This window comes from Myotis yumanensis, unplaced genomic scaffold, assembly GCF_028538775.1.
Source record: "Myotis yumanensis isolate MYYU_CA2020_CCGP unplaced genomic scaffold, mMyoYum1.0.hap1 SCAF_5, whole genome shotgun sequence".
NCBI lineage: Eukaryota > Metazoa > Chordata > Mammalia > Chiroptera > Vespertilionidae > Myotis > Myotis yumanensis.
Window position 1 is genome coordinate 2,626,019 of NW_027223756.1, and position 107,270 is coordinate 2,733,288.

The 107,270-nt window shown below is 55.1% G+C and overlaps 6 protein-coding genes across 11 annotated transcripts; 1 reads left to right on the forward strand and 5 right to left on the reverse strand.

Moving 5' to 3' along the window:
* Positions 1-3,124: 3,124 nt before the first annotated feature.
* LOC139010081 (olfactory receptor 10AC1-like) lies at positions 3,125-4,096 on the reverse strand. Its single transcript, XM_070414188.1, has one exon. The coding sequence runs from the start codon at positions 4,094-4,096 to the stop codon at positions 3,125-3,127; it is 972 nt and encodes a 323-aa protein (XP_070270289.1).
* A 13,101-nt stretch (positions 4,097-17,197) lies between these two features.
* On the reverse strand, positions 17,198-32,339 carry RBAK (RB associated KRAB zinc finger). Of its 3 annotated transcripts, XM_070414314.1 has the most exons (7): positions 32,106-32,178; positions 31,430-31,667; positions 30,942-31,000; positions 30,321-30,424; positions 25,573-25,699; positions 24,713-24,808; positions 17,198-22,305 (listed from the first exon to the last, which is right to left on the reverse strand). In XM_070414314.1, exons 4-7 carry the CDS (start codon positions 30,378-30,380, stop codon positions 20,402-20,404), a joined length of 2,187 nt encoding a protein of 728 aa, XP_070270415.1. In that variant the 5' UTR covers positions 30,381-30,424; positions 30,942-31,000; positions 31,430-31,667; positions 32,106-32,178; the 3' UTR covers positions 17,198-20,401. The 3 variants fall into 3 exon arrangements, with proteins under 3 accessions (XP_070270415.1, XP_070270416.1, XP_070270417.1); XM_070414315.1 differs by lacking the exon at positions 30,321-30,424; XM_070414316.1 differs by lacking the exons at positions 30,321-30,424; positions 31,430-31,667 and having other exon boundaries at positions 32,106-32,339.
* Positions 32,340-45,107: 12,768 nt separating this feature from the next.
* ZNF12 (zinc finger protein 12) lies at positions 45,108-60,495 on the forward strand. 3 transcript variants are annotated; one of them, XM_070414320.1, is made up of 6 exons: positions 45,341-45,400; positions 45,839-46,060; positions 46,851-46,915; positions 50,418-50,544; positions 50,777-50,872; positions 60,134-60,495. In XM_070414320.1, the coding sequence occupies exons 3-6, from the start codon at positions 46,901-46,903 to the stop codon at positions 60,229-60,231; spliced, it is 336 nt and encodes a 111-aa protein (XP_070270421.1). In that variant the 5' UTR covers positions 45,341-45,400; positions 45,839-46,060; positions 46,851-46,900; the 3' UTR covers positions 60,232-60,495. The 3 variants fall into 3 exon arrangements, with proteins under 3 accessions (XP_070270419.1, XP_070270421.1, XP_070270418.1); XM_070414317.1 differs by lacking the exon at positions 60,134-60,495 and adding an exon at positions 54,219-60,124 and having other exon boundaries at positions 45,382-45,400; XM_070414318.1 differs by lacking the exons at positions 45,839-46,060; positions 60,134-60,495 and adding an exon at positions 54,219-60,124 and having other exon boundaries at positions 45,108-45,400.
* Positions 60,496-66,722: 6,227 nt separating this feature from the next.
* Positions 66,723-73,853, reverse strand: ZNF316 (zinc finger protein 316). Its single transcript, XM_070414321.1, is given in 6 exon segments — positions 66,723-66,922; positions 66,924-69,127; positions 71,607-71,720; positions 72,189-72,315; positions 73,124-73,221; positions 73,463-73,853. Coding segments are annotated over 6 exon segments (3,018 nt in total). The 5' UTR covers positions 73,827-73,853; the 3' UTR covers positions 66,723-66,811.
* A 7,889-nt stretch (positions 73,854-81,742) lies between these two features.
* On the reverse strand, positions 81,743-88,311 carry ZNF853 (zinc finger protein 853). Its single transcript, XM_070417060.1, has 5 exons — positions 88,014-88,311; positions 87,106-87,223; positions 85,029-85,340; positions 84,003-84,905; positions 81,743-83,725 (listed from the first exon to the last, which is right to left on the reverse strand). The coding sequence occupies exons 1-5, from the start codon at positions 88,023-88,025 to the stop codon at positions 83,148-83,150; spliced, it is 1,923 nt and encodes a 640-aa protein (XP_070273161.1). The 5' UTR covers positions 88,026-88,311; the 3' UTR covers positions 81,743-83,147.
* Positions 88,312-93,964: 5,653 nt separating this feature from the next.
* INTS15 (integrator complex subunit 15) lies at positions 93,965-106,151 on the reverse strand. Of its 2 annotated transcripts, none has more exons than XM_070414323.1 (6): positions 105,721-106,151; positions 105,045-105,266; positions 102,243-102,408; positions 98,329-98,853; positions 97,239-97,278; positions 93,965-94,720 (listed from the first exon to the last, which is right to left on the reverse strand). In XM_070414323.1, the coding sequence occupies exons 1-6, from the start codon at positions 105,880-105,882 to the stop codon at positions 94,519-94,521; spliced, it is 1,317 nt and encodes a 438-aa protein (XP_070270424.1). In that variant the 5' UTR covers positions 105,883-106,151; the 3' UTR covers positions 93,965-94,518. The 2 variants fall into 2 exon arrangements, with proteins under 2 accessions (XP_070270424.1, XP_070270423.1); XM_070414322.1 differs by having other exon boundaries at positions 105,691-106,151.
* Positions 106,152-107,270: the final 1,119 nt, after the last annotated feature.

The window sequence follows — 107,270 nt, forward strand, 5'->3', positions numbered from 1 at the left end:
TAAATACAAACCCAAAATGAGTTTGTAATGCAAAATTACAAACCATGAGAAACCAAGCCACCAGGAAAGTCAACAGACACTTTAACAAAATAAGAACTCCAAGTATTTTAGGTAATAGAAAAACCGGAAATTTTATTAAAATGACTATCTTTAGAAAGAATTAAAAACAGCCCTAACTTGTTTGGCTCAGTGGATAGAGCACCGCCTGGACTGAAGGGTCCCGGGTTCCAGTCAAGGGCTCGATCGATGTTTCTAACTCTCTATTCCTCTCTCTTCCTCTCTGTAAAAAGTCAAGAAAAATATTTTTTAGCCCTAGCCAGTGTGGCCCAGTGGATAGAGCGTCAGCCTGCAGACTGAAGGTTCAATTTCAGCCAAGGGCACATGCCTGGGTTGTGGGCTGGATTCCTGGAGGGGTCATGTGGGAGGCAGCCAATCGATGATTCTCTCTCATCATTGATGTTACTATGTCTTGATCCCTCTCCTTTCCTCTCTGAAATAAATTTAAATAAATAAATAAACAAGAAAAAGAGATGTTTAAAAAATATATTTTAAAAAAAAGAGAGAATTAAAAACTGAAAACCATATGAAAGCAAGGTACAAAGAAACATAATTGGCTTATTTGGGAATGAAACGCAGCATACAGAAGTGAAAAATATAGTCATTGAAATTTAAAACTCAACCTTAAAATACTCGAGGAACGTGTCAAAGATAGATCAGACTCAGCTGAAGAGAAAGCAAACAGGAAGACAGAGCTAGCAACTCCGTAGAGAGAGATGGGAATGGGGAGCAGCGGGTAAACACGAGGAAATTCACAGCTGAGGGTGGGTCTGTGCAGAGTGAGCTGAGTTACTCCCTAAACTTACTGCGTCGGATGCGTGGTCTCGCCCCGCGGCCTGCAGGGCCTGAGACGCGAGTCCCCGCAAAGGGCAGTGGCTGGACGGCTCCCCGCCCTGGTGACCCAGTCTCCCTGCCGCCAGCGCCACATGCCCTGCGCCCCCTTAGGGGGGACCCCCATCAGCTTACCAAGACCAGGCTCGTTGGTTTTGAACTGAGCAGTCCCGCCCCACCCCGGGAACCCCAAAGTGCTCCCGCAGGGACCCTAGGAGAGGCTCGTGCCCGGTCCTACCTCTCTCGGGGGCGTTCGCCTGGACCTCCGCGTGGCCCCTCCCGCGCGCGGTCTACTCCTCCGGCCGGTGAGGGAGGAGCCGGTTTCCGTTTCTCCCGCGGCTCCCCGCCGCCCGCACTGCGTGTGTTCATTAGCAACTGGCAGCCTTCCCGCTGCAAACGGCGGCCGCTGCCTCCGGGTGGACCGGGCCACCGGGGTCCCCGGCCCGCTGCCCGCCTTCCCACCACAAAGCGCCGGCTCCCAACGAAGCTCCAGAGCCGCCCTGGGCCTCGGAGCACTGTTACCTCGAGGGTGACCCCCCCGCCCCCCGCCACCAGGGCGCATTCCCCGCGGGTGTAACTTCAGGTGTGTTCCCGCCGCCAGCACGCGCCCAGCTGCCGGCTGTTAGGGGAACGGGCCTGGTTTTCACACGGTCCCGCTGCGTTAGGTAACGGCCAGGACACAGGATGGCAACCCTGCCCCGGTGCGGGGTGCGGGGTGCGGGGTACGGGGGAGACCAGGCAGTGCCCTTAGAGCAGTGGTTCTCACCCTTGGCGGCACCTGGGAATCTCAATGAGGCCCGGAAATCAGGATTTTAAAAAGGTTGAGCGCCACTGCCTCAGAGGGACAGGTAGAAGGGGCTGCTGCGCTGGCGGGCGGCGCGGGGACTCCGCGTCCTAACCCGCCGGGAGGGGCCGCCCCCTCTGGGATCGCACGGCTCCGGCTCCGTCCCTCTGGGCCGCACACCTTGCTGCTGTCGCACCTCGTACCGCACCCAGGAGGCACTGTGGGCCCCACTCCTGGCGCGGGATGGCACCGCGTGTGACGGCCCGATGCAGGCAGCCTCAGCGCCCGGGCCCGCGCCGCCGGAAGCGCCCAGCAGGTGGATTGAAGCCCCGCAGCCGGGGCGCTGCTCAGCCTGCTCCTCGGCTGCCTTGGGCCCGGGGGCCACACCGGCGACCCGCCGCCCTGCGCAGCGAGGCCGACCCTCAGGCTGGAGAGGTGGCCGCCCTGGAGAGGAAGGTGGCCGCCCGCAAGTCCAGCCGCAAGGGAACCACTGTTGACACCAAGCACCGTAGGTTAGTTTGTCGCCGGCCTTTATTTAAACGGGGCACACAGGTGTAGTCTGTCTTACTGCTCATCAGTATCCTGTCGTTGCGGTGCCGCCTTTTCGCTGGTAACGGCAGGTCACCTTTTTAAAAAAATATACTTTATCATTTTTTACAGAGAGGAAGGGAGAGGGGTAGAGAGTCAGAAACATCAATGAGAGAGAAACATCGATCAGCTGCCTCCTGCACACCCCGTCTTGGGGATGTGCCCGCAACCAAGGTACATGCCCTTGACCGGAATCGAACCTGGGACCCTTGAGTCCGCAGGCCGATGCCCTATCCACTGAGCCAAACCGGCCAGGGCGGCAGGTCGCCTCTTCATTGCTGTGTAATGTCCCGCGTGCCTCTGCCAGGCGTGTTGGTGTCTATCACGCGAGCAGCTGGATTGTTTGCAGGCTTGTCTGTTATAAATACAGTGGGGCCTTGACTTACGAGTTTAATTAGCTCCGAGACCGAGCTCGTTAAGGAGCTCGTTAACTCAAATTACTCTATCAACTCAATGCAAAAAATCGGCCGAGAGACAGCTGGTATCTCAAAAAACTCGTTAGTCGGGACACTCGTAAGTCAAGGCCCCACTGTATGCTGCCACAAGCTCCTGCATGAGCACTCATTTCTCTTCAAAAGACTCTCCTTGCGCCTAGAGTTTGGACACCCGCTCCCCGCCCCCCCTCCCCCCGCCCGCCCCAGGACATCGGCAATGCCGGGTGAGTGTTGAGGCTCCCCGCTTGGGTGTGGTGCGCGCTACTGCCACCTGGTGGGTGGAGACGGGGATGCTGCTCACACCCACATCGCACAGGAAGTCCTCCCGCAGCGGGCAGCACCCCGCAAACCCCCAATGGAAGCTGCTCGGGTTCCGTCCCGCCGGCCTTGGGAGCCAGGGTGGCTCCCTCAGGGAGGGCGAGTCGGGGCGTTAGGTGACATCGGCCTGGTGGCCGGCCCCTGGCGGCCCGTGGCTGACGGCCCGCTGCAGGGCGCCCCGCACGTCCCGGTTCCGCAGCGTGTAGATGGCCGGGTAGAGCAGCGGCGTGAGGTTGATGTAGACGAGGGACACCAGCTTGTCCTCGTCCAGGGAGCGGCTGCGCAGGGGCCTGGCGTACATGGCGGTGGCGCAGCCGTAGTGCAGCACGGCCACGGTGAGGTGCGAGCCCACCGTGTGGAAGGCCCGGCGGCGGCCCGCGGCGCCCCCCACGCCCAGGATGACGAGCAGCACCCGCGTGTAGGACAGCAGGATCAGGGCGAGCGGCAGCACGAGCAGCAGCAGGCAGGCGGCCAGCAGGACGCGCTCCTGGAGCTCGCGGTCCCCGCAGGCCAGCACCAGCACGGCCGGCAGGTCGCAGAACACGTGGTTGACCACGCCGCCGCGGCAGAAGGGCAGCCGGAAGATGGCCGTGGTGAGGCCCAGGGCCAGGACGGAGCCCCCCGCGCAGCAGGAGGCCAGGAGGCCCCAGCAGAGCCCCGCGGTCATGAGCCGAGGGTAGTCGAGGGGGCGGCAGATGGCCAGGTAGCGGTCCAGGGCCATGGCGGCCAGCAGCAGGCACTCGGAGCCGCCCAGCGCCACGAACAGGCCCATCTGCGCGGCGCAGGTGGAGGGCGCCACGGCCTGGCCGCCGGGCGGCAGCAGGAAGCCGGCCAGCATGCGCGGCGTCAGCACCAGCGAGTAGGCCGCCTCCACGGCCGACAGCGCCCCCAGGAAGAAGTACATGGGCGAGCGCAGGGCGGGGTCGGCGGCCGCCAGGCCCAGGATCAGCAGGTTACCCGCCAGCGTGGCCAGGTAGAGCGGCAGGAGCAGCGCAAAGAGCAGCGCCCGCAGCCACGGGGGCCACCCCGAGAAGCCCAGGATCACAAACTCCCGGGGGGCGGTCCCGTTGGCCCAGGGGCGCATGGTGGGACGGGGGGAGGGGCGGGCTGGAGAGGACAGGCACGGGGACCCCCTCCTAGGAAACACAGGGGCCTCGCCTCTCCGGGGCTCCAGCCCTCGGGGACCCTTACTGCTCACACCCGCCCCGCCCCCAGGACTCAGGGTCTCTGCGGTCCAGTACTTTCCACCCCTTTCCCACAGCCGGGTTCTCCGGAGTCAGCTGTGCGGGGCTGCGGCCGCGCTCCCTCCGCCTCCCCTGCCCGCGCCCAGGTGCCTTCTTCTCAGCGTCCCCCCTCCTGTCCCTTCCAGCCTTCTAACCCCGCGGCGGCGGCACCCACGGGGCCAGGCGGCCCAGCCCACAGCGAGGAGATGGAGCTGGTGCCTGGGGGGAGCGGACGGAGGGGACTCCGGTGTCTATGGGACGGCCTCCTGGCTGAGCGGGCAAGTGCTTCTGCGGGATGGAGACGTCCCTCCTGCAGACAGAGCCACGGGGATGCAGGGGCTTGAGCATCTTAGGAGCCCCGGCGGAGGCTGGGCGCACGCGCCTCCCCCACCCCCACCCCCACCCCTGCGCGCGCGCGCGCGCGCGCACACACACACACACACACACACACACACACGTGCTTCCTCCGTGCGCCCCCCTACACTGCCCCTGCTCCCGGGGCTCACCTCCCAGCTCTGTGCTGCCAGCCCTCGTGTGCCCCTCCCCTCCCCTCTCCTGCCCTGGACTCCGTTTTCTGTCTCACATTTCCCACTTCCTCCCCTCCCTAGATTCAGGAAAACCCATCCTGCGCCCGTCATCTCTCTCCGACTCAGTTACAGTGAAAAACCGGCCAGGGAAGGCGGCCGCCCGCTCCGGATGCAGAGCAGCCTTCTGACCCGACCGAGGGCGGGATGGCCGCCTTGGCTGAAGCTCCGCTGATGGACCCTGAATCTAAAGACCCCCCTCCAGCTGCAGACCCTGAGGTCCCCGCCCTGCCCACCCCACTTCCCATTCAACCTGCCCCAATGAACACGCCATTTCCCACCGCACCTTCCCTGCTTCGGCGCTGGCGCTGGCCCAGGGTCACTTCACGATCAGGAGGTCACAGCAGGTGAATTCGCTGTCCTGACCCTCAGGGCCACCGGGGACCCCATCCTGTCACAAACACCCCAGGCCTCAGAGGGTCCCCTCTCCTCTCCTGACTCTCCTCTTCTCTGCTAACCACAGCAGAGCCCAGCGGTGCCCCCGCCCCCTGCTTCCTTCCAATCGCTGCACCAGCTGGAAGGCCCTGGACAATGACAGGTACCGGGTCTGAGCCTCCCTCCAGGGTTAAGTCCAAAGCCCTCAGCACAGCCCCACTGTCCTGCGGTCCCTCACAGCTACTTCCAGCCTCGTTGCCTGTCGCCTGCTGCTCACCCAGTGGGAGCAAGTGGCCACCTGTCCGAGCAGACCTGCCCCTGCACCCCACTCCCGTTTCCTGGGACCCCCTGGAAGAGCTGGGGGGACTCTGTGCGTCCTCCCGGCTGACTCGCATGCTACGTCCTGGCACGTCTGCTGTCCTCTAATTCCACGGCTGTTGTGGCAACTCCACTAAACGCCTAAACGCCGTCTCAGAATAAAAGATTTGGGCCCTATTTGTTGTTTGCTGAGTTACTGTAAGTGAAGGAATTAGTTACTCAGCCCTAATGTCCCCACATGCCCCCCCCCTCAGTGTCCCTAACCTGGATTTCAGGCCCTGGAACCTCGACTCAGAAGACTCACCCCTTTACAACAGCCAGTGGCCCCAACATCTGTTGGCTCCTCCCCTCAAATGCCCCCCAGCATGGACCGTTCATCTCCAATGGGGTCCACGCAATCAATCCGCTTCAAGGTAGACGCCTTCCCCAAACTACCAGAGTCATGTCTGTCTCCCCACCTGGCCAGCAAAGCTCAATTGTCCTGCCTTCCCCGTAACTCACTCAACCAAGAGGCACACTCGTCTCCCTGTCTTCTTCCTCTTCATGCGCCCCAATCCTTAAACCTTTGCTCCTTTGGTGCCTCCTTCATGCTCGCCCGTCCCAAGGAGCCTTACCTGGTTCCGTGGAAACACTGCTTCAAAGCACTTCCATACGTGACATCATGATGCCCATCAATGCCCATCAAGCTGTCAGAGCGGGCTGGCGTCATTCCTGCCTGTCCCACCGCTGGTTCCTCTCCTCAGGGGGAGCTGGAGGGCACCGAGGCCATGTTTATGGAGCGAAGACCAACAGCCACTGCGCTGTGAGCCGTGCGGCGTCCTACACTGTGTGACGGAGAGCTGGTCGGGGTACCAGAGCACGTCTCCTCACCTGGAAGATGAGAGGTGGACCAGATGGTCTTTAAAGTTTCTTCCAGTTCTGATGTTTTTATGGTTCCATCAAAAGCTCTGTTGGTGGTTATGTGTGTCTTCCCAAGGTAAACCATTTGTTTTTTAAAAACAAGTTATGTTGGCCGGCCAGAGTGGCCCGGATGATTGTCATCCTATGCACCGGAAGGGTGCGGTTCCATTCCCCGTCAGGCCACATATCTGGGTGGCGGGTTTGACCCCCAGTCAGGGTGCACACAGATTGATGTTTCTCTCTCACATCGATGCCTCTCTCCCCCCCCCCCCCCAAGCCTACCCTCAGGTGAGGATTAAAAAATACATTTTTTGATGTTTCAAAAGCCCATAAGGAAGTTGGAAGGCATGGGTTTAACTTAGAATTCTGAATGAGCAAGGGGGACATTATGTTAGGTGTAATATTGTTGATGTCAATCTGTGGGTCTCAGAGGCCCTCGGGCCAGTGTACACAGCAGAGCTGGCCCTTGTGGCAGGCCCGGGTGTTTGTGTCAAGTGTCCACTGGCCGGGTGTGCGCAGTGCATTGTGGGATGCGCTCTGCCTCATCATTGGACCCTGGGTGGCCTCAGGGAGTCTGGGGCTGAGTCCGGAGAGCTGGCTTCTAGTCCTGCCTGGGATGTTGGCTCAAGTCACTTCTTCCTCCGGATCTCAGATTCCTCACCTGCCTCCTTGATGTGGGACTCGGGCTCCGTAGCCCCCAGAACCCCAAGATCTAATTGTCCATTTTCGTGGAGTGAGGGTGGCCCAGAGGCACAAACAGGCTTTGGTTCACACACCCCTGGGCTTTGGTCTCAGCTCTTCCTCTGACCAGCGGAGAGACTTAGGGGCCCGTGGAAGTGCTTAGTGATGGGCTGAAGTGAGGAACGGGAAGTGCCTGGCGCGGCAGGGCCTGCGCGTAGGAAGTTGTATTGAATAAAAAACCCCAAATATCAGGACATGCTCCATGCGTCCCTGGGCTCCCTGCCCCCGGTGACCATCTGGGGAGGGAAGAGTTACCTGGAGAGACCAGGCGACCAGCGGGGCGAAGACCTGGAGGGGAAGCGGGAGCAGCCCAGGGCTACCTGCCCAGCGCTCCCATCCCGAGACCCGCCGTGCCTCCACGGTTCCAGCTGTTGCCTCTCCTCCCCAACCTCTCCTGCGGCTCTTCCTCCGTGGCCTCCTGGCTCTGCCCTGCCTTCGTGGGCGATACCCGAGGCGCCCACGGGAGCAGAGGACAGAATCACCATAGCTACCCCTTGCGGTCAGTCCCTGGCGTTGGCTGACCCTGCCGTTCGCAGCAGCATGTTCCAAGCTCACTGTATGCACAACACTATCTCATTTGGGCAAGGTCGCTATGAAGCAGTGGCGTTTATTATTATTATTATTATTATTATTATTATTATTATTATGTTTACAGATGAGGAAGCTGAGACTCAGCGAGATCACCTGTTCACGGGGTCACCCAATGTCTCCCTTGGCTGGGATTTTGACTGATTTCCCAGTCTGTGCTGTTATGCGGGGAGACTCTCTCTCTCTCTCTCTCTCTCTCTCTCTCTCTCTCTCCTGTCAGCCCTTCCTCACCCAAACAAAGGACATGGGAAAGGACTGAGGACAGAGAACAAAGCAGAAGGAGGAGGTGTGTGACCAGAAACAGGCGGGGAGCCTGCGGAGGGCCGTGGAGGACAGATTAGGAGTGAAGACATGTGCTGTTCGGCAGTGTCCCCAGCGCACGTGGTTCACCAGGCTCTGAGCTAACACAGAGAGAAACAGAGACAGACCGACAGACAGACAGACAGACAGACAGACAGACAGACGGACAGAGACAGAGGAGAATCTCCCATGGCCCCCAGCCTTCTGGACCTGACACTCCCTCCTCACGTTTCCTCTCCATGGCAAACGTGGGTTTCAGCCGGTGAATGCTACCAGGGGCTCTGCACTCAGTGCCTGGCACCCTCTCCCCACAGGAGCCACTTCCCGTGGCCTCCCTGGAGGAAAAAGACCAGAATATGCAAATTCATTAAAGGAGACACCCAGACGCAGGGCCACCAGACCCCAAGGCCAGCCCGAATCACACCCTCAGCTCCTCGGTTGACCAGGCCCATTGCCCACTGTTCCAACAAGGATTTCTGAGGGAGGGAGGGGTCCAACCTGGGGTGAGGAGCAGGTGCCCTGAATTCTGGTGAGAAGTGCCAGCTCCAACCACACAACTTGGACACACCTTCCCTGCTTGGTCCCACCCTCGCCATCTCTGCCCCACCTGGCATTCGCCATGTAGCTACTGCATGTGCCTATCCGTTTCTCCCTGACCTGACACATACTTCTCCATAGCACAGTCCTTCCGCACTGGAAATCTACTCATTCTTCAAGGCTAAGATGGACCATCAGCTCCTTTATGCATAAAAAAACAACAAAGTAGCAGAGTAGATTGTAAATGGATTTTATAGAAAATGGAAGCAGGCAGACTCCACCACATCGCTGTCTTCTCCCAGGACCTTCCCACTTCTGTCCCGAGGGGCCCTCAGTCGGGAAGTTACCTAATAGGTTTCTCAGGGCCCACTTAAGGGTCTGGTGGATCGAGCTCCAGAGCCTCATTAACGATCTTCTCCCCCCACGGTGGTCCCCGGGGCGCATGAGGACTCAGAAGGCTGGCTGCAGGGATGAGATGGGGAGGACTTGGGAAATCTTAACGGGGTCTCCAGGGAGAGTCTGAAAATTCTGGGCCCAGGGGACAGGCAGCCAACTCCCTGCAGTGATGAAGAAATTGTCTGTAGCAAGAGCTGGGGGTAAACTGGAGCCCAGGAGAATGAGTCTCCCAAAGCAGGTTGGAGACAGCTCCCTGGAGAGAGGAAAAGAAAGTTACTGCTTTCTCCATATTTCCCCAAAGTTGGAACCAAGGAGTAGCCAGGGGACTGGAGATCTCAGAATAGACCGACTAGTGTAGTTGATGGGGGTAGAAATCTTCATCACCACCACCATCACAATCATCATCACTACCATCACCACCACCACCACCATCACCACCATCACTACCACCAGCAGCAGCAGCAGCAGCAGCACTGTCATCACCACCATCATCACCTCCATCACCACCATCACTACCACCACCACCACTATCACCTCCATCACCACCACCGTCACCATCATCATCACTGCCATCACCACCACCACCACCACCACCAGCAGCAGCAGCACTGTCATCACCACCACCATCATCTCCATCACCACCATCACTACCACCACCACTGTCATCACCACCATCATCACCTCCAACACCACCACCACCACCACCACCACCACCACCACCAGCACTGTCATCACCACCATCATCACCTCCATCACCACCATCACTACCACCACCACTGTCATCATCACCATCATCACCTCCAACACCACCACCACCACCACCATCACCTCCATCACCACCACCATCACCATCATCATCACCACCATCACCACCACCACCACCGCCACCACTATCACCTCCATCACCACCACCGTCACCATCACCACCACCATCACAACTACTACCACCACCATCATCACTGGAAAGTGCTGAACAACAAAACCCAACAACACAGACTTCTTGTGTTCTCATCGTCCATTTGCTGAGAAAATGATAGCATTAAAGGATATATTTTTAAACATTTTTTTATTGATTTCAGAGAAGAAGGGAGAGGGAGAGAGAGATAGAAACATCAATGATGAGAGAGAACCATTGATTGGCTGCCTCCTGCACATCCCTTGTTGGAGATCAAGCCCGAAACCTGGGCATGTGCCTTGACCAGAATCGAACCTGGGACCCTTCAGTCCAAAGGCTGATGCTCTATCCACTGAGTTAAACCAGCTAGGGCAGGATATATGGTTTTGTATTCAGCTATTCCCATTTAATATTGAATTATACACATTTTCCATGTATTACATATTCATTCTCTTTAACTGTCTATTTCAAGCATTAATTTATTTTTTAAAAATATTTAATACCTGGTTCAAAATTCAAAGGTTATAGCCCTAGCCAGTTTGGCTCAATGAATAGAGCTTCGCCCCACAAACTGAAAGGTCCTGGGTTCAATTCTGGTCAAGGGCACGTGCCTGGGTTGCCGGCTTGCCCCAGTAGGGGGCGTGCAGGAGGCAGCCAATCAATGATTCCCTCTCATCATTGATGTTTCTATCTCTCTTTCCCTCTCCCTTCCTCTCTGAAATCAATAAAAGTTTTTTAAAAAGAAAAAAAAGAGAAAAATATCCATGGGTGAGGATTAACAACAAAAAAATTAAAAATAAAATTCACAGGGTATAAAAGTATAGCTGCCCCAGGACCCCTGCTCCGCACTCACCCAGAGGCAGCAGCTTTTATCAGGTTCGTGTTTCTCCTCAGAGAATATTCTAGGCACATACAGCATAGCATGTGTGTGTGTTATTTGCAATTTTTAATGGACAAAATATTAGCAGCATCCTCAAATTCTTATCATAAGTCCTCTTTCACTTAGCAGTATATCTTGGAAATCATTCTGTGTTCGTATATTTTAATTTATGTAACAAACACTTGTCTGGTAGTGTTTACTATCTACCAGACAATTTTCTTTGTTGATAGAAAAATATCAATCCCTTCAATCCACATAACAACCTTTTTGTGTATGTCCTATTGTCACCACGAAGGCATCAAGATGTGGCGTGACTTGTCCATGGTCGCACAGCGGCTACGCGGGTGGAGTGCCCATGCTCTCAAACAGGGCGGTGCAGCCCCTGCCACCTTGCACTGCCTCAGGACCACAGTGTCCCCGTTCCTTGTCACATTGCATCCCATGGCATTGCAAGGAGGCGCCATAATTCAGCAAGTCCCTCCCTGTTGAAGGACATGGAGATGGTCTCTTCTGATCTTTGGCTCTTATCATCGATGTGGCAATGAGTGTCCTCGTCCCTGGGTTATTTGGAACGTGTTCAACTAGTAGGTCAAAGGGCCTGTGCGTTTCCAATGTTGTTAATGACATGTTGCTTTCCACAGTCATGATAGCCCTCGGCGCTTCCATCTGGAACATACGAAGGTACCCCCTTCTCCACGCCTTCGCCAGCACAGCAGTGAGGCGGTCTGTCGCTGATAATGCAGTACAAATTGTCTCAGCATAATTTTCATTATGCTTCTCTACAAGTAAAGTTGACCTTTTTATATTTTTAAAAGATGTTTGTATTTTTGGCTGGTTATTCGTATTCTTATTTTTTCTATTTTCCTTTGTTTTTTTTTTCTTATTGGTTATAACTTGTTTTTAATTTCCTGGTTTGATATTTGTCTTCTGTTGTTTATAGTGGTTTTTGCCATGGAGAAATTTTTTTTTCTTATTTCAATGTAGTCAGACTTATATTTTCTTTAATAGCTTCTGGTTTGTGCATCATACTCATACTGGAAGACTATCCACATTCTAAATAAAAAATATTTGCCTATGCTTTCTTCTTAAACGTTTATGGTTTGATTTCTTAACCATTAAATGTTTGATCCATGTTTATCCTGTAAGATGTAGGTTGGAATCCAATTGTATTTTTACATACTTGTTAGCCATCATTTAAAAAATAAACATTAAGCCCGCCTCCCTGTGGCTCAGTGGTTGAGCACCGACCTATGAACCAGGTCACAGTTGGAGTCCGGGTCAGGGCACCGGCCTTGGTTGCAGTTGCGGGCTCGATCCCCAGTGTGGGGCGTGCAGGAGGCAGCCGATCAATGATTCTCTCTCATCATTGATGTTTGTATCTCTCTCCCTCTCTCTGAAATCAATGAAAACATATTTAAGAAATAATCATTAAAAATGACATCATAGACTTAGAGAAGCACAGAAAGCAATAGTACAGTTGGATGAAACTTCCCAAAGTGAAAAAACAGAACATGACCAGAATTCCAGAACTCCCCGTCCCCTCGCACTGCCCTCCCGCTTCCCCGAGAACAGCATCGTTAGCACCTTGTTTGTTCCTGTGGTATCGAGGGTGTGGCAATGGCTTTGGACAAGTGCTGCCCACGGCCTAAGATTTATCCAGGTCCCAATGTGTCCCCAGTGGTGATTGTGGGAAATAAAAATGGAACACCCGGCACCGCTTTCTCAGATGAGTGGGCATCAGGCACCCCAGATACGGTAGATGCACAGCAAAGAGTGACACTTAATTGAGAAAAAGCGTAGAGATAGCTGGTGCCACAGCTACACTGAAGGGTGATGCCAGCGACCCACAGTCACTGCACCCGCGGCTGCGCTCGGGCTCGGGGCTCGGGGCGGGATCTGGAGAGCTGTTCCCCTAAAGAGGGCACCCCCGCAGGAGTATCAGTGAGAGCGGGAAACCCCGCCATCCCCTGCGTCCAAAGAACGAAGAGGCCCTCCCATCCCAGACGACTTACTCAGGACAGAGCCAGCCCCGGGGGATCACCCCGAGTCTTCAGCAGCGTCAGCGGCCCTGGCGGCGGTGCCAGTCTCTGCACAGGGAGCTGTGACCGTGACCTTCCTGGGACCCCTTGCGACGCCGCTCTGAAGTGTGTACTTTAAGGGAGGCTGGAGTTTGGGGGGGGGGGGTCCCTCCAGGCGCGCGCAGTGGGCTCGACTCCGTGCAAGTCTAACTCTTGGCAACAAAACCCTCAGAGTCCCACGTGCGCCCGCGCCCGCGCCCGGTGAGCGCCGCGCAGCAGCCCCGCCGCGGGAGCTCGTGCGGGGTCGGTACGGGCTCGCTGTCCGTTGGGGGCAGGTCCGAAAGGAACGCGCAGCGGGCGAGAAAGAACTTTATTTCCAACCGGAGCCGGGGGCGGGGCGGGGAGAGGGCCCGGGGCTGCCCGGCCAGCGCGCTGGCGCCCATCCCCCGCCGCGGTGGCTGGTGCGGGGCCTGGGGAGGGAGAAGCGGGTCTGGGGGACGGGCTCTTTGGGACAAGGGGAGGCCCCAGGTCCCCCGGCCTCGTGGCCCCCCGAGGAGCCGGTGGCGGATGGCCGGTAGCCACGGATGCTTCTCCGGGAGCCGCGGGCCCCGCGGCCGCCTCAGGACGGAGGGCAGCCCGCGTGCGGGGCCGGCTTTCCCGCCGCCCACAGCTCTCCGTCGCCTCCTTTGGCACCTGGGGAAGGACAAGGTGGGCTCCAGGAGGGGCTTCGGGCTGCGAGCCAGGAGGGGTGCTGCCCCCCCCCCCCCCAGGGCCCGGTCCTCTGTGTGGCGGCGGGGCCTGGGAGGCACTGAGCCCACGGGCGCAGGCAGCGGTCCCTCTTCCGAAGCAGGGCCCCTGCAGGTTCCTGCCGGCCCCTCCCAGCCCCTCCCGGCCCCTCCCGGCCCCCCGAGCTCGCGGAGGCCGTCTGAGGGGTGGATGGCTCTTAGCCAGCCCGTGGCCCCTCCTCCCCCCTTTCCTTTCCACCCTCAGACCCTCAAGGCCAAACCAGTCCCAGCCCCGCATCTGACCCTCCTTGTCTGGGCCCCTGTTCCTCTGCTCGGTCTCCATTCTGTCCCACTTTCTCCTATTCCTGCCTCTCTCCGTCCCACGGGCCCCTCCCTAGACCTCTCCTCGGCCTCTCCCTCCTCGGGTCCCTCCGACTTCCTCTCCTGCGTCTGCCGCGCCCCCCCTCCTCCCCCTCCCTACCCCCCAACCCGACCCTCAACAGAGGCGGCTGTGACCTTGGGGCAGGTTCTGGGTGTCCTGGGCTCTGGCATTGGGGATGGGAGCAGCGGTGGCGGTGGGGACGGGGCTGAGAGAGAGCAGCAGCAGCATCAGGACCAGTGGGCCCCACATAGCGAGGCAGTCGGGGCTGCAGGGAGGGGCGAGAGGGTGACGGGTGGGTGGTCAGAGGCTCACCCTTGGTCCGGCACCTCCTCCCACCCTGCCCAACCTCTCTCCTCCCCTCCCCTCCCCTCCTCCCCCTCCGTGTGCCAGGCCCAGCGCCCCGGAGGCCCGCCCTCACTCGCAGGCCTCAGTCACCCCGCACCTGTCCACAGTCCGGTCACCAGCCTCGGGATCCCCAAGGACTGTTAGATGCAGACAGTTGCCGGAGCGGCTCCTGGAGCTCTGGGCGCCAGCTCGAGCCCAAACCACGCCCCCACGAGTGGCCCCGCCCCGCCACGAGCCACGCCCGCCCACTGTGACACCGCCCCTCGCAATGGGCACGCCCCCAGGACATAGCCACGCCCCGTTCTTTAACCACACCCTCCGAGTCCACACAAGTCCTCACCCGCTGGACACACCCTGTCACCACAGGCCACGCCCCTAAGCCAGAGCCACCTTCTGTGCAGCGAGACCCTGAGTCCCATCCCACCTTGTCTTCTTCCCAGATGCGAGTCCCAGCCCTGAGGGAGCCCCCAGCCCAGTCGTCCCCGAGCCCGGCGTCTGGGGGTCCTCATGAGCGTGAGCTCGCGGGTCTGCGCAGCTCCCTCCCGGTCGCCCCTCTGTCCTGCGGGCTCCGGCTCCACCCAGCTGCTCCGGCTGCCCGTCCCCGCACCGGCCCGCGGGCTCTCCAGGCGTCCGCTGGGGCAACCACGGGGTCGCTCTCTCTTCTCTCGGGGGCCACTGGCCCGCACCTCATGTCCAATGTCTGAACGCCGTGATTTCATCTGTTTTGTCCAGTTTTTTGGCTAAAAATGGAAGATGACAAGTCTGTTATGTTTTGAGTGATGGCCTCTTCATTGAACCTTTCGCAATTTTATCTTTAATGTTCTTAAATTTCACTGTAGTGGAGGGGTGTTTCCGGACCTTTCCTGCTCAGAGCTCCGACCTTTCTTTCCAGGTCGTTTTGTGTGTGTCCCCCCCCCCCCCCCCCCCCACACACACACACAGTGACATCCACTTACACTCTCCCCTTCATCCGGGGAGCTTCCCCGGATTTGGAGGTTCCTGGGATGCGGCTGAAATCTCGACTTCTACCTTTTTCATTTCTTTCTTCTCACTGAAGCCGCTGCAACCTCTTCCCACACAGTCCGCTCCCCCTCTGCACCCTGGCTCAGCTGACTGAATGACTCTTTTTGTTTTCTCTTGTCTGATTCCACATCACAATATTAGGCAGAAAAAAATGTTTCCTTGGAAACTGAGCGACAAAGACCACAGATCTTTGTCTATGCTAAGTCCGTCCCCTCTTGTGAACCGCTTCTAACTCCCACCAAGCCGAACCCTGCGTCTTTGCGCGAGTTGCTGGAGCCCCGGCGCTCCTGGTCCCTCCTCGGCGGCTGCAGAGCTCAGACGGCCTTCCGCCCGGAGTTTTCTCCCGGGAGCTCCCGCAGCCTGGCTGGAGGGCAGGCCAAGCACACTGCCCGTTCTGGGGGGTGAATGGAGGACACACTTGCCCCAGAACCCAAACACGCGGGCTGGGATCGCCGACCTACGCTGTGCAACAAAGATCGCCCCTCCTGTCCTTTCTAGGATCCTCACTAAACGTCACACGTCTTCTGCTGTGGTGACAGCGCGCCGTGGGGGCGCGGAGGAGTAGGCCACCTGCAACCAGCCGCCACCTCACCTGCACGCCGGCCGCCACCCGCACGCCGGCCGCCACCCGCACGCCGGCCGCGGTGCACGCGCGGGGGCGCAGCACTGAGCAGGCGCTCCTCCTCCGGGTCCACCCGTCCGCAGGGCCGCAGTGACTTGACGGGCGCATGCGTGGAGAAAAGGGTGCATTTTCCAAGTCCTGCTCAGCAGATACCACGCTATTCGCGCGGTTCTTCACTCCCAGGTGCAACATCTTCTCCACTGAGAGCCTTCCCTCTGGGAGTTTGGACATTGTTTCCACTCCACTCCCTTGGCTCACAGGGCAGCAAGTCAATGGCAGCTCACCAATTTGCCTGAACTATACACTCTTTCGTGAGAAGGGGAATTCTTTGCCGCGCCTGCCACTGAGGCTTCAGGGAGGAGGGACTGCACATTATGCTTCGTTTCTCTGAGGCGGCATCTGGTTTAACTTGGGGAGCCTGTAGGTCACACATTTCCCCTCTGAAGGCCGCGTGGTCGACAACATTTCTGCATAATTTGGGATGGAGCAGAACAGTGGGTGAACTTTTGTCCTCAGTCATAAGCGGTCTTGCATTGTTTTTTGATCCATTTCAGAGACTTTAGAGACAAACTGGAAAGGTTAACTGACCCCAAGTTGGGCAGTAGCAAATATGGGGATGGGCAAGGGGCCCTCATGATGACAGGAGTGGGCTGTGTGGAAGGAGCTGCGGCCTTGCGGGACCACGCGCCTCGTGAGTAAGTTGGACCAGGAACAGGCGGCCAATGCCGGGATCAGACCTGATCCCGCCCGTGACCCCTCCCCCAGCAGGGGGTGCAGCTCCTCTGTTCACACTTCCCACTCAGGGAGTAGGGGAAGGTGAGAAAAAAACCAAGTACACGCTCCAGCAAATGTCATCTGTGCCATCAGCTGCGCCCAATCAAGAGCTCTATTTTTAAAAAAAATATTTATTTTTATTGATTTCAGAGAGGAAGGGAAGAGAGAAACACCAATGAGAGAGAATCATTGATCGGCTCCCTCCTGCACGCCCCCTACTGGGGATCCAGCCGGGCATGTGCCTTTGACTGGACTTGAACCCATGACCCTTCAGTCTACAGGCCAACGCTCTATCCACTGAGCCAAACTGGCTAGGGCAAAAGCTCTACCTATATATTTTTTATGGTGCAAAGTCTTAGTTAACTTTTTCCTTTACTCACATTGGTGCTGATAACTGTGTACTGAAAGGGTTACCTGAAACCTTTTAAATATACATTTTTCCATCAAATCAAACTGACCACTATATTTATTTACCTCAAAGAAAGGTCACCTCTGTGATGGGGAAAGGACGCACCCTGTTCTCGGAAGTGTGAACAACAATTTGAGAAAACAGGAAACGTTTACACACATTAGTTTTTTATTGAAGAGGCAGTTCAGACCCATTCATATATGCAAAGGGTAGGATGACAAAATATGCAATGACCCGTCACCTTTAAATATTTTACTTAAAATATACATTATAGTAATTAAGCTTTATGGTCACAGTGTAGGAAATTTTAGCAGTTGCCATGGAAACTACTATAAAGAGTATTTCCTGCACAGAATTATGCAAAATCTACCATGTACTTCCTGTTCTGCAGCATATTCATACTCATCTAGAAAAATATGGCAAGAGTGCTGAGCAACAGAAATGGTAGACATCTGGGATTTTAAAACTTTTTATGGAAGTCTACACACATGCAGACACACGACACACATATCCCGCGTGCACACAACGCTGGGATATTCAGCACCCACATTTCAAATAGAACGCACATCACCAGTGAACCCCGCCCCCCCAGCCTGTGCCCAGGCCTAAAGGTCTCCTGTTGTCTAAGTGCAGAGACAAGTTTGCCTGCTCCTATTGTAAATAGGAATCACACGCAATGTTCGCTTTTGTCTGGATTCTGTCATTTGACCGTATTTGTGAAACTAAGCTGCATCATGGGACGTTAATTCTCTGCTTTACAGCATTCTGAGTGGAAATACACCACCGAAGTTCACTCACCTACTGCACATATGCCTTCAGAGAGCTCTGGGTTTTGCGTTCTACACCACGGACATTCCAGTCCATGGCCTTTGGTGGACGTCCCGACGTTTCTGCTTGGTTTGGGAAAAGCATTCGGCTTGAAGTGCTGGCTTTCCGAAATGGCTCTAGCAATTGGCAACGCCAGCGGCAGCATGGACTTCCTGTTCCTCACATTCTTGCCCACACATGATGCTTTCCCATGCTTTTCACTAACTATTTCAGGGAGTGGATGGGAGGACCACCTGGAGGAACTGTCCTGGAACTCATGAGCCAGGTATGTCTCTCTGTTTTGCAGTTGTTTTTGTTTTTACCTTGAAAGCATGGTGAGGTAAGCTTTCCCCTAGGCACTTAAGGATTTTTGATGCTACTGTAAGTGGTATTGCTTCCAAATTTTTCATTTTCTATGTTTACTGCTGGTATATTAAAGCAATTTTTCATAATGAATTTGTATGCAGGGACCTTGCTGACTTTATTCATTAATTCTAATTATCTGTATAATTCTCAGACTTTTCTACATACAAAATCGTCATTTGCAATAGAAGTTTCACTTCATTCACTTTCTTGGCTAGGTCCTTCTGCCCAATTACCTAAATATAAAAGGCTAATATGCTAAGTGTCCCTCCACCCATCCGACCGGTTGCTATGATGCGCACTGACCACCAGGGGGCAGATGCTCAACACAGGAACTGCCGAGCTGCAGTGACTTGGCAGTAGCAGTTCTCAGGTGACACACCCTGAAACCAGAGAGGGGGAGCCCAATTCCTCTGGGGGCCACGCGATTCCACCTTGGGCCGTGGGTTATGTTTTTGCTGGGGCACTGTTGGCCCCGAATCTGGTTTACTGCACACTTGCGTTTGCATTCCATACCATGTACGACAGCAACTTTGCAGAGTGCTCTCACACCCTGGGACCCCTCGGGGGATGTCAGAGAGCTGGTTTTAGCCCGATCCCTGCAGGCAGGCCGAGGGACCCCACCTGCTAGAGGGACCCTGTCACTCTGCAGATGTCAGGAGGGACCAGAGGAGGTTGGCTCCAGGGTGTGTCCGGCCTGTCTCAACCACCTTCTAATTAATTTCCTTTCAATGTGCATGAATCAGTGCACCAGGTCACTAATACTGAATAAAATTAGTGAGATATCCTGTCTGTTTTTGTTATCTTGGGAGAAAACTTTCAATATTTCACCACTAAGCATGTTGCTGACTGAAGTGTAGGATACTCCGTATCCCACTAAAGAAGCTCCTTTCTACCCAGTTTGCTAAGAACACAGGTGAATGGTGATGTCACCACATTCGTCTGCCTGCTAGATTACTTTCCTTCATGTGGTGTCACAGTTACTGATTTTTGATGATTAAACCCTCCCCTTCCTGGAGTAAGACACATCTGATCACTCTGTCTGCCCAGGACGGGGGTCATACAACCACTATGAAAGAGCTACAGGCAATCAAAATGGATTATCACGATTGGTTTAGACTAATCAGGACTTACCCTCTGAGTCATGTTAAGAAATGATAGACACCAAATTCTTACATCAAGGCAAGAGAGGAGCAAGGACATTGAGTTAATAAAAAAATGTCTGCTAGAAATTGTATTAATTTTTCCAAAATACTGGAAATAAGGGGCAGTGCACAAAATAATGACACTGTATTCATATCAAATAAAAGTATAGATAACGTTTCTGAATTACATAATACTGGCACACTGCACAGTCAGATGTATGGGTTCAAAAACAGGAGCGGGATGAGCGCTGGGCATATTTTATGGAGTAAGAGCTGCAGAGTTGTCCTTAACTATTGTTTATGAAAATAGTATGTTTTAAAACCTTGTTTTTGCTCAAATGTATTTGAAAAATACAAAAATCACTATTGGTGAGGCATTTATTAGAAACCCATTTATAAGTGCATCAAAAGAATAGAAACTTATGCACTAAACTATTTTGTACCTGTCAAACATCTCACCAACATTTTGCCATTTTAATACTCAAATAAATTATTCAAATCCAAACTTGCATAGAATTATTAGATTGCATTTTTAAAACATGATAGAAACTTCCATATAAGTATTTAATGCTACTGACCTTATTATCAAGTCCTGATGGTTTGAAAACTTCATTTTATACAATAAAGGTTTAGAGGTGATAGCTTCTGATATCTTTCCTATAAACATGTGATTTTACATCAGAAATATGGCTTTTGGTATAACAATTTCCAAGACAAAATATTTTTCCACATTTATCAATTTTGACAGACTTTGCCTTGGTATGACTCCCTGATATGTAAATACAACTTTAATCCAAAATAAATATTAAATATTTATAAAATTGACTCCTGTATAAATTATCTAGTGTCCAATGAGTTGTAGCATGTTCTGAAGGCATTTTTTCCTGTTGCCTTCTTAGAGACTCTCCTCTGTAAAAAGTCAGATGAAAATGAACCTAATGTCTGAATGTTTTCCCCATTCAAACATATGAACTCTCAGATCATGATATCTGACTCCAAATCATTATTCAGAGGGTTTTTCTAACACGAGGTCTGACTTTCAAAGGAGATTTCCCTCATTGAGTACATTCACATTCCCCCGCCTATGGATTCTCTGGTGGCTGTTGAAGGCTGATCTGTGGTGGAATTTTTTCCCACATTCATTACATTCGTAAGGCTTCTCTCCTGAATGAGTTCTGTAATGCACGGTGAGGTATGACTTCTGGGAAAAGACTTTTCCACATTCATTACATTCATAGGGTTTCTCTCCTGAATGGCTTCTATAATGTACAGTGAGGTTTGACATCCGAGAGAAGACTTTTCCACATTTACTACATTCGTAAGGCTTCTCTCCTGAATGAATTCTATGATGTATGGTGAGATACGACTTCTGAGAAAAGAACTTTCCACATTCATAACACTCATAGGGCTTTTCTCCTGTGTGTACTCTCTGGTGTCTAAAGAGGGATGAATTATGGGAGAAGGTTTTCCCACATTCGCTACATCCGTAGGGCTTCTCTTCTGAATGACTTCTATAATGTACAGTGTAGTATGACAAATCAGAGAACAATTTTCCACATATATTACATTCATAGGATTTCTCTCCTTCTGGAATTGACTGGTGTCCGTCAAAGGCTGAATTTTCAAGGAAAGTTCTCCCACATTCATTACATTGATAGGGTTTCTCTCCTAAAGGAGTTGTATGATGGTCATTAAGATATGAGAATTGAGAAAACTTTCCACATTCACTACATTCAAGGGGTTTCTCATCCGTGTGTACTTTCCGATGTCTAATGAAGGCTGAATTCAAATTGAAGGTTTTGCCACACTCATTACACTCATAGGGTTTCTCTTCTAAATGGCTTCTATAATGTATAGTGAGGTATGACACTCGAGAAAAGAATTTTCCACACTCACTACATTGATAAGGTTTCTCTCCTGTGTGTGTTCTCTGATGTGTAATAAGGGTAGATTTTCGGTAGTAGGACTTCCCGCATTCATTACATTTATAGAGTTTCTCTCCTGTGTGTGTTCTCTGATGGTCACTGAGGGCTGACTTGCGGGAGAAGGATTTCCCACACTCATTGCATGGATAGGGTCTCTCCCCTGAATGATTTCTCTGGTGGAGGGTGAGATGCGTCTTTTGGCAGAAGGTTTTGCCACATTCACTACATTCATAGGGTTTTTCTCCTGAATGAGTTCTCAAATGTTGAGTGAGATGTAACTTCTGACAGAAGGTTTTCCCACATTCATTACATTTATAGGGTTTCTCCTCTAAGTGTGATCTCCGATGTACAGTGAGGGTTCCCTTTTGGCTGAAGGATTTGCCACATACATTGCACGCATAAGGTTTCTCTCCTGTGTGAGCCCTCTGATGTATAATGAATTTTGACTTTTTACAGAAGGATTTCCCACATTCACTGCATTCAAAGGGCTTAAGTTCCATCTGTGATCTCTGGTACATATTAAAATTTGACATCTGGAGAAAGTCTGGTCTAGAATCACTCCACTCACAGGGCTTCTCCCCGATATAAGCTCTCTTATGAGTTTCACTGTCTAAGGCTTCCATGCATTCATTATATTCAAAGGGTTTCTCTAAAATATTAATTTTCTGAAGAATACTTTCTTCATTTTGAGAAAAGCCTTCCCCATTTTGATTCAATTCATAAGGTTTCTCTCCGTGGTGTGTTTTCCCACATTCACTACACTCATCAGACTTCTTTCTTGCATAGCTTCCATCACTAATAATTAATTCTGAACTAGATTCTACATTTTTTCCACAAGAGACACAACTATGAGATATGATTGAAGGAATAAAGTTTGCTTCTGTGTTATAAGTTTTATCAAATGTATTCTCTCTCTCTTCAATTAAGGTTTTACTATTGATATAGTAAGTTTGCCTTGAACGTTCATCTTCGTTTTCTTGGATGCTTTCTAATACATCATCAACTTTCTTGATTTTTTCTGAAAAGGAATAAAGTTAAATAAACCTTGTGAATCTGAATGTACCAGCTACAGAATAGAAGTGGTACTCAAGTACCCTATTGTAGGATTAACTCTTGGCTTTTAGGCCAATTTCCACAAATAAAAAATAACTACAAGTGTATAATCCTCTTTTCCCCTTGATTTGTCATTCAAGACAGACAGACAGACAGACAGACACACATACACACATACATACACACACAGGTAGAGCTAGGGGAGTCATGGGGAAAGGATAAGGGTGGGGTAGGACTCAGTGTTAGTGGATAAAGAAAGGATAAATTCACTTTGAATACAAGTAGCTTTGTTACTTTACAAATATGTTCAAAACTCTGGTATAAAAGGTAAAATAAACAAGCACAAGTGGTGAGCAGAGAACAAAGGCATTGGAAGAGTGCTAGATCCAGGCAGAGTAAATAGAGGCAGTGAGAGAACAACAACGACTAGATGTATATTCAAAGGAAACATTCAAGGATGGATGACGCTTGGGAGAAATAGATTATATTAATTTTATATTAAACTGTAAAATATCACTCCACAACAAGATTACCATAGTAACATCCTCACTAGCAGAGCTCCTTCCAAAATCTTTGCCGTTCTATTCTGCACAGAAATCCAAAAGAACAGTCTACAAGCTCCATTTTCCTCATGTTTAGAGACAGTCCCACAACCAGGGCCCCAACTCCCTCGCCTTGATCACAGTCACCAGGAAGGAGAGTTCCCTGGCACATAAATGTCCCAACGACATAAGAAAGACCGACGGCAAGAGGCCTTCCGGGAAGACCAGCTCTCTGAAGGGCTTGCAGTCTTATTAACACTCACTGAACCTGTCTGCACAGCAGAGCACAGTGGTCAGGAGCACTGGAACCCCAACACAACACATTACAAGCTGAGGACCTTGAGCAAGTGACAGCTGTGATGCAGGCTCACTCACTGAAGTGTGGGCAATAGTGCCTAACCACAGGGTGGGGAACAGACTGATTTCATTAGCACATGTCATCTGCTTAGAATGGTTGGACACAAAACAAATGCTCATTAAGTTTCACCATTAATTCTCTTTCAATTTTCTGATTTAAACTTCCTAAAACCAGTCATGTCCCTGACACAACACCATAGCTCAATTCTCAATACAAATAAGAGTTCCCATACTCCTGGGTTTCATTTGGTGTAAAACCTTAAATATCAGATTCCAAAAGTTGCCCCTAAAGTAGGAACTTCTATCTAGGCATCTAACAGATTATGGGATCCTCCAAACTACTGTGAGCCACTCTCACCCACACTCATTGCAATACCTAGAATCTGCTCTGAAACATACAACATCCTGAGCCCAAAGCCCCAAATACAAACAGGAAAAAGCTGAGAAGTTGCCATTCACCAGTAAGATTTTTCATTGCCTGGATTCACAGCATCTGTTCAAACCAGCACTGCACTGGGCTTTCCAAACCCCCGCTGCTCCAGCAAGCTGGCTCCTTGCTACCCGCGAGCCTGTCATGTTCCTGTTCACACTGTACATGCCATAAGCAAAGGGAGGCGGGCAAGACCACAGCACCGGTGACCTGGGGGCTCTTTCTGAGAAGGGAGGAAGAGGCGGTCGCACTGGTACTGGCATCTGTTAGGGAAGCGTCCGCTGGACCACAGGTGAAGGGTTAGGTGTCAGCTGGATCCGCAGCATAAATACAAGTTCAAAGTCCTAACAGTGGGGACTACAGGAACCCTTTTAAGGATCCAAAGAAAAGTAAAGGTGTGGAAAGCAGGTCCAGGGTCAGCACTCCTGAGGAAGGCAAGAGGGTGAACAGAACCCGCTGATGAGACACCCTTCCCGAACGGCTGCTGTGCACACAGGAGCAGCAGGCAGACAACAGGAGCAAGCGATGGGGAAGGCGGAGCCGGCCAGTGTCGTGACCCCAGATCAGCCAGGGGTGCAGCTGGGGAGGAGTCAGCTCCTCCAACAGCACAAGCACACGCCCTGGGGGGTGGCTGGCCTCGGAGCTCTGGGAGAGGACACGGCGCTGGCCTGTGAGTGCACGGGGCGGGCAGGGAAGCTGGGGACAGAACACGAGCCTGAGGCATTTCACAAGGAAGGAGAGAAAGTGAAAGTGGAAGAACACGAGAGGCTCCAGGAGATTCTGTCAGGCTTCTGAATGCCTGCAAAGGGGAATCTGTGCTAACGGGAGTAGCTTAGTCACTGAGAATTCAAGAGCCAGAGGAGGGACCGGCTCCTCAGCATGGAAATCACGTGGACACTCACAAAGAAATTTGACACGTGCGGGAGGGAGAGCGCCCTCTGGGTCCCGGAGCTGTGACCTGGGCATCAGCCAACGAGACACCGCCTGGCACTCCCGCAGGCCTGGGGGCCCACTTCTGAAAGTGGGATAGTCTGCTAACTCACCTGGGCAACCCTGGCACGGAGAGCCACCTTCTGCCCCCCACGGCTCCTCTCCCTGCTCCAACCTGACGATCACACTGGGCTTGGTGCTGTCGTACCCTGTGGCGGGAAAGGAGACGGGCTTGGAGCAGCCTCGGAGGCTGCACAGTAAGGTGGCCTTTTGCACCTTTTCAAAGGCAGAACGTTTTTTTGTTTTATTTATTTTTTAAAATAAATAAAAGGTGTTATTAGAGCGATGCATGCAAGAAGCAAATTATTGTCATTTCCTCTTGCAGCTCTGCTGGGTATATGATTTTAGAGAAGGTGGACGGGACGGGGAGAGAGAGACACATCAATTGGTTGCCTAACACACACACCCCGGCAGGGGCCAGGGATTGAATCTGCAACCCAGGTATGTGCCCTTGACTACGCATCGAACCCACAACCCTCCAGTGCACAGGCCAACCTCTAACCACTGAGCACACCAGCCAGGGCCAACGTTAGAACTTTCTGATGGAGAAGCAGAGATACAAATACGCTCCCTGGCCCTAACCAGTTTGGCTCAGTGGCTAGAGTGTCGGCCTGTGGACTGAAGGGTCCCAGGTTCGATTCCGGCCAAGGGCATGTACCTTGGTTGCGGGCATGTAGGGGGTGTGCAAGAGGCAGCTGATTTATGTTTCTACCTCTCTATCCCTCTCCCTTCCTCTCTGTAAAAAATCAATAAAATATATTAAGAAAAACAAAAAACAGAAAACAAATACGCTCCCTGGTGCCCAGATGGAATTCAATGGTCTTATCACCTATTTCTTCAAACTTGAGGATAAAGCCATTGAACTAGAAGCACCCCCCCCCCCAGCAGCAGTTCAGGGAGCCGCTCTGCTCACCCACAGAGACGAGGTGGCTGTAGTTCTCCAGCATCACGTCCCTGTAGGTGGTCTTCTGCTCCGGGCCCAGCTGCTGCCACTCCTCCTGGGTGAAGTCCACGGCCACGTCCCTGAATGACACTGGCTCCTGTAATGGCAGCGCGATGGGAATTGGGGACGTGGACAAGGTGTCCGGGGACAAGAGCTTACCGAGCTCACTGGTCAAAGCAACCAGGAGCCCTGTAACCCTTTTATGTTGCAGGTTGTGGGAGGGAAACCATGTCAGAAACGCATGGCATTTGGGTTCCTTCTTGTGTCAAAAAACACAAAACCCTCAAACCAAAAATAAACTGTTTTCTCATTTTGCAATTGAAGTATCTGAGTCTGGGCTGCGCTCCTGCTCTCAGAAAGCTACATCCGGATCCTGAGGCAGCAGGGAATGAGCAAAGCAGGACACAGAGTCAACTTTCTCCACTGAACGTGGGTGTCCTTCCTGGAGGCAACGCTCAGGAAACCAGCCCACCAGAAAGCAGCCGAGCACGCCAGCTCGGCCAAACACAAGTGAGGAGAGCCTGCAGCCTGTGCACTGCTGGGGCGTAAAGTGGGGCAGCGGCTGTGGACACAGTATGACGGCTCCTCAAAAACAGAACGATCACATGACCCAGCTGCCCACCTCTGGGTCTACACCAAAAAAACGGAAAGCTATGTGTACACCCTTGTGCACAGCAGCATTATTCCAACGGCTAACATGGGGAGGTAACCAAGTGTCCGTTACCGGATGAATGGATAAAAAGACATGGTCTGCGCACACATGGAACATTATTCAGCCTTAAAAAGAAGGAAACTTTGACAGGTGGTACAACATGAATGAAGTTCAAGGACACATGCTAAGTGAAATACTCCAATCAAAGACACAAACACTACGACTCCCCTTACACGAGGCCCTTTGAGGAGTCAGATCACAGACAGGCAGCAGGAGGGAGGTTGCCGGGGGCTGGGGAGAAGGGGAGTTCGTGTTTAACAAGGACGGAGTTTCAGGTTTGCAAGCTGAGAAGCATTCTGGAGACGGATGGCGGTAATGGCCACACAACAATGTGGATGCACTTAATGCCACTGAACCGCAGCATTTAAAGATGGTGGAGACAGAGAATTTTGTGTTGTGTGTATTTTACACAATGAAAAATTGAGGGGAAAATGATGTGATACCAACCGAAATAGACACGTATCCCCCCCTCCCTGCTGCAGCCTCCCCTCCACACAGGGGAGAGGAGCCAAACGGGCTCACAGCCGACACGCTCACGTTAGCGGCAGCAATTATTACCTCCAAAACGGAAATTAAAAACCTCAAAAATCACCAGCTGAGGGAAACAGTATAAATAAAAGATAAACATCAAAATGAATAACCCAACCACAACAGAATCAAACTCATAAAGAAAACATCTTATATAACTTTATATTGATTTATATTTTTAATAAATTTACATTTTGTATTGATTTATATTTTTAATAAATTAAGGAACATATTGCTTCCATAAATGAGAACCGTTTGCTAAGAAACAGCCACCAGAGAATACTTAGAAATTAGAGACTGCATTATTGAATTTTTCAAGATTCTCAAGTAAAAAGCTTGAATAACAAATGAGACAGAATATATGTGAGGAAGGCTCTCAGAAAATCAGAAACTGAAATGATGAAAGAAAACCTGAGAGAAGAAAGCCAGAGGCAACAGATTCAACATTTTCAGGAAGACGGATGCGGAGGAGCCACAGGAAATGCTAAAGGCAGAGCGGAAACTGGTCCCTGAGCTGAAGGCTCAGGCTCACCTGCACTCTGAAGGGGCCGTCTCACACCCAAAGGAGAAACTGGGCGGAAGGACAGATGAGAAATTTCCTGATAAAATAGCCCAGAGGATGAGGGAAAATCCAAAACATTACCGAGGAAAAAATACCCCTGAGCCTTAGTAACTGACATTGTTTCTCCTGGAGAACAGCCGACAACTTTTAAAAGAAAACGATTCTGAACCTAGAACTGTGTGTTAAGTCAAACTATCATGGACACTTAACGATACTCTAAGGTGCTTTCAGAAAAGCGAGACGACGCCTTCTCTAATAAAACAGCTGCCTTCAGCGTGACCGCTGTTCTCCACTGGAACTGGAGCGCCAGCAAAGAGGAGCGCGGGTCCTGGGAACCGCAGGAGACCCGCAGGCCGGAGCCCAGTGCTGTGAGGGAGCAGCTGCAGGAACTGCAAACATTGAAGTCCGGTTTCAGGAGGGAAGTGCTCAGTAAACGGCTCCATTCTCCTACTATTTGCAAAGGCTGTGTCAACAAAGGTCTAGACCGCTGACCCGGCCTTGACAGCGGAGGCAGAGCCGCTGGACAGCAAAGCAGGACATCCACCCAGGAGATTCCAAGGACCAGCCCGGTGAGCTATCAAATCACCGGGAGGAGGTAGTAACCTTCTGGAGTAAGCTAGTCCGCAAGGCTAGGAGGGGTAGGGTTAGAAGACGGCTTCATCAGTCAGTAACATGCATACCAATATCACTTATACCAACACAAACATTCAAAACAAAATACCAGCAACAGAACTCAATACCAGATTGAAGAGATCACATATAATAGCTAAATGGGACTTATTCCAGGAACTCAGACTAGTTTAATACCTGGCAATCCATTAATATAATGTACCACTAGAGTACGGATCAGAAGGAAAATCTTGTATCTGCAAAGATGCTGAATAGGCCTCTGGGAATACTCAAGATGTGCAGTGAATTTAACAAAGAAAACCCTCAAAAAATAGAAATGGATTGATACTTCACTAACATGACACACGAAGTCTTATAATGTCCATAGTATACGATATGTGCATATGTATGTGATACATATATACATATCTATCTCAATCACACATGTACACTTTTTAAATTTATACAGACACACACATGCTCGCAAGCACACATATGTATGCTTCTGTCCTCTCAAGTTTTAAAGTCAGGAATTTCTTTAATGGGAAACACTAGCCATTCATGAGATGGAAATGCACGCGTGGGCCCCACAGCTCCGGCCCGCGAGGCCCAGCCTGGGCCGGGGGAGAACTGAGACCAAGCAGAGGAGAAAGAGCTAAATGTCATTCACAGTCCCGGACTGCAGCCTCCACCAGAAATTAAAAACAGGAAATCCTGGGAAACTGGCTAAAACGAAAGGTGAATGTGGATTAGATAAAAGCATTATATCAATGTTAAACTTCCTAAATTCAGTCACTGTGCCAGGAATATGTAAGAGAATATTCTTGATCTTAGCAGGTTAAATCTGAAATACAGGTTAAGGGGACATGACATCTGACACCCATTCTCAAATAACTCAGAAAAAAATGTAATACACACAGAGAGAAAATAATACAGCAAAAGTTAAAAAATGTCAAAAACTGGAGCGTCTCAGCAGCAGGAACATGGAGGTCTTGTACAATCCTTGCGACTGATCTGTAAATTTGAAGTTTTTCAAAATAAAATGTTGACTAGAAGAGAATACTCTGAAATACACAGGGAATGTTTCAAAAGGGTGCAGAACTACTGTGAAGGGATTCAAAGATGGGCCACTGAAACATCAAAAAGAGTAACAACTTCAATCTACCAAATCCATTTAACCCATGAGCTCATAGAGACGACAGACTGAAACGCAAAGCCCTGTCCCTCAGGAGCCGGCCCCGTGCTTTGGAAACTGTCCTTCCCGTTTGAATCACAGGGCCAAGCGGAGCGACGTTCTTCTTAGAAGAGTATCCCAGCGCGTAAATGGAGAAGAAGTGGTAAAGAAGCTTGTCGCCATCTGGTCTCCCTAGTGAATTCGTGGATCAGGGCAACGGATGTCAATCAACAGACGCTCACATCACAAGACGAGACAGGAAGGCAATATGGGCTCCAGCGGGAAGAGGACAAAGGCATGGGCAGCACAGTCTTCCCAGAAGAACTGAACCTAAACCTGAGGAAATGCCCAGACCTAACTACCAACTTTACCAGGAGTGCAGGGGATTTGAAAAGCAAAGTTAAAACAGACAGCAATGCAATCAGCACAGTCCACACTGGGGAAACTGAGGATAAACAACCCAATTTACTTTTTAAACAGTTTTTAAAGACTTTTTATTGATTTTTAGAGAAGGAGAGAGAAACGTCAATCGGCTGCCTCCTGCATGCCCCCACCGGGGACTGAGCCCGCAACCCAGGCATGTGCCCTGACCCGGAATCACCAGCGGCCTCTCAGCGCCCAACCAATTCAGCCACCAGGACCAGGGCACAACCCAATTTCTTCAGAAAACAAATTTCAAAGAAATAACACGAGACATACAGAGAAAGCTACTATTAAAAGAGGCCAACTGCAACATATGGCCTCTATTTGTATCGTGATTGAAAAGAACAAATTAAAAAAAAAACATTCAGGAAACTGAAATTTGGACACTGGATCTTACATAACAAAGGACAGTATTGTGAATTATCCCCGCCCACCTGTGGAAAGCCTCTTTATCCTTCAGAGATACATAGAGAAATACAGGTCAATTTTTTTTTTTTTTAAAGCCAAGTAAAGGGAGAAAGTATCATTTGGAAGAAACAGATGTCAAAGGCAGATGCATGGTCACGTGAGGAAAAGGACAGGCAAATGTCCACAGGACTCGACTATAATTAGGTCACTGCTGATCTTCACCAACAGATGCAGGCAAGTGGGCAGGACTAAGCCAAGGCCCTGAGGCCTGAAGCGGGAATGGGGAGCGAGGGCACCCTTACCAGAGAATACTTTTTTGTGTTGTTTGCTGGGCAACCCAATAAACAGACGAACAGAAACATCTAAAGGACGAACAGGTCAGTGCCCCTTGACTTCGGTGTTATCCCTGGATTAAATAGTAACAATGGAAATGTGTCTATTTCGATCACAATTATTTTGGTGCCTGAAAAAAACAAAATATTGTTCTCTTGGGCAGGAGGCCCTATGCTTACAAAAGTGAGAACAAGCCATATATTGCAATGACTTCCTGGTTGCTATTATGAAAACTATCCACACTGTATCAACTTTATTAAAGAAAAATTCCCAAGTCCTAGTAAATCTTTACAACCCACAACTAACAAATCACATAGTCTCTTATAGTCTATACAAATCACACAGTGGGTGGTATTTTCCTTTTCCTAAGATGGTCAAGGGCATTGGTCGCATTTGCAGCTCAACCTCAATCGCCCTAAAGTATCCTACTACCTGGACACGTGAATTCGACAGATTCTTGGTGCTGACGCGCCGACACTCTCAGAACTGCCTTTCACACAGTCTTTTAACTATCTCCACGTTCCCAGTTTAAAATGTGGACCCTTATAAACTTCCCAACCTGTCTTACAGAGCAAAGTGGGAAAACTCACCTGGGACTCATGCATTTTCTGCTGCTCTTGGAAAAGTGTGGAGGTTGTTAACAGCGGACCTAGGGGAGAACAAGCAAGTCACTGAAGTCATGAGTACCCTGGCCTCTGTGGCCGGGAACCTTCTGCATGAGAATCGCCAAAGAAAACGCAATAAAATGATGCCCTGTGAACACTCAGATCGGGCTCAAGGGTGACAGAGAGACACACCCGAACCATTGCCACCCCAAAAGGATGGAGGTAATCCGACAGGTTCCTCCCATTGGTGAATATAAACACTGACTCCATTTTCAAAAGATTGGCCACCATTAAATAAAAGGTGGTGGTGGTGGTGGTGGGACTCCTGTTATACTGTTGACCTATTTTCTTTTCATTCAATTGTTAAAAATCAAGGAATACAGAGAAACACAGAGTATGTGCTCTCAGAAACGGGATAAATGTGCATCACGGCGTGGTTTTATCTGACAAGACTTGGCTAGTGCTGCACTTACTCTCTTAAGAAAACCGCAGTACAGTGGGCACAACGCTTGCCCAGGGAGCCTGAGTCCTGTTCGCGGTCCCACCTACAGGCGAACACCCGGGCAAGTCCCGCCCTTCTCAGGCCCAATCTCTTCCGCTGTCACCAAGGAGCAGGACGCCCCCTGCAGGCTCATCGAACCGCGGCACCGGGACGGCACACGCTTAGGCCGGTGAACTAGGTCCTGGTGGACGTTTAGAGACGCTGGGAACCTGGGGAGGGCGAGGCGGAGGAAGGGGTGTTGGGGGTGCAGGGAGCAGGGGCACCTCGAAGCCCAGGCCGGGACCCCCGAGGCCGCCAGGAGACAGGGAGGTCCCCAGTCCGGGGGGGCGCCCGCTCCCGGCAGCCTGCCCCTCCGCCTCCGACACGCGGGTCCCCGGGAAGCGGTCCACGCTCCCGGCCACAAACTCCCGTGTGCTCGTCCGGGGCGAGTCCCCAGCCCTGCTCACCGCGGCCGGGAGGACCCAGAACTGCCGCGGCCGCCAGCGCACGACCGCCCCTCGGGACTCGCTGACCCGCCCCCAGGCTCCCGCGGCGCCGCCGCTTCTCTCCCGGGGCCCCCGCCTCTGCGCCTCCCAAGCCGCGTCCCCGAGGAGCCGGTTCTGGGCCTACGGGACACACTCAGGAGAACGTCCCTCCCGGGAACTCACCGCCCCGCGCGCCTCGGCCGGGCGCCGCGATGCCGACGGGCCGGGCCCTACCCCGCCGCCGCCGCCCAGCTCCTCGGGCCTGGCCCGCGGGCTCCGGGGCCGCCTCCGGGTCCCCGCTCCAGACTCCGCCCGCACAGCCCCGCGCCCGCTGCGTGGCGGCCCGACCGGACAGCGCCCAGCCCCGCAGGCCCCGGGATCGTCGCCCAACAGAGGCCAAGGCTTGGGCACCAGGGGCAGCGGTGACCTGGGCTCGGACAGGAAGCGACAGCAGCGCGGCCGCAGGGCGCCTGCGCGAACACGCACACAGCCCAAGTGCACATGCGCAGGAGGACGCCGGAAGTCGCCGCCTGGGGCTCACCCGGGGCAGCGGGACTCTATTTCCCATAAGTCCGCGTGCCGTCCAGTTAGGGAGCGTCTTCCAAGTCTCTCGCTCGTTCGGCGGTGGAGGGGCGCTGCGCGGGGAGAGCTCGCCACCGGGCGGGACGCCAGGTTCCCCGTCATTGAGAGGAATGTCTGCAATGTCGACGCCGCACCAGGTTCTCGGCGCCCTGGCCTTTCGGTATCTGAGAGCTTAAGGCTTAGAATCAGTGACCACTAACAACCCTGGTAAATCAGGGAAAGGGGTGTGTCATGCTCACTGACACGTGCGGCATTTAATTAAAATTTTAGTAAATCGAGTTCTGCGATAACATCACAGAGCATGAGTCTGGATGCCTCCCCCGTTGGGAAACAAACCCACCCCTGACACGGACGTGCTTCCTCCTGGGCTTCTCCACTCAGTCACTCGCCTTTGCAGAGCTGCCCCCAGCTCCTGCACCCCTGTGTCCCCTGAGCTATTCCAGCGGCCTGCGAGCACCCCGTTATTTCCCTCCTCACTTCTAGAATACTGGGGACCAGCTAGGATTGTAAGAAACAGGAATCCTGCTCTGGGAGCCGCAATCGCTGCGTTCTGATTACAGACGGCGCATGCTCACCTGGCTGGGAGCTGCCGTGGGAACTGGGAGCTCACCTGGAAAGGCGGCCCCTCCTCCCCATCCGGCAGCTGCCTATTATCATGGACAGATTAGCAACCTTGTCGCAGAAACCAGAGCCGCCAGCCCTTTGAAGGCCCCCAGCCGTGGCTTACCCACAGGCCTTTGCAAATCTGCAGCTTGCACTACCCATTTGGCATCCCTTTTGCCTACTTCCCCGTGTAATCTTTGTCTACTCCATATAAGCAGCTGGCTTATGGGGGGCAGCGCAGATGTTTGTGGGTGACCTGCTGCTCTCCCAGCTGCCGGCAGGACTGCAATAAACGCTCATGTGGGATTCAACCCTGCTTCTGCTTCTGCTTCATTGGCTCAAGCATGACAGGCAGCCCGGACCCACTGGTTGTCCCGTTACAGACCCTCACCTGCCTACCGTCCTGGCCACCTGAGCTCTGACCAGCTCCCGGCCACGCCCAATGTGCTGTGTAATGAATTCTGTGGGGGTCCTTGTCCCTGGGTCTCGGGGGAAGCCCCTCAATCTCTGGAAGTTCCTGAGCGATCGGGATGTCTGTTACCTATTCTGGGCTCCTTGGCGCAGCCCTGGGTTATGCTGAAGAGCTGACTCAGGGTGGTGTCAGAGCCCCAGCTCCGGAGGGGAGCGGGGCTGGAGATTGAGTTCGATCAGTCCCGGGGCCAGTGCGTGGAAAGATCGCACCTGCACAGTGAAACCCCAGTAGAACACCCAGGTGGCCAAGGCTCAGGGGAGCGCCTCTGGGGGTGCACATCTGGGTGCCCGAGGCACAGCCTGCGGACACGGAAGCTGGGCCCTGGGAAGTGCCCGCGTTCTCTGACGCCCCATCTCCCAGGGCCTCCTCCATATCCCTGTGCTCGGACTAGCACCTCTCTCCATGCCCACCTCACCTAACAGCTTGAGCTCATCCTTTGTCCCCACCCTCCGCCCCGGGAAATTTCTACAATACCCTCATTTTTTTTCTTTAAAAAAATTTTTTTTAATGTTCTGATTGCTTTTTAGAGAGAGAGGAAGGGAGAGGGAAAGAGAAACACCAATAAGAGAGAAACAGTAAAAAGGATACTTATGTAATACCCTTTGTAATACTTTAAGAGGAAAATAAAAAAAAAAAAAAAAAAAGAGAGAAACAGTGATGGGCTGCCTGCTGCACGCCCCCTGCTGGGGATCCAGCGGGCAGCCCGGGCATGTGCCCTGATGGGGAATCAAGCCCTCGGCCTCTTGGTACCTGGGTCCACGCTCAGTCATGGGCCACACCAGCCGAGCCCTCGCTCCTTTTCCATGGTCTCTACTTCTCCACAGGCTCTGACTTTCCTTCCACCACCTGAAACCGGAATGGGAGGTTGTGAAAGGGGCGCCCTCAGGGTAAAACAGTGAACACTGTGTGTCATGGGCCTGTGGGTCTGCTTGTCACAGCCCACTTCCAGGGAAGCAGGTCTCGCCTTCATTTCGAATTTCAGATGATGTGTAGGTACCCGTGGCACTTTCTCCCGTCTTTCTCCTCTTCCCATTCTCCCTCCACAGCAGTGTAAGGCCGTGGTGAGAAGTGGGCCGTGAGCGAAGGGTGGTGTGTGCTCGGAGGGTGGTGTGTGCTCGGAGGGTGGTGTGTGTGTGAAGGGGGTGGGGAGGGGGGAGGGGGAAGGGGGCCGTGAGCATGAGGCCAGCCATCGGATTTCTCGGATTCCCTAGAGACAGCCAATTCTCCGGCTGTGCCTGTGAGGACACAGCCCCCCCCCACACCTACCTGAGGCTCGGGGGTCTCGGGCCAGAGGGTGCGGTCCCGCCCCCACACCCGGAGCTGGGGGGGGAAAGCCTGGACCTGGAAGGACAAACAGCCCTGAAAAGGCGATGGCTCTCAGGTGCTCTCACCTGCCCTTGTCCAGCCCCAACTCTCCCCCCTCAAAGCCCAGCTCCCACCCCCACGGCCCCCTCTCTCCAGCTGACCCCTCTCCCCCGGCCCCCACGGCCACCCACCTGCGTGACCCTGGCCCTGCAGCCCCTGGAGCGGAAGAGCTGGAACCGCAGTTTGTGGAACAAGGGGCACCGGGAGCAGCTCCTCCCGTAGAGGAAGGACAAGACGGCCTGCCTCGGGGCGTGGTGTCCTCCTCCATGTCGCTGGCCAGGTAGCTGGGCAGGGGGCAGGAGGCAGCCGGTGGGGGGGGGTAGGAGAGGTGGCCCGTCAGGAGCAGGACAGGGCCCCTGTGAGGCCAGCGTCCCAGGAAGGACACGGGACCCTCTCACACAGCGCCCTCCGGAGCCAGCCAGGGGCGCAGAGGCCTGAGCGGGCATCAGGGAGCCGCTGGGCAGGGACCGAAGGGGGAACAGGTGGGTGAAGTGAAGGTGGGAGCCATTCCCTGATGGTGAAGACGAAATTCCCCGGGAAGCCGGCCCCTTCCTTTTTTAAAATGTTCCGTTGCCACCATAGAGATCAATCTTTTTAAACTCTGTTTTTATTGATTTTTGAGAGAGAGAGGGAGAGAGAGAAACATCGATTAGCCAACATGCCTCCTGCCTGCCCTCTACTGGGGACCGAGCCCACAACCCAGACAGGTGGCTCGACTGGGAACTGAGCCAGTGACGTCTATGTGCCTGGGACGATGCTCAACCACTGAGCCACACCAGCCAGGCGCTGTATTAGGGTTGATATTAGGGTTGTTGGCTTTTACAAAACAAATAAAGAAAAACAGTATCAAAAACACTGTATTACAATCCTGTCATTTTTATGCCCAGAATAAACAGTACAAATAGGTTAAAAGCTAGATGAAAGCTCAGAGACCCCTCCCCTGCCCCGCCCCCGCCCGAGGCCAGCGCTACTCACAGGCCCAGGAAGAAGTGGACGCTGGTACTGCCAGGAGAAGAGGCCCGCGCGGCCCAAGTACGCCACCACCATGGCCAGGCGGTACTGGTGGGGAGGGGACACAGCAGAAGCCTCACCCTGTGGACCAGGGAGGACGCTGGCTGAGGGCTGGCCGAGCTGAGGGCCGGGGCCTGTGTTAGGACAACCCGCATCAGAGGGCCTTCGCTTGGCAGGAGCACAGGGGAGCCCCGAGGCCTGAGCGAAGGGGGGACCTGGCGTGTGAGCCACCACAGAGCAAGCCCGGGGCTCTGAGCCGGGGAGCGGGCCGGGCTGCCGTCCACAGTCCACGCCGCAGGGAACCCCGTGGGCCCCAGGACGTCAGGCTGGAGAGGACATGGCTCGGAAGCCTCCTGACCCTGGCCGCCCTCTGGATCCCGTTTGGAGCTCCCAGACCTCCTGGGACAGGCCACTGAAAAAGCTGCCCAGGCCCGACAGGGCCCCACAGACTTACACACCAGGACAGAGCCTCGGTAACAACTGTGGTGGCAGGAAAGCCTTATCTCCTTTTTAATTAACATTAGGGCCACTTATTCTGCCCCCCCCCCCCCCCCCGAATTCGATCCTTGGCCGCTCCTCAGTCTCTATTATGGGGGTTGACGGATCCGTCTCACAGCCATTAGGCACCTCACTCTACACTGCATCTCACTAAATTCCCTCATTCACTGTTTTTCTGGTTCTGCCTGGGTGCCCATCCAGGGCTGCCATGCGCCCCCTCATGGGGCCCTGTTGTCCCAGACCACGGTCGCCTAGCTCAGCTTCCTGTGAACGCCTCATCTCCTTATCTCCTCCACGACTGTCCCCTCCTCTGAACTGAGAACTACTCTGACCTCAGCGCCCTCTCTCCCCACCCCCCTCCACCCTTCCCAAAGGAAAAATGTGGCCGTTTTAAAATCCAAGCTGCTAGAGGCCTGGGAGCAGGCTGCGCGACCTGCTCCCTCCCTCCCCTGCATCTTCTCCAACCTCATGTACCTATACATAATTTTCCAAAATGGAGCATTGCTGGGATCAATGATAAACATCTAAATATTTTAAAATAGCATACAATACTGAAACATTGATTGCTAGATGTGTTTTAATTCGCCAGCTCTTAGTATGTATACTTTCTTGAAAGTAAGAGAAATACTTAATGGAAGGTCTGAGGCATGGCTATGCATTTTTGAAGGACATAGAAAGAAGGTTTGAAGGCTAATTTGAAAGTGTGACATTTGTGAAGGTTGTGTATGTGATGAGAAGGAAAAGAGAAATGTTGAAAGAAAGATAGAAAGTGAGGTTTCAGTCTCCAAGCCTGGCAGGACCAGGTAGCTGGACACTTCTTAAGCTAAACCAGAATATTCAGAAAACCAGCAAGGATTAAGGTTCAGTAAAAATAAGAAGTTAAGCCAGCACAGTGTCTTACTTCTTATCCAACCATCCAGGTCCCCGGCTTCCACTGCTCCTTTCCTTCCTATTTTCTTTTCCCTCGGATAACAGTGCATTCTAACACTTCCTCCCACTTTCACTGTAATACCTACCTCTCTCAGGCTCACCCTTTCTCCTGGCTGACGGCCATTAGGGCAGGAGTAACCCTCCTAAATAGCACATCAATAGGAAATGCCACCAACTGTTTTCTGTGTGCTGCCCTCGGACGCCCTCCGCTAACAGCGGTCCCCCTATCCACCCCCTTTAACCTCTCGAGCCCTACATCCCCGCAGCCTCAAGATCTTACAGAAGTTACCTCTGTAAACGGGAGCAGATTTCCCACGGGTCTGCTACTCCTCCCAGCCGAGCCTGGCTTCCTGCAACATCCCGGTTTGAGTCAACATGACCATCCAGGCACCCCCTGGAGGGTTCTTCTGGTGTAACGGTACCCTAACAAAGGCTATATCACCTTCGACACAGGTCTGCTCCCCAGCTTTCCTGTCCCCCAGTTAACCATGTATGGACGAGGGGAGTTCCCCTCCCGCTTAAAACGCGCTATCTTTCTCCCGGTAGTGGTCGGTCTCTCCCTGGCCTCCTCTCTGGCAGCGGGGGGCCTGGGTGGCGGTGCTCTAAGCTACAGCATCTCCTCCTCTCGGGAGCTGGAGGGAAAACTGCAGATAGCCCTAGAAGCCTCTGCTGCCCCTCTAGCCTCCCTGCAACGCCAAGTAACATCAGTGGCCAGAGTCGCCCTGCAAAACAGGCAGGCCCTCGACCTGCTTACGGCAGACAAGGGTGGCACGTGCCTGTTCCTGCCAGAGGAATGCTGCTACTACATCAAGGAAACAGGGCTAGTCGAAGAAAACATTGATGTCCTCAGTAAACTGGGGGAGGAACTGAGGCAACACTATGGGAGGGAGGCCCCTTCGTGGGATGGTGGGAGGGAGGAATGATGCAATGGATACTCCCTGCACTCACCCCCTTACTAACACGCAGCCTAATCCTAATGCTTGCTCCCTGCAGTTTTAGATTTTTGCAGTCCCACATGCAGGAAATCTCTTGGATAACCGTTAACCAGCTCCTCTTATACCCTTATGGCCCGTTGCCCCTGGACCCCTCCAGATCCCGACCTCGCTTAAACTCTGCCCATATCCAGCTCGGAAGCAGTCAAGGTCGGGATGTAAGGTCTGGGGCTGGGAAAATAGGGTCTTTCCTGATCCCACCCGCTGGGTTGGACAAAACCACCCAGAACTGCCGAGCCACATCCTGCTGGACAAGAGCTGCCATCCTGGGACCCACCAGAGCATCCTGTTGTGCTGATGGCCGATAAATAACCACCAGAGACTTATCAGGACGGCCAGGGTGCAGCTGCACCAACCTCCCGCTCATAAATCACCCGCCACAAGCACCTCAGATAAACCTAGTTGGTCCAACAGCAGCATAAATATCTCTGCCAGCCATAGGCGGGTGTGACTCCCCCGGGCCTGCACCCCCCAGACCTCGGGACCTCACCCAAGAGCTTCCAATAAACTCGATCTTTCGCTCTTACCCTGCTTGTCTTGGTCAATTTATTGGCTTTGGTCAGATTAAATCTTACATCTCAGATTAAACCTTACAATTATAAAAAGTATATAATCTTTAAATCATATATACACATATATATTTAATAGTCTTTCAAGTTAGATTTCAAAACTATAACCAAGGAATGACTTTGAGACATTTCATGGGCCCTGAAATGTTTTCAAAAGTTTATTCTCTCTTCTTAAAGGATTTTTTAATAAAGCCAATTTAATATACTTGAAATCACATAGAAAGCTTTATCAAATAAAAATTAATAAATATATATTTTAAGTTTCTGCCTCTAAGAAAGGGCAAAACAAGTTATTTTATTTAAAATTTCTTAAAATACAGCAATAGAATTTTAAGATATAATTTAAAATAACAAAAGCTCCTCGCTACCACATTTTAAATTAGGCTAGAGATGGGCAGTATTTACACCTCATAAATCAGACAGAAAACTTTACTAAATTTACTAACTTTATTAATAAAAGTACCTACCATAAGAAGCCAGTATCTTTATAAGAAATTCTTCACTTATATTACTGGCATCCCCTATAATCCCACTGGTCAGTGTATTGTAGAACATACCCACACTACCCTAAAGGCTATATGGTTAAAACAAAAAAGGGGGAGTAGAGGAATAACCCCCAGAGATAGGCTAAATAGGGCACTGTACTTTAAAAAAATTTTAAATCAGCAACATGGAGAAATGGCTGCTGAAAAACACTTTGTTCCTCAAGAACGTAAGCCTAATTCTAACGTGATGTATCAGGATCAGGAATCCTCCTTTTGGAAAGGCCCGGTGGAGTTACTAACTTGGGGAAGAGGGTGTGCTTGCGTTTAAGTTCCAGATGCAGACCCCAGTGACCGAGTTTGCGATCGGATCTCTGAGGAAGAGGCAGGACACGCTCCAGCGGAGGGGTCATCGGGGTCAGACGGAGATGACGCCTCCTCTCACCTGGGGCTCTCTGAAGAGGCCGGATGCGAGGAGCTCAGAGCATTCACTGGGAACTCTTCCTGGAGGTTGATTTTGGCTTTGAGCGCCTTGACTGGACTCTTGCCAGTGACTTCGGCTGACGTTCACTGGACTCATATGATTGATCCACCAACCTTCACTCTGCAGACTTGGACTGATCCTGATCCTCCTTTGACCACCAACGACTCGGACTATATTCAAGGGACTTGGGTGAGGCCTGATGGACATCTGGGGGACTCTCGTTTTCAAGCATTGTTTAACCAGACCCTCACCTGGAATGTACCCACTGTTCCTCTGTGTATTCCTTAATAGCTTTTATTGTGTCTACTATGGTAATTATCTCTTGGGTATATAGAAGGCCTCTAAGACATCATCAGATATTTTGAAATTGCATGAGGAAATTCAGGCTATAATGAGTGCAAAGGGACCTGAGCTTCCGCCTGCGGAAGTAGCAGCTAAGATTTAAATGAGATTGAAAGTTGGTTTTCTTCTACCCGGTAGACCTCGTTATTGGGTTCCGGGATTATGCTACTTATATGCATAACCATTCTGCTTTGTCTACTTCCAGTCTGCATCCGAGCCATTGGAGGAAGCCCCCGATCCTTGCAAACCGCTGTGTAAGAACTGCGCCTAAAGCACAAAGAAGGGGGAGATGTAAGAGGCCGTGGGGCTCCAGGAAAGGCCTGACCCCACTCCAAGTCCTGTAAAGGACATGAACGTGGCTTGCACCCCAGTTCTTGTGATCTAGGCAAGCAGACATTTTGTCATAGCAACTGTTTGTCATAGCAACTGTCAAACATAGATGGAACTAGACAAAGCTTGCCCAGTCTTGCCCAGCCTGTAACGATCTGCTACTTCCCCATGATAGGCCAAGCCCTAGCAGTGATCTATGAAGCATGACCAGCCACAGCTCAGCTATAAAACAGTGTGTGTGAAAAATAAACTTGCTGGTGCCTTGTGCCAGTCCTCCTAACCCCGGTCTCTGGTGCTTCAATCCCACGTACCTCTGTTGCAGTGGTTCTCAACCTTGGCTGCACATTAGAATCACCTGGGGATCTTTTCAAAATCCTGATTTCTGGGCCTCATCCTCCGGGAATTCTGTTTCTTCGTTACTAATGTTGTGGCCCCACCCCATAACAAAGAAACAGAATTTCCAGAGAATGAGGCCCAGAAATCAGGACTTTAAAAAGATTCCCAGGTGATTGTAATGTGCAGCCAAGGTTGAGAACCACTGCTCTGTTGGATCTGGTTGGAGCACGTGCAGGAGGCAACCAATTGTCCTGTCTCTCTCACATCCATGTCTCTCTCCCCTCCCTCCCTTCTACTCTCTCTGAAAACCAATGAAAAAATATCTTCGGGTGAGGATTAACAAAAAAACCAAACAGTGCGGCTGGGGTGGCTCAGTGGTTGAGCGCCGACCTATGAACCAGGCGGTCAGGGCACAGGCCTGGGCTGCAGGTTCCATCCCCAGTGGGGGGCGTGCAGGAGGCAACAGAGCCATGGTTCTCTCTCATCATTGATGTTTCTCTCTTCTTCCTTCCTCTCTGAAATCAATAAAAAAAATATTTAAAAACCCACAAATTTCAGAGGGGGGACTGTGGGGGGAGGGGCTGGGTGGAGAGGGGGAGGGGGTGAGTAGGGAAATGGAGCTGGACACTTGGAGGGAGGCAGGGTGGGAGGTGGGAGACACAGTTTGAGGATCCCCTTTGTGTCCGGAGCATAAGTAGTCACCCCTAGAAGTGCTGCCTGTGTGTGTGAGTGCCCGCCCCCAGCATCTGGGGACCTGGGCGCTCACCCCTCCCCCCAACCCCCCCGTGATGCTGCAGGAGTGGGCGGTCGGGCCATCGGAGACAGTCACACCAGAGCCTGGGACCAGGCCAGGTTCCACGGGACCGTGTTGGCCGGTGAAGCCGTGAGTCGGCTGGAGTTGGGTCCAGGTCAGAGCCACGGAAACGGAAGCCTGAGCCAGGCCCTGGGCATGGAAGGCAGAGGCATGTGCACTGTTCGCCTACGGAGGACACGGGCAGGACGGCCAGGGAGGCGCAGAGAAGCCCAGGACTTGACTTCGTGTCTCCACAGAGGAGAGGGTGGCGGCCTCATCACCCCTCCACTTCCTGCGATCCTGCCGCGTAACAGTCCACTCCACTCAGATCCCTGACCCCTCAGCTGACTTGCGTGGGTTTCTGTCCTGGGAAACAGATCATTTCCAAGTCACACATGGGCCCCGGAGGAGCGAGTTGAAACAACAGACCATCAGAGAAAATGCTGGCACCGCTGGGGAGATGCCTCCGGGCATGATGGGTGGTCAGGGTTCCCGCCCCCCAGGGTTCCCAGGGCGGGGGGCTTACCAGCAGCTCATTCATGTTCTTTTAAAAATATACATATTTTTACTGATGTCAGAGAGAGGAGGGGAGAGAGACGTAGAAACATCAATGATGCGCCGAAACCGGTTTGGCTCAGTGGATAGAGCGTCGGCCTGCGGACTGAAAGGTCCCAGGTTCGATTCCGGTCAAGGGCATGTACCTGGGTTGCGGGCACATCCCCGGTGGGGGATGTGCAGGAGGCAGCTGATCGATGTTCCTCTCTCATCGATGTTTCTAACTCTCTATCCCTCTCCCTTCCTCTCTGTAAAAAATCAATAAAATATATTTAAAAAAAAGAAAGAAACATCAATGATGAATCATGGATTAAAATAATATAAAAATAAAAGGAAGTGAATTGACTGGCAAAAAAAAAAAAAAAATAGGTGACAAATAGGGGGAAATAATTGCAGTTATATCCTAAACACTGACACGTGAAGAGTCCAGTGAAGCCACAGGACGGGGTGGGCCTCTGCTGCTTCCGGCCACGACACAGAATCACAGGGTCCAGGCAACCCTCCAGCTGAACAAGTGTTTAAAAAGGGGGAGATACACGAATCGGCAGCTTTTAGCCATTTGGAGAGAGGGGAGCCCAGCGGGAGGCCAGGCCACGTGCTGCGGTCCAGCGTGGCTTTGAGCTGAAGGGCCACCCGCGGGTTATGGAGGGGGCGTGGCCTCTGGACTGACAGGGCGGAGAACCAATCAGAGAGGAGGAGGCGGGGCTCCCTGGGCTCCCGGGTCTTCCGCTGAGCAGGTCAGAGCACGTGGAGGAGGTGAGAACCGGAGGCCGGGCCGGTGGCTCCGCTCACCTGCCCGGTGAGGCCTCCGCTCATCTGCCCGGGGAGGCTCCCAGGTGCTGGGCCAGCTGCCATCCTTTACCTGTGAATTCGGAAACGAGCACAGAGCAACGCGCTCTGCGTGTTCCCAGCTGAGGCCGAGATGTGGGCACTGCCACGGGCCATCCGTCTTTTCCATCCTGAGAATTCAGGCCCGGGCCGCACGCAGAGCAGCAAGAACTGGACAAGGCGGTCCTGGCTCCACAGCCCCTTCCGGGAGCAGCTGCGGAGGAGCGCGGGCTCCGTGCGGGATGCGCTTGAGGCTGCCGATGCTCGGGAGCACGACACCCCCCCCCCACCCCCCACCTGTCACCCTGGGAGCCGGGGCTGAGCGCCGGGCAGTGCTCGGAGCTGTAACCGCCACTCGTCCTGGGACAGGGGAGGGTTCCCTTTCCCTGGGGATAAAGGCGATCGGCCGGCACGGGTGGCCCCCAGGTGCCCGGGGAGCTTACAGTGGCTGTGGGAGGACCAGTAGCCCATGGTGCCGCCAAGTGTGAGCGCATGGCTGTGAGGACTGTGCCTGCGCAGCAGGTGAAAAGACGAGGTTCCTTTTTTACCTGGTTTAATGGTTATTCAACAACAAAACTGTTTTCTCTAGTTCTACATTTGCAGACATGATTTCCTGGGTTGCAGGAGATTTTTTTTTTTTTTAATTTTTTTATCTTTTAACTGTGTAATATATATATGTATTTTGATTTCACAGAGGGAGAGGGAGAGAGAGACAGAAACATCCATGATGAGGGAGAATCATGGATCGGCTGCCTCCTGCAAGCCCCCTACCCAGGCATGTGCCCTTAACAGTGGTTCTCAACCTTCCTCACGCCGCGACCCTTTAATACAGTTCCTCATGTTGTAGTGACCCCCAACCATAAAATTGTTTTCGTTGCTACTTCATAACTGTAATTTTGCTACTGTTATGAATCATAATGTAAATATCTGATATGCAGGATGTATTTTCACTGTTCAAGACCCACAGGTTGAGAACTGTTGCCTTAACAGGAATCGAACCCGGCACCCTTCAGTCCGCAGCCCTACGCTCTATCCACTGAGCCAAACCGGCCAGGGCAGGAGATTTTACTTTTAATCCCACCCCCTCCCCATCAGCTTTTTATTTTATTTTTTAAATATATTTTATTGATTTTTTTTTACAGAGAGGAAGGGAGAGGGATAGAGAGTTAGAAACATCCATCAGCTGCCTCCTGCATGCCCCCTACTGGGGATGTGCCCGCAACCAAGGTACATGCCCTTGACCGGACTGGAACCTGGGACCTTTCAGTCCGCAAGCTGACGCTCTATCCACTGAGCCAAACTGGTTAGGGCAGCTTTTTATTTTATTGTTTGATTGATTGATTGCCTGGTTTTATTTTTCTTTTATTCTTACATCTTTATTGTTGAAAGTATTACATATGTCCCCCTTTGACCCCTTCTAGCCCGCCCCCGCCCCCCACCCCAATCTCCCCACCAGCTTTTTGGAAACACAGTTCTATTATTTCACCATAAAGAGGGGTTGATCATTGTCCTGATGAGCCCATTTTTGAAAAGTGACACTTTTGCCCAACAATCCTCCTTCCGAGGTAAGATCTTCTCACCTTTTTCCAATTGTATTTACTGATTTTTATAGTTTTACGAATTAGTTGTGAAATCTAGAAAAGCTACAATTTCTATTACCTTTCCTTCCTTGGAGAAACCATAGCGGGGCATTTATTGATTCCTAGTATTTTGGTGAAAATTCTAGTATTTCAGTAAGTGGACATGATACACCCCTCTGTTCCCGCGCCCGGTTGTGGGGGATTGAGACCCTTCCTTGATCCCCCACAGGAGGAAAGACAAATGGGAACCTGGGGCAGCGAGCTCTCCCGGCGCAGCGCCCCTCCACCGCCGAACGAGCGAGAGACTTGGAAGACGCTCCCTCACTGGACGGCACGCGGACTTATGGGAAATAGTCCCGCTGCCCCGGGTGGGCCCCGGCCGGCGACTTCCGGCGTCCTCCTGCGCATGTGCACTCGGGCTGTGTGCTTGTTCGCCCAGGCGCCCTGCCGCCGCGCTGCTGTCGCTTCCTGTCCGAGCCCAGGTCACCGCTGCCCCTGGTGCCCAAGCCTTGGCCTCTGTTGGGCGACGATCCCGGGGCCTGCGGGACTGGGCGCTGTCCGGTCGGGCCGCCACGCAGCGGGCGCGGGGCTGTGCGGGCGGAGTCTGGAGCGGGGACCCGGAGGCGGCCCCGGAGCCCGCGGGCCAGGCCCGAGGAGCTGGGCGGCGGCGGCGGGGTAGGGCCCGGCCCGTCGGCATCGCGGCGCCCGGCCGAGGCGCGCGAGGCGGTGAGTTCCCGGGAGGGACGTTCTCCTGAGTGTGTCCCGTAGGCCCAGAGCCGGCTCCTCGGGGACGCGGCTTGGGAGGCGCAGAGGCGGGGGCCCCGGGAGAGAAGCGGCGGCGCCGCGGGAGCCTGGGGGCGGGTCAGCGAGTCCCGAGGGGCGGTCGTGCGCTGGCGGCCGCGGCAGTTCTGGGTCCTCCCGGCCGCGGTGAGCAGGGCTGGGGACTCGCCCCGGACGAGCACACGGGAGTTTGCGGCCAGGAGCGTGGACCGCTTCCCGGGGACCCGCGTGTCGGAGGCGGAGGGGCAGGCTGCCGGGAGCGGACGCCCCCCCGGACTGGGGATCTCCCTGTCTCCTGGCGGCCTCGGGGGTCCCGGCCTGGGCTTCGAGGTGCCCCTGCTCCCTGCACCCCCAACACCCCTTCCTCCGCCTCGCCCACCCCAGGTTCCCAGCGTCTCTAAACGTCCACCAGGACCTAGTTCACCGGCCTAAGCGTGTGCCGTCCCGGTGCCGCGGTTCGATGAGCCTGCAGGGGGCGTCCTGCTCCTTGGTGACAGCGGAAGAGATTGGGCCTGAGAAGGGCGGGACTTGCCCGGGTGTTCGCCTGTAGGTGGGACCGCGAACAGGACTCAGGCTCCCAGGGCAAGCGTTGTGCCCTGTATTATAGTTAAGTCAAAGTTTCTTAAGAGATTTTTTTGTTCTCAAGTTTCTACAAAAAATTTAAAGACTTAACCCTGCTTGAGTGTATCCCTTTACTCAGCATCCTGTGGACTTTTTGATCTTGTTAAAAGTGTAAGAAAATAGATGACTGTAACAAAATTTCTCTTTTTATCTTCTCTATATATAAAAGCCTAAGTGACCTATCCGCCAACTGTCCGGTAGCTATGATGCGCACTGACCACCAGGGGGCAGGCGCTCAAAGTACAGGCATGGAAACATGGAATAGACTGATGAATCTCAGAGAGAAGGGGAGGGGGAGGGGGAAGGAAGAGATTAACCAAAGATCTTATATGCCTACTAGAGGCCGGGTCCGGCAGCCTGGCCTCTCCGTCTGGCCTGGCCTGTGCGGACTGGGCACAAACTGGCAGTCTGACATCCCCCGAGGGGTCCCGATTGCGAGAGGTCGCATGCCAGGCTGAGGAACCCCATCGGTGCACCTGCACCCAGCCTCTAGGGCATGATGATGGGCAGTGCCCGGTGTTGGTTTCTGTACTTCAATGGGCTTTGATGTTCATTCACTAATGAGAAATGTATCCACTCAGTCACCACAGGATGTGGGAGTTACAGACACACAGGTGGGCTCTCCCTCATCATTCTCCCAGTCACTTCTGAAGGTTTAAAGAGACAGTCTCCCAAGGTGTCTGATGGGACTTTCTGGAGAGTTCTTACGCAGGAAGAGTAGTCCTTGGCAGGCCAGATCACTCCTAACTTCGCTGCCTGCACTTTCCTTCTCCAGGTCTGCCTCTGGTTTCACAGTCCTCCTCGTTTTTCCAAGAGCAGCAGAAAATGAATAAATCTCTGGTGAGTTTTTCTGGTTACGTATTTCTTCCCTGGTTTGTTTTATAATACATCTCTTGGAGGTGAATAGTTCAAACTTTAAAATGGGAAGGTAGACCAGATAAAGATATAATCAGACAAAACACAGAGCAGCAGGTCAGCACCACGCATTTATCATGTTTGTTTGTGTAGATAGCATGATCCTCCCGCGCTCTTAAAGCCAAAGTACAGGTGTGCCTCGTGTTCTGACATTCATCACAAAAAATGACAAATACCGTCCAATATTTGACTTACATTGACCAGCCAAAAGCAGCCACTTGTTTTCTCATAGGTTTTAAAGATTTTGTTGACGCCCTAGCTGGTTTGGCTCAGTGGATAGAGCATCAGCCTGAGGACCAAAGGGTCTTGGGTTCGATTCCGGTCAAGGGCACGTACCTTGGCTGCAGGCTCCTCCCCAGCCCAGGCACTGGCTAGGGCTCATGCAGGAGGCAACCAATTAATGTGTTTCTTTCACATCGATGCTCCTCTCTGCTTTTCTCTCCCTCTTCCACTCTCCCTATAAATCAATGAAATGATATCCTCGGTTAAGGATTAACAAAAAAAAAAAAAAGATTTCATTGACGATGTCACTGTAATTGTGACTAGCCGTTCTAAGTAACAAGCCCTAAGCCATTGCCATCCGTGCCTTGTGCCTCCTGTAAGCCAAGGGCTACTGCCCAGGGAGCACTCCGTGCATATAACTTTGCTGGTGACGAAAACATTGCTGTTCCATAGATCCACTGTTGTTAATGCTTGATCCAGGGGTAAAACCAAGGCCATCGGAGGAGTGGCCCTCTCACCCTTCAATTAAGTCTCCCCAGGTATCTCTCCCATCATCTGTTGGGGTTGCACCGCAGACTGTGCGGTGACGTGTCTGGCACAGATTCCTCATGTCCCATCATGGTTTATCTGGCAGCCTGCACCTTGATTCTGTCCCTGCCCCTCCCCTATGATCTAGCCTACAGACGCCTGGAGGTTTTGCCACTCCCAGCCTCAACCACTCCTGCTCCGCCCATCAGCAGTGCCCGGTGTTGGTTTCTGTACAGATCTTTCCTTGGACTTGGTTTTAAGAGGCAGTTCTTTCTTTCCAGGAGCTTCTATTCTCCTTGGAGGAGATCATTCATAAAAGTAGTTGTGGGAGATGACAGAGCCCCGGCCCCCAGCAGTGCATGGGAAGCTCTGTGGTGAGGGTGAGCACAGCCTGGGTGGAACTGTCCCTTCTGAGTGTGAGGCTCGGTCACTGGGCGGGGAAGGGCCGGTCTTGGTATCAGGATACTGGTGTTTTCTTTTGCTTTTCTTGTGACTTAGAGTCTTAAGTGTTTATAAATTTTTCCAGTTTGAGTCACATTAGTAAACATTGTTTCCCAAGTTTGTTTTGTTTTCCAGGATTACCATATAATTTTGTAATATTTTCATTTTGAAAAATTCTCCCCTTCCGGACTCTGGAGCCATGTCAGCCGCTTTCTTCAGAAGGCCACGCAGACGGCGTACTAACTGCTGACTGGAGCGTGGCGGGTCTGAGTGTCTTCCTTTCTCCTGATGTGCAGGAGGAAAGAGGACTCTTGCTGGCTCGGGATCCTTGGGCCACAGTCTTTGCCCCAGTAGGCTCTTACTGTCCCTGGTGAGGCCTGAGGCTGGTTAAAGTCCTCTGGGGAACACTTTTTTCTCCCAGTCTTTACCAAAACGGGATCGGTGCTTCCTCCCTTGCCCGGCCATTACGACAGGCCTCGGGAAATGTAAGGCGCCAGTGTTCCCCTCCCCACTGCGGGGAAGCTAGCTCTCAGGGCAGTGACTGGGATGGTCACAAATTATTCTCACTCCCATGCCCTACGTTCCAGCCTGTGTGACAACATCCAACACTTCTCATCCTGTGACCATACAGTTGTCCCTGACAGCGATTGGTCTGAGGGGTCTTCTGAAACACACTGTTACTGGTTGTTCCTTCATCTTCTGTAACTAACCTAAAGTCCTAAATATCTGCAGTTCTGATTGGTTTCTTAATTTGTTATCCAAGTTTCCGAAACCCACTTCCTTAAAATTAAAAGTGCCCGCAAAGCTGCTTTTTTTTTTTAAATCCTCACCCGAGAATATTTTTTCCTATTGATTTTTAGAATTGGTGGAAGGGAGGGCAGGCGAAGGGGGAGAGAGAGAACTATTGATGTAAGAGAGACACATCGAATGGTTGCCTCCTGCACGGACCCTGACTGGAGCTGGAGATTGAACCTGCAACCCAGGTACATGCCCTGGACTGGGAGTCAAATTCACGACCCTTTGGTGCACAGGCTGACGCTCTACCTACTGAGCAGCACCAGCCAGGGCAAAGCTTCTGTTTTAAGCCAGCGGAAGAACAATGCAATTTCCCCTCTCCTTATGCATAAAAGTGAACTTGGCCAAGCTACTAGTACTTAAAGCTGTCACCATGCCGAAACCAGTTTGGCTCAGTGGATAGAGCGTCGGCCTGCGGACTGAAGGGTCCCAGGTTCGATTCCGGTCAAGGGCATGTACCTGGGTTGCGGGCACATCCCAGTAGGAGATGTGCAGGTGGCAGCTGATCGATGTTTCTCTCTCATCGATGTTTCTAGCTCTCTATCTCTCTCCCTTCCTCTCTGTAAAAAATCAATAAAATATATTTTTTTAAAAAAAGCTGTCACCAAATCACACATTGGTTTAGAACAGTCACAGTCATGCTGTTTTCAAGCAATAACAATGCATTACAAATAGAAATGGTTGCTGACCGTTCTTGTGGTGGGCCCTGGTCAGACCTGCCGCAGGCTTACCATGCAGGACAGTACACGAGGCTGCTGCTGCCCGGCTTGCCTGTTGCTTTGGTAACTGGCAGAATTGCAGATTGGCTCCCGTAAGCTGGAGGGACAGGTTTGGACAGGAGCAGCAGCTGAATTTCGGGCATGTTGAGTTTGAGATTTGGGACCTGTCGGGAATTTAGGAGAGAATCTGGGCTGGTGATATACATTTGGAAAATGCCGATACATAGGTGGTAATGAAATCCATGAGGCCAGATGGGAGCACCATCTGGTGAATGCAGACAGCAAAGAGTACAGGAACCAGAAGGGAACCCAGAGCCCTCCATCTGGGGATGACTTGGAGGGAGGAGGAGCCAGCTGAGGAGACTGAGCAGGAGCAGCTGGGAGCAAGAGTAGAACCAACACTGATCATGTTCTGGAAGCAGAAGGAAGGAGCAAGTGCCCCGTTTTCACGAGTGCCCCTCAGGCCTGCGCTCTTCAGGGCAGGCTGCTTCTGCCTGTCTGAGTCTCCCCAGCAGCCAGGAGTGTCTGGCTCACAGTCAAGACTTTCTTTTTGGGTGTGAACTCTGAACTCTCAGTGTGTGCCTGAGAGCTTTGTTTCCCTCCCACAACAGTAACATAAAAGGGTTACAGGGCTCCTGGTTGCCTTGACCAGTGAGCTCGGTAAGCTCTTGTCCCCGGACACCTTGTCCACGTCCCCAATTCCCATCGCGCTGCTATTACAGGAGCCAGTGTCATTCAGGGACGTGGCTGTGGACTTCACCCAGGAGGAGTGGCAGCAGCTGGGCCCGGAGCAGAAGACCACCTACAGGGACGTGATGCTGGAGAACTACAGCCACCTCGTCTCTGTGGGTGAGCAGAGCGTCTGAGTTTCTAAGACATAGGGGATTTCCCACACATTTTCTGACTTTGAATTTGATGGGATAAATGTGAATAATGTGTTCTGGGCACCAGGAAGGGCATTTACCTCCCAGTGAATCTTGGCACAGCTCAGAGGGGCACTTCGGTTGTGACTCTTGTAAGGCACCACTTTCTGCAGAAGCCCAGTAGCCAGGCTCCAGTTCTCTTTCCTTTCTGTTAATAGGGTGTCACCTTGTCAAACCGGAAGTTATCATCAAGCTGGAGCAAGGAGAAGAGCCCTGGAGAGTAGAAGGAGAAGTCCTACTTCACAGTCGCCCAGGTGTGTTTGGGAGGCGGTGAGGTGACTGCTAACTTGGCAGTGTTTTTCTGGAATTGTTCATGGTTCCAAATCTTCAGAAGGGACTAGAGGTGGTTCGCTGTGTGCTTTAGCTACCTCTCACTCCAAAGACGTCTTCCTTCCCCACAAACACTTGTTTTAGAGCTTTTCCATGCTTACTTCCCGGAACCAAATCCAGTCGCTTCCTCTTAAACCTCGGGTCTCGCTCGCTCTCGCGGCATTTTCAGTGACCCATTGTCATAGATTCTTTTTGTTTCGGGGCATTCATAAGTCTGTTACTACAATATAATTTATGTGGCCTTATGTTAGTGCCTCCACCTCCTTTAAAGTGCATTGCCTCAGACGTGTTTCTGTCCCCACTTCCACTTGTCACTTCTCTTTGAGGTAAGATCCCAGACCCCGACCTGGGCCTCAGCCAGTGAAATCTGTTCACCTGTGTGGTCATGTGGGCTTGTGCTGCTCATTATTCCTGAGCCCCAGCCCTTCCTCATTGTGGTGACAGCAGGAACTGGGTCTCCCTCTTTTCCCGAGTGCTGTTCACCTTGTCTCTCTTATTTCCGGTTGCTCTTCTGTCCCCAGTGCCTTCATAATGAGGACAATGTACAGAGAGGAACTGTGACTCATTCCCCCTCCCGCGCCTCCACAAATGTGGATCTGCTTCCTCCTTCAGGGGTTTGTTCCGTAAAGGGCTCCTCCTGCCTCAGGTCTCCGGGGTTTCTGTTCATTGGGTTTATGTGCCTTGTCTGCCCTGTCCTCGGGGGGTACACCTTCATTCTACTTGGATTTGCAAGGTGTGTTTACCCGAAGTTCCAGTTAACCCTTCACTCATTTCACAGGATGAGCCCACAGTGATTCCCTGTTAATTCCCAAGGAACTTAACTTCCTTATCCTCTAAGAATAACCACAATCATAGCCCTGGATTGCCTGGAAATCAACTTTCAGTTGTTTCTAAAAACGCTGCTAAACTCCATTTATTCCACATTACAAAATGTGTTCTGTTCCGGTGATCGTTGTCCCTACAGCTTCGCCTTTCAGTGGGGTGTGCTTCATCTGGCCAGATAACACATTCTGAGTCGGGGCTCAGATTTTCAAACCCTTCCCTCCTTGAAGTTTTTCCTTCCAACTCTTACCTTTACTCTAATCTCTTCACACCACTCGTAGGTCTGATCAAGGAATCTATTATCTGATGGTATATATTTTTAGCTTGAGGCTCATTCCTCCCCTGGCTTATAATCCTGTAAAGAAAAGAGCATAGCCGAAACCGGTTTGGCTCAGTGGATAGAGCGTCGGCCTGCGGACTGAGGGGTCCCGGGTTCGATTCCGGTCAAGGGCATGTACCTGGGTTGCGGGCACATCCCCGGTGGGAGGTGTGCAGGGGGCAGCTGGTCGATGTTTCTCTCTCATCGATGTTTCTGGCTTTCTATCTCTCTCCCTTCCTCTCTGTAAAAAATCAATAAAATATATCTTTAAAAAAAAAAAAAAAAAAAAAAAAAAAAAAAAAAAAAAGAAAAGAGCATATTCCCTTTGCTGTAGTATGTAACGTGTAGTACACCGTTATTTCTCTTATTGTCCGAGGAGCCAGACAGGTGGCAGAACTTTTTTTTTGTAATGTATTTTTATTGATTTTAGTGAAGGGAGAAAGAGATATAAACATCAATGATGAGTAGGAATCATTGATTGGCTGCTTCTGCACGCGCCCTATAGGGGATCGCGCCTGCAACCCGGGCATGTACCCTTGGCTGGAATTGAACCTGGGACCCTTCAGTCTGTAGGCCACTGATGCTCCATCCACTGAGCCAGCTAGGGCAGCAGAACTTTCTTGTCCCTCATTCAGAAGTACTTTACAAGTCATTATTTCTGAGCATGCATGTCTAGGTCACATCTCATATATCCTGTAGGTACTTGACAGATTCCCAAGTGATTCAGATTAAGAACAGCTTCTCTAATTTCTACTTAGGGATTCAAAAGCTATAGGAAATAGAGCAGGGGTGGGCAAACTTTTTGACTCGAGGGCCACAATGGGTTCTTAAACTGGACCTGAGGGCCGGAACAAAAGCATGGATGGAGTGTTTGTGTGAACTAATATAAATTCAAAGTAACCATCATTACATAAAAGAGTACGGTCTTTTTTTTTTTTTTTAGTTTTATTCATTTCAAACGGGCTGGATGCCCACGGGCCGTAGTTTGCCCACGGCTAAATAGAGTCATACTTCCTAAGAAATGGGTTTTGGTTAAGAAAAGAGAACAGAGCCCTGTGGAGTAATTTGAAACCCAGAATTTCACATGGGATTTTAATGTTCCACAAGGCTGAATCACTGTGCAAAAAGGATTGTGTAGAGAGTAATTACATTCAACTTTAAAGAAAAATGGAGCTACTGGAGATGAGATAGGATTTGAGAAGTGTTTTCTGAAAGCATGGAAACCCCCTGAGAAGTTTTGAGTAGACCAAGGCTGGAAGTCAAGCAGACGGAAAGAGCAGGAACAGGCTTGGGGTTGAAAGGGAGCTGGGTGTTGGTGGTGCCACAGCATCTCGGGACAAGCTGATACATCAAGCCTTTCACTGGGAGCTCCCTCTCCCAAGCTGATATGAATGATGCTGTGTGAAGTTGTGCTTCTCCTCCTCCAAAACAGATCCATTCCGACCCTCCTATCCAGCAGTGCTTCTTGTTGCTGTCCCTGGACTCCATTTGTGGCAGTTCTCTCCTGTCTGTATTGTCAGTCATTCATCGGCATCCTGTCTGCTGTTCTGTGTTTCTGTTTTACCTCTATACTCAGTTTTGAACAAGGTCTTATAAAGTAGTAAAAGTCAAAGATGCTTGTGTTTTTGTCAGTTAATTCCCCCCTTTTGTCACCACTGGGGAGAGGAAGAAGGAGAGAGGGGGAAGAGAGATTTTTCAAACTAAAGAATACGGGGAGTCCTGGCCATTTTTTCTCAGTGGTTAGAGCATTGGCCTGAGGACTGAAGGGTTGAAGATTTGATTCTGGTCAAAGGCACATGTGGGGAGGCAACCAATTGATGTGTCTCTTTCCCATCAATGTTTCTTTCTCTCTCTCTCTCTCTCTCTCTCTCTCTCTCTCTCTCTCTCCCCCTTCCTCCCTCCCCCCCTCCCTCCGTCCCTTCCTCCCTTTCATTCTTTCTAAAAAATCAATGGAAAAAATATCCTCGGGTGAGGATTAACATACACAAGAAAAAGAATAGGGAAAAGGTATGCATGGAATTATTTTCATCTATGAAGCTAGCATCTATGCCACAAATGCTTATGTATGTCTCACCCCGTATCTTATGAAGGAAGATGTACAAAATTTGGTTAATTTTGCCTCTTTTCAGAAGTCTGGAAAGTCGACCTGATAGAGAGAGTCCAGGAAAGTGAAGACAAACATTCCAGGCAAACTCTATCCATCAACAACAAAACCCTGATTGAAGAGAGAGGTGATGTTCTTGGTAAGACTTTTAATGTGGAAACAAACCCTGTTCCTTCAAGAAAAACATCCTATAAATGTGACTCATGTGAAAAGAGTTTAAAATCCACTTCAGAATATATCAGTAGTGACGGAAGTTATGCAAGAATGAAGCCTGATGAATGTAGTGCCTGTGGGAAATCACTTCTCCATGTGAAGCTTGAGAAAACTCACCCAGGGGAGAAATCTTATGAATTTAATCAAAATGGGGAAGCTTATACTCTAAATAAAGAAAGTATTTATCAGAACATTCATATTTTGGAGAAACCCTTTGAATATATTGAATGCCAGAAAGCCTTTCAAAAGGATGCAGTTTTTGTTAATCCTATGGAAGAGAAGCCCTATAAGTGGAATGAATCTGAAATAGCCTTTCTCCAGATGTCAAACCTCAGTGTACATCCAACATCTCATATGGAAATGAAACCCTATGAATGCAATGCATGTGGGAAATCCTTCTGTAAAAAGTCAAAATTCATTATACATCAGAGGACTCACACAGGAGAGAAACCTTACGCATGTAATCAGTGTGGGAAATCCTTCTGCCAAAAGGGAACTCTCACTGTACATCAGAGAACACACACAGGGGAGAAGCCCTATGAATGTAATGAATGTGGGAAAACTTTCTACCAGAAGTTACACCTCATTCAACATCAGAGAACTCACTCAGGAGAGAAGCCCTATGAATGTAGTTATTGTGGAAAATCATTTTGCCAGAAGACACACCTCACTCAACACCAGAGAACACATTCAGGAGAGAGACCCTATGTTTGTCATGACTGTGGAAAAACCTTTTCCCAGAAGTCAGCACTTAATGACCATCATAAAATTCACACAGGCGTGAAACTCTATAAATGTAATGAATGTGGGAAATGCTTCTGCCGCAAATCTACCCTCACAACACATCAGAGGACACACACAGGAGAAAAACCCTATGAATGTAACGAATGTGGAAAATTTTTCTCTCGGTTATCATATCTCACTGTACATTATAGAACTCATTCAGGAGAGAAACCCTATGAATGTAATGAATGTGGGAAAACCTTCTACCTGAATTCAGCCCTCATGAGACATCAGAGAGTACACACCGGAGAGAAACCATATGAATGTAATGAATGTGGAAAATTATTCTCCCAGTTGTCATACCTCACTATACATCACAGAACTCATTCAGGAGTGAAACCCTATGAATGCAATGAATGTGGGAAAACCTTCTACCAGAATTCAGCCCTTTGTAGACATCGAAGAATACATAAAGGGGAGAAGCCCTATGAATGTTATATATGTGGGAAGTTTTTCTCTCAGATGTCATACCTCACGATACATCATAGAATCCATTCAGGAGAGAAACCTTATGAATGTAATGAATGTGGGAAAGCCTTTTGTCAGAATTCAGCCCTTAATCGACATCAGAGAACACACACTGGAGAGAAAGCCTATGAATGTTACGAATGCGGAAAATTCTTCTCTCAGATGTCATATCTCACCATACATCATAGAATTCATTCCGGAGAGAAACCCTTTGAATGTAATGAATGTGGAAAGGCCTTCTCGCGAATGTCTTACCTTACTATACATTACAGAACTCATTCAGGAGAGAAACCCTATGAATGTAATGAATGTGGGAAAAGATTCTACTACAGATCAGCCTTCAATAGCCATCAGAGGAGCCACAGGCGAGGGAATATGAATGCGCTTGATGTGGGAAGGCTTCTCTGAAGTCAGACCTCATTTTACATCAGAGAACCCTTTCAGTGTAATGTATTTAACTCCTACCTTTGTAAAGTCAGAGTTCACACAGGGGAAAGTGGACCCACCTCTGTGCATTACTCAAACTTGTAATCCGAGAATTCACAAGGTGGAAACCCCAACTACAACAAGACACACAACTTGTCGGATACCGGACTGTAAAATGTGTGAACACCTAGAATGTATTTACACTTCCATGGAGTCAGAGTGTTTCATATATCAGGGAATTCATTCCAAGGGGAGATCTGTCATTTTACAGAATGTGGAAAACACTCCTCTGGAAATTATTAATACTAAAAGTTACATTTCTGATATACTATGAAGTTTTTTGTAATATATATATTGTGGATACATGTACTCCTTGTGTAAATAGAAGTGGTAAGGCTAGATAGCTGATCAGGACCACAATACAGCCACATTAAACTCATACATGAGTGTGTCCTGAGCATGTAGGCCTTTGTTAACTTGCTTTTTAGAATGGTATATTACAGGGATTGTATGTTCATTTGGAATCATGTTTGAAAAGGCAGTGTATCCTTATTGGAATAATTTTAAGACATATGTAGGATTAACCACTTTAATAGTACAGCCATGTTAGTACTTAGTATGCATTGCCATTGAACTAATATTTGGTATATATAAAGTATGTTTCTTCTTGTACTCTTCCCTAGCACTTACAAATATATTTGATTATTGTTAATGAACTAAACACTGCCAAAATGAAGTCAGTGTTTTTTATAATGTTCACAACTATATCTGAGTCAGCAAGAGATAGAAAATGATGTATAAAATAGATAGAAAGCTGCATAGGTAATTTTAAATTGTTAATGCCAGAAGTCACAAGTAGTGAGAAAAACTGCAGTATTCATTGAACTCTATACATTTTAAAACTGAACTTAAAATATTCCTGTTTTTATCTAATTTCTCATCTATTTTTATTTGGATGCCTACACAAATGTAAATGTGCAAACCACCATACTATATAATTTAGGAATTATGTGTATTTTTGATAAGATAGTATTTTTAAACATTGTGCCCTCCTCCTTCCTGTTCCTGATTGAAGAACATGTTCACGTGGGTTTGTGGCAGACATTGTTGAGTAACCACCCTCGCCACTTGCTCCTTACTGTTTGCTGGCAGAGTTTGGGTATCCATGGAATGGGGATAAATCCTGATCAGTTTCAACCAGTAATGATAATCCCTTTCTCATTACCAGCAATGGGGTGGTCTTGGGACCCAATTCTAGACACATATACAAAGGACATACCAAACACGTTATTTTTGGAAAAGGTTTCCTCAAATATTCAAGGAATCCTGCGGTTGACGTGGAATCTTGCATTGAACGTTGCCTTGCTGGGAAGTGATGCTTGGTTATGTCTCAACAATGACGTATAACTAAAGTGTGGCAGAGCAGAAAGACGAAGAACTGGGGCCCAGAATGGGATGCTGAGCCACTGGACCAGCCATCCATGGAGCCACTTCGCCTTAGGACTGTTCTTCTGTGCAAGACTCAGTATCTTCTCCAGCCAGTGGATTTGGGGTTGCTCTTTTATTGATAACTGAAGATACAAAGTGACACTTCTGTAGGAGTCACACAACTGAGAAGTGGACTTTAGGTAAATCATTTATTTTGAGGTGTTGATATAGAGATTTATCTTGTTTTCTGTAAAGTTTGATGTAAGTAGGTTGAGCATTAGAAACAATTAAGTGTATCTGTTTCCATGAATCATTAATCACCAACTTAAGGACCTCTGGAAGCTGATATAATCTTTCTTTTTATAATGCATGGCATAAAGTTTGTTTAGGTTCATTCATATTATTCATAGATTGTTGCTGCACTGTTAGTTGACAACATATGGTGTAAGGTAACAACCTACTTTTGTTCCCAGTGGTTAGCCTGATGCCTGTGTTTTTTGAATAATTTATTCCTCACCACTGAGATGAATGGCCACATTTTTTCATTATTTCCACCACTCGTGGCACCTGTTCTGTTGCTCAGCACTTTCCCTCTGTGTTCTTCTAGGATGGTGATTGTGACTGTGCCACATGACTCAAAGGTCTGGTAGGTTGTAGAGTTCTGTGTAAGAACCACGTATTCAGTTCAAGAGGCCACCTCTTCAGTATATTTGTTGAAATGCTATCTACCAAGGTTCCCACGCTCATGTGTCATTATAGCTTCAATACACAGTATGCATTTTGAGTAAAATATTTGAAAAGTTTACATGGTTTACCTCATTCTTTTTTTCTATAACTACACATAGAAGGGCTGTACGTGTAAGTGGTCCTACATGGCCTCTTCAGTAATCCAGAAATGTAATTGTTTCCCAGATGTCCGTGTTGTCATGTTATATATCTCTGAAGTTAGGATATTCTGGTTTAACTGGCCCTGTTTCTCTTCTTCCTGTAAGTACTGCCTGTGAGGTACTTGAAGTAATGGTTTGTCTCAGATTTGATGGAATTGGACATCTGAAAAGGTCTGAACTATTCAGGCCATCGTGGAAGAGACTCAGGGCAGAGTTAGTGAAAGAAAGCAATGTGGGCTGGGTCAGACATAAGAACTGAAGGCAGTCCAGGCCATGTGAGTACTTGCTTTGTGAACACAGAGACCTCATGAGTGGTGTGAGCAGATTAGGAACCCTGAGGGGTTTTCCAGGCCTGAGCAAGAGGCCGCCCCTTCCTGACACGTGGAGGTGAGATTCTCCCATTTTTTAAATCGTCCTAGGGCTAGTGAAGCATTGGTTCAATTGTTGCTCCCATGGCTTCTCAAATAGGCAAAATGAAGACATGGGCCACATTCTACCTGAGACAACGGTCGCCCTCTTTATTCCATTTCACTGTACCTGGCTGGGCCATCCAGGCAAGCTCCCCAAAGGATGATGTTCCTAGGCCACCTGCTTGCAGATAATGGCCAGCTTTATACAATGCCTCCAATTAAACAGCAAAGAAATACTTTTTTTTTTAAAGAGCCTCACTTTTTATTTATTTTTTTAAATATATTTTGTTGATATTTTACAGAGAGGAAGGGAGGATAGAGAGTTAGAAACATCGATGAGAGAGAAACATTGATCAGCAGCCTCCTGCACACCTCCCACTGGGGATGTGCCCGCAACCAAGGTACATGCCCTTGACCGGAATCGAACCTGGGACCTTTCAGTCCGCAGGCCAACGTTCTATCCACTGAGCCAAACCGGTTAGGGCAAGGAAATACATTTTTTAATCATATTGCTTTTTTCTCCTCATCACAGCGATATCTACATCACAAATAAACTGCTTTGCTTTCCTTGAATTTAAAGTCTTATGACTCCTGCCAAATCGAGGAACTAGCACAGGCTGCTGACTTATTTCCATAGTCCAACTCTGAGATGCCACTGAAGTAAGAGCAGGTCATGGGCCACAGGACTAGTCCGAATGGGAGCCAGCTCTGCTGGAAGAATGATGTGACTCCTCCCGAGGAGGTTTTGGCCGCCAGATGCTGTCGGGCAGTTGAAGAAAACGTGGAATAGTTTTCTACACTGTACACATTCTCGCCCTCCATGGTGCCTTCATGAGACAGTTGAGCATCAACCTATGAACCAGTAGGTCAGGGTTTGATTCCCGGTTGGAGCACATGCCCAGGTTGTGGGCTCAATCCCTAGTGTGGGGTGAGCAGGAGGCAGCCAATCAATGATTCTCTCTGATCACTGATGCTATCTTTCCCTCTCTTACTCTGAAATCAATAATAATATATCTTTTTTAAAAAGACACTATCAACACAGTAAAATGCAACCCTCAACATGGCAGAAAATACTTTCATGTAATTTGGTGGCTGTAGGACCACATGACCTACACAAATGACAGGATCACATGACCTACACAGACCAGAGCTACTCACTCTTCATGTACCTGGAAATAGGCTTTTAATCAAATTCCACTTTTCCATCTTCACATCTGAACACACTTAATAACATATACAAAAGCCATGAAATCCACTGGAAAATAAGGGATAAAGAAAAGAAACAACTAACCTGGGATTTGCTCATTTTTTGTTGTTCTTGGAAGAGTGTGGAAACCTGGAAGGCATTCCTGGAAACTGGAAAAGGAGGAAAGAGGAACAGAATGAGCTGGCTGGCCCGGCAGCACCTCCACTGTCCTCTTAAAAACCTCCACACGCAAGCTGGTAACCTTCAATCCTGGAGAAGGAGAGGAGGGTAACATCCGTGCCTTTGTGACTCCTTAAACCTGCGATGTTCACTGCTCCTTTAATTATCTGTCTCCCTTTCACTAACACAGAAACTTTTAAAACAGAAGTATCTCATAAGAGGAAATATGATGCCTTAATTAAAACTGATATTTTGGGGGGGAGGGCAGGACCTACAAGGTGTATTTTGTATTTCCAAGAATCCTCATAAAGCTTTGGAAAAGGCGACTGGTGCTTAAACATAGGTTTGTTGTGTGTTTTTTTTTATTGTCATTTTGACTTGCATCTCTCACATGATTAGTGACTTTGAGCATGTTTTCATATGTCTCTTGGCCTTCTGTATGTCCTCTTTTGAAAAGTGTCTATTTAGGTCCTTTGCCCATTTTTTTTATTGGATTGTTTAATCTTCCTTTTGTTAAGTTGAGTTCCCTGTAAATTTTGGAGATTAAACCCTTATCAGAGATAGCATTGGCTTAAACATAGGTCTTTAAAAACAAAACACAACCATTTCTTCCACCTGAAACCTGTACAATTTTGTTAACCAGGTCACCCCAATAAATTCAATAAAAAGGAAAAGATAAGAGTCCCTTCCCCCCAAAAAACATCCTGTTTCTTCTCATTTGAGGGGATGTTTCTCCAAAGGGCCTTGTAGGAGGAAATTTGCTTCCATGTGATTGTGTGGACAGCACACCAAGACAGGAATTCAGAACTGTGACTTCTCCCGTTCGCTTATTGATCCTAGACGAGTCATTTCTCCTTTTATATTTTTTTTTTTTTGCCTTCGGTCAAATGACACACAATCGATAACCCTGCAAACCCTCCCTGAACTGCTCTTGACCCGTGAGATGAAAGCCAGAGCAGCCCATCCCCAGACGCGGGCATGATGACTGGACGTGGGTAGGAAGCTGCCCGGCTTCTGTCGGCTTCTGGACAGAATTCCTGGAGAATGAAGGGGGAGGAGGTGCCGTTTGGGGGTGGGAGTTGAAGGCAAAACCTCCTGCGCCCGCGGAGTCCGGCAGCACCCCGACAATGCGAGCGATTTCTCCCGGCCCATCCCTAGCGACCGCCAGTCCCCGCGGCCTCCTCCCTGCTGCAGGGGACGCGCAGCCTCCGGGCGGGGGGAGGTCGCCCCGGCCCTGGCCCTGCTCTGGTTTCGGCCGCCGCCACTGACGCTCTGAAGGGCCTCAGGTCCGAGGCTGCAGGGGGGGTTCTTCGCAGTGAGAGTCCGGCCCTGACGCCCCTTCCTTCAGGCCTCGGTGGAGCTGCTGGGCCCCAGCAGAGCCTAGAGGACAAGCTCGCTTTAGCCGGAACCTCCATGGGCCCCAGAACCCCCAGGCGGCACTCCTACGCGCGCCAAGCAGGAGCTGGGACGAAGGCGCGGGGGGGGGGGGGGGGGGGGGGGGCGGGGGCGGGGGGGCACGGCGCATGCGCCCCCCGACAGCGCAGGTGCCGGGTCTCCTAACCGCGGGCAGGTCTGCAGGCCGCGCTCGACGGTGCAGCACCGTCCACGGGCGCTCGGAACCTCCAGGAGCCTCGGGGCTGCGACCGCCGCCCGCACGCGGCGCGCACGCTTCCCGAGGACCGCGCCGACGGCAGCGCCGGGCTCCGGACGCGGTGTCCGCGCAGGGCGCACAGCCGGGCTCACCTCCGCTGCCTCGTCCGCGGGGCCGGGGCCTCCGCCGCCGTCCTCTGGGCCGCGCTCCCGCCGCCCCGGGGCCTTGAGGATGGAGACCCCGCGACAAGCGCAGCCTCTCCCCGAGCTCGGCACTGGCAGCGCCTTCGCTCGCGCCCCTACTCAGTGTGGACACGGCCCCCGCGGCCTCCGGCCGCCCGAAGGCCAGGCCCCACGCCGGCCCCACGCGCCCGCGCCCAGGTAGGCGGGAGCCCGCCGGACGCCGCCCAGGAGCGACGCGCGCCTGCGCACAGAGCCCACGCAGCGCAGGGCTCACGGGAGGCTCCGCCCACACGCGGGTCGGGGCCTGCGCGGGAGCCTTCCGGGACCCCCCACCCCCACTTCTCCGCGCCTCCCTTCACCTCGCTCGTCTGGCCCTGGGATGAGGGCCTCCCTCTCGCCGCCAATCGAGGGAAAGACTGGGTCGTAGAGATGAGAATGTAACCAAGTGAGCGCAGCCGCGCAATTTTTTATAACATGAATGAGAAATAAAGGAGGGGGCAAAATTTAAGATGCAATACATGAAAACTGGAAGGAGGTCCAAACGCACATCCACGAAAACAAAAAGAGTATCTGGCACACATTCTCCCAGGGATGGCTGCGCTGAACCGGGAGGTGCGCATCTTTCTGACATTTTTATCAAAGATATTTCTATTGATTTCAGAGAGGAAAGAGAGAGAAAAATCAATGAGAGAGAATCATTGATTGGCTGCCTCCTGCACGCCCCCTACCGGGGATGGAGCCCTGGAGCCCGCAACCCAACCGTGACTTCCTGGCTCATAGGTCGAAGCTCAACCACCGAGCAACACCAGCTGGGCTGCCATAAAGAAAAGAAAAAAGGATCAGGAGGAGCCAGAGAACAGGCCTGGGACAAATGAGCAAAATGGTTATTTTTATGTAACATAAATTTCACCTCCATGTTAAAAAGGGAAGAAGAATCTGCTTGGTGTTCCCAATTTCCTAGAAATGCCTTTAGAAGTACATAAATCTGCCCAGCCTGCGTGGTTCAGTAGTTTAGCATCGACCTATGAACCAGGAGGTCATGGTTTGATTCCCGGTTTGGGCACATGCTTGAGTTTCCGGCTCGAGCCCCAGTGGGGGGCATGCAGGAGGCAGCCCTTCAATGATTCTCTCTCATCATCAATGTTTCTGTCTCTCCCTCTTCCTTCCTCTCTGAAATCAATAAAAATATATTTTAAAAAATAGAGAAATGCAAGCCATTCACCTCTCTGCGAAATGGACAAGATGAAAATAATTGTTGATGTCCTGTGTTGGTGAGGCCACGGACCAAAAGCACTTCCTCACGGCACTGGAGAATATGCTATTGGACTGGAGTTAGCCTTTCCTGGTGGCATGTAGTTACAGCCAAAAATTTAAGCATGCATGCCCTTTGACCCAGAAACATGAACAGTTATATTAAAAATCTGTATGACTGCATAAAGATATATGTGCAAGAACCCACATTCAGCCCTCGATGGTTTGGCTCAGTGGATGGAACATCGGCCTGAGGACCAAAGGGTCCAGGGTTTGATTCCGGTCAAGGGCACGTATCTTGGTTACAGGCTCCTCCCCGGCTCAGGCCCTGGTCTGGGCTCCTTCAAGAGGCAACTAATCGATGTGTTTCTCTCACATCGTTTCTGTCTTTCCCTCTCTCTTCCACTCTCCCTAAAAATCAATGGAAAAATATCCTCGGGTGAGGATTCACACACACACACAGAATCCACATTGCAGCATTGTTCATAATAGTGAGACGTTGGAAACTACCAAGTCCCCATTGACAGAATGGTGACATCAATTGTGATACGTGCATGGAATGAAATGCTGTGATGGTGCAGTTAAAATGAGTGAGGTAGCTCTGTCAGGGCGGAAAGAATGTCATATATGTATTATGTGATAAAACCAAGTTGCAAGCAAATATATCAAGTATGTTCATAGTTTTAAAACATTTCCACGGACATGGAAGCAATGTGCACCCATGCGCCCTGCAGAAGCCATAGCCCCTGGTGGCTGTTTGTGGTATGACTCTTTAGGGCACGACAAGTGTACTTAATGCATTTTTGTACTGTTGGAATTCTTACAACTAGCGTGCATTTTGTAAACAAGAAAAAAAATTAAGTAATGAACAAGGATCATAAAGCTTTATTTAATAAATATAACCAAAAATTTCAAAATGCTTTATTCCATATATAGCCAATTAAAGAAAGGAAAGAAGGGACAGAGGAAATGTATGAGATGATGTGGGTCAGGAGAAAGGGAGGAGGTTGGGGGAACGTGAGTGGTGAGAACAGGAAAGTAACGAGTGTAGGTGGAGGCAAGAGGGGTGCTCAGGGCTCTGACTCTCGAAGTGCCACCTCTCATGGGCATCCATCCTTCCTTGGCAACGATGGGAGATGCTCAACTGACATTCTCGGAATGAATCGGGACTCCAGAAACTCGGAAGTCCTCTCTCAACCAGGAAGGCTGCCTTTTTGTCTATGACCAACAAGATTGAAGCCCCCCCCGCCCCCCACTGAAAACAAAAAACAAAACCTTGGCTGGCCAATGGTAAGCTCCAGCAGGGAATACTTTATCTTTCTGAACAGACTTTAAGATCCTCAAGGCTGTCCTTTGGACTAGGTCTTTTTCATTAAATCTGAAATCTTGGTTCTGTTCTGATGCCCCCAAATCACATTTGAAAACGGAGTTTACTACACAGTTCATATTTTCAAATCCATGGGGAGAGGATGGGAGGGTCAGACCTGGTCTGGGGGACACCATGTGCTGCGAAGTCCATAAATCAGTTCAAAGGTAGGTGCTTAGGGCCCTGGGGGAGGCACCCTTTGCCCCGGCACAGAGCAGGGCACCCTGGATGGTGCTGGGGCCTCTGAGGAGGGGTCTGTGACTCAGGCACATTTCTGGACCACCAGGAGGGGGCCCATGGGAAGGCTGGCCCAAACGACCCTAAACACATGACTGTCCCCATACGGCTGAGTGTATTACAGGACTCTGTGGCAGCTGGGGACTCCCAGCAACACGTGATGGACACAGGCAGCAGGGTCAGAGCTCACCCGGGGCTGGCTCCTCATGGACCAATCCTGGTTTCCTGAAAGAAAAACTCCTAGAAAATGTTTGCGGAAACCACATGGGCCTGAGGCCTCTCAGAGCCTCCCCACGGGCAGCCAGGAGCGGCAACAACACGGAATTCAGTCAGAAAGCTTGTTTCTCGTCTTTATTAAAGCTCGGTCCTCCTGCCCATGGCCCGGAGCAGGGCAGAAGCAGCTGGGGCCAGGAGGGGCACCCATTCCAGGGCCGCGCCAGGAGGAACAGCACGGAGCCAGACCCGTCTCGTGGGGCCAGCCCAAGGTGCCGTGGCCCTGAAGCCCCTTTCCCACAGGGAGGAGAGGCCAGAGGCCAGCACCCCTGCCCTCCTTACACCGCCCCCCACCCCGCCCGGCTAATTCATACCACTGCTGCCCAGGCCTCTCCCCACCCACTGACTACTGGGCCTCCTACTCCCAGCCCCGCAGCTCGGCTGCTGGCTCCAAGGCCACGTCTACACTAAAACAGAAGGAACTAGGTCTAAAAAGGAATGCAGTTGCGACAAAATCTGTTTTCTGGTCCCACTCGCACAGGCCAGAGAGGCGCTAAGGATGGGAGGGGTCTCACATGAGCTGTGCCTCAGCCGGCTGCCCAGTGGTCCTAACGGCCCGCTGGAGGGTGGGGTGCGGGCCAGGTGTGGGCCTTGCATAGTTGGCAGCTTGGTTTGTGTTGAGCCAAGCGTTTGTGCCCACGCCCCCAGAGGTGGCCACCACTGTTTAGACTGTCCGCTCTGCGAGGGGCATCTGAGCAGAAACCGTCTGCTTCCCCTGTGGAGTCAGGAGAAGCGGGGTTAGAGGGACCTGCAGGTGTCTTGGGCCCTGATAGTGGGTGTTGGAATGATCTTGGCACCGACCTCAGTCACCTGACACTGGTTATTACATCTAAGTGAGCCCCGGGCTGGGCGTCGTGTGCCACTGACCCCAGGAGAGATGGCAGTCGGAGGGGTGACGGCTGGGGCCCAGGCCCCGGATCTCTGAGTGAGCCGCCTCGGGGCCGGAGGTGAGCACCAAGGACTCAGAGGAAGGCGGAGAGTGAAGCGACCGGCGGGACTAGCACCTGGCCCACCTTGGTGCTCCAGTGGGGCACCGAGGGCGGGTGATCCCCGAGAATAAGGCTTTAAACTCCCGGGGCCTGCGGACACCCGGGGCCCGCCCGCCCCGGGGCCACAGATTAGGGTTCTGGCTTCCCTCCTCCCCCGATTCTGTGGGCCGTGGAGATGGAAATAAATCAACTTTCTCAGCTGCAGCTCCACCCTGGGGGGTTGGGGGGGGCGGTGGTGTAGGAACGTGGTCCTTCGGAACTGCACGGGCTTCCCCAAGCGCAGCCTTAACTCCTGTTGGTACTTGAGTGACTAGAAGGTCCCTAAGCCTCTCGCTGAAGGCAGAGGACGGCAGGAAACCCACGGAGCAGCCCTGCTTGGCCTCCGAGCCCCTCCCCCGCCCCCCGCCCAAGGGCCTCCCCTCTCGCTGTAAGGCCCGGTTACAGACGCCACGGCCACCTGTTCTGAGGCCCCAAGTCAGACCCCGAGTGAAATAAATACATGGCCTGGCACCCTACCCCTGGCTTCACGGCACCGACCGGGGATGGTGCCATCTTGGTCGGGGTGGCCGCCCGCCCTCGCTTCCTCCGTGTGCGGTCCCACAAGCTGAGCTGTCGGGCGGGAGGGCGAGCCGAGGCCGGGGCTGAGGGTGGGCACCGCACCAGGACTGGGCCCTCAGCCCGGAGGCCAGAGGAGGGGCTGGCGCAGCAGCCGGCACCCTGGCCGCCGGGAGGGCTGGTGGCCTCGGCCTCAGAGGACGCCCTCCCGGTAGGCGCCCGAGGACGCCACGAACGGCGCGGGCTCGGAGCTGAAGCTGGTCCCGCCCGCGAACTCCAGCAGGGTGCTGCCCCGCTCGCCCGGGGGGGGCCGCGCTGGCGCCCGGCGGCCCCTTGGCGGGCGCCTCGGCTGGGGGCGCCGGGGCGGCGGCGGGGCCGGGCGCGCCCGCGTTGCGGTGCGTCTTCATGTGCGTGAGCAGGTGCGAGCTCTGCGAGAAGCGGCGGCCGCAGTTGGCGCAGGCGTAGGGCCGCTCGCCCGTGTGCGTGCGCTGGTGCGTGACCAGCACGGAGCGCTGCGAGAAGCGCTTGCCGCACTCGGGGCACGGGAAGGGCCGCTCGCCCGTGTGGCCGCGCCGGTGCTTGGCCAGGTTGGAGCGCTGCGCGAAGCCGCGGCCGCAGTCGGCGCAGCGGAAGGGCTTCTCGCCCGTGTGCGTGCGCCGGTGCCGCTTGAAGTCCGAGCTGTGGCCGAAGCCCTTGCCGCAGTCCGGGCAGCGGTGCGGCTTCTCCTCCGCGTGCGCCCACTGGTGCCGCGTCAGCGCCGCGCTCTGCCCGAAGCGGCGGCCGCACTCCCCGCACGCGTAGGGCCGCTCGCCCGTGTGCGCGCGCCCGTGCGCGGTCAGGTGGGCCCGCCGGCTGAAGCCCGCGCCGCACACGCCGCACACGAAGGGCTTCTCGCCGGTGTGGCCGCGCACGTGCGCCGCCAGGTGCGAGCCGCGGGCGAAGCGGGCGCCGCACTCGGGGCAGGGGAAGGGCCGCTCGCCCGTGTGCGTGCGCCGGTGGCGCGCCAGGTGCGAGCCGTACACGAAGCTCTTGCCGCAGTCGGCGCAGCGGTGCGGCCGCTCGCCCGCGTGGTAGCGCTGGTGCTTGGCCAGGGCAGCGCGGCGCCCGAACGTCTTGCCGCAGTCGGAGCAGATCCACGGGCTCTCCTCCTCGGGCAGCGCCGCGGGCGCCGGCTCGGCCAGCAGCCCCCCGGCGCCCGGCCCGAACGCCCGCAGCCCCGCGCCGCCGCCCCCGGGCCCGCTGCCCGCGCGGAAAGGGTCGCTGGCCAGCCCGGCGCCCTCCACCAGGGAGAGCCGGGCCCCCAGGGGTCCGGGCAGGGGGCGCCCCTCGGCCGGCAGCCGTTCCCTGAAGTCCGGTAGGCCCAGGACCGGGAAGCCGTCCGGGTGGAGCCAGGACTTGGGATGAACGGGGAAGTGGAAGCCGAGCGGGTGCGAGGAGGAGCCCGCGCCCGCGCCCTCGCCCAGGCCGTTGCCCACCTCCAGGAAGCGCCGGCCCGGCTTGGGGTCCTCCTCGCCCTGGGGGGTGGGCGCCTCCGCGGCCGCCGCAGCCTCTTCTCTCGCCTCTGCCTTGGCCTCTGCGTCCGCCTCACCGGCACCAGGTCCCTCGGGCCCAGCCTCGGCCTCCTCGGGCCCGGCGGCCAACACCGCGTCGCCGGGCTCCCGCCGGGGGCCGTCGCCGCTGGGCTCGGAGCAGCCGCCGCCGCGCCGGTGGCGCTGGAAGTCCGCGCGGAGGCGGAAGGCCTGGCCGCAGTCGGGGCAGCAGTGCGGCCGGTCGGCCGTGTGCACCGCCTGGTGCCGCGCGAGCGCCGAGCTCTGGCTGAAGCTGCGGCCGCAGTGCGGGCACGGGTAGGGCCGCTCGCCCGTGTGCGTGCGCTGGTGCGTGACCAGGTAGGAGCGGCGCCCGAAGCCCGCGCCGCAGAAGGCGCAGCGGTAGGGCCGCTCGCCCGTGTGGATGCGCCGGTGCGTGACCAGGTGCGACTTGTAGACGAAGCGCTTGCCGCAGTCCGGGCACGGGAAGGGCTTCTCGCCCGTGTGCGTGCGCTGGTGGATGGCCAGGTGCGAGCGGTACACGAAGCCCTTGCCGCACTCGTCGCAGCCGAAGGGCTTCACGGCCGCGTGGTAGCGCTGGTGCTTGGCCAGGCGGGACCGGTGCGGGAACACTTTGCCGCACACGTCGCACGTGGTCTCGGGCCGCCCTGCCTGGTCAGCTACTTCGGCTGGGAACGCCCAAGGCGCCAGCAGGTTCACTCCCGGCTCCTGGCCGGGCAGGAAGGGCTTCACCTCCGACCCCTCAGCCAGGGCCCCGAGGCCCCCGGGGTCGAGCCCCCAGCCCTCAGAGGTCTGCCCCGAATCCGAGTCGTCAGGGCCCCACGTCCCGGGCACGTCCCCCACACCATAGGCCGCCGACCACAGCCCAGGGGGCTCGCTCTCCTCCTCGGCCACCTCTGCCAGGAAGTCCTCATCGTCCTCCTCCTCGTGGTCCTCCATGTCGTCGGTCCAGAACCAGGCACCTGCGGGGAATAGGGGAGGCAGGCGAGCTGGGAGGAGCCGGGCCAGGGGCCCTGCGGGCTTTGCTCATGGCTCCTCCCCCTCTGGGCTCCTCTCCACCAGCCTGAGGTTGGCCAGCAACCAGGGGCCCGCCTTGCCCCCCAGCAGAACCAGGAAAGCCTGCCCCGGGCCAAGGGGATCTGGGGCTCTCTGCACGCACCCCAGGAGGCTCTACCAACGGTGCGGGCACAGCCCCAGCTTCCCTGTGAAGCCGTCCCCAGCCTGGCTTTTTCTAAGTGGCTGTGCCTTTGAGAAATGGTCCTTCGTCGGTGGAGACTGAACTGCAAGCCACTTCCCGTCAGGAAGGGCAAGGTGTCCCAAGTTCCGGCTGTCCTGTCCCCCACCTCCCCTCAGCGCAGAGTATAGACCTGGGGCCAGGTGCGCAGGGCTTCCTGGTGTACAGTGGGAGTGCTGGTGGCCTGCACACTGGAGGGAACTGTATTTATGGAGCCAGCGCCCTCACACCGGGAACAGAGGAAGCCCCGCCGCAGGCGAGCCGAGCACCCTGCTTTCTCTGTACACTTCACGCTGTGTCCACTAGGCGTGCACCCTGCTGTAGCCGCCTGCGTGGGAGAGTCTGGCCAGAACCCAAACCTTAGATGTGCCCCAACTTGTCAAGAGGAATAAATTTATGTTCTGCAAGGTTACATCTAGAAACACAGAAACCGCTGGACTAGAGCAGTCAGCATCTGTCCTGCCCACACCCGGCAGTCCTCAACGGGGTCGGATGCACAGAAATGGGGGGGGGCGCAGTTTAGCAGACAGGCTGCAGTTAACTCATCCTGCAGAGTGACCCCAGCATTTAACACTGTGCTTGGATCCTACACCTCAGACTCTGCGGATGGCTGGGGCTGGGGGTGAGGGGTGTGGGAGCATCCCAGGCTCCAAGCTAGGTTCACCCGCACATGGTGGCTCCATCCAGGACCCTCCTGGAACCACGGAGAATGGGGTACAAATAGATCCTGTGACGAGAGACTGGCCAATGCCAGCCCGTGACCCCTTCACCTCCAGGCAGCTTTTCTGTGATTGCCTGTACACGGGACACGTCCCTCTAGGACCAGGGGTTCTCAACCTTCCTAATGCCGGGACCCTTTAATACAGCTCCTCATGTTGTGGTGACCCCCAACCATAAAATTATTTTCGTTGCTACTTCATAACTGTAATTTTGCTACTGTTATGAATCATAATGTAAATATCTAATATGCAGGATCTATTTAGGCGACCCCTGTGAAAGGGTCGTTCAACCCCCAAAGAGGTCGCGACCCACAGGTTGAGAACCGCTGCTCTAAGACCCTCTGGGACAATCACCACTATCCCAGTCCCGTTCTGGAGGCGGCAGCGATGTGTCTGGCTGGCCAGACCTCCTGATTCTGAAGTCGGGACAGACCCCAGGTGAATGGGCTCCTGGGCAGACAGCCCACCTGCCACCCAGTGGAACGTGAGGCCCGAGGCTGAGCCCACACGGGAAGCCAGGCCACCCCCACCGCGGCCAGTTTCCTCAGGTGCCGCTGTTCCACACGCTGTTCTGAGCATAAAGCATGTGAGGAAATACTCTGAAGAACACACTGTCTGTGCTGTTCTGTATTTTTTTATTTTAAAACACGTCTGTGAGTCTATCCAGGCACGTGACTGGCATGAGACATCAGTGACCCTCACTAGACTGGCGTCACTCCAGCCCAAAGCCCAGTGCGCTCCTGTGCAAGGCCTTCCCAAACCTTCCAAAACATTGAGACGCGCAGGCCTCCGCGAGACACCGCACAGAACCCCCCGTCCGACGTCCTCAGAGCGGAAACTACAGGTTTAGTTCACATTCTTCCTTCTCCAGACGAGTGAGGTGAGGCCCAGACAGACTGAGGCCGAGAGAAGCCAGCCCACGAGGCAGGTTCCAGGCCCCCAGAGACCTCTGCCCCCTGAGCTTCCTGTAGAACCTCCCCAAGTCTCCCCGGAGGCCCAGGGCTGCCACCCGGCCAGAGGCCTATCCCTGGGCTTCCCGGGAGAGGAGGGGAGCTCAGAGGGACCCATTATTCAGAGACACCAAACGGATGGAGAAGCCAGAGGACCGGCTCAGGCAGTGCCAGGACCCACAGTCCACTCTGCACCCGTAGCCCCTCTGAGCCGGTCACTTAACAACCGGCCCTCATTTGCAAACAAAACAAGACAAGAAATACCCAGAGACTCCGAGGCCAGGACAGGGGTCCCCTGTAAAGCTGCCTAAAAGGAAACCAGTTTCTCTAGGGACCTCCCAGCCCTCGCCTCTCCGCAGACTGAGGCCTAGAGAAGCCAGCCCACGAGGCAGGTCAGCCTGTGTGGCCGCCCCGTCTCTGCCAATCCCGACCCCACAGCTCAGACCACCAGCACCAGGCCAAGGTGAAGGCCAAAGTCGGGCAAAGCTCCGAGAAGCGGTGTTGGCAGAAACCGCACAAGACTCTGTCTCACGCTCACCTGTATAGACGCCAGTGACAATGTCTCCCTCCTCAGGACGGGGGCTGTCTGGGACCCACGGTTCCTCTCCTTGTTCCAGCCGGAAGATCAGATCCGGCTTGGGGATGGGGTACCCTGGCATGGAGAAAGACAGACAGGCTGTCGCTGTGCCTGAGGCCACCCTCATGCCACACAGCCCTGTCACCTCCAGTCCTCAGTTCCTCTCTCCTCCATCCTCTGAGGACCACCGCCCCCCTCCCCGCCCCTCTGGAAGACCCCACACTCCCCTCTCGAGCCTTGCCCAATACCCTGGCTCTCCTGCCAAGCCCCTCCACACACCTGCGGGGTGCCCACCCTCTCCTCCGTCACCCCTTGAGGCCTGGCATCTCCAGAACATGTCCACCTGGCTCATGGCACTACTGGGCAATACTGGGGCCCCCATGACCCCACCCACCCATCTAGAAGCAGGGTGGTCCATGGGGACCCCCTGGGCGGTGGGCTGGCACCAGCACCCCCTTCTCCAAGACCTCGCGGCTCCAGACAGCTAAGCCCCTGGCAGCCCGCGCACTGGGCTGCCTCCTGGGGACAGAAGGCCCTGCTTACCCAGGGACACCAGGATGCCGTAGTTCGCCTGCATGACTTCCTTGTAGAGGTCCCGCTGCGCAGCAGCCAGCCTTTCCCACTCCTCCAGGGAGAAGTACACAGCCACGTCCTCAAAGGTCACCAGCCCCTGGGGGACAAAGCACCCGGTCACTGCTCCACACGGTCCAGGTGAAGGGCAGGGCCCCCAGGGGAGAGTGAAGATGACCGCAGCAGGATGACCGTGGCTCTGAGACAGGGAACCCAGCGGACAGAGCCCAAGCCCGTCACCAGCAGGCCTGCAGAGCCCGACAGCACAGGGCTTCCTGGCCCGGCCATGGCCCTTCGAGGCAGGGACCCCATTCCCATCCAGAGAGGAGGGGCCCGGGCTCACAGAGGTGAACACCCAGCTCGCATGGGGCAGAGCCAGGATGCACACGGAGGTCAGGGGACGCCGAGGCCCAGGCCTCACGGCTGTGCTGTGTGGCCGCCTCACCCCTCCTACTTCACTGTTTGCCTCAAGCCAGTGGTCACGTCGGCAACGTGAGGGCCCGCACCTGGGTGGACAGGTGGCCCCAGCTGAACCGAGTGTGGGCACAGGAGCCTGATCTGACCGGCTCCGCAGGAAATCAGAGCCCGGACAAGTGACGGGCACTCCGGGGAAGGGGCACAGCCTGACCGGGAGAGCCAGGCCGCTGAGGAGCTGCACAGCGCAGGTGAGTGGGCGGCGGGCAGCACGACCAGGACATTCCAAAGGCCTGGGAAGGGCGGGCCCAGGGGAGTGGAACTGCATCCCTCGGGGCTCAGGATGCCTGGCACTTCCTGCAGCCATGTCCCAGCTCGGCCTGGGCTCGGCCGAGGGCCACAGTGCCCCTGCCACAGGGGCTCCAGGCAGCGGGTGCCAAGCCCCCAAGGAAACCCTGCCTGGTTACTGAGCTCCGAAGGAGAGGGCAGCTCACCTGAGACCCGGCTGTCAGGAAATCCCCCTCCTCGTCCTCCTCCTCCTCCTCCAGATCCTCCTCCCTAAGCACGGCTGGAACCCGGGAGGCCTGCAGAGCTGGGGGGAGAAGTCTCCTAGGGGCGGCTGCCTTTAGCAGGGGCCTCGCCGCCCTGGCCACCTCTGCCCATCCAGCAAGAGAGGCAGGAGCTCCTGGCTGCACCCATTTCAAAGCCTGGGCCCTGGCATTCCAGCTGCAGCTGCAGCTCCAGCCTAAAGGGCCAAAGAGCTCTGCAGGCCGGCCCCCCTCCTACCCCCCCCTTCCCTCCTCCCCTCCCAAGGGCCAGCTCCCTTCTCTCACCCTTTTCCTGCAGAACTGGGGACTTGGCACCACCACGGCTCAGGCGCGCCTGGGTCCCCAACGCTGGACTCCGCTCCTCTGCCACCACCTCCACGTCCTGGTCCTCCTGCAACTCCACCGCCACCTGCTCCACCAGCCATCCTCGCCCTGGCCGCGACCCGGTGGCCTCCGACTCCTCCACCACCTCCACCATGTCCTCGTCTTCCTCTTCTTCCACCTCGATCTCCTCCTCCTCGAGCTCCTCCGCCTCTTCCCCCTTCTCCTCTTCCTCCTCTTCCTCCTGCTCAGGACTGCATTCCGACCCGTCCTCCGCCCGCTCCGGCTGGGCAGCCGGGGAGCCCGGAGCCGTGTGCAGGGCTGCCATCTTCTGGGGAGGAAGCCTCAGCGCGGCCTGAAACACAGCCTGGCGGTGAGGAGCCGCCCCCGCGCCCTGGGAGGGAGGCAGGCGCTGTACCCCTACGGCACAGTAATGGTCAGAGACAGGAGGACTCCACGCAGCTCCTCCCAGGGCCCAGGCCCAGGCCGGGCTCACGAGCACCCAGGCGCCACCTGTCCCGGCCCTCACGCTCTTCCCGCGGCCTCCAACCCCATTCTAGCTTCAGGATCACTGACCAAGGTCACAGGAGAAGAGCTACACCCAGGAGGCCCCCAGCCTCCAGCTTCTCCCAGAGCCACCTCCGCTCCACAGCCCTCTGGTGTGAAGGTGCCTGAATGTAGAAGCGTGAGCTGGTGTCCCCGCAGCCACCTCCGGGAGGCCAGCGCCCGGGGCAGTGAGAACACCAGCGTGTTTCCCAACTGCCACCCACCTCCGGCTCAGAGGAGGGCTTTTCTCACCCAGACCTCAGGCTGCACATTCAGGCTGAGCCCGGACACCATGCCAAGATGCCAAGCCCGACAGAGCTGCCTCCTGCCGGCCCCGCCCAGAGCTGACTCCCACAGCCACAGCCGGGCCAGTGTCCAGGGCCTCGCACTCAGAGAGCTCCAGGCTCTGGGACACACCGACCCCACGCTCGCTGCCTCAGCACCTGGGCGCACGCCAGCCCCTCTCCCTGGAACCCCCTCCCCCTCTTCCTGGCTCAGATGCCTGAGGCAGCCCCCGGGCCGTCCCACACGGTGCCCTGGCCTTTCCCGCGGCACCCATGATTTTACACTCACAGGGAACTGTCTGCTCACTGCCCGTCTCCCGGGACAGTCACCCCTAAGAGGGCAGACGTTCCCCCTGCTCACCGCTGAACGCCCCACGCCAGACACAGAGAGAGCTCAAACGTTTACTGAAGACATGACTCTGAGGTCTAGTCAACGTGGTGAACGTGAAACTTTAAAAACTCGGTGTTTTGGCAGCACTGTCCCCTTCCAGACCTGACGGGCCACTGGCGAGGGTCCCACCCAGAGGTTCGGCTCGAAGCCCCTTCTCTCGAGAAGCGACCAGAGAAGGGGAAGGCCCAGCAGCACGGAGGTCGGAGGTCGGAGGTCGGCGGTCACCCTGCAGGTGGGACCGGGGCCCAGCACAGCCCGACACCCATATGCCTCGACCCAGCATCCAGAACAGAACGGTTCTGGAAAATGGACCTCGGTACCTGGAGCACTGCGTTCACTCGGCGCCCCAAGGCCGGATGCGTGCTGGGCATGCTCCGCAGACCTGCGCTGGCCTTCCTCTCTGCCAGCGGCCAGCCACCGACTCCCGCTGCTCACTCCCCACATCCAGCGCCAGGGCCGCAGCCACAGAGGGTCCGGGAAGCAGCAGCATCAACACAAACCCTGTCACCCCGGGCCTGACTCCCGCGGGAGCCCTGCACCCCAGGATACAGTGCTGCAAACTATTAGAACTGGGGTGACAAAATGCCCTCCATGGGGGGCAGGGAGGACCCCCAGGACAGAGAGAAGTGGCCGAGTTCGAAACCGTGAGAAATGCTGCACAGAAGTGGAAAGAGACCCAGAGGAGAAGGGGAGTGTGGGTGCCCGGATCCCAGCCTCCAGGCGCCTTCCAGGTTCTCTCTCCTCCAGGGAAGCCTTCCTTCCCCACGACCAGGTGCTCACTGCCTGGCCACGGGTGTGGGTGCCCTGCTCTCCTGGGTTCGGGGGTGCAGGTGTATCCACGGACCATCAGGCTCCCTCACCACGCAGGCCACTCCCCCGACCTGCCCGCACTTGTTGAAACAAACAACTGCCAAGGCCTCCTGCACACCTCCCTGCCCGCCCATCGGGTCCCCCCGGCCAGCCCCTCTCCAGCCTCTGCGGCCACAGGGGGCAGCGCAGACCCCATCCCGCCCGGCGCTGGCTGCCCGCGGGCCTCCATTTGCAGACCAGGCTCTGAGCGGCCCCGGGTCAGGCCAAGCCCCTCCATCCTCCCGGGGCTCGGGGGTCTGGTCCTCCCACCGGCCATGGCGGTGACAGCCCCTCCCAGATGGGTGTGTCCCGGGGGTGGCCCAGCCCCACGCCCCCGCCCCGCGCGGCGCGATCACCCCCCGGGAGTCGTGCGTGTCCCCCCAGCCCGCCCCCTCCGCGCTGCCCTCCCCACAGGCCCTGGGGTCGGAGCCGCCCCAGCGCGCAGGCCCGAGCGGGGGCGCAGGTCCCAGCGGCGTGGGCGCGGCCCCCTAAGGCCCCCGGCGCGCCCTCCCACCGCCAGGCGCAGGCCCAGGTCCTGGGGCCCCAGCGCCACGGCCTCCCGCCGCCGCCCGGACCGGCGTGGAGGGGCGGCCCGGCCCCCGCTCGGCCCCCGCTCGGCCCCCGCCCGGCCCCGGCCGGAACCCCCGCCGCACCTGCCGCGCCGCCGCCCGCCGCCCACTCACCGCGCGCGCCGGGCGCCGGGCCTGCGCGCCCCGCGCTACACAAAGTGACGGCCCGGGAGCTGCGCGGCGGCGGCGCGTGGGCACCGGAAGTCCCGCCGTCGGCCCCGCCCCGCCCGCGCCCACGGGGGGGAACTTCCGGTCACGCGGGGTCGAGCGCGACTCCCGGAGGGGGCGTGAGTGGAGCGAGAGGAAGCGCCCCGGCCACGGCGCTCAGCCCGGACCCGCGGGGAGCTTGCGAGCACCGCGACCGCGCACCGCCCGCCGCGGTCCCGCGCGGACCCTGCAGACTCTGCACCGCCCTCGAGACCCCCGCCCCCCGCAGACCCCGGAGGGAGCCCCGCCTGTCCTGTGACCCCGCACCCGAGGCCACGACCCACCCCTGGGGACCCACCGCTGCCGGAGCCTGCAGCTCAGAGCGCACCCCTCCCCGAGCTCACTCCACCAGGACCCGGGAGCCCGCTGAATGCCCGGCCCCCCGGCCACGCAGGAGGGGCACCCCCCCCCCAGGACCGGGCTGTGGAGGCGTCCCCCGCCCCCCGCGCGCCCTCAGGCCTGGCCGTGGCCGTGGGCGGGGCGTCCCTTGCAGGTGGTGGCCGATGGCGACTATAGCGGGTGGATGGGAGCCCACAGCCCGGCCTCCGGGGCCCGGGACGGGAACACTGAGGCGGGGGCGGGGGTGGGGGCGTCCTGAATGGAGGAGGAAGGTTACTCAGGGCCCGGGCAGCTGGACAAATGCAAGAAGGGCCTTGGACAGAGAGGGGCCCTTGGTCAGCACCACGGGGAGGGCCCGCCTCGGGGGAGGGCGGGGTTCTCAGCGGCGGGTGGCCGGGCGCTGGGATTCGGGGCGGGAGAGGGCGGGAGGGGACTCCGGCTGTCCGTCCACTCGCAGCCTCTCCAAACCTGTCTCAGCCCCGGGAGGCAGCTGAGGGCTGGGGGGGGGGGGGGGGGGCGCGCTCTGGCACCCACAGAGGGGGGCCTCCCCCCGCCCGGCCACAGCGCCAGCAGCAGTGGCGTGGGCCCCCTTCCCACGCGCGTTCTTCTGTCTTCTGTTGTGGCCCCGGCGTGGGACTGTGCGGGGCAGGCTCCCTCCAGAACCTCAGCTCCGGCTGTGAGCTCAAGCCCGCACAGGGCTGGACTGCTCCGAGGGGTGCAGCCCCCCACAAAGCCTCGACTTCCCCAACCCAGAGCACCAGCCTGCCCTCCGACCCCATCTCTCTCCTCACGATGATTGGCTCCGGCTGCTTTAAACATGTCTTAAAATGAATAACTAACACTTAAAAGTGGAGGATCTCGTATGAAATGATTGAAAAATCCTAAGTTCTGCCAACACAGACCCCCCCCCCCCCCCCCCCGGCCCCGTGCAGGGCATGGTCAGAGGCCTGCGGAGTGAGAGCCTACCGTCTCGCCTCCCACCGGGCCCACTGCCGAGTGGCACCCTGCCTGGCCCTGTGCGTCTCCACCTGCACCGAGCACCCCATCCAGGGCTGGGGGAGGCGAGCCTGAAAGGGACGGGGTCAAGTGGGGTCGGCAGTGGGGAATTTCACTTTTTTGAGGCTAAAATAACCACAGACATGAAAGCTCCCGTCCAGTGGCTCGGGCCTCATTCCCACCGAGCAGAGGGCGGCCTTGCCCACTGTGCTCCCTGGCACACCTGGCTCCTGGCGTCACCGGTGGGTGGGGAGGGACACGCCTAACTGCCCTGGGACACGCTGGCCGTGGTGGACTGGGGGTCCTCCGTGTGGCTGCCTCGCTCAGTGTCCTGCTGGCCAAGCTTGGAGACTCTGCCTGCCACAGGGGTTTCTGTGTTAGGAATAATTGGGAATCGAGAAGGGATCTGATGCATTTTTATTGATTTCAGAGAGGAAGGGAGAGGGAGAGAGAAAGAAATATCAGTGATAAGAAATCATGGATCGGCTGCCCCTGCACTCCCTGCACTAGGAATGGAGACCACAACCCGGACATGTGCCCTGACCGGGAATTGAACTGTGACCTCCTGGTTCATAGGTCAATGCTCCACCACGAGCCACACCGGCTGGGCTAGTGCCACTCTTTGGCACAATGGGCTGGGGCGAGATGTGCCTGTCCTGCCAATTGCCTGCCTCTTCGAGGAGCAGCTGATGAGCCGAAGACAGGAGCATAGAGGAAGGACCCAGCCCACTGAGGCCTCTGCCAACACGAGGTGCCGAGGAGAGGGAGGGCGAGCGGGCCTGGATCGGTGGGTCTGCCCTCCACCCAGCTGCTCACAAAAGGGGAGCAGACTGGCAGTGTAGCCCCGGGGCAAGGCCTGCCCAGGGCCTGTGTACCCCAAAAGGGAAGGAAGCGGCAAGAACAAGAACAGACGCACCCTGGACGCTGCCACTTGGCCCCGCCAGCATCTGACCTGTTAGCAGCTCTCTTCCCTGGGGGGCTGGCAGCGGACTGGGCCCGGGGCAGGGGGGGCAGCAGCATCCAGGCCAGAGTCAGCCTCAGCTCCAGCTCCTCCTGCAAGGCTGCAAGGCCACACCTGGGCTGGGCTGGGGCGGGGGGAGCAGTGAGGCACACACTGAGAGCCATGGGCCAGGGGCCGAGGGAAGCAGAGGTGAAGTGACAGTCCAGCCCGGCATGAGAGAGCTGGAGCCTGGCATGCAGTGGGGCAGGGAGGCCGGGCCTGGGCAGGAGCCTGGAGGAGGGGTGTTTGGGGCAAGTCTGAGGGGCCAGGCCTTCCCATAGCCAGAGCCTCACACCTCGGCGGGGACCCGTTGTCAACAATCAGCCACCAAAGGCATCAGGCAGGGCGTCGGGTGGAGATTTCCCAAGATGGCCAGTGTCCAGGTAGATGGCAGGGAGCTGTCCAAAGGCTGCCGAGGTGACCCAGCTGGAAAGTGACATGGTTTCAAGATGACCAAGTGTCACTGTTCAGGCTGCTGTAACACAGATAGCTTAGACGGGGCGGCTGGAACAACAACCATTTCTCTCTCGTGGCTCTGGAGTCTGGGGACCCCCAGGCCAAGGTGCAGGCAGGTTGGGTGCCTGGTGAGGACCACGTCCCGGTTCAGAGCTGGACCTCGCTGTGTTCCTCTGCGGTGGGAAGAACAGGTGCTTTTATGAGGGCGCTAATCCGTTCAGGAGGGCCCCACCCTCGTGGCTTAATCACCTTCCACAGGCCCCGCCTCCTAATGCCGTCACCTTGAGGGTCAGGATTTCAACATACAAATGTAAGGTAGACGGGGACAGTCAGTCTGTAACACAAGGTGACAGAGTGAAGCTGGGGACATGGGAACTGTTTGGGGGAACCTGACCAACCCTGGTTCTGTGAACCTTGACCCATTGTGAAGGGCGCTGCCCAGCACCCTTCCAGAGAGAGCACCTCCTGCCCACCCCCATCGAGGGGCCCAGACCTGCCCAGGCCTGGAGTGTGTCCTAGCTTCCTGCCGGCATGCAGGGCAGGCTGGGAGAGAGGCCACCTGGGGCAGGGAGAGGGCTAGGCTGGGGTTGCCAGAGGGCAGAAAGGAGGTGCAGGCGGAGATGACAGGAGTGCCCAGCAAACAGAGACAGAGGGTCAGGTCCAGGCCCCTGCAATGAAGCAGAGAACCAAGCAGGGGCAGGGTCTGGACGGCAGACAGAGGAGGGATGGTGTGCGTGCCTGTGTGTGTGTGTGTGTGTGTGTGTGTGGTGTGTGTGTGTGTGTGTGTGGTGTGTGTGTGTGTGTGTGTGTGGTGTGTGTGTGTGTGTGTGTGTGGTGTGTGTGCGTGCCTGTGTGTGTGTGTGTGTGTGTGTGTGTGTGGTGTGTGTGTGTGTGGTGTGTGTGTGTGTGTGGTGTGTGTGTGTGTGTGTGGTGTGTGTGTCTGTGTGTGTGTGGTGTGTGTGTGTGTGTGTGTGGTGTGTGTGTGTGTCTGTGTGTGGGGGGGGGGTGTGTGCGCGCGCTTGTGTGTGTGTGGGGTGGGGGGTGTCTGTGAGAGACAGATTCTCAGCTTGACCAAACTTTTAGTCTGAGCCTCATCGCAATGAGGCCCCCACTTTTGGGCGTCCGTGTCTGTCTTCTCATCACCCAGTTTTAGCAAAAATCCTGTCAAGTCAGTCCGGCCAGAATCCCGCCCGGATATCTGATTGCCTTTCATACCTGACCACAGTGCTCACCCTGGAGTCCCCCAGTTGGGTGACTGCTCCCCAGGCCTGCCTCCAGCAAGAATCCCGCCAGGTCTGTTCCACCAGAACCCCCCACCGCTGTGCTTCTCCCCCCTTAGGAATTCTCCACCCGCCAGCTCCCCCACACCCTGCTCCTCGGCGTAAACCCCCACCTGGCCTTGCCGGATTCTCTCCTGAGGCCTCTTTCCCCGATGGCACCGGGTGGGGGATACAGTGCTCTCACCACTTTCCTGCCTCACTGCACGGGTCTCCTCATGACGGCGCCCTGCACGCTCCCACGCTGGGCACATGGGGCCTGGGTGGGGACACCAGTCACCACCCCTCTGTGCCAGGCTCTTTGCCAGCCCCCTACCCGTTTGAGAGCCCAGGAGGAGCCCAGGAGGGCTTCCTATAGGAGGGGACATCTGAGGGCCACGTGGGGTGAGCTCTGTCCAGCTCAGGCCAGCCCGCCAGGCAGTGCTCACCCCAGGGTGTCGGGGCAGAGGGAGGCGCCTCCACCAGAGTCCTGGACGTGAGTCCCACACGCCCCCGAGGCCTCGTGCCTGCCAGGTCCGTGTCCCAGCTGGCGAGCCACAGGAAGGCTGACACCCAGACAGGGCTTCACGACAATGGCGGGGGGCTGACAGCCTCCTCACCCCCGTCCCCACCCCCCCGGCACGCACCATGGCGGGCAGCGCTGAAACGCACCTGATGCTGCCGGTGAGCTGTTGCATGAGCACATTTCCATATGCCTCCCCAGGCGGTTCAGACACGTAACAGGGACAGGGAAACTGTAGTAACTGGGAGGGACCAAGTCGAGGCTTGTCCTCAGGAGATGCCAAAATGGCCTCTTCAAGCGCCTCCCCTCGGTCCCCAGCTCTCCCCTCGGTCCCCAGCTCTCCCCTCGGTCCCCAGCTCTCCCCACCGTCCCCAGCTCTCCCCTCGGTCCCCAGCTCTCCCCTCGGTCCCCAGCTCTCCCCTCGGTCCTCAGCTCTCCCATGAGGGTTTCACTGAGTAAGCCCACCCCTAGCCCAGGGCTCCAGCTGGAAGGAAGGGTCTGGGTGAGGAGCTCCTGACGTCTAGGGCAACCAGGAAATGTTTTACAAAACTCAGAAGCAAGCCCTAGCCAGTGTGGCTCAATGGATAGAGCGTCGGCCTGCGGAACAAAGGGTCCAGGGTTTGATTCTGGTCAAGGGCACGTACCTTGGTAGCAGGCTCTCATCCCTGGTCGGGGTGCATGCAGGAGGCAACCGATCAATATGTTTCTCTCACACCGATGTTTCTGTCTTTCCCTCTTCCTAAAAATCAATGGAAAAACATCCTCAGGTGAGGATTAAAAAAAAAATTTCAGAGGTAAATACACAGACAGGACAATGCGTTTCTCCACTTGTTTATTTTCTGTTTCTCACCTACCAACACGTTTGTGGAACGTAGCAGGTTGCGTTAGTAAAGGAGACGCCGGGAGGAAAGAGGGCAGGACGCACGCAGCCACAGGTAGGACAGGACGCCAGGAGCAGGCAGCGCTGGGGGCAGCAGTGGGGGGCAGCCTCCCCACCCGCCTGCCCCCCACCGACATCAGCGACCCCCAGATGATTCTGTAAATGTAAAGGGCATTTTTGGTGTCTCAGTCCTTGTCCCCTACATTCTCCCTGGACCCCCAATGATGAGGCAGGTCTGCTCAGGCCAGCCCCCTGCACAGCCTGGCCCAGGAGACCCCGTGCCCCAGGGCCCTAACCCCAACCTCAGTTGCTGGACAAAAGTCTGAGAAGCCTAGAGCTACAGGCCTGCAGGGAAAGGGGGGAATCCCAGAGCTCTTTCCAGGGGGATCACGCCCTTGGACCTTGGACAGCTCTCCCAGAATGCCCTCTGCTTCAGCCATAGGCTTCTATTCAAGAGGGCGCTGCCCATCCTGTGTGGCTCAGTGGTTGAGCACTGGCCATTAACCAGGTCACAGTTCCATTCCCGGTCAGGGCACATGCCCGGTTTGCAGGCTCCATCCCCAGTAGGGGGCGTGCAAGAGGCAGCCGCTGATCAATGATTCTCCTCTTTGAAGCTCTATCCCTTTCTCCCCCTCCCTTCCTCTCTGAAATCAATAAAAACATTGTTTTTATTTTCAAAAGAGGACGCGGGGACACACAGCAGAGGCTACAGCTTCCCTTCCACGCTGGCGAGGAGCGGTGGCCCTGGAGGGAAGGCTCCACCTCCCACCCAGAGCAGGACTTCCTGGCATTTGCACATTGGCCCAGCGCGCACTCCGACCCTGTGTTCAAGAACACACACGCTGAAGCCGGGGTTCTAGCCACCCTGACGAATTTCACTGGAGAAAGTATTTTCAGGGCACACGCCACTGAGAACTTTGTCGCGCCATGATCCGCCTTCTGCTGGTGCAGACAAGTGGCTGTTCTCCTCTATTTCCTCGAAATAATTTTCACCGGATCAAGTCCTTTTCACGTGCCTTTTACCGGGTATGTTTGATCCCCTGGTTAGTGTTCGATCCGTGCCCACTGTCACCAACGGTCCCATGGGCCCCTGAAAGTTTTCTCGGGTGGCTCTCATCTCAGAATCCAATGTGCCCAGGGTGGCACGTTGGCGGCCTTCGGTACCCAGTGCGACGTGTGCCTGTGTGTGTGCTGACGTGCAACATCTGTGCGGTGCCAGACACGCTGGCTTCTCGCGCGGAGCGTTTCTGAGGGTGAATGTGTCCCACCCTTTTCCACGCGCGATTCGAGGATACCCCAAAGGGCCCCGGAGCGGGGCCAAGACGTCCCACTCAGAGGAGCCGGCTCCTCCCTTCACGGAGCCTTGCCCCCGCCCGCCGCCGAGCGCGTGGAGCGGAGCAGCCCCAGGCCCCGCGCGCGTCCCGCCCCGTGCAGCTGGCGCTCGTGGCGGCGGATCTGCACCTTGTGGCGGAAGCGCTCGCCGCAGTCCTCGCACGCGTAGGGCCGCTCGCCCGAGTGCGTGCGCCGGTGGCGCAGCAGGTTGGACGAGACGCTGAAGCGCTTGCCGCAGTCGCCGCAGGCGTAGGGCCGCTCGCCCGTGTGCGTGCGCTGGTGCTGCACCAGGGCCGAGCTCTCGCTGAAGCGCTTGGCGCAGTAGGAGCAGGCGTAGGGCTTCTCGCCCGTGTGGATGCGCTGGTGCGTCACCAGGTTCGAGTGCTGCGAGAAGCCCTTGCCGCACTCGCCGCAGCGGTGCGGCCGCTCGCCCGTGTGCGTGGCCTGGTGCCGCACCAGGTCGGTGCTGCGGCTGAAGCCCTTGCCGCACTCGCCGCAGATGGTCGGCCGATCCCGGGCGCGCCGCCGGCGCCGCTGCCGGGCTGGTGTCAGGGCGGCGCTACCCGCGGGGCCTGAGATGGGCACCACGGCCAACGGCGGTGGGGCCACGGCCGGCGGTGGCAGTGGTGGTGGTGGCGGCAGTGGCGGCGGTGGTGGCGGGGGCCACGGCTGGCGGGGCCACGGCTGGCAGGGCCACGGCTGGCAGGGCCACGGCTGGAGGCGGCGGGGCTACAGCTGATGGCGGTAGGGCCACGGCTGGTGCCAGCGGGGCCACAGCTGGTGTCGGTAGGGCTACAGCTGATGGCGGCAGGGCCACGGCTGGTGGCAGTGGGGCCATAGCTGGTGGCAGCGGGGCCACAGCTGGCGGCAGCGGGCCCACGGCCGGCAGCACCATGAGCTCCTGCAGCACCACGTAGCCCGGGGGCCCCACCATGACAGGTCCCGAGGCGCCAGGTCCCGAAGCCGGGCCTGCCCCCGCAGTGGGCACCAGCTCCAGCTGCAGCTCAGGTTGCACGGGGGTCAGCTCCAGCTGCATCTCCTGCTGCTGCTCCAGCTGCTGTTGCTGCTGCAGGTGCTGCTCCAGCTGCCGCAGCTGCTCCTGCAGTTTGAGCTGCAGCTGCCGCTGTTCTTGTTGTCGCTCCAGTTCCTGCTGCCGCTCCAGCTCCTGCTGCCGCTGGACCTCCTGCCGCTGCTGCTCCAGTTCCTGCTCCGACTCCATGTCCACTGGCATGAGCTCCAGCTCCACCTCCTCCTCCTCCTCTGGCTCCAGTGGACGGCGCTGCAGCTGCTGCTGTTGCAACTGTTCTTGCTGCTGCAGCAACAGCTGCTGCTGTAACTGTTGTTGTTGCAACATCTGCTGCTGTAACTGTTGTTGCTGCAGCAGGTGCTGGTGTAACTGTTGCTGTTGCAACAGCTGCCGCTGTAACTGTTCCTGCTGCTGCTGCAACAGCTGCTGCTGCTGTAACAGCTGCTGCTGCTGTAACTGCTGCTGTTGCTGCTGCAACAGCTGCTGCTGCAGCTGTGCCTGTATCTGCGACTGTCCGTGCTTCTGCTGCTGCTGCTGCAGCTGTGCCTGTATCTGTGACTGTCCTTGCTTCTGCTGCTGCTGCTGCAGCTGTGCCTGTATCTGTGACTGTCCGTGCTTCTGCTGCTGCTGCTGCAGCTGTGCCTGCTGTCCTAACCGTTCCTGCTGTTGCTCCAACGGCTGCTGCTCTTGTCCTTGCTGTGCTGGTAACTCTTCCTGCTGTTGCACCAGCTGTAGTTGTGGCTTCAGGGGCTCAGGTGGCACACACCGGGGCTCTTCCTGGAGTCCTCGCTGTGGCGGCGGCTGTTCCTGCGGTGGCTCTGGCCCTTGCTGCTCCGGCACCTGTTGCACCAGTGGCAGCTGTGACTTTGGTCGTGGATGCTGCCGGGGTTGGTGCTTTTCTTGTCGTTCCTGCAGCTGTTCTTGTCCATTCTGCTGCTGCGGTGGCTGCAGTGCTGATCGGCGTCCCGATGGCTGGTTTTGTGGCCGCGGCTGTCGTTGCTGTTCTTGCTGCGGCTGTTGTTGCAGCTCTGGCTGCGGTTGTAACCGCTGTGGTTGCAGCTCCTGCTGTGCTGGCTGGGCCTCCTTGGTGCTCTTGCTGACCCGCTTTGGGGCTTTGATGACTGGCCGTGGTGGGCTGCTCCTCTCCGGAGCCTCTTCCTCCTGGCTCTCACTCCCACCACTGCCACCTGGAGGGGACATGGCAGGAATTCAGGAAAGCTCTAGAGCCGCGGTTCTCAACCTGTGGGTCGCGAACCCTTTGGGGGTTGAACGACCCTTTCACAGGGGTCACCTAAGACCATCGGAAAACACATATATAATTACATACTGTTTTTGTGATTAATCACTATGTTTTAATTATGTTCAATTTGTAACAATGAAATTGGGGGTCACCACAACATGAGGAATTGTATTAAAGGGTCACGGCATTAGGAAGGCTGAGAACCACTGCTCTAGAGGCAGCTCTCTGGTCCAGACCCTCAGGAAGTACCCAAAAGTACTGGATCCGTGACAATGGCAGCATGGCAGAAACTGAAATGCCCAGAGGTGAGGGTTGACTTAAAAATGCACCCAAGCCCTGGCCCGTTTGGCTCAGTGGATAGAGCGTCAGCCTGTGGACTGAGGGGTCCTGGGTTTGATTCCAGTCAAGGGCACAAACCCAAGTTGTGGGCTCCATCCCCTGTAGGGGATGTGCAGGAGGCAGCCGATCAATGATTCTCTCTCATCATTGATGTTTCTATCTCTCCCTCTCCCTTCCTCTCTGAAATCAATAAAAATATATATTTTTTAAAAATGTACCTCAAAGACTGAAAGTCACATCACTCTGGACCCTAGTCCCTGCCCCTTCTCTGGGCTGCTCCCCACTCCCCATAGGCTCCATGCTTGGGGGTTGGCAGTGACACCACATGGGTGCCCGGGCTCCCCACCATTTCCCAAGAAACCCTGGTGCCTAGTCATCACCCGTGGGAATCAGTGAGCCAGCCACACTGCACTCTGACCTCGGTTAGGGTCACACCTGAAAGGAATGAAACTTGCTTTCTCTGTAAATAGGAAGGAATTTCTGTAAAGCTGCCTGGAAGTGCTACCACAAGTGGTTTCTACAAGAAACTAAAGTTCCAGCAAAAACATGAGGTTCCAGTGGGAAGTCCTGAGTCCCGAGGGCTCCCCTCCGCCCTGACTCTGAGTTAGCAGCTGTCCAGCCACCTGCAGGCGCAGCGCCCTTGTCTGTAAACGGCTTAAGGATGCCCACCCTGCCAGCTTCCCGCGGGAAGCAGGACGCGCCCTGGCACGTGGAAGATGCCTGAAGAGTCCCTCGTCCTGTGGGCGGGGAACTAGTTTGCAAACTCACAGCCAGTTTGGAAATGTCAAGGCTACAACCAGCTCCCCCTGAAACAGCCTAAAGACCGGAAGTGCCTGAGGCTGGGGCTTTGGAAGGGAAAGGACGCACTCAGCCCCACGTGAACATGGGGACCGGCCAGTTCCTTAACCTCCGAGTGTCTCCACCGAGGAGACAAACCCTCTCCCGGGAGCCTGAGAGCGGAGAGGACAGACGCACAGCCCGGCGTGGAGCGAGCGGAGAGGAAGCCCTGCTGACCAGGGCCCACTCCAGCCGGTCCACCCCCTGCACTGCGCCCCCCAGGCAGGGCCTCCCTGTGAGCCCCCTACTGGGCTGTCAGAGACCTAAGAGGCCTTCTCCATCCCCGAGTCTGCCCTCACCATCACATGTTCATTTTCGTAATGGGAAGCAGAGGTTTGATTTATAAAATTTTGCTTTCTGGTCACTTTCCCAGGAAGATACCGATTTAATGAAACCAAGAAATAATTTCCTTCTAGGAAACGATTCCTAATAACCAGGGGGCACCCTTCCAGACAGTACGCTGCCCGCCGCCCTCAAGGCCCCTCTCCCAGCCCAGCAGCGCGGGGCTGGGCGCCTGAGGACCCCCAGCCCCTCACCTGAGGGGGTGTCAGGCCCCGGGCCCCCATCTTCCAGACACCGGGGCTCCAGCGCGAAGGTCTTGGGCGCCGGCCCCAGCTCCATCCTGGCGGTCAGACGGAGACTCCCGGGAGCCGGCTGTGCTGAGAGGAAGGAAGGAAGCCGTCAGGGGGCAGTGGTGCTGTGAGCCCCAGCCCCGGCACTGACTGCCAGGGAACCCCCAGATCGGAGTCAGACCCCAGAGCCGCAGCTCCACCCCTGTTGAAAGGAGGTTGGTGCCGTCCACAGCTGGAAAAGGGAGGTGCGGGCAGCAAGGGCTCAGCACAGAGGTCGGCGGTCCTTCCCCCCTGATGTTTGCAGGAGCTCACAGGCCGGGCCTCGTGCCTGGGACAGCCCTGCCCAGCTCCTCCCAGGGAGGAGAGGGGAGGGGCAGGGAGGGGAGGGGAGGCGGGTGGGAACCGGACCCCCACAGGGACGGGGAGCTGAGGTCCCAGAGGGACCTGTGGGAAGTTTGCAGGAAACACTTGTCCAGCTCACGTGCCCTGCCCTGCTCAAAGCCCTGACAACTCTCTTCACTCTCTGGTCTCCTGCCTCTGACCGGATTCACCCGGGGTCCCCAGGTGACCAGAGGCCATGAGTCCAGGCCACCTGTGTCCTGGTGCCGGCTCAGCTCCACGGAAGGCAGCTTCCAGAGCTACCAGCCGTGGCGGGCCAGCTGCCCCTGGCCCTGCGCGTCGGGCTCCTGAGGTCTGGGGGGTTCTTGCCTCTGGGAGTCCTCCCCGCTGTGCAGAGGGGTCCCCACATCCAGTCCTCCCTCCCCTGGATCAGGATGAGCCCAGGTCCAATAGCCTTTTGGAGCCCAAGCCCTCTTAGCCGAACGCTCCGAAGAGAAGCGCCGGGCTCGCCCCGCTGGCCTCCCCGGCCTCACCTGGTGCGGCATTTCCTGCTTCTCCCGCGGCCTGCACGGCCTGCGCGGGGAGGTGTGGTCAGCCGCGCGGGGAGGTGGGGAGCCTTCAGCCGGCTCCTTCCCGAGGCGCCTCCATCCGGGAGCCGGGGAGGCGCAAGGGCGCCCGGGCGCCTTTCTGGGCACCGGGGAGGGTCGGCCGCTGTCAGGGCTGCCGAGGTCGCCCTGGGCCGAAGGAAGGGGCAGCGCTGAGTTCAAGAGCAGAAGTTGGTGTCGGCTCCCTGGGGCGGGGCGGGAGGAGACAGCCTGGACCCAGCGCCGGCTCAGGGCTGGCCCGGCGGGACCCTCGCGCGCGCCACGGCTCCGAGCTCCGGGGCGGACCAGGCGGGGTGGCCGGGCTGAGGTCGGCAGGGGCCGGGCGACACCGGTCTCGGCTCAGCCCGGGGCAGTCCGGGTCCGGCGGGGGTCCGCCGGCCGCCACAGGTGCCCGGATACCGCGGGCCTCGGGCGGGGGGCGGGCGGCACGGCCGGGCGGGGGTCCCCGTTCGCTCGCCCACTCGCCCGAGCGTGCGTCCGGCCGGCCTGGGTCGGTCCGTGCGGGCAGCGGCCGGGCCGGGGCGGGGGTGGCGGGGGCCCGCACAGGAAGTACCCCCGGCATCCGCATCCTGTCCCCCGCCCGCCGCCCGCGCGCCCCCGCGCCCCGGCCCCCGCCGCCGCCACTCTAGGCAGCCGCGAGCTCGGTGGGCTTAACCCTTCTCGGCCCGGCAGCTCCCCCGCGGCGGGGTGCGCGCGGCGGGGACCCCATGGTGTGGGGAGCAGTGCGCACCGCCGCCTCCCCGGGCGCGCGCGTCTGCGCGCAGGGCTTGGCGACCGGCGGTGGCTGCGCGCGGGGCTTGGCGACCGGCAGTCGCTGAGCGCGGGGCTTGGAGAACGAGAGGCGCTGCGCGGTGTGTGTGGGTGTGTGTGTGGATGGTGGTGGGGGTGTCGGTGGCGGTGGCGGTGGCGGTGGGGGTGGGGCTCCCGGCCTCAGGGCGCCTCGGCCCGGGTCTAAGTGGTGGTCAATCAGCTCTCAATGAGATGACCCTGAGTTAGTGAGAGGGCCGCATCCAGGCGCATCAGCTCTGCGGGGGCTTCCCCGTCCACACCACGGACCTCCGCCTGGACCCTGGGGCGCGAGGGCAGGCCTGCGAGGCGGGGAGTGTGCGCCAGTCTGCGCCGAGGGCTGGGCCACCCTCATGAACTGGCGAATTAAGCTCGTCCCTCTCCGGACCCCCGCCCCTTTCCAGTGTGCTCGGCCGGTGGTCAGGCTCCGTCCACGCCCCTCCCGCTGCCCTCCGTCCCCCTCCCCTCCCCTGCCCTCCCCTCCCCAGGTCCCTCTCCCCGAGGCGCCAGCTGCTTCCTGCCTGCGTCACGCTCTCCTCCGGAGGCCTCACCTGCCAGTGTCAGGGTCCCATCACCGGGCGGCACTGCCCTCGGGCAGACCTCGCTGATCCCGAGTTCTCATTACATCTCAGAGTCTCTGACGCCCCAAAGATCCGGGGTAGAGACTGCTCCTGGGTGGAGTGGGGGATGCCCACTGCGGGGGACGGAGCCTCGTGGTCACAGCGCCTCCCTCCTCACGCACACTGGGCCTCCTTGGTCCACCTTTGGACTCTTCCTGGCCTCACAGGCACCCAGCTGGGGCTTCCCCTTCGGCCGGTGCCTGAAGAGCTTGCCCCTCTGAGGGGTGACTTCGCCAGCAGAGTAGGGGCTCTGGAGGGCCGAGGGCAGCCCAGACACCCAGCTTTGGAGGTGGAAACAGCTGGGTTCCCTCAGCCGGGTAAGCTGAGGCAAGTGGTTACCTTCCACCTGTGGGTGGGACAGCGCTGTGCCCGCCAGGCGCCCAAGGATGAGTGAGCACCTCCCTCCTGCTCCTGGGAGGGGAGCCAGCTACCTCTGCCTCCTCCTGCCTCCTGGGAGACCCAGGCCCAGGGGAGGAGAGAATCCCCTCCTGGAATCTTTCACCTCCCCCTCTGCTGCTGCTTTCTAACTGCGACAAGCCTCTCCCAACGTGAAAACACACAGCCCCTCTCTCTCCTGCCCTTGGCGGCCACTCTTCCTGGAAGAGAGGTTCTGTCCCCTCGTGGTTCTGTCCACATCCCCATCTGCCCACCCTCTCCCCCCTCCAACCTGGCCTCCACCCCATCACCCCACCGGACAGCCCCCTTTAATGTCACCAGTGACCTCCATGTCACCAATCCCTCATCTTGCTACACGTCTAGGCAGCGCTGGACACTTGTCCGGTGGCCGCCAGCATTTCTAGAAGGACCTGGGCTCCCCCCGCCCACCTCGGTCAGCCCCCTCTGCCTCCTGTGCAGGCTCTGCTTCCTTCGCTGGCCTGGTTGCTCGCCTTCCCATGATGCAAATCACAGGAAAGCATCTTCACCAACCTACAGTTTCCCCGGAGTCTTCCTCCTGCCCACACCTGGGCTCCCAGCTCTAACACCAGCCACACTTTCTCCTCCTCTTCCTCCTTTTACCTTTGTTCAAGGTGACACATGTCCCTAGTTGAGTAAGTCCAATGGTTCTATGTGGCTTTCCCTGCAACAGAAATACCTCCTAACTTCTGAGTCCACTCCCATTTCTCCTGCAGTCTTGCTGCGTTTCCGATGAACGTGCTAATGGTGTTGTCACGTGGTTAGGTGGCATCTTTGACACTTTCTAGGTGGCATGTATTGACATCCTACTGTGAGAGATGTAGATGGACACCAGAGGGAAGTTTGGAACTTCAGGAATTGGAGAAAAGGCAACAGAAATGATAAACATGCATAAATGTAATAGACTTTTTCTCCTCGTAAGTTCTTTTTTTTAAAAAAATGTATTTTTATTGATGTCAGAGAGGAAGGGAGAGGGAGAGATAGAAACATCAATGATGAGAATCATTGATTGGCTGCCTCTAGCAGCCCCCCTACTGGGGATCGAGCCTGCAACCTGGACACCTGACTGGAAATCGAACCATGAGCTCCAGGTTCATAGGTCGGTGCCTAACCACTGAGCCATGTTGGCTGGGCTCGTTTTCATTTTAAAAAACTCTTGATGATGTTGAACATCATTTCCTCAGTTGAAGAAGGCATAGATGCCATTAGAACACTGCATTTTGAAGCAGCGGGAAGATTTGTTGTTTTTTTTTCTTTTCCTTTTTGTTAATCCTCACCTGAGGATGTTTCCATGGATTGTTAGAGAGAGTGGGAGGGGGGATAGAGAGAGAAACATCAATGCAAGAGAGACACATCAATTGGTTGCCTTCTACACACACCCTGGTCAGGGTCAGGGATTGAACCTGCAACCCAGGTACACACCCTTGACTGGAAACCAAACCTGAAACCCTTTGGTTTGCGGGCGGCTGCTCTAACTGCTGAGCCACACTGGCCAGGGCGGAGGGCATTTTTATTAAAGTGTGACAGGATGTGGAAAAGTGTGTATCAGCGTACAACATCAATCAACACAAACCGCACACACTGGTGTCACTGCACGAAGCAGCCTCTTCTGATTATTACCCATCCTCCACCCTCCTCTTGACTTCTAACAGCAAAGGTGGCATTTTAAAGTCTAGAAAATGCAGCTTAAAAATATATGTCCATCTTCTCCTGAAAACGGAGGTCCTGGCAGCACTCACCTGGGTCCTGGTCCCAGGCACAGCAACCATCCAGGTGCTCTCCAGTTGAGCAAAGTGCCCAGCTCCCCCTGGTGGCTAATTCTGGAACCTTCACCCATTGCCATAACCTGCCGGGTCCCTAGGGAATGGCTGGTCCTCTGCTGATGGCTAATCACGCTATTTCTGAATTTTCCGTATTAAAAAATACTGGCCCTAGCCAGTTTGGCTCAGTGGATAGAGCACTGGCCTGCAGACTGAAGGGTCCCGGGTTCTATTCTGATCAAGGGCACATGCCCGGTTGCAGGCTCAATCCCCAGGAGCGGGTGTACAGAAGGCTGCCAATTGATGATTCTCTCTTATCATTGACTAGAGGCCCAGTGCACAAAAATTCATGCACTTGGGGGTGCTCCCCAGGGGATCGGGCCTAAGCTGGCAGTCAGACCTCCCTCTGGCAGCCCGGGAGCCCTCACAGGGAGCAGGCCTAAGCCGTTAGTCAGATGTCCTTAGCACTGCCAAGGAGGCAGAGGCTCCCCCTACTGTCGCTGAGTGGAGCTCCCCCTGTGGGAGTGCACTACCACCAGGGGGCAGCTCCTGTGTTGAGTGTCTGCCCCCTGGTGGTCAGGGCGTGTCACAGCGACCAGTTGTTCTGCTGTTAGGGTCAATTTGCATATTACCCTTTTATTATATAAGATGCTACTCTCCCTCTGAAATCAATACAAATATATATTTTAAAAATACTGTGCACTGTTTCCATGTAAATGTGTGTGTGTCCAAGAGAATCGGAACATAACCGATTCTGTTTGTAGCAGCATCACTCATAAAAGCCAAAGGTTCCAATGTCCACCTCCTAATGAATGGGTGAACGTCCACACAATGGTCTCATTTGGCCATTAAAAGGAAGGCAGTGCTGCCCGGCCGGGTGGCTCAGCTGATTGGAGCATCGTCCTGTGCACCAAAAGGTTGCAGGCTTGATTCCTGGTCAGAGCACATACCTAGGTTGTGGGTTTGATCCCAATTGGGGCATTTCTGGAAGGCAGCCAATCGATGCTCTCTCTCACATCAATAGTTCTCTCCCCCTTCCTCCCCCCTCGTTAAAATCAGTAAGCATATCCTCCATGAGGATTCAAAGAAAAAGGCATGAGGGACTGACCCTGCCACAACACGAGGAACCTTGAATGCATGGCGCTCAGTGAAAGAAGCCTAACACACATGACCGCGTCGCAGGACTATTTATACGAAACGGCCAGAAAAGGCCAATCCAGAGACAGAAGATAGATGGTTGCCAGGGGCTGGGAGGAGAGGGGGTGAGATTACTGAGCGTGAGGTTCCTTTTGGGGATGATGAAACGTTTTAAAGTAGATAGTGGTCATAACCCATGGACACAGACAATAGGGTGGTGAAGGCCTGGGGTGGGGGATGGGGCAGGTTAGAAGGGGTCAGTGGGGGAAAACCAGATACTTCAGCAATATTTAATTTCTTAAAAATAAAAATAGACAGTGGTGATGGTTGCACAAGTCTGGAAGTATACTGACAACCAGTGATTTGCACACTTTGAGTAAACTGGGTGTGCAAATTTCCTCACTAAAACTTCCCGTCGGCCCTCTGCATTCAAAAATTCCCAAATGGGGATCAAAACTACTGTTTTCTAGCTTCAGGGGTTGAATTAGCAGATCATGGGTGAGGAGGCCAGTGGTATGCATTGCTCCACACCATCTATAATAATAAGAGCATAATATGCTAATTAGACCGGACAGCCAAACAACCTTCCAGACAACCTTCTAGATCAGTGGTTCTCAACCTTCTGGCCCTTTAAATACAGTTCCTCATGTTGTGACCCAACCATAAAATTATTTTCGTTGCTACTTCAGAACTGTAATGTTGCTACTGTTATGAATCGTCATGTAAATATCTGATATGCAGGATGGTCTTAGGCGACCCCTGTGAAAGGGTCATTCGACTGCCAGAGGGGTCGCGACCCACAGGTTGAGAACCCCTGTTCGAGATGAAGCTTGAACATCCTCAGTCTTAGTAGCCAGGGGGTTTCTGTCCTTTTCAGGAACACTTGGTACCAGAATTAAATTCCAAAGCCAGCCAAGTGGCAGTGGATGCTTCTCACCAAGAGCAAGTGCTTCCCTTCAGTCCTGCTCTGGCCCCAGCGGGCTTATCCATAAACAAGAACCGGGGGTGATGGAATCGAACACAAAAGAACAGGCCTTTCTGGTGTCAGTCAAAGGGAGCGGCTAGCAGTGTGTCCACCCTCCTCTCTCTGACCGTGGGGCTGGGGAGGAAGCCGCTGCAGCTCACACTGTAAGTTCTTAAAACACAGTCCACAAGTCTGCACAACTGTTTAGAAAAGATTTATTTGAACATATGAAAGAAAACTAGACCCCAATGGAACAGAGATGCCCCTTCACTGGTGACAGGCAACCGCCACAGGTTCCCGCGATCGGCGCCAGGTGCCGGCGTCAGCTGGAGACCACAGGTGCGGCCGGAGCTCACGGAGCGATGGAGGGGCCGGTGTCTACGGCAGGAGCACACCCCAATCACAGGAAGGAAGCGGACAAGTGGACGTGCAAACGCTGCTTCACACACCCGTGTCCCCGGACACACGAGACAACAGGCGCTCGGGATGGCATCTTTGAAAGACGCCCACATGGCTCCGTGGAGGGCTGGACACATTCATTTCCTTTCGTCTGTCCATCTGGACTCTCACCAACGCAGCCAGGTAGGAGGCGCCTGGGCTGCGATGTCACAGATCTCCTGCCCCGGACAGTGCTGGTGAGCAGGGGCCGCTGGCCGCCTCCCCGAGGTCCTCCTCACGGGCCGCACCCGCTCTGGAAGGCTCTCCGCCCAGGCGCGGAAGGCACGGTGCCGCTCGGCGTTGGTGGGGCCGGCCTAGCGGATGGGCCTGAATGGAAACCCCATGCCCGAGAGGAAGGTGTGCCCGGGGTGCGTGGGCAGGGCGGGGTGGGCAGCGGGGTGGGCAGGCACGGCCCCGTAGCCCAGCGGTGGCGTGTGGATGTGAGGATAGAACCCTGGTGGGAGGGCCGCGTGGGGCGACTGTGGCACGGGCCCTGAGATCACCAGCTGCAGCAGGCTGCGAACACAAGGAGAAGGGTTAGCGCGCGGATCCCAGATGGCGGCCTCTGCCACGCGGCGTCGGGCTGGCCCTAGCCCCCGGATTTGGTGCATGGGGAGGCGGGAGAGAGGCCTGGCCACACACAGCCCTCACACAGGCACCGAGAGGCACCGGAGGCGGGTACAGAACACGCAGGTCCCAGACGGGGAAACAGAACAGGGAGACGGAGGGAGGTTTGTAGTTGGGGAGGAGCAGGAGGGGGTGACAGGATGAGACTGGGACGGGACAGAAAAGAGAGGAAGTGCCAGCAGGGGAAAAGTCAGGACCCTGCATGTGACAAGGTGACAATGCGGGGGAGGGACCTGAGAAACCCTAGGTGCCCAGGAGGCGGGCACAGGACAGGGGGAGGGGCTGCAGTCCACAGGGGCAGCCTCGGTGCCTGCCTTCAGCCTCAACTGTCTACGCTTAGGGGCGTCGTGACTGAGGCTGCAGCAAGCAGGCAGCAGGCCAGCTTCCTGAGTCCTTAATGACACAAAAGCGGCTCCCGGACACCCAGAGTCCTGGACAGGCGGGACCCAGCCTGACCCCTGCAGGGCCACTCCCTTCCCACTCCCGCCCCCCAGCCACCGGCTCCTTCACTCTCAGGCCTCAGGGGCGTCCCCTCCCACCCCACCCAGGCCCCCTTCCACCCTCAGTGACCCCCAAGCCCGAGGTGCCCAGCACCTCCTCCAGCTGCGTTCTCCTCGCTCTGTTCCCGGAAATCCTCTGCCCCCCTGAATTCAATGTCACTCCCTCCTGACACTCCTTGAAGGGTTTCTTCCTCTGACCAGTTTCATCCTTTCTGACTTCAGTCTCCTCGCCCAGCAGGATCAGCAGAGCTCCTTAACCTCCAGCTGCCCAGCCCTCAGCCCCACGCCGTTAGCCTCCAAGTACCAACTCCTGGCCATTGGAAAGCCGTCTCAGGCCACCCCCTCCAGGACAGGCCTGCTCCTGGCGCTGCTCCCTCCTGCTCCCAGCCTGGCCTCTGCTTTCAACTAGAACAGTGGTTCTCAACCTTCCTAACGCCGCGACCCTTGAATACAGTTCCTCATGTTGTGGTGACCCCCAACCATAAAATTATTTTCGTTGCTACTTCATAACTGTAATGTTGCTATTGTTATGAATCGTCATGTAAATATCTGATATGCAGGATGTATTTTCATTGTTACAAAGTGAACATAATTAAAGCATAGTGATGAATCACAAAAACAATATGTAATTATAAGTGTGTTTTCCGATGGTCTTAGGCGACCCCTGTGAAAGGGTCATTTGACCCCCAAAGGGGTCGCGACCCACAGGTTGAGAACCGCTGAACTAGAAACATTTCCGAAGTGAGTTGCCAGTGTCTGCTTTTGGTGGATACAATGTCCCATCCTGAGGTAACACTACAGACTCACTAACACTCCCCCAGCCACTGGCCACATGACGACCTTTAGTGGAAACCTGCCTGTTCTGGTGTCACTGCCCAGTGACTGAGCATCCCCGCCCAGGGGAGCGTTAGGCTGCCTCCAGGTTTCTGCTAATAAAACTGCATTTGCATGAAACATTTTTGTGCATAACTTTTGCTTCTTAGAGTCGGTGAGATTAATTAGATTAAGTAGAACCCCTAAATTATGGAAATAGCAGTAAAAGTGACAGCAGCTAACCCTTCTTAAATACTCAACAAAACAAGCATTGTTCCAAGTGCTCCCATGAGGAGGCAGGAGGACATGCGGCTGGTACAGTCACTTTCTGGACTTTCCAGAGAAGGGAGGCGGTGGGAGGTAGGGAATCTGCCCGAGGTCACACTGAGAGGAAGCAGCGAGGCGGGAATTCTTCCTGGAAGCTGTATGACCACAGTTCCTGCTTTCCACCCCAGGATCACTGCTTCCCCAAAGGACAACACCACCATTATGCAGAGTCCCAGATGGCGCAGGCCGTGCTGAGAAATTCACAAGTGTCACCCGCTTGGTCCTCACTATAACCCAGGAGGGAGGTGAGTCAGTGCCCCATTTTACAAGGGGGTCCACCGAGGCTCAGAGACAGGCAGAGACGGCCCAAGCACCACAGCAAACCAGACAGAACCACGCTCAGCTCCGGGCAGTGCCGCAGGATGCCCAGGCGCTGGCCTGACCGACACACTGTGCCCGAGGGCTGTGGCTCTGCCCGATTTCCCAAAGGGCTACCCAGCTCAGAGTCACCAGCATCGCGCACCAACGTCACCGCAAAGCTGTGGACGCACAGCGCGTAGTGAGCGTGACGCTCTAAGTTGATTCCGGTTTCTTTCCTCGACTCCAGCAAGATGACCACCTTTTCACCTTTTTTATCTTTGATTTACCCCGACTTGGCCTTCCTCTCATGTGGGTTATGTCCTCACATCTGTCCCCTCTTATCATCAGTCCTTAAGGGCCTCCTTATATACAGAAGCTTTGGAGCCTGCGGGCCAGGACAGGGGTCCACCCTGCCCTGCACCCCCCTTCACCCCCCACCCGACCAGAAGCCTTGAGAGGGCACTTACTTGTTGTGGGGGAGCCTGGAGCACAAGGTCCTCAGATCATCTGAAACCAAGGAGACAGGTCATTGAGGAACGGACGGAGAAAACAGGATGGAATGTTCTCTGGCGGCTGCTGAGGGGGCCAGTGAGACGGCAATGCTGCCCGATACTCCAGTTACCCGGCATCGTTCAGAAGCTGTGTTCTCTCTTTCCTCGGCGTTTGCTTTAACAAATGGGGCCCCAAATAGACTCCCTCGCTTAGGGAAGTGGCAGCTCTATCGGCAACGTGTCCGAAGCTGGGAAAGGCCCCGAGGCAGGGCTCTCCCCAGGCAGATCAGCCGCCCGGGGCAGCAAGAGCCTGATGAGAGGGAAACCCGTCACCACAGACCACAGCTTGGGGGCACGGGCAGCTCTGGGAGCCAACGGTTCAAAGGGGAGCACAGCCCTAGCTGGTGCGGCTCCGTTGGTTGGAGTGTCGCCCTGAACACCAAAGGCTGCTGGTTCGATTCCTGGTCAGGGCACATATCCAGGTTGTAGGTTTGATCTGCGGTTGGGGCGCCTATGGGAGGCAACTGAGCCATGTTTCCCACTCACATCAATGTTTCTCTCTCCCCCTCTGCCTTCCTCTCTCTCTGGAATCAATGACCAAAAAAAAAAGGGGGGGGGGGGGGGGCAAACACAGGTGTGTCACCAGCACAGGCTCATTCGCCTGAGAGCCATCAAGCACTAAAATGCAGAATTAAGGAACCTTAAAACAGGGGAGGGGAATGCTTTATGCATTTCAATCTATGCATTTTACTGCATGTAAATTATGCCGCAATAAAAAAGGAATTAAAGGGAATCTTCTGCAGAAAAAGAAGCTTGCCTGAGGGGAAGATACTAAGCTCTCACACCTGTCGAGGTGTCCCAGTCCTGGCAGCGATGGCCAGGAGCACAGCGACACCAGGTCACAGTGCTCTGCCTGGGGATGTCCCGAGCCTCCCCCTCCTCCCCGTTCACTAACGGGAAGAAGCCCCAGAAGAGGCAGCGCTCAGTCCTGGCCCAGGAGCCCCGTGTTCTGTGGGGTGGGCTGTGGTGTCCCTCCCCCAGGAAGGCCTAGGCGGGGGCCACCCACCTCTCGTGCACAGCAGGGCTCCGGAGGCCATGGCCACCTGCAAGGCCTGGGCGAGGCGGTCCAGGCAGAGCTCGATCTCCTGGGAGGCGTTGAGGGGGTTCAGCTCGTCCGCCAGCCGGCTGATCTCCTCGACCAGCGGGACCATGTGGTCGAACAGGATGAGCCCCAGGCGCCCGTAGAGGTTCTTCTCGGTGAGGTGCACCTGCAGCACCATGAGCACCTGCAGGACGCTGAGGTGCAGCTTGGAGTACAGGAGGTGGGGGTCCCTGTCCAGCCCGGCCGAGTCCGGGGCGGCTTTGGCGGCGACGTGGCCATTGGACAAGGAGGGCTTCTTCTTCCTTTTATAAGCCAGAGGGGCTTTCACGCACCAGCGGATCAGTCCAGTGAGCGGGGTGAGCTCTAAAAACCCTATTGGGAGGTTGGCTGCAATCGGAGTATTTAAAAAGGTGATGAGAATCAACCTCGAGTCCTCGAAGATCCAGGAGACAATCATTTCAAGCAGGTCCAGCGGCGGGATGAGGTCGTCTGCAAAACACGCCGAGTCAGGAGGGGCTCCGGCCCCAGGGACAGAGTGGGCGGAGGGGGATGGAGCCCTAGGTTCACGGTACTCGTCACCCCACACCCACATTATCTACTTCTCTGCTCGTCTGTTTTCTGTCCCGTTCCCTGGACATCCCCTCCACGAGGGCTGGGACTCCTGCCTTAGTGACAGGGCCGCCTGGCCGAGGCAGGGCTCGAGAAATACTCGTGAGCTCAGCAATTCCCGAGAACTCCACCGCCTTGAGGAAAGTTCGTTCTGTGTCATTTTAAATCAAATCCCACACCTCTCATGTCCAAGCTTCACACCACACTCCGCCCCTCCCTTGAGAGTACGTTTCGCTGCGGTGTTGGCATCTCCTCCAGGCTCAGGAGTTACGGTGGCCTTCGAGGAGCAGAGATCAGCCAGGGATGTCAGCTGCCAAGGGCCACCTCAGCTCCCTGTCTAAGCGACAGCCTGACCTCCCGTGACCCTAGGACCTGGCGCGTTCTACGGCTTAGACAGAGAAGAACAATAAAAACAAACATTGATATTGACTTTGGGCTTACGATGTTCCCGGCAACGGTCTAATTCCTTTCCACAGATGAACACATGTAACCCTCAAACCACCCCAGAGGAAACTGAGGCACAGGGACGGTAATTTCCCCAGGACTCGGCAAACGTATGTGGTGGGCCCAGGCCTGACCCCAGGTGGCCCGGCTCTTAACGAGGCCACACGACGTGGCCCTGGGATTGGCGTGGCCCTGGGATTGGCGTGGCCCTGGGATCAGCGTGGCTCTGGGATCGGCGTGCGATACCCTTCGGTGGCTGTGCAGGAAGTGGGCTGTGCTCCCCTCAGCTCAGGACAGAGCCCCGCCAGAGCCAGCACGACAGGAGTGTGGGGGTGGGGAGATGGCGGTGAAAGGCTCTGAGGCTCTTTCTCCCTGAGATGCTGCCTGTGTTTGGGTGCTACGCCACCGCACCCACCCCCACCAGTCCAATTCCTTCTGCTATGAAGTGATGGCAACAGCAGGGAGCAGCTGCCTATGACTCTTATGCGACAACATAAACAGTGGGCGACCCTGTGTGTGATCCCCAATTCCCACCGAGACACTCCTGCCTGGGAAACACCAGTCTCACACCACTTCTCTGGCATACGCTCCCGCCTTCCCCCCCTGCACCCGACCTAAGCTGAGGCGCCTCTGAGAACCTGAAGGCAGGTTACGCGTGTGAGCCTGTGTGTACATGTGCGCACTCGAGTACGTAATCCCTACGACCTTCCTACGAACAGACCTGAGCTCTCAGCTCCATTCGAGCCTCAGAGGTCCTGCTGGGTTCGGGGAGCTCCTCCCTTTGTGTGGCCCTGAGGCACTGACCCCCCGGGAATCTCTCCTGCCCCCAGGACCCCCCGGGGGCAGCAGCTTCGCCATTCTGATGGCAGAGCCCGACCCGGCCCTCTAGGGCTGCCCCTGTGCGCCGGGGATCCCGCTTCTCCGAACTCAGCAGTCGCACACACTCAGTACGCACAGCTTTTCACATGTCAATCAACCTCCACAAAACAGTTTACTGACATGCCGGACTGGCAAGCTGGCTTGAGAGAAAAAGACCAGGGCCCACATCCATTCTAGAACATTAGTGGTGTTCTCTGAACGTCATTTCTTTTTCCATGTTAGTCAACCCCTTCCCAATACTAAGGCCAATTTCTGTCCCTGTTGACCTAGAACAGTGGTCGGCAAACTGCGGCTCGCGAGCCACATGCGGCTCTTTGGCCCCTTGAGTGTGGCTCTTCCACAAAATACCACATGTAGGTGCGCACGTACAGTACGATTGAAACTTCGTGGCCCATGCACAGAAGTCGGTATTTTGTGGAAGAGCCACACTCAAGGGGCCAAAGAGCCGCATGTGGCTCGCGAGCCACAGTTTGCCGACCACTGGCCTAGAATAACTGAAGACGAAAAGGGCAACTAGGAAGCGGTAAACTAGGTTTAACTAAATCTTTCCTAATGGGAAGCAAAGCCCTGAATAGTGCTCCCAACTACTAACAGCTATTAGCTACTAGATCAAGATAACAGACAGCTGCCCTAGCCAGTGTGGCTCAGTTGGTTGAGCATCATCCCAGGCACCAGGAGTTCACCAGTTCGATTCCTGGTCAGAGCACATGCCTGGGTTGTGGGCTCGATCTCCCAGAGGGGGCGTGTAAGAGTCAGCGGTCGCTGTTTCTCTCTCACATCTGTTTCTCTCTCTCTCCCCTCCCTTCCCCTCTCTCTCAAATCAATAACTTCCTTTTCTTTTCTTTTTTTAATGGAGACTGTTTGTCAGTCCTTGAGGGCAAGAGCCGAGGGCAGAGCAGGAACCTGGAAGAGAAAATCGGCTCTGAGCAGCTCTGCAGAGCAAGCTGCTCACCAGGGCGAGGCCCGAACTGCCCGAGTGGAAATCAGGGCCACAGCTCTTGCCCCAATTCAACCAGAGCTGGGAAGCTCTTTATTGGGTGTCTTCACTGGGAGTCTGCATGAAATCTGACCACAGGGACAAGACTTCTCCCAGCTGAAGTCCAATGCCATCTAAGGGCCACCTGAGGACCCCTCCTGGCATCTTGCTAAGGAAGTCTCCAAATCCTCACCACGCCCGGCTGGTGTGGCTCAGTTAGATTTGATTCCCGTTCGGGGCACATGCCTGGGTTGTGGGCTCGATTCCGTGTGGGGTGTGCAAGAGGCAGCCGATCAGTGATTCTCTCTCATCATTGATGTTTCTATCTCTCTCTCCCTCTCCCTTCCTCTCTCTGAAATCAGTAAAAATATATTAAAAATAAAAATAAAAACCTCACTGAGAGCAGCCCCGAGGGCCCACCTCCTAGTTCTAGGCCCTGAGGACACATCACACTGAGGAAGGCCCGTTGCCAAAATGTTTCATTTGCATCTTCTCAGAAGGAAACAAAGAAATCCAAATTGAGGGACATTCTGCAAAACAACAGGCCCGAGCTCTCTGAACAGTCAGTGCCTAAGACATGTTTTTAACCGCTGGGGACTGTCCTAGACTTAAAGGCCAAAGCGACATGACGGCTCCGTGCGATGCATGCTCCTGAGCTGGGTCCTGCGTTCTCCCGACCCGCCGGGGGGAGAGGAGGCTCCCAGAGACATAACTGAGACCAGCAGGGAGGTCTGAACACAGGCCATCTGAGAGACAGCCAACCGTGTCCTCGCGATACTCCATTCTCAGGTGCGGCAAGGATGCCGTGGTTATGCAAGCGAAGGGCTGTTCTGAGGAAGCACGTGCGTAAGCACTTGACATTGGCAACAAACGCAAAAGCTCCGGGAAAAACACCTGTGAGTGTGGACAGGCGGGAGGAAGGGCAGAAGGGCACACATTACCCATCGGGGAGTCCAGGTGAGCTACGTACCTGACGACAGGTCGTAAAGCGCGGTGACGGAGGTGATGAACTGGCAGCAGAAGCGAGGGCTGGCGCTGAAGATCTGCCTCAGCGTCTGCACGGAGCCGGGCACCAAGCAGCAGTAGTCATCCACCAGGGCCCTGGCCAGCCGCACGCAGTAGACCACGGGCGTCCGCTGCAAAGAAGCCACAGCGCGTGACCACGGGGGGTCGCGGGCTGGCGACCGGCAGCTGCGCACATCTGGTGAAACCCGGCCCCCAGCCCTGGCAGAACCCTCCAGCGGGCAAGGACCTGGAGGGCTGGCTCTGCCGCAGGGGTTGGCAAACGCAAGCCCGCAGCCCAACTGCACCCCCTCGGCTGCTGTGAACGCGGTGGTCCTGACACAGCCCTGCGCACAGGCTCGCCTACTGTCTCAGGCTGCTGTGACAGACACGACAAGATCCGCAAAGCCTAAGATATATATTATCTTGCCTTTCCATAAAAGGCCTGCCGAGCCTTGCTTCGAAGCTTCCTTAGGAAAAGATCATTTCTGACACCTTCTGTGAACCTGCAGTTGAGACTCCAACGGTAAAAATTAACGGCCGCTCCCGCCTAAAGGGCCCCGGAGAGTCGGGGAACTATCTCGGGGGTGAGAGCGGCCCCTCCATTCTTACAGCTCTGCCCTCCCACAGGCTTCCCTGACACTTTCCGGTCCTACATCCCCACTCGCCCCGGCCTTCTCCCTCGCACTCAGGTGCCGATCTGTAAGTACTGCCACGTTCAACGCCTGCCCGGGACGCCACAGTCCCAGGCCCCATCGTGGCCTCCAGGGCAAACTGCAAGGAGACAGCGGGCCGGACGGTCCGTTCAGGCTAAACTCTGCCCACGATGCCGCACCACCCACCTCTGCCTTTCCCCGGGAGGAGGCTGCAGCCCCTCCCAGTGCGGCAAACCCCGACCCAGACCACAGAGACCCCGTCCTGCTGTTCCCATCTGCTCTCCTGCTGCCCGAATGCCAGCACGACTGCGCCATGAGAGAGAGAGAGAAATCCTGTGATGGTCACAAGATGCTAAGCTTGACTTCACTAGGCTGTCAGGGATAGAGGTAATCTTGAGGTTAAAGACAGCGCACATGATCAATTCAGATGCCCCAGAAATCATGCTGATGAGAATTAAGGCACAGACTCCACTGAGATTTGCCTGTGTACTACCAAAAAAAAACCCAAAAAACAAAAATGTATCTTTTTGCTAGCCAAAATTCTTAAAAATTAATTTTAGAGAGAAGTATCGATTTATTGTTCCACTTGGTTGATTCTTGTATGTGTCCTGACCGGGGATCGAACCCACAACCCTGGCGTATGAGGACGATGCTCCAACCAACTGAGCTACCCAGCCAGGGCTTGCTAGACAAATTTTAATGATAAAGATTACAAGATGCCCTGGCCCGGTGGCTCAGTTGGTTGGAGTGTCACCCCATACACCAAAAGGTTGCCGAATTTGATTTGGGTCAGGGCACACACCTAGGGTGCAGGTTCAATCCCCAGTTGGGGTGGATACAGGAGGCAGGCAATTGATGTTTCTCTCTCACATAGATGTTGCTCTCTCTCTCTCTCCAAAAAAAATCAATAAAAACATATCCTTAGGTGAGGATTTTAAAAAAAAGGTTACAAAAAAAATATTTAAATACAATTTTTAAAAATAATTTCAAGAAGCTGGGAATGAACAGGTTTGTGAAACTGAATGCAATAAATTCTTTTAGCATAGCTGAGAATATTAATAAATCTCACTTAAGCCCTAGCTGGTGTGGCTCAGTGGGCAGAGCATTGGCCTGCGGACTAAAGGGTTCTGGGTTTGATTCCAGTCAAGGGCACATGCCCAGGTTGCAGGCTTGATCCCCAGTGAGGGGTGTGCAGGGGACAGCCAATCAATGATTCTCTCTCATCATTGATGTTTCTATCTCTCTCTCCCTCTCCCTTCCTTTCTGAAATCAATAAAAATGCATTTTTAAAAAACCTGTTAATTACTCTAAGTAGGTTATCAAATTTTCAAAGACTCTAACAAAAAAGGAAAACAAAATGTATCTTCCGAAATACCATCTAACAAAACATCAACTGTAAAGAGACACTTTTCCTTTGATATTTAAAACACTCTAGAGGCCTAGCCGGTTTGGCTCAGTGGATAGAGCATCAGCCTGCGGACTGAAGGGCCCCAGGTTTGATTCTGGTCAAGGGCATGTACCTCGGTTGCGAGCCCAATCCTCAGTGGCGGCCGTGCAGGAGGCAGCCAACCGATGATTTACCTCTCTCATCGATGTTTCTATCTCTCTATCCCTCTCCCTTGCTCTCTCTCTAAAAAGTAAATAAATAAAAACACTCTGGAAAGCTCTTATGTCCCTCTCCGTTAGAACAGCCACCCACTCTGTAATGCCATCCTAGGACAATGCAAACAACACCCATGCCGACCGACCTAACTGTATAGAAGACAAGCAAACGTGCCACAGTGACACGTAATGATCTTAAAGAAACAAATCCTACCTCTGAGGCTGCATGCAGAGCTGTTTTCACAACCCCACCTATCACTTTCAACTAAGAAAAGGGATTTTTCACTTGTTCCGAAGACAGAGCCTTTCTTTTTTAAACTAATGTTCCATCACAAGCTACTGTTTTCTCAAGAATGATTATTATTTGTATGTAAAGATAGGTCTGGGGCATCAGCATACGGGGTAGTGACATCAAGTAGACAGATAGCACGCGGCAAAGGCCTCTCAAGAAACCCAATTAATTGAACATTCCTCCCCGGGGACTGGGGAGGAGGCTATTTCCAGAGAAGTACCTGGAGCCAGGAGGCCGCGCACTCCAACACCGGGATACGACACACAGCCACTGCCATGGAGACCAGTTTCCCCAACAAGCTCATCCGGCTGTCATCCGCTTTGTTCCCTTGGGGGCTGAAAAGGGACGAGAAAATAATCTGCCGGACAGAGTCCTTGGATTGGTCCTGGAAATAATTGCACATGATTTCAAGAAGTTGAAGCTCCTGAAGTGAATTCAATCTCTATAAAAACAAACCCGGGAGAAGCGATGAGACACTTGGCTTCAGCATGCACATTCATTCAGACAGTAAGAACACAGGGCCGCTCCCTTCCCCGGGGGACCCCCCCCCCCCGAGCCCGGTGCCAGGGGGGCACCTCTGCCGTTACTCCCAGGAAAGGCCACTGCACAGCACTGTGCACCCTCCCGGGCCCTCAAGGTGTCTCCCTAACGCCAGGGCAGCACGGCTGTCACCGCCGCGCCAAGCGGGCACTCGGCGGAGCCATGCCCAGGACCCAGGGAGGTCGTTAGGGCTGCGAGGAGCCAGGCCACGGGCGCGAGCAAGCCCGGCTGCGAAGGGCGCTGCGGGCCGGCTAACATCGCCGCCGCGACGGGGAGAGGGCGCAGCGCCCTCCGGCCGCGGTCCCCCGGCCGCCCAGCCGCCGCACCTTGGGCTGCGCGCCGCGCTCCTTGGGCACCTGGTACACGAACTCCTCGAGCAGCTCCACGGGGCCCTTGTCCACGAGCGGCAGCGGCGCGCTCTGCAGCTGGCTGCTGAAGTAGATGTCCAGGTGGTACAGCACCTCCTTGGCGGCGCTCAGCGCGTCCCGGCGCAGCAGCGAGTGGCGGATGTCGCTCATGGCGCGGCCGCCGCCGTCCGGGGCGCCGCGAGCGCGGCGGGACTTCCGCCCCGAGCCCCGCGGACGCGCCCGCCGCCCTGGAGACAAAGAGGCCGCGACCCGCACCCCGCCCGCCGAGCCGGGCCTGGGCCGCGGCGCCCGCCCGCCCGCCGCTCCCGGCTCGGGCCCGCTCAGGGGGCCATCTCCTCCGGTAGCCAGCGGGGAACCCGGGGGTGCGACCGCCGCGCCGCCGCCGACAGCTCGGGAGCCAGACGCCGCGGAGGCGAACGGCGGGGGAATGCCGAGCGCGGCGACGGCGGCCCGCAGGGGTCAACAGCCTCGGGAGGGCGCCACCTGGCGGCGATGTCTGCGGTGCGGAAGGGCGCCGCCGCGGCCGGAGGTGCGCCCGCCCCGCCCGCCGGCCCCGCCCCGTCCCTCCCCTCCCCGCCGGCCGCGCCCCGCCCGCCGGCCCCGCCCCGTCCCTCCCCTCCCCGCCGGCCCCGCCCCGCCTGTCCCTCCCCGCCGGCCCCGCCCCCGCGCCGCGAGACCGCCTCCGGGCCTGGGGCGCGCAGGTTGACGCCCGCAGCGGCCCAGCCCGTGTCACAGCCACCGGTGCTCATGGGGTCCTGCGCTCCCCCACCCCCCACCCCGCCTCCCGCAAGACGGCAGACGGCTCCTCCCTTCGCCCCCTCAGCCTGGTTCAAAGCCTCCACGTTTGATTCACTGTCCTTTCCCCCAAGCAGCATAGGGGGCAGCGCAGGGCGCGGGCTCAGCCTCAGCGATTCACTTTAAAGATTGATCTGCTCTGAACTCCAGGGGCTACGTGGTCAAACGATGCCTCCCGACCAGTTCCTGCCCGAGTTCCTACTCCCCACCCCTTCAGTGGCCGGGGAGGGGATCTAGGTACCCTGCTCCTCAGGGCGCTCCCGTCCCAACAGCCCTGGGCACTTCCGATGAGTCTTTTTTCCAGCACTCACCTCTGCACTGAGTTACTTGTGCTTAGTTAGGAATTTAAAAATAGGGCAGGCACTGGGCAGTTAGAACATCATCCCAATAACCCGAAGTTTCAGGTTTCATTCCGGGTCAGGGCACATACAAGAAGCAACCAATGTTGCGGGCACATCCCTACTGGGGGGTGTGCAGGAGGCAGCTGATCGATCTCTCTCATTGATGTTTCTAACTCTCTATCCCTCTCCCTTCTTCTCTGTAAAAAATCAATAAAATATATTTAAAAAAAAAACAAAAAAAAAAAGAAGCAACCAATGAATGCTTAAATAGTCGGGACCACAACTTGATGTTTCTGTCTGTCTGTCCATCTCTCTCCCCCTTCCTAAAACCAATCAATAAAATTTTTTTTAAAAGGACAGAAAATACTTGATATGGCCACAAAAGGTCAGCGGAGGGCCGGC

Excerpts from the sequence above, each read along its gene's own strand:
- ZNF12 (XM_070414318.1), top strand. Across the intron at positions 50,545-50,776 it reads CAGCCACCTCGTCTCTGTGG|GGTGTCACCTTGTCAAACCG; the intron begins GTGAGCAGAGCG and ends TTCTGTTAATAG. Across the intron at positions 50,873-54,218 it reads CCTACTTCACAGTCGCCCAG|AAGTCTGGAAAGTCGACCTG; the intron begins GTGTGTTTGGGA and ends GCCTCTTTTCAG.
- LOC139010081 (XM_070414188.1), bottom strand. The coding sequence starts at position 4,096 with ATGCGCCCCTGGGCCAACGGGACCGCCCCCCGGGAGTTTGTGATCCTG.
- ZNF853 (XM_070417060.1), bottom strand. Across the intron at positions 84,906-85,028 it reads GCACCAACCCCGGCAGCATC|AGCCCCTGAAGCCACAACTA; the intron begins CACGACCAAAGT and ends GTGTGCCACCTG. Across the intron at positions 83,726-84,002 it reads CATGGTGCTGCCGGCCGTGG|CGCCGTTGGCCGTGGTGCCC; the intron begins GCCCGCTGCCGC and ends CCGTGGCCCCAC.
- INTS15 (XM_070414322.1), bottom strand. The coding sequence starts at position 105,882 with ATGAGCGACATCCGCCACTCGCTGCTGCGCCGGGACGCGCTGAGCGCC. Across the intron at positions 97,279-98,328 it reads AGCCCTGCTGTGCACGAGAG|ATGATCTGAGGACCTTGTGC; the intron begins GTGGGTGGCCCC and ends CCTTGGTTTCAG. Across the intron at positions 94,721-97,238 it reads TCCAGGCTCCCCCACAACAA|CCTGCTGCAGCTGGTGATCT; the intron begins GTAAGTGCCCTC and ends TTGTGTTCGCAG.
- RBAK (XM_070414314.1), bottom strand. The coding sequence starts at position 30,380 with ATGTTTCTGTTCGTCTGTTTATTGGGTTGCCCAGCAAACAACACAAAA. Across the intron at positions 25,700-30,320 it reads ACACAAAAAAGTATTCTCTG|GAGCCAGTGTCATTCAGGGA; the intron begins GTAAGGGTGCCC and ends CTGCCATTACAG. Across the intron at positions 24,809-25,572 it reads CAGCCACCTCGTCTCTGTGG|GGTACGACAGCACCAAGCCC; the intron begins GTGAGCAGAGCG and ends TTCCCGCCACAG.